The 110,880-nt window shown below is 35.0% G+C and overlaps 1 protein-coding gene and 2 pseudogenes across 1 annotated transcript; all 3 read left to right on the top strand.

Annotated features, from left to right (window-relative positions):
• The first annotated feature begins 8,778 nt into the window (after positions 1-8,778).
• LOC129892714 (uncharacterized) lies at positions 8,779-13,139 on the top strand (annotated as a pseudogene).
• An 8,997-nt stretch (positions 13,140-22,136) lies between these two features.
• LOC129892123 (GPCR-type G protein 1) lies at positions 22,137-35,750 on the top strand. The gene is made up of 13 exons (XM_055967673.1): positions 22,137-22,646; positions 26,040-26,140; positions 28,472-28,579; positions 29,457-29,577; positions 30,563-30,692; positions 31,433-31,511; positions 32,477-32,565; positions 33,318-33,410; positions 33,735-33,761; positions 33,888-33,974; positions 34,631-34,702; positions 35,046-35,176; positions 35,485-35,750. Exons 1-13 carry the CDS (start codon positions 22,432-22,434, stop codon positions 35,639-35,641), a joined length of 1,410 nt encoding a protein of 469 aa, XP_055823648.1. The 5' UTR covers positions 22,137-22,431; the 3' UTR covers positions 35,642-35,750.
• A 7,293-nt stretch (positions 35,751-43,043) lies between these two features.
• On the top strand, positions 43,044-51,655 carry LOC129892713 (soyasaponin III rhamnosyltransferase-like; annotated as a pseudogene).
• The last annotated feature ends 59,225 nt before the right edge of the window (positions 51,656-110,880 follow it).

The following is a 110,880-nucleotide window of genomic DNA, read 5'->3' as shown; positions in this document are numbered from 1 at the left end:
GGCCTCTATTTCTTTTGGGATAAAATGATTGTTATTTGGTCCTCTTTTACTATTATTTTTTTTGTGGAAAGGTTTGTTATAGCAACAGCCGTAGCAGAATAATTGGTTTGAATCTTGCGATTAGCTAAGCTGACAAGCAAATGTGTTTTCTATGCTATTCAAAACTTGTCAGATACTCATATATGTTTTACTGATGCAATATTTTCTATTACAAGCACTGTGCTATACATTTACTATTAATCCCTTCTTTTTTTCTTTTTGGTATTGAGAACCAACTTTAGCTGTTGGGAGCAACATAGCAGTGTGGATCGGAATTTGTTTGTCAAATCTCCATAGCAATACCTGTCCTCTCATTTTTGACATAGTTCGGCTTACCCTCTGATTTCTTCTGTTAGTAACCCTGTTTCAGATAGATCCAGTTTTTGGTTGTGTCTATACATTGTCAATTCTGTTAAGCAGTGTTGAAAATTTGTTTCAAACCCACTGACAAGCGTCTTTATCACACTGCTCATTCCTATTAGTTGCTCTTCTTATATATTGCCCATATTCATGTCAAAAGTTGATTTTATCATCTACGATTAAGGTGTTGTATATTATCAAACCAATCTGTATTTTTATGGTTTTGTGTTTTACTTATTATATCATTTGAAGATTTCTATAGAAATAAGGAACTCCACTGTGTTGGCAGATTGTTTATTAGTAATAATTTTGAATGTTATATGTCTCCTACTCCTACTCATTCTTATTTTCATTCATTGCCGCATGTAAATCAATTGAGTCCAATTTAGAGACTCACTTTCCTGTCTTGCATTCCCGTTGAGTTTACCCAACATTTTATTCGACTCAACCCATTCAAAGTTGAAAGGAAGCCGATGACCAGGTTAAAAGAAAGCTAAATTACAGCTTTTAGGAGCCAAGAATCGAGTTGTATACATTGGATATACAGTATATACAAAAGTATACATGATATATAGTGGTCGTATATAATTGATACAGGGATGAAATGGGCTAAGATAGGTCCACATGATATAGCAGACCATTTTAAAAGTATTTTAGGACAGGTTTGGGCTTACTGAGCCCTATAATTTTTGTAAACTTTACCTAAATCCCATAATGGAAAAGTCTAATTACTATACATCCCTCATTGTACCAAAATTACCCGATATCCCCTTTTTTTCAATTTTTCTGATACATTAGTGATGTATCTGATACATCAATTATCTATAGAGTAATTAATGAAGATCATCTATTTATGGATAGTATCTTAGTATAAGGTATGATTGGTTCTTTAAATCAATTACTGATCTAATTAATGAGATTAATTTGGTTAAAAAAATAACGGTTGTGTACGTGAAGATTCAAGCCAAAAAACAGAGCATAAATTCAAACCAAATTCGATTTCAATTTTTTTTCCAGTTTTGGTGATACATAAGTTATGTATCTGATACTTCAACTTTAGATGTAGAATACTTAATGCATATCAACTATTTATGGTTAGTATTTTAATGTAAGTTTTGATTGGTTATTTAATTGAATCACTGATCTAATTAATGAGATTAATTTGTTTAAAAAAGCAACTGTGATGTTCATGAAGATTCAAGCCAAAAAATAGAGCATCGTCTCGAATGGAAAAAACAGAGCATCAATTCAAACCGAAGTTGATTTCAATAATTTTTTCACTTTTGCTGATACATAAGTTATGTATCTGATACATAAGTTATGTATCTGATACATAACTTTAGCTATAGAATAGTTAATGCACATCAGCTATTTATGGATAGAAGATTGAGATAAGGTATGATCGGCTCTTATAGTTCCGAATCTCAATGGGTGGGACGGGATCTTCTTGATGACGTATTTTATTCCCTGCATTGACATGAAAATGGTTAAATACAACTTGAACTTTATACATAAATACGATGTATCATATGCATTAAAATATCTGATGCATGAGATGAGATTCTGATACATACAGAAGATGTATCAGAATGAGTTATATATTATATTCTGATACATAAATGTAGATGTATCAGAATCATTAAAACTTGAAACAACAGAAAATGACACTTAAACATGATGTATCAGAAATAGTAAATCTCCAAAAAATTGCATTTGAAAAAGACATTATGTATCTGATACATAAATGTAGATGTATCAGAATCATTAAAACTTGAAATAACAGAAACTGACACTTAAACATGATGTATCAGAAATAGTAAATCTCCAAAAAATTGCATTTGAAAAAGACATTATGTATCTGATACATAAATGTAGATGTATCAGAATCATTAAAACTTGAAACAACAGAAACTGACACTTAAACATGATGTATAAGAAATAGTAAATCTCCAAAAAATTGCATTTGAAAAAGACATTATGTATCTGATACATAAATGATATGTATCAGAATCATTAAAACTTGAAATAACAGAAACTGACACTTAAAACATGATGTATCAGAAATATTAAATCTCCAAAAAATTGCATTTGAAAAAGACATTATGTATCTGATACATAAATGATATGTATCAGAATCATTAAAACCTTCACAAAATTTTCATTCTAAAAAAAAAACCTTAATTGAACCCATACCTTTGGGAGATTATGGCGTGTTGTAACCCCTTCAATCTTGTTGTCTATTTCTTTGGGTGCATGTTTAATGTAGCTTTCGACTTCAATTTCTCACGTAGCTTATTCATCACTGCTGGATCGTTATGATGTTTGGATCTAACCTCGTCGTAACCTTCCCAAGACGAATCAGAACCAGGTGAAACAAGAATTCCTTGATTTTTATTGGACTGTTTGAGACCATGAACGGATTCCATATGTATCATTGAAGGTACGAGAAACAAAAATAGAAAGATTTACAGAAGAAAGCAAATGATAAAAATTTTAGAAGATTTTTCAAAGATTTATAGAAGAAATCAAAAGATACAAATTTTAGGAGAAATCAGATTGAATGAGGATGAAGTGAAATTTCATATAAGGAAAGATTAAAATATACCTTAGTTGAAACCTTGAAATTGATTAACGGTTGAAGAGGATCAAATTAACTAGAGCAAATTAGGGCGAGGATGAAGGAGGAGGCGGATGTATCAGTGAGGGAGAGAGAGAGAAAGGAAAAAGAGGGATTTTGGAAATTTTTTGGTGTAGTAGGGAATAAAAGTAAATATAGCATATTAATATGTGTAAAAGGGTAATTTTCCCATAATTTTTTCTTAGAAAAAATTACATGATACAACAAACATTAATACATATTTTTTTAAAATAGCTATAGTTTACCTTTTTTAATTTTGTGGGTACAATTATAATATAAATAGCAAAGTTAATTAATATACAATAATAACTATTTATTTTAATTTTATATAATGATAATCAAATATTTAAACCAAAAATAATCTTACACCCCTAATAATTATGGTCCCTTTTTCCACGCACTGATTCCCTATGTTTATTACCCCATCTTCAATGTTTTTCTCTTTCCATATCACCATAATTTTGAAATTCCTTGTATTTCCCCCAAAATTACATTTTAAACAGGAATCTCTTGCACGATTTTAGGAGTGATTTCGGTGATTCATATTTATCAGGTATCCTTTTATTGCATTTTTTTTTCGTTTTTATAAATTTTATCTTTGTATAAATCTTCATGTTTCTTCTATTTTTCATAGGGTTTCAATTTTTTTTTGATTGAATCACTTTTTTATCCATTAAAATGGCAAACTCTTTTAAGAGGGTTACAAGAGGTATACATTTATTTGATGAATTGTTGAACGAAATCCCTTCTTTTAATTTGGATATTACTCAAGAGCAAGCCAATTTTTCAGGCTCTCTTGTTGCATTGGAGAATGAAAGAAGAACAAAGAAGGTTAATGATCTTCTACTAGATGAAACTGGATTGGCAAAATCTACAAAGAGAAAAAAAATATTTCAAAACCTTTAGACATGCAAAATAATCTCAAAAAAAGAAATGTCAAAAATGTCGATCCTGGTAGCAGTGAAAAAAATGCAGTACAACAAGAACTGAAGGATGAAGATGAAAGGAAGTCAAAAAGGAGGTGCTACATGCACCGTCCTTTTTGAAAAGTAAAAGCAAGAAATGGCAGCCAAAAAAGAAAAGGGAATGGAGGAAAAAGTTGGCAGACAGCTGTTTATGAGTTTTGATGAAACGCGTAAACTCCGTTTACGCGTTTTCATCCTCCTATAAATAGAGGGCTTTCTGCCCTCATTTAAACCATCCCAAAAAGAGAGAGTAAGAATACAAAGAGAGTTATACACCAAGATAAATATTGTAGTCTTGAGTGTCCTCTTTAGTAGTTGTTCCTTTTACAAGAGAGAAGTGTTAATTATTGTTTTCTCCTTGTATTTGAGAACTGTGTACTCCATATTTTTATAGTGAGATCCTTCTACCCGTGGTTTTTCCCTTCTATCATTTAGAGGGGTTTCCACGTAAAATTCTCGTGTCCAATTTATTTTCATTATTTTCATCATATCAAACTTAAGTTGTGGTGCTTCCTCCCCCCAACAGTGGTATCAGAGCCCTCGGTTATTCTGTCTATTTTATGCGAAGGTACTATTTGTGAATAGTAACTTTTCATGAATAGTAAATTCGGTGAATAGTACTATTCACGTGAATAGTAAAATTTCGGTGACGGAACAGTTTGTCACGATTGTTCGCAAAATATTCAGAAACGATCTAGAAGGGTGTGAAGCAAATAACAATGTCGAGTACAACAAAGTTTGACGTTGAAAAGTTCAATGGGACTAATTTCTCATTGTGGAAAATGAAAATAAAAGCGATATTGAGAAAAGACAATTGCTTAGCTGCAATTGAAGGCAGGCCCACAGACTTTGTTGATGACAACAAGTGGAACGACATAGACAGCAACGCAGTTGCTGATCTACACTTGGCACTAGCTGATCAAGTGTTGTCTAGTGTAGCGGAAAAGCGGACGGCGAAGGAAATATGGGATACTCTTACAGGGTTGTATGAGGCCAAGTCTTTGCATAATAAAATCTTCTTAAAAAGAAGATTGTATACTCTTCGAATGACAGAGTCCATGTCAGTTACTGAACACATCAATACTTTGAATACTCTATTTTCGCAACTTACAACAATGGGTTGCAAAATAGAGGGTACTGAACGTGCAGAGCTTCTACTTCAAAGTCTGCCTGACTCGTATGATCAACTCATCATCAACCTGACGAACAATACAGACAGTCTAGTTTTCGATGAAATTGCAGCCGCTGTCTTGGAAGAAGAAAATCGGCGCAAAAATAAGGAAGACAGACAAGCAAGTTCGCAGCAAGCTAAAGCCTTGATGATGGTGAGAGGAAGACCAACGGAATGTGGCCCCAGTGGGAGTCACAATCATGGCAGATCTCAATCAAGAAGTAAGAAGAATATCAAGTGCTACAACTGTGGCAAGAAAGGGCACTTCAAGAAAGATTGTTGGTTCAAGAAGAAGAGTGAACACCCTGAGCCATCAAATGCTCAAGGGAATGTTGCATGTACCTCGGATGATGGCGATATTTTATGTAGTGAGGCAATATCAAATAATGAAGGCAGAAAACGTTTCGCTGATGTCTGGATCATGGACACAGGAGCAACATGGCACATGACTTCCAGGAGAGAATGGTTCCATCAATATAATCCTATCTCAGGAGGATCTGTGTTCATGGGAAACGATTATGCTTTGGATGTTATTGGTATTGGGTCCATCAAAATAAAGATGTATGATGGCACGGTTTGCACCATCCAGGAGGTACAACATGTAAAAGACTTGAAGAAGAATCTATTGTCTTTAGGACAACTAGATGATAATGGATGTTCATATAAGACTCATGGTGGAGTCATGAGAATATCCAAAGGAGCGCTTGTAGTAATGAAAGCGGAAAAACTTGCGGCAAATCTATATGTGCTTAAAGGTGAAACACACCAAGAAGGAGAAGCATCAACCGCGTCAGCAAGTTCATTTGAAGAATCAACGATGATATGACATCGTAAACTTGGTCATATGTCGGAATGAGGTTTGAAGATTCTTGCTGAGCAAAAACTTCTTCCAGGGCTCAAAAAGGTTTCACTACCCTTTTGTGAGCATTGTGTTACCAGTAAGCAAAATAGATTGAAGTTTAGCAGTTCCTCTACTAAAAGCAAGGAAATACTAGATCTGGTTCACTCTGATGTCTGGCAAGCACCGGTGGAGTCTCTAGGAGGAGCGAAATATTTCGTGTCATTTATCGACAATTACTCTAGGAGAAGTTGGGTGTATCCAATCAAGAGGAAGACAGATGTTTTTTCAGTTTTCAAAGAATTCAAAGCGCGGGTGGAACTTGAATCTGAGAAAAAGATCAAGTGTTTGAGGACAGATAATGGAGGAGAATACACTGGTGATGAATTTAATAACTTCTGTAAACAAGAAGGTATTAAACGGCAGTTCACGGTGGCATATACTCCACAACAAAATGGAGTAGCAGAGCGGATGAACAGAACCTTGTTGGAACGGACAAGAGCTATGTTGGCAACTGCAGGGTTGGAAAAACCATTCTGGGCAGAAGCAGTCAAAACCGCTTGTTATGTGATCAATCGGTCACCATCAACCGCAATTGATCTGAAAACGCCAATGGAGATGTGGACAGGAAAACCAGCTGATTATTCTCGCTTACATATATTCGAAAGTCCTGCTTATGTTATGTACAACACCCAAGAAAAATCAAAGTTGGATCCAAAATCCAGGGAATGCATTTTCTTAGGGTATGCTGATGGAGTCAAGGGGTATCGCTTGTGGGATCCTACAGCCCGCAAGATGGTAATCAGCAGGGATGTTGTATTTGTTAAAAACAAGATACAAGCAAAAGAAGGTAGCACTTCAAAAGAAAAATCAGAGACTACTACAGTTGAAGTTGAAGAAATAGAAGAAGTTCCAGTTTCTTCTGAAGCAGCACCAGAGCAAGAAGAACAAGAGCAAGCTGAGATCGAAACTCCAGGAGTTCGACGGTCAACTAGGGAGAGAAGAGAACCAGCTTGGCACTCAGATTATTCTATGGAGAGTAATATTGCATACTGTCTACTAACAGAAGATGGAGAGCCTTCAACTTTTCACGAGGCTATGAAAGGCCAAGAATCATCTCTGTGGGTGGCAGCAATGCAAGAAGAAATTGAAGCTCTTCATAAAAATAAAACATGGGATCTTGTTCAATTACCAAGGAAGGAAGGCCATTGGAAAAAAATGGGTCTACAAGATCAAACGCAATGGTAATGACCAAGTGGAGAGGTATCGTGCAAGATTGGTGGTGAAAGGATTCGCTCAGAAAGAAGGTATCAACTTTAATGAGATATTTTCTCCAGTGGTTCGACTCACAACAATTCGAGTGGTCCTGGCGATGTGTGCTACATTTGACTTGTACTTGGAGCAGTTAGATGTCAAAACTGCATTTCTTTATGGAGAGCTTGAAGAAGAAATTTACATGCTCCAACCAGAAGGTTTTGAAGAACATGGAAAAGAGAACTTGGTTTGCAGGTTGAACAAATCTCTATACGGTCTCAAACAGGCGCCGAGATGTTGGTATAAGAGATTTGATTCCTTCATTATAAGCCTTGGATACAACAGACATAGTTCAGATCCTTGTGTTTATTACAAGAGATTTGGTGATGAAGATTTTGTTATTTTGCTGTTGTATGTTGACGATATGTTGGTAGCAGGCCCCAACAAAGATCGTCTCACAAATTTAAAGGCACAGTTGGCTAGGGAGTTTGAAATGAAGGACTTGGGACCAGCAAATAAGATTCTAGGGATGCAAATTCACCGAGATAGAAATAATAGGAAGATTTGGCTTTCTCAAAAGAACTAGTTGAAGAAAATCTTGAGACGCTTCAAGATGCAAGACTGTAAGTCAATTTCTACCCCACTTCCTATTAATTTCAAGTTATCCTCAAGTATGAGTCCTAGCAATGAAGCAGAGAGGATGGAGATGTCTCGAGTACCGTATGCATCAGCAGTGAGAAGTTTAATGTTTGTCATGGTATGTACAAGACCTGACATTGCACAAGCAGTGGGAGTGGTTAGTCGATACATGGCTAATCCTGGTAGAGAGCATTGGAATACTGTTAAGAGGATCCTAAGATACATCAAGGGTACCTCAGATATTACAATGTGTTATGGAGGATCAGACTTTACTGTTAAAGGTTATGTTGATTCAGATTATGCAGGTGATCTTGATAAAAGCAATTCCACCACAGGTTATGTGTTTACTCTTGCTGGAGGAGCTGTAAGCTGGGTTTCAAAACTGCAGTCTATCGTGGCTACATCTACGACGGAAGCAGAATATGTAGCAGCTACACAAGCTAGCAAAGAGGCAATATGGATGCAGATGTTATTGGAGGAGCTCGGGCACAAACAAGAGAAGATTGCTTTGTTTTGTGACAGTCAGAGCGCTTTGCATCTTACAAAGAATCCGGTATTTCATTCAAGGATAAAGCACATACGAGTTCAGTATCACTTTGTTCGTGAGAAGGTGGAAGAAGGCAGTGTGGATATTCAGAAAATTCACACTAATGACAACCTGGCAGATATGTTTACGAAGCCGATCAACAGTAACAAATTCATATGGTGTCGATCTTCTATTGGCCTAGCAGAAACGTAACATTGCAGTAATTGGGTAGAAAGGATGGTGTGAAGACTTAATTGATTCTCAATTAAATCTTCAAGTGGGAGAATGAAAGGAAGTCAAAAAGGAGGTGCTACATGCACCGTCCTTTTTGAAAAGTAAAAGCAAGAAATGGCAGCCAAAAAGGAAAAGGGAATGGAGGAAAAAGTTGGCAGACAGCTGTTTATGAGTTTTGATGAAACGCGTAAAATCCGTTTACGCGTTTTCATCCTCCTATAAATAGAGGGCTTCCTGCCCTCATTTAAACCATCCAGAAAGAGAGAGTAAGAATACAAAGAGAGTTATACACCAAGATAAATATTGTAGTCTTGAGTGTCCTCTTTAGTAGTTGTTCCTTTTACAAGAGAGAAGTGTTAATTATTGTTTTCTCCTTGTATTTGAGAACTGTGTACTCCATATTTTTATAGTGAGATCCTTCTACCCGTGGTTTTTCCCTTCTATCATTTAGAGGGGTTTCCACGTAAAATTCTCGTGTCCAATTTATTTTCATTATTTTCATCATATCAAACTTAAGTTGTGGTGCTTCCTCCCCCAAACAGAAGAGACTGAGGTTTGTTTTTCTAGCAAACTTGATTTGTTCATACATCTGGATACTTTAAATATTATTATTTTTTTATTTGATATATTTTTAATTAATAATAATATAAAGAACATTTTTTAAATACTAAAAAAAAATTATAAAAATAAATTTTAAATTAAAATATAATAACAATTACTGTAAATGAATTGATTTTAAACTTATTTCATTCAACCCAAATGATATTTAAACGTTGTTATTATACTCCAAAAATTTTAAGTTAGTTTTTGGAAAATAATGGGGGAGGGGTAAGTAGAGTATTCACTTTGATTTTGTACTCTCAGTTATACATCTTCTGGTAAAGTAAGTTTTCTCCTCCCCACACATGGACATATGTCTAATTATTCACCAAATCATGTAAATATTGTGTCTCTGTCACCTTCTGTTACTGTCATTAACATCTTATCATGCCAAATTGAGCATTGTTCCAGTCTTGATCTAACACTGGAGAAATGTTCCACTTTCTCTTTGGTTGTATTTCACTAGCATGACTGGACGAGGCATATATTTTTTTCTCTTTTATATTTTGATTCAATTGTGTGTTCATTTCCTTTTTACCAATAAATGATAGCTTAAATTTTCTTTTCTTACTTGGCTCTATAAAATTATTAGGAATGCAGTAAGTTGAACTATAGGTTACTTGACAAGTGACAGCAGAAAGCCATAAACTTCTGAATTGCTTCCAATTTTATCTTTACTCTCTTTGGCAGATACACAATTTGGACCATTCATTTTGCAATGGAGAGGAGGAGTGTTTATGCACCTTTGTAGTATCTTGGCTTCATGGTCCAAAGAAAGGATACTTAACCTCTACCGGAATTGAAGGCATGTGTATCATAAAAGGTGTTGCTCAAGTTGTTCCTCAAATAGCTTCCTTCTTGAAATTGGTGAACCGAAATCTTGGAAAATCTTCTTGTATGAGATTTCTGCATCTGAAGGATCATCTTGTGAAAATGGAGGCAGTAATTTGTCTATTATTTCATTCTATGAGGCAAGTTTTCACTTTATAATGTTCATAAATTGGGGATAGGATGCATGGACCTAAAATATATCTGCTTTGTTGTTTCCATAGGGAATGAATAGTGCCAAGAGTATTGTCGATGTGACAGCAGGAGGTTTGCTCTGGATCTCCATCACTTGTTATGATGCAACACTTTCAGCTTTTCTTAACTTCTTCCTTGTGAACTGCAGCAACAAACAGAAAATATAGCACGCATTGGGAAGATGACAAAGATCTTGGAGGGCAATGTCCAAGTTCCCATTTTATGCTTATTGAAAACTTGGAGAGAAACTTGTTACCATCATCATTTAGGGATTTTATACATGAACATACTTCTGTTTCATCACAAGCATACATTTTACCAAGTCCATCTATGCCATATGCAAGAGGTATTATTATGAAGAGAAGCGTCAGAAGATACTCCAGGATAATCCATCCCACTTTATTGTGTCCTCAACGGGAAGGTATGCCTCATGCATTCAATCTCTTAATTAAGAATGTTTTTCTTAAGCTGGTGCATAACTTTTGTTATCTCTTTTCAGATTGTAGTGTCTTCATTGGCATGTATAGTTTGTCATCTGATGTTAAAAGTCTCAAACTCTAAAGTCTTCGCTATACCTTCGGTCTATACTATTTCTATTTGAACAAGGCTTGTGAATTGTGATAGATTATAATGTTTCTCTAGTTACACTACCCGTAATTGGGCTTAGAAACTAGTTTTTTTTAATTTTATTTCTTGCCTGTACACAGATTATGAGTTCGAAAGAAAATTCTTTCAACAAATGATCGTGTTTAATGTAGATCAAACTTGACAAGGACATACAGATATTTTTTGTTTGATCTGCTCAGGAGAGCTTCATTGATAAAATGGCCTTGCCATCTGGATATTCTGGGTACCTTCTGTGAGCAGGCAATGATGTTGAATTTTCTCAAGCTGTCAAGCATGCATCTTCTCTGACTTCTTTATTTGTTTCTTCTTTTTTCTTAAAGATTCTTTTTGTTTCGCAAAAACAAATGTATTATGGCATGTTATCTTCCGCTGCCTTGTGATTTGAACACCATTGTTATTTCAATTATCTTCACTCCTTGTTATAGGCCATTTGTCTACTTGTATGTAAAACCTAAACCTTTCTCTTTATCTGGATTGATTTTAGTCAAAGTGATGATATTGGCTAATATAAATTGTTCTGTTGTGAAATAGAGTCACCTCAATAGTAGCTGATATTTTATACAGACCTCTTCTTTACCCCTGGAGGAGGGGGGGAGGGGGAGGGAGAGGGGGTCCGGTCACCCAAACCTAAAAGAAAAGATGTATTCTAGGTGGTCTAAGACAATCTTTATGTATTTGAAGTTTTGAACTCTTAAGACATGCATACCATATTTTGAAACTAGCTGGAATTATTCTTGGAACATGCTTTTAGAACCAACGCATGGTTTCATTTGTTAATTTCCCATCTCTGGTATTTCTTGAATGTTATTCCCTGACTATCATTTATGTACTTCTCTGTATCTAAAGTTGAAAATTTAGTTTATCTTAGATGCTGCAATATCAATTTCTGAGATAAAATACATTAGTGAATAAGCAGAGTACATAGGTATGAATTAATTTCCTTTTACCTGATATCCTGTTTAATGCCATGGGTCTGGAATTCCTGGTACCTTATGTATTTCAAGATCGTCAAACCTTTCCAAGTTGTTCTAGAATGTAATAGACTCAATGTGCCGCCAATGAAGAGTGATTCTAGTATGCACAATAGACAACCTGACTTTAATCCATGTCTCCAAATAGATGAACTATTGGTGCTGGTAATATTTTCCCATTTCACAATAGTGATTCCATGAAGCAGTTAAACAATTTTTTGCACTCATTGATTTTCTTTATTCTCTGTCTCTAAAATTGGTTTACTCCAATCCCCCGATATCTATGTGGTAAAGAAGCATTACACCGTGTTTGGGTGCCACTTTGGATTCTAGTGCTGTTTTAAGTTACTAGTGATTTTCAAAATCTTCAAGTAATCCTCTCCAAATTTGTGCCAGAACTATAGAACCTCCTGCTATTAATGCAAACAATCAAGATTTTCATTCTTGTGCATACATCTTCTAGAATGTAAATTAGCTCGAGAATCATGTGCTTTTATTTGTCTTTCGCAGGCCATTGGTTATAACTGAAAGAAATTTAAGGCATGGCATGATGATTAAGGTGTGGTCAAGAAGCTACGAACCTCAGGTAAGATTTTATAACTGTATAGGTTACATTTGAATAGGGTTGTAAGGCCTCAAAGGATCCAACTTTCCTGGATGTGGCAGCATTTCACAAATGAAAAACATCAGTAGGAAATATAGGTCATCATTAAGAGGAAGTTGCGCTATTTAGACGCGTTAGAGAAATAGGTTCAACATCAGACCAAATGCTTTGTCTCAGTATTAGTTGGATCAAATGAAGAAGAGCAACGTCACACTAGCACCTGTTGAATAAATTGGCAACTCCTGATTCCAATTCATGTGTGAACAAGCTTAACTTATTGGTCAATTTCCACCCATACTTGCAATATCTCCCTGGATTATTTATATGGAATATCATTTTTGGTGAATTTAAATCTATCCCAAGTCATATGCATTTGAATTCTGGTGGTTTCTCCTATTGCAATTCATCAACGTTATGCTCCCCAACTCCACCAGAGGTGGCCTGTCTTTATGTAGGATATGTGTCTAGTAATGGACAAAGATCTGATGGTGGTCCATGCAGGAACAGAAGCTTATGAAAGAGCAAAGAAGTTAAAAGGTTTATTTCTGGAGTTCATGAGTCATCTACGGCTACTCTGTAAGAAGTTCTCTGTGGAAGAGATGATGATTTTGCAGACGCAGCAACAGTTCAACCAGATCATAGATATGTAAAAACTACTTTGTAGTGTATATTGCTCGTGCATATTTTGGCCATTGCAACACTACATTCTTCGAAGACAAGCTATCGTTACTGTAACATTAGAAAGTTGGAGGAGAAGCTATGTTTTTTCTATAATGTTAAAAAGATTTAGGCTTTTTATATTTTAGGAGTTCACTTTCACCTCTCCTTAAAAGCTGAATCTGGTAAAGTCGTGTTCACTGAGCTTCTAAGAGAATCATGTCTTTTAGCAAGCTTGTTATATATGTAGTATTGTTTACAATTTTTATTACACCAATGGAGCCAGGAATCCTAATAGCGGGACTCGAAACAAAGTAGTAATGCACTAATGCTACACATGAGATACAAACTTATGACATAAAGCAATTTTTGAACCAATCTTTGTCACTGTTATTCCCACATTCAAAATATTCACAAAATAAAATAAAATAACAACAGAATATTAAAGTTTTGAGCCCACAGAAAATTGTGTTTTCTTAAAAAATTCAATCTCTTCATATTTGCTCAGAATTAATTTCTTATAAGATATAACAAAACATTATTCTACAATACTGACAATCGAAATTGATGAACTTCAGCAAATTGAACAAATGGAGTAAATCACACAGTACTTACTTTTTTGTTTTTAAACAATGCAGAAAAAGGAGGAGAAGAAGAATTGTTATTTGCTTTTGGAGAAGAAGAATTGTTATTTGCTTTTGTGAAAAAGAAGTATTCTTTTTTTTTTGTTTTTTAATGTCTAAAATAAGGGGAAGCCTATACAAATTCAAATTCAAATCTTAATTCGAAGTCGAGTGATGACGACAGCACGATGGAAGACTCTCTTCTCAACTCTTTAAGAGCTAGAAGAAGTATAAGCACAAAAGTTCTCCTCTTCCTTACAAGGAAAAATGAACTTTCTTCAAATTTCATTTTTCGCTCCATTTTATTTTTTCCGATTCACATTACTCCTTGTCTTTAAAACTTAATTTTTATGAAAAAAATTCAACAATTCCCCACATGAAGGGATAATGACTTTATTATGACAATATGCATGAAGAAAGTGTATGATTTGCAATTAAAGATTAATCGCATCTGAGTAAGTAGGTTTTATTTTGAATTGCAATAGTGAACATGTATCGGATATACTTAAAGCCTATTTGGATTGACTTATTTAAAGTGTTTTAAAGTCAAAATAGCTTTAAGCACTTTTGGAGTAAATGGATAAATTAAAAAAGTGTGTATAAGCACAATTTTTTTAAGCTAAAATGATAAAAATAAGTCAAAAGCCAAAAACCAATTTATACAGGCTCTTAGTCAATTGATAAATATGATATCCTTGAACCATTGAACTTTGATGTATACCCAGGCAACATATGTACACAACTAATTCTTAAACGTTCCTGGTTCTCATTGTTGTATTTGTTTTAGCTATGAATATCGCCTGATTTCATGAGTGCGTAGAGAACTAGTCTCACATTAATTCTCCTTGAACGGCTTATACTTCACACTCACATAGGTGATTTTTAAACGTGTAACTCAAAGATACATTGTTTGATCATGTCATGTCAAACTTAAAAATTACTAATTTTATTTTAGTGTTTTATCCTTGTTCATGAACATTGTCTTATCATGTTAATGGATTTAATTTTTGCGACAATGTTGAACCGTCTTTCATAACTTTTTGAAATTTTCAGTTACTTAGGTAGAGTTCTTATTATGATGATTTATTCTAGATCACAATCTCACTTCCTTTGATGATTTATCAACTACCACTCTAGTTAGATCTTTTGTAAATGAATTTTACACATAATCTTTAGCATTTACATAGTTTATTGTGATAATTTCACTAAAGAGTAGTTGCCTAACGGTATTATGTTTTCAGCGTATGTGATGAAATTTTTCATTATGCATAATGTCTTCATCTATTTCAATTGCAACTTGACTATCACAATGTAAGCATAAATGAGCCATTGGTTTAGGCCCAAAAGGAATATCTTCTAAGAAATTCCTTCGTCATTTTGCTTCTTCACCAGTCTTATCCAAAGTTATAAACTTGAACTTAATTGTAGCGCGAGTAATGCATGTTTGCTTGGATGATTTTCAAGATATTTTTTCTTCACCAATGGTGAAAATGTATCCATTCATGGATTTCACTTCCGATAATTTGGTTATTCAATTTGTATCATTATATTCCTCAATTATCGTGGAATATTTATTATAGTGCAATATATAATTTTATGTGTGTTTTAAATATTTCAAAACTTATTTCAAGAGGAAGATCAACTAATTTTCAAGTATGAGTATTCATTGTAGATTCTATTTCACTATTAATTATCTTTTTTTCAATATTTTGTTAATGAGTAAGAAATTGTTTTCTTAAAAGTTTGAGACTCATTCTCCACTAGAAATATCAAAAAATCAGGACTAAAGCAAATAGATGTCTTTTGACGTTTTCTAAGTCTTAAATTCTCCTCGTTAGATATACTTTCATTTATTTCTTATCGAAATCGTTTAAATCTTTCGCTAGACGACTTACATCTTTTTTAATACAGATAAATATTTTTAAAATATTTAGCATTATATGATGCAATTAACATGAATGTCATGATTTTCTTATTTTTGAACTAGAAAATGATATACTTCACTGTTGATTGCATATCCCATGAATTCACATCAGCTAAAAGTCACCACACTTTAAAATATTTCAAATTGAGATTTCTTTTTTTCTACTTCTCATATGGAATGAATTTTGTTTTGCTATAGAGTATTCGGTTTTGTATATTCTAACCATAAGAAATCTGTGAAAAGAAAAGAAACGAAAAAGAGGAAGAAAAGTCAAAAGTTGGCAGACAGCCTACTTTTGTTGAAAAAAAGAAGAAGGAAAAGTAACGCGTTGGGCAGAAACACGTTTGCAGAAACGCATTGGCAGAAACGCGTTTTCTACTTTTTGTTTTCTATAAATAGAGGGCCTCTTGCCCTCATTTAAATCATCCCAAAAATCCGACAAAGAGAGAGTAAGAATACAAAGAGAGTTTATACACCAAGATAAATATTGTAGTCTTGAGTGTCCTCTTTAGTAGTTGTTCCTTTTACAAGAGAGAAGTGTTAATTGTTGTTTTCTTCTTGTATTTGAGAACATTGTACTCCATATTTTAATAGTGAGATCCTTCTACTCTGTGATTTTTCTCCTTTATCAGTTAGAGGGGTTTCCACGTAAAATTCTCGTGTCCAATTTATTTTCATATTAATTGTCATATCAAACTTTAGTTGTGGTGCTTCCTCCCCCCAACAGTGGTATCAGAGCCCTCGGTTATTCTGTCTGTTTTATGCGAAGATACTATTCATGAATAATAAATTTTTGTGAATAGTAAAATTCGGTGAATAGTACTATTCACGTGAATAGTAAATTTCGGTGACGGAACAGTTTGTCATGAGTGTTCGCAAAAATATTCAGAAATGATCTAGAAGGGTGTGAAACAAATAACAATGTCGAGTACAACAAAGTTTGACGTTGAAAAGTTCAATGCGACTAATTTCTCATTGTGGAAAATGAAAATAAAAGCGATATTGAGAAAAGACAATTGCTTAGCTGCAATTGAAGGCAGGAGCACAGACTTTGTTGATGACAGCAAGTGGAACGACATAGACAGCAACGCAGTTGCCGATCTACACTTGGCACTAGCTGATCAAGTATTGTCTAGTGTGGCGGAAAAGCGGACGACGAAGGAAATATGAGATACTCTTACAGAGTTGTATGAGGCCAAGTCTTTGCATAATAAAATCTTCTTAAAAAGAAGATTGTATACTCTTCGAATGACAGAGTCCATGTCGGTTACTGAACTAATCAATACTTTGAATACTCTGTTTTCGCAACTTACAACAATGGGTTGGAAAATAGAGGGGACTGAACGTGCGGAGCTTCTACTTCAAAGTCTGCCTGACTCATATGATCAACTCATCATCAACCTGACGAACAATACAGACAGTCTAGTTTTCGATGAAATTATAGCTGCTGTCTTGGAAGAAGAAAATCGGCGCAAAAATAAGGAAGACAGACAAGTAAGTTCTCAACAAGCTAAAGCTTTGATGATGGTGAGAGGAAGACCAACGGAATGTGGCCCCAGTGGGAGCCATAATCATGACAGATCTCAATCAAGAAGTAAGAAGAATATCAAGTGCTACAACTGTGGCAAGAAAGGGCACTTCAAGAAAGATTGTCGGTTCAAAAAGAAGAGTGAACACCCTGAGCCATCAAATGCTCAAGGGAATGTTGCATGTACCTCGGATGATGGCGATATTTTATGTAGTGAGGCAATATCAAATAATGAAGGCAGAAAACGTTTCGCTGATGTCTGGATCATGGACACAGGAGCAACAGGGCACATGACTTCCAGGAGAGAATGATTCCATCAATATAATCCTATCTCAAGAGGGTCTGTGTTCATGGGAAACGATCATGCTTTGGATGTTATTGGTATTGGGTCCATCAAAATAAAAATGTATGATGACACGATACGCACCATCTAAGAGGTACGACATGTAAATGACTTGAAGAAGAATCTATTGTCTTTAGGACAACTAGATGATAATAGATGTTCATATAAGACTCATGGTGGAGTCATGAGAATTTCCAAAGGAGCGCTTGTAGTGATGAAAGCGGAAAAACTTGCTGCAAATCTATATGTGCTTAAAGGTGAAACACACCAAGAAGGAGAAGCATCAACCGCATTAGCAAGTTCATTTGAAGAATCAACGATGATATGGCATCGTAAACTTGGTCATATGTTGGAATGAGGTTTGAAGATTCTTGCTGAGCAAAAACTTCTTCCAGGGCTCAAAAATGTTTCACTACCCTTTTTGAGCATTGTGTTACTAGCAAAAAAAATAGACTGAAGTTTAGCAGTTCCTCTACTAAAAGCAAGAAAATTTTAGATCTGGTCCACTCTGATGTCTGGCAAGCACCGGTGAAGTCCCTTGGAGGAGCGAAATATTTTGTGTTATTCATCGACAATTACTCCAGGAGAAGTTGGGTGTATCCAATCAAGAGAAAGACAGATGTTTTTCCAATTTTCAAAGAATTCAAAGCGCGGGTGGAACTTGAATCTGAGAAAAAAGATCAAGTGTTTGAGGACAAATAATGGAGGAGAATACACTGGTGATGAATTTAATAACTTCTGTAAATAAGAAGGTATTAAACGGCAGTTCACGGTGGCATATACTCCACAACAAAATGGAGTAGCAGAGCGGATGAACATAACCTTGTTGGAACGGACAAGAGCTATGTTGGCAACTATAGGCTTGGAAAAATCATTCTGGGCAGAAGTAGTCAAAACCGCCTGTTATGTGATCAATCGGTCACCATCAACCGCAATTGATCTGAAAACGCCAATGGAGATATGGAAAGGAAAACCAGCTGATTATTCTCGCTTACATATATTCGGAAGTCCTGCTTATGTTATGTGCAACATCCAAGAAAAATTAAAGTTGGATCCAAAATCCGAGGAATGCATTTTCTTAGGGTATGCTGATGGAGTCAAGGGGTATCGCTTGTGGGATCCCACAGCCCGCAAGGTGGTAATCAGCAGAGATGTTGTATTTATTGAAAACAAGATACAAGCAAAAGAAGGTAGCACTTCAAAAGAAAAATCAGAGACTACTACAGTTGAAGTTGAAGAAATAGAAGAAGTTCCAGTTTCTTCTGAAGCAGCACCAGAGCAAGAAGAACAAGAGCAAGCTGAGATCGAAACTCCAGGAGTTCGATGGTCAACTAGGGAGAGAAGAGAACCAGCTTGGCACTCAGATTATTCTATGGAGAGTAATATTGCATACTGTCTACTAACAGAAGATGGAGAGCCTTCAACTTTTCACGAGGCTATGAAAGGCCAAGAATCATCTTTGTGGGTGGCAGCAATGCAAGAAGAAATTGAAGCTCTTCATAAAAATAAAACATGGGATCTTGTTCAATTACCACAAGAAAGGAAGGCCATTGGAAACAAATGGGTCTACAAGATCAAACGCAATGGTAATGATCAAGTGGAGAAATATCGTGCAAGATTGGTGGTGAAAGAATTCGCTCAGAAAGAAGGTATAGACTTCAATAAGATATTTTCTCCGGTGGTTCGACTCACAACAATTCGACTGGTCCTAGAGATGTGTGCTACATTTGACTTGTACATGGAGCAGTTAGATGTCAAAACTGCATTTCTTCATGGAGAGCTTGAAGAAGAAATTTACATGCTCCAACCGGAAGGTTTTGAAGAACAGGGAAAAGAGAACTTGGTTTGCAGGTTGAACAAATCTCTATATGGCCTCAAATAGGCGCCGAGGTGTTGGTATAAGAGATTTGATTCCTTCATTATAAGCCTTGGATACAACAGACATAATTCAGATCCTTGTGTTTATTACAAGAGATTTGGTGATGACGATTTTATTATTTTGCTGTTGTATGTTGATTACATGTTGGTAGTAGACCCCAACAAAGATCGTCTTACAAATTTAAAGACACAATTAGCTAGGGAGTTTGAAATGAAGGACTTGGGACCAGCAAAGAAGTTTCTTAGGATGCAAATTCACCGAGACAGGAATAATAAGAAGATTTGACTTTCTCAAAAGAACTAGTTGAAGAAAATTTTGAGACGCTTCAAGATGCAAGACTGTAAGTCAATTTCTACCCCACTTCCTATTAATTTTAAGTTATCCTCAAGTATGAGTCCTAGCAATGAAGAAGAGAGGATGGAGATGTCTCGAGTACCGTATGCATCAGCAATGGAAAGTTTAATGTTCGCCATGGTATGTACAAGACCTGACATTGCACAAGCAGTGGGAGTGGTTAGTCGATACATGGCTAATCCTGGTAGAGAGCATTGGAATACTGTTAAGAGGATTCTGAGATACATCAAGGGTACCTCAGATGTTGTAATGTGTTATGGAGGATCAGACTTTACTGTTAAAGGTTATGTTGATTCAGATTATGCAGGTGATCTTGATAAAAGCAAGTCCACCACAGGTTATGTGTTTACTCTTGATGGAGGAGCTGTAAGGTGGATTTCAAAACTGCAATCTATCGTGGCTACATCTACGACGAAAGCAGAATATGTAGCCGCTACACAAGCTAGCAAATAAGCAATATGGATACAGATGTTACTGGAGGAGCTCGGGCACAAATAAGAGAAGGCTGCTCTATTTTGTGACAGTGAGAGTGCTTTGCATCTTGCAAAGAATCCGGCATTTCATTCAAGGACAAAGCACATACGAGTTTAGTATCACTTTGTCAGTGAGAAGGTGGAAGAAGGCAGTGTGGATATTCAGAAAATTCACACTAATGACAACCTAGCAGATATGTTTACAAAGCCGATCAACAGTAACAAGTTTAAATGGTGTCGATCTTCTATTGGTCTACCAGAAATGTAACATTGCAGTACCTAGATAGAAAAGATGGTGTGAAGACTTAATTAATTCTCAATTAAATCTTCAAGTGGGAGAATGTGAAAAGAAAAGAAACGAAAAAGAGGAAGAAAAGTCAAAAGTTGGCAGGCAACCTACTTTTGTTGAAAAAAAAAAGAAAAAAAAGTAAAGCGTTGGGCAGAAACACGTTTGCAGAAACGCATTGGCAGAAACGCGTTTTCTACTTTTTGTTTCCTATAAATAGAGGGCCTCTTGCCCTCATTTAAATCATTCCAAAAATTCCAGAAAGAGAGAGTAAGAATACAAAGAGAGTTATACACCAAGATAAATATTGTAGTCTTGAGTGTCCTCTTTAGTAGTTGTTCCTTTTACAAGAGAGAAGTGTTAATTGTTGTTTTCTTCTTGTATTTGAAAACATTGTACTCCATATTTTAATAGTGAGATCCTTCTACTCTGTGGTTTTTCCCCTTTATCAGTTAGAGAGGTTTCCATGTAAAATTCTCGTGTTCAATTTATTTTCATATTAATTGTCATATCAAATTTTAGTTGTGTTGCCTACTCCCCCCAACAGAATCCTCCCCCCACAAGTTATATGGTAAATCATAACTTATCAACAATGTATTTATCACCTCTTTTAATGTTTTATTCTTTCTTTCTACAATTTTATTAGATTGTAAAGTGTATGAGACAATTATTTGATGAATATTATCATATTTCAAATATATGTTTTCAAAAGGGTATTCATATTCGTCATTCCTATCACTTCTAATTTTTTTTAATAAAAAGAACTTACTTGATTTGTGAATCTTTATACCTTGCTTTCATTTTATATGACATTATTAATGAAGCATGAAGTTGATATATTAATTTTACTTATATATGTTTGGTTTAATGCATAGCTAATTTCTTAATTTTATTAAGATATTTTATTTAGACATTCGAATTAAGTCATGTTCCAATTGAACACTTCAATTTTTAAATAAAATATTTCAATTAAACACTCTCAATTCAAAACTTTTGCACATATATTTACATTAACCAAATAAAATAAAGGAGAATTTTCGCATATAGCCATTCAAAAATATCTTAATTATGCTTCTTAGCTATAGTTTGCTAATTACAATTCGCAGCTATAATTATCGCAATGTTTGTATAATTCACGCAATATTTGTATATGTTTATATAATTCACTATACAATTTGTAATTTTTGTATAATGTTTGTATATTTCACTATACAATTCATGCACAACGTTTGTATAATTCGCTATACAATTTGTATTGTTTGTATATTTCGCTATATAATTCGATTCGCGCACAACGTTTGTATAAATCGCACGAATTATACAAAACTCAACTATATAATCGTGTGAATTATACAAAATTCAAACTGTAATTACAGCTAAATATTTACCGCGAACCATAATTAATTCTAACTATAGCTATGTTAGCTAATTAACTAATATATATTTGCTTATTAGCATATTTTTCCTAAAATAAATCATCCCGTTTTCAAATTTAAGTTTGTTTGGAAAAATAAACAAACCCAAAATGAGCAATTTCAAATTTCAATACAAAATATAATCCAAACGAGGGTTTTGCTAAACCAACTCAAATGTTAAAAATAAATTTAATCAAAAACATTCTCCAGAAAATCTTTCTTTTTCCCTTTCCAAAACCAGAAAAATTTCAATCCGTATTTAGTGATCCAGTTCAACTGATGTTTTAGAGAAAACTACCATTGTGAATCTTCAATCATTGTTTGATTATTGAGATACAATTGATGCTGAAATGTGGAGTTTAATGGCTTTGTACTGAAGGAGGAACAAAAAAACTCCAGAAAAAGTAGACACAGATTTATAAGTAAACCCAGTAAAGCAAATCAGAGCAGTATTGTTCAAATGGGTTGGGGAAGAGTGACATACGAGACAATAATTGCAGTGGGATCACTATCCTTACTGGGTTGGACAGGTCTATGGTTCTTGAATCGCAGATTGTACAAAGAGTATGAAGAAAAGAGAGTACTGGTTCAGATCATATTCAGTGTTGTTTTCGCTTTCTCCTGCAATCTTTTTCAGCTTGTTCTTTTTGAGATCATTCCCCTTCTTTCCAAAGAGTACGCTTTGCTTATTCGCCAAATCTTTATGCTTATTTTTCCCAGTATTGTTTGATTTTATGCATTGTGTAGAGTTTATTTGTTTAGTTGAGAACTGGATTTGAATGATTTTTTGTTAGTTGATGGTAATAGAGCATTAATGGGATGAGAAATCAGGATCTTTGTGATGTTTTGTTTGGTTAATTGGGAGTGGGTGAGCTGGCTGTGCGTGATTATGGGTTCATACTGGAGAGAATCATCTGATTTATAGAAGATAAATACCAGTGTTTGCAGTTGGAGATTGTCTTTGCAGGGATAGAGGGAAATTCTTCATTGGATCTATGACATAGGAATAGACGAACTGATGATCTTGGGATGGAAGAATTACATTCCGATAGATCAATGAATGAACTAGGCATCAATCCCAAACTAGTTTGGTTGGTTATATAAATCCTCTATATTTGTTCTGTTCAATTGGGGCTAGCTTCCTTTCAGTACTGGTTACTAATTTGTAATTTTAGGAAAATTACAGGTATAAAAACTAGCAGTTCTATAAATCTTACAGTTAGAGCATTGACATGCGAGTCTCCATCAGATTGAAATGAGCCCTAGTTAACACCAGTAACATTAGTATAGTAACAATAATCAAGCATGAAACCAAACTAGTTGGTGTGGCTTACATGTATTGTTGCTCTTCTTTTGTATTCTGTAACTAGATTCACATTTATTCTGAGATTAGAGATATTTGGGAACAACTTTGTTTCGTGCAATCTTAGATGTACCTCATCTCCTTTTAGCACTAAGATCATAGGAGTGTCATACCTACAGACCGGTGTATTTGGAGGTGTACATTTGACATTGCCAAACCATCTCCAGCAACTATAACTTATTTTATCCTCTATATATGCTACATGCACCTTCTGTCTGATGTGATCATTCTGAATCATGTCTAACCTTTTTCATTTAATGATCTTGGTCCACTCTTGTATAAAACTTGGATTTTACTTAGTTATGTTTCCTTTTGTTGCATAGTACTCTTGTGGCACTGGTTCATTTCAACTAGCCTATTTAGTTCTATGTTACATCTTCATTTATCATGCCATTTTCTGAACGGTGGAGCCTAAATATTTGAATTGTTATATTTATATATCACAATCCCCTCTATTCGCACTTGGTCGTTGTTCTTCTTGTGAAGATAATTACATTGCATATGTTTTGTCTTACTTTGACTTCTTCTAAAACCCTTAGATTTCTTTTCCGTTTCCAGTTTTTGAATTGATTTACTCGTTGTTTTCATCAATATATTACCATATGCAAAATTGCAAATAGTGCATGGAACCTCATCCTATATCTTATTTGTTAATACTCAACACAGTCGAACCATATGAACAACTAGCACTTTTGACTACGATTTTGTGTTTAATGATGAATCTTTTGACTTATTAAAAAAGCCCTACTGATTAACTCACCTGTAACTAAGGATGGTATGGTTCAAGGCAAATCCTTGTGTACACTCAAGTTTATGGTAAACTTATCTGTATATCCTTTATATATGATATAGATTCATTTTTTTCAAGTACTAACTAAAGAACTTTTCTTGATATTCTATCGTATGCTTTCTCTAGATTAATGAATATTATGTGAAAATCCATCTTCCTCTCCCATAGATTTATTTCAATTTTCCTTCTAAAATGTAGTCTTTGTTGTAAATTTTTGAAACATATACCCAAACTGCTTCTCTGTCATCCTTTAAATGTCACTAAATTAATGTTATATCATGCTTTCTCAATGTTTCATCATATGAGACATAAGTTTAACATCATGATTGTTCATAGTAGTTTGAATATGTCCTTTTTCTTACATATCTGAACTATTGTACTCTTTCTCTGCTCATTTGATACCTTTCCACTCCTCAATAGACGCAGAATATGGTTAGTTATGTTATTCCTACCTCTCTGAGGTACTTTTAAACATCTATCAGGATGCCAGCTGCATCACATGGTTTTGTAGTCATCACATTACTTGTTGTATACTTTACTTTGGCGGGTCTAAATCTACTAGGAATGTAAACAAAGTTTTTTTTCTGAAGACTTACGTCCTAATGAGGAGAAAAACTTTAAAAAGCTTTAGCTAAAGAGTGAATGCAGAACAAGTGGAAGTTTTAGATATATGAAGGTTCCAATTTCTGATCAGTAAGTTGCAGCCAGGAAAATGTAATATAATCTCTCTGCTGGAAACTGAATATTGTGATCCCTTGCCATTTGGTTAAGTTTTTTTCTCAATTTTCATTTCCTCAATTAGTCCTCATCTTTTATTTGTTTGATTCTTTTTTTTTCTCCCTCCTAACTTATAGATGATAAAGGACCTTTTGGCTCTTATTATGTTTAGAGTGAGCTATGAATGTTGATGGTCAGTTGTGTTGGAGGGTGGGAGATAACATTTCCAAATATATTCTTAAGTTTTAGCCTATATGATAGAACATTCAACTCGAAAAAGTCTATAGCAAACTATTATTTCTGAAAATCATGTCTTTCACTCTCTCGTTCTGTTTCTTTTCAACTCAAGATCTTTATTGTTTTACATGTAAGAGTAACGAATGATTTTCTAAAGCTTGCCAGATTTAATATCAAAAGTTTGTATATTTTTGTTCTTTGAAGTCCTCTTTTAGTGTCAGGTGACTTAGGATTACATTCACAACAGTTTGGCTTCCTGTATGAATGTCTATAATTGTTAACTGCTGCTTCATCCTGCTGATCCTAAAGTTACACAAACCACCATTGGCATTTTTTTGTGACACATTACATTTTTGTGCAAACACTATGTCCTCAATATTAGTTCCATGTATAAAGGGCAGCCCGGTGCACTAAAGCTCCCGCTATGCGCAGGGTCCGGTGAAGGGCCCGACCACAAGGGTCTATTGTACGCAGCCTTACCTTGCATTTTTGCCAGAGGCTGTTTCCAGGCTTGAACCCGTGACCTCCTGGTCACATGGCAGCAACTTTACCAGTTACTCCAAGGCTCCCCTTCAGTTCCATGTATGACCTATAAAAAAATAGTTCCATGTAGGACTCTAGGGGCACCCTTCATTCCATTAAAACATCACCTATTGTGACCTACTTGGATTTTAAGAATAAAATGTTTAACCTCATTATTGTATTCACTTTGGTAATAAAATGTTTGAAATAATAGTTTTGTGAAGAAAATGGAATAATTAGTTGGAAACATCATACCATTTTAGTATTTATATGAAGTAGTATTTCTTAAATTAGTTTGAATTGTTCGAGAGAGAAAAGTTTTATACGAGTAGGTCATTTTTGGAGGGAACAATATCTTCAGTCAGTTTTACTAGCTTTGCACTATCTTTTAGGTTTTTATAAGTTGTTTAATTGATTAACCATTCTGTGTTAACTGTAGGGCAAGATGGATAAATTGGAAGGTGGATTTATTTTGTTTGATTCTGTTACTCGTCTTCATGTTGCCCTACTATCACTGCTACCTGATGCTATGCAACAGTGGTAAGTTGCTTTAATTATGATCATGCTCAATTAAAACTTCACTTTTCACCTTTTACACACCTTTGTTGAATCTGGTCTCTCCTCTCTTTTTTACTGTTTTTGTTTTCTATCTTACTTTTATTTTTTACTTTTCCATTCCTGCTGTTGATGAGAATTGGACGAAACTGCTTCCTGTGCTGTCATTTTAGTCCCAAAATGCTTCTTGGTACAAAAATGTGATCTTTTCTTTCCCTATGGAATGAAGAAGGGCTAAGCCTACCAAGAGGATAATACCTAGTTGCTCCCATGCTGATCTAATATACAATTCAGATAGATGTGCTTTTTTTGAAATATCAGGATGGTGTTTATAAGAATCGTTATATGAGCTTTATTTGCACGATTTCCCCGTCTAAGTGTAACTCTTACCTACAACCTTGGCTATACTTTCTCATGCACATGGAAGTTTCATGGTGGTTACTTCTAAAGTTTAAGTAGATAGTGTCCTGCATACTTGCTTCATTACCTTAGATGCACTTTGTTGAAAGTACTAATTTGTATCATGCTCTTAAAGTAGAAGGAAAGGAATTTTACCATGTGGATTAATTGATAAGCTATGAATTCATAAAGCTGCTTATTTTGGAATGAGTGAAGGCTTGATCTAGTTATGGGTTACTAAGGATAGCTTACAATTGTAAGCATTTAATGCACTTCAATAGAATTGACTATATGGTGTAGGGGAATTCTCACCTTATGAGCTAGCTTCTACTGTTGAGTTAGACCCAAGGTCCATTTTCTTAATATGCCCCATGCCATATTTTTGTTATCCAATGTTGGGCCACCATATTGTATTGTCTGCACTCCAGTTGTCCAACCTTGAGTGTGCGGGAGGGAAGGGGATTTAAGTGTCCTACATTGATTGAGAGAATGAGTTGTTGTTTATTGATATGATCTTGAGTAATCATCACCTCAAAGCTAGTTTTTAGGGTTGGATTTATGCCCAAGGTCCATATTTTTAATATTGTATGTTGTTGTAATTTAACCAAACCCAACTTGCTTGGCACTGATGCATTGTTGTATATTGTTGTACTGATGGCACATCATTGTCCTTTTATGCAACTTCATTGTAAATCAACTGACTACTCCTAATTCTCCAGTAACCCAAAAAATCATCATATATATATATATATATATATTACTAAAAGTGGGAAACTCCAAAATGAAAAGTTGGATTACCATTTTACCCCTAGACTAAATTAAAATGTTAAAAAATACAAAGAATTTAATTAACTTAATTTTTTCTTTAAAACCCAAACATGATGAATTTGAGTAAATTAAATCAAATATAGTCCACATTCATTTAACTAATAGTAGGTCATTTACTTTTAATCTGGCAACGTTTTAGACTTTTAGCATTATCTTTAAATGTAAGTATAATGCATTAAGGGCAGAAATTTAATCTTTGTTTTAAAAAGTAAAAACATCTCATAATAACTTTGATCTTTTCTACTACTCCAAAGATCTTATAATAAAGTAAGTCTCTTCTACTTCTCCTAACATCTCATAATAAATTGAGTCTTTTCTACTACTCCTAACATCCATTATAAATACGTTTTTTCTACTATTTCATTTGGTTAATATATTCACAATTTCTGGAGTTCTCTTCTCCACCATCTTCAGTTTTAGGTACTTATCATTCCCTACCCCCAGCCCCATCTTTTTTTTTTGTTTACTTTCTTAATGTTCATATGTTTGAATCAAAACACAGTTCTATGCTTCTTACCGCGTTTGGATTGACCATGATGCAATTCAATATATGCATCAATTTAGTTTTTATATATTTTTCATGCACAATAGTTAATTTCACAAGATAAATATTTTTATTACAATATGTATTTATCTTTAAATTAAAGTATTATATATGTCACTAAAATAACATCAAATTTGCAAGAATTTCTAATCTCAATTTATGAGTTTGTTATTTCTTTTTTATTGTAATTCTTTGATTTTTATATTATAACACAGAGAAAGTCTAATAATATGTGTCATTTAAAATTTATTATTTGCAATATAAATTTTGTTTGAAGTATTTTGGAATAAACGTGCAAGGCACATTCCCAAAGACTAGTAATATTATAATAACCATGAATAAGTAGGACAAAGTCTTGAATATAACCATATAGCAGTTCGATTATAGTACTCCACTGCTGTTCCAGCATTCTCTCTCTCATGCACACAAGTTGCATACTTTTTAACCAGAAAAAAGATTTGTTCACACTCCAACCGAATATTAGATTGTACCATCTCAATTACCTCTCTTCAAAAGATGTTCTGAATCTTGATTTTGTATTTCAGGCGTGAGGAAGGAACGGGCTGCAGTGGGTGCTATCTTATTCTTGTTGGCTTTTCTCTATGGTTTTTGGCGCTTGGGCATTCATTTTCCAATGCCTTCACCTGACAGAGGTTTGTGTGTTTCTTTTGTTGCACATGGATCTTGTTTTCCTCCCTCCTTGTTGATTTTCTGAATATTGAATATGTTCTTCACGCCACGCCTTTATGAATAAGACATCGTAATGACATGACTATAAAGGACCAGAAGTTTCCTGTACATTCTTACTGTAATTTCAAATATTTGCGTGAAGAAAGAAAGCTACGCTTAAAGGAAGCGGCTGCGGGTTTCCCTTGTCATCAAAAAAAAAAACTACTCTTTCCAACCATCTTTTTATTCAAGTTTTCTCTTTTGCACATCCTCGTTATTGAACAGGAATAAACTCCAAATCTTTTCAACTCTATCTTAGCTGGCATAGTGTTTGCTTGCTAACTTAGAGCATCTGTACCTGATGGATGAAGCTGTAATGATTTGTAAAAATTAATTAAAATAATTAAAAATGATTGAGAATAAAAATGAAAAATTGTTTAAGGGTATTATTAGAGTCCCATACTAGTTCAAGGTATGAGTGGTAGCCTCCTTATATGTTTTTGGACAATTCCCACCTCATTACTTAGTTTCCGGGTTTGAGTTAAGTCTAATTTCCATTTTTAAACATAATATCAGAGCGAGATCCAACCCTATTCTTGGTTTATGCAATTTGTGCTTCCATGTTATGTTGTCCACGCTATAAATGTCTAGTTCTAGGTATATGAGGGGATGTCAGAGTTTAACAGTGAGGGTGGTGCCTAAAATGACACATTAGACTATGTGGGAGGTCCTCTTAAGTTATTTAAAGTGGATGAATAAATAATTTAGCCGAAGTATTTTGTAATTTTTCCTCAGAGACTCTTGTCATCTTTGTATCCGCAGTCTCCTGCCATGTAACTATGTTTCAACATTCTTTTTCAGGATTTTTCACCATAACTCAGCTGGTTAGCAGGATTGGAGTGATTGGGGTGACTGTCATGGCTATCCTTTCAGGTTTTGGAGCAGTCAATTTGCCATACAGTTATCTATCTCTATTCATCAGGTAAGATGTGTGCATAAGATGCAGTTTAAGTTGGTGCATGTGAGTGCAAACTCAGTTGGTTTATAGTTTATCGTCTTGGAGATGGCACGAAACTAGATCTGATTATGAATTCTGCAGTACATTCCTTTCTGAAACCTCCTTAGTTCAATGGAGTAGTTTTATTTTTAATAAAGATAGCTTTGGTTAATAACCTTTTGCTTTTGTCTACAACCTACTATACCCTTACTTAGACTAGTTTTTTTTTACCAATTTGAATTTGATACTCCTACAATAGACCCTTGTGGTCGGGCCCTTCTCTGGACCCTGCACATAGCGGGAGCTTAGTGCACCGGGCTTCCCCCCCCTCCTTGAATTTGATATTCCTAGTATTTAGTCAAATATATGTTAAACTGAAGTCCATAGCAAAAGCAACGATATTATATTTATAAGTAATCATGTTTGGTGAGAGGTGATTAGACAGGACATGGCACAGTTACAGCTTACGGAGGACATGACCTTAGATAGGAGGGTGTGGAGGACCCACATTAGGGTAGAATGCTAGTTCATAGTCTTGTTTTTCTTCTCTATTCATAGGCGTAGTAGTGCATTACGATCTCTTGCGCTGTGAATTCTGATTTATGTTATTTATGTTATTATTTATTACTTTCTATGCTTTGATTACTCTATTGAACCTGTGACGCTATCATTATTTATTTAATCGTTATTTGTTATTTGTATTTATTTATTTGTATTTATTTGTTATCTATTCGTTATTTGTTTGTTGTTTTTCTCATAAAGCTTTTAATTTCCTATTCTAATGCATTTATGCATTTATGCTTTTACTGAGCCGAGGGTCTCTAGGAAACAGCCGTCCTACCTTGGTAGGAGTAAGGTCTGCGTACATTCTACCCTCCCCAGACCCCATGTTGTGGGATTTCACTGGGTTGTTGTTGTTGTAAGTAATCATGTTTGGTCTTTTGGTATCCTGACTCTTTCTGTATTGAAGAGAAATAGAGGAATCAGAGATCAAAGGATTGGAGAGGCAGCTGATGCAGTCAATTGAAACTTGTATTGCAAAGAAAAAGAGAATTATTCTTTGTCAAAGGGAAATGGAGAGGATCCAAGATTCGGAAGAGGTTAATTGGTTAACTTAAGTTTTTTGCTTTTGTATGCTTTTATTATGTGTACACACACCCCAAAAGGCACGTAAAGAAACACAGATTATTGTTTGTAGGTGGCCTGTACTTTTCTTCTTTTTCATACTAGTGCCAAATGATTGATGATAGCTCAGTTCTAAATGGGCTATTGGGGTACGTTATTGAGACACTTTAGTATGCCTTTGTATTTCCCTTATCCTACCTTCATTGGAAGTTATAGGTGCTCCATGTGGCTCCTGAAAATATCTAGAGTTGGGTATAGCACTACTGCATGTTCATTCAAGTGATTCAACCCATATGACGTTGGGAATGGCCATTAATAACATAGAAATCACACTTCGAAATAGTGGTCAATTAGCTACAGCGGTGGGTGTTGTAGTGTTTGTAAGTATTTCTTGCATGAAGCACTTCCCTGAGTATCTCTCTGATGCCCTTTTCTAGATCAATAGCAATTTTGTAAAGATATTGATGAAAAATCCTATAACTTGCTTTAAAAACAGTAACTTAATTTCTTGCTGGAGTTGTATTGCGACTTCCCATATTTAAAGAAAGGTTAGCTGATGTTTGCGCCAGTCAATAACTCAATTTTCACATCAGCTGCTATTGTCAAGAGATAATAAAGAACGAAAAGGCAAGGTGTCCTTTCATGGTTCTGAACATTTGCAGTTTCTTTATGTATTTTATTTTGAAGTGTGTTCTCAAATATGGCTCTGCTGCAGAAAACAAAATCCAGTTCCTTCTTTAAGCGCATTGTGGGAACAGTTGTACGATCCGTTCAGGATGACCAAAAGGAACAAGGTTAGTGTATGGTAGAACATTTCTCATGGAAAATTTATTGATTCAAGTGCATATAAGCCTCTGTGTACAAGATTTTTTTTTTTTCATTTCTCCTACATGTGCTGATTGTAGTTAATTTCTTTTGTGGCAGTTCACATTTTCTGTTGTTTCTTCTCTCTCACTCTCTCTCGCTTTCTCTGTTATGATTCTTTCCTAATTTTGTAACTGGACAGTTTGTTTGTGCATGCCCAAAATTTTTGAGGTTGTGAATTCAAAACAGCCAGCCCCTCATCCTTGTCTTAACTTATCGCCAAACAGCATAGTGATAGGTTAGTGAAAACTATTTGGATCGAGTGAAGCAGTACATCTAAAGGCTTAAAATCAAAATAGCTGGAAGTACATAACTGAGGAATTCTAGATATTTTTTATTCTACGGCATGGGAAGTGAAACAATTCCAAACTTTATTTTGAACGATCTCATATAGGACCTATCACAATGTCAAAAAGAAAGTTGGTTACTGTGATTCTGATTAGCAGGAGCAGTAGAGGGATGCAGGCTTATTATCTTTTTTTCTATTTGAATTTTAAATGCTTTATTGTGGATTAAATGCAACTTTCTAAATAGCACTTGATAATAATGAGGAATGGGGTGGCATAAATTGCACTTTGAAGAAGTGACTTTCTTTTTTGGGGAATCTTCTAGTAATATCACATTTGAATGGAGGAAGAAATTATGCTTAAGAAATATGGTTTGATATGCTGTCACTGCAAATAGAACAACAGCTATGTGGCGGCTTCCCTTTTGTCTCTAAATACCAGGATCCATTAGTTGCCTGATGGATTCAACTTTCATCTATCTAAGTTTGTTTTTTTCTCTTTTTCTTAACATCAAATGCTCATTCTGTTGCTGTACATGATATTTGCATTACTTCTAACAATTCTTTGACACACTTCTCTTTGGTGTTGAATGCACTTCATGCATGAAGATATTAGAAACATGGAAAATGAGGTTCAGACCTTAGAGGAGCTATCAAAGCAGCTGTTCTTGGAAATTTATGAGCTTCGCCAAGCTAAGGTTCATATTGAACTTTGTCTAATGTTGCACTATTTTTTACCTGTCCATCTTGCTAATAACTGACATAGTATGACCAATGAGATTGTTAAAAGAGTGATGTCTGGATAAATTGTCGTTCTGATTTGGTAGGAGGTTAAAACTACAATTTGAAGTGTGAAATGTTGTAGTTATTCTGTATATATAAACATCATTATTTGAAACAATGAGAAGTAGAATCAAGTTACTTTGTTAAAAGAAAAAAATAGTAGTAGTATCAAGATATGTTAATTTGAATTGACCAACAAACAAGTTTACTTTTTTCGATCCATATCAACAAACAATTACATTAGTTTGAATTGTTTGAAAGAGTGGAGAAACATTCCTTTTAACGATAGGTCTGGGCAATTTGTTTTCTTTGGCTGTTGTTTGTGATCTTTCCTAGTTGAAGGGTTTGGGGGAGAGGGCTGTCTGCTGTATTTGCTTGTCTCCTACTCAACAAGGTAGTCCCTCTCTCTCTCTATGTGTGTGTGTATCCATTCAGCTTCCCTGAATTCAAGTCTTTATGTTGCTATTTTATAGTTTTTTCATTGTTTTTACCTTACAATAGCAGCAAAATATTCCTTTATTTCCTTTATTTGTCCGCAAGCTCATAATGTTGAGTTCCATTATCTAGTTCAGCTTGTAGTGTATTACTTCTTTAATATTAATTTAATTCAATTGGTTTGAAACCACTTTCTTTGTGTTTAACTGACTCAAGTTGTCCATCACACCAGGAAGCTGCTGCTTATTCTCGAACATGGAAGGGTCATTTGCAGAATCTTTTGGGCTATGTGTGTTCTGTCTATTGTGTGTATAAAATGATAAAGGTATGAAAAGGACGTTAAATTTGGAGCATCTCTCCCATGGTGTCTACTGTTTTCCTGTTCATATAACAGGCCTACATCAGTGTTAGCAGGAAACTTGATTGATGTATTTATTATTGATCGACACTAGTGCAGAAACGTTTATAGCCTTTCATTTCTCTATCATAATTAATACTTTGACATGGACATTAGAAAGTTTGTTCATGTTGCGGATTTTGCTGCACTGTGCATAGGTCTTCTTTTTTGTTGCTTTCACCCCTTCAAGTTCTGCCTTTAAATGTAATAATATTTGAGCCAGATAGCTAATTGACCATTTAACTTTTGCAGTCTCTTCAGAGCGTTGTTTTCAAGGAGGTACGCATCTATATTAGAATTTCATCTGCTTAATGGTTCACTTTTCTTTACATAATTTATAGCTGAATCCTGCATACCAAGCGTATACTGGATGAAGTTTGACACAAGCATACTGTTCTTTGACAGGCTGGTTCTGTAGATCCCGTAACAAGGACAATCAGCATATCTTTACAGTTCTTTGACATAGGAATTGATGTCAACTTATTATCACAGGTTCATCTACTCTCCGCATTATTTCGTCTACTCATGATTATGGTGCTTCTTAAATGGTTAGCCTATCATTTGAATGAAGCTATTGCTTCTGTTAATACATTTTGGTGATGAACGTTCATCAATGAGTTTTGATTGAGAAGCTAGCTTCTAGAATTACTTGCATGAAATTGGAAGTAATTGGGTAGAAAATGAAAGTGCTTGAAGAGGGTGGTTTTATTTACCTGTAGCAAAATCACTGAAGGGAAACTAGATCTACATTCTTGAGTTTGAAAATGTGAAAGCTGAGAAGCTAATTCAACACATTAGCAATTTCCCCCTTTTTTGGTATGGTAATGGATACGTAAGCACATTAAAAGTTTCTAAGAATTAAAATAAAATATGGCATCTAAAATAAACCTCATCAATAAGAGGATAATCTTTAACAGTATACTGTTATTAACATCAAGTCGAGGTAATATTTACCACCTGAGTGAAATTAATTATTTCACACAACAGGGAACAATGTTATGTTGGATAAGGGGTGACTGTTCTATGAGTGACGTTGTAAGCTTTAGGAGTTCATACTGAGGCTATATCTTATTAGTTTATTGTTTCTGCTATTATTTAGTCTTCCATTTTCTGGACATGAGTTATCTGACTATTTCTCCGTTGCGCAGTACATTTCTCTCATGTTCATTGGGGTGTTGATTGTGGTGTCTGTGAGGGGCTTCCTGACTAACTTGATGAAGGTAAATTTATGCTTCATGGTCACATCTTCATGTTTGATGTATGCCACAATTTATGGTTTATGTATCTTGGTAACATGACATCTGTTCATCTTGTTGACTGTGTTCCTATATCAGTTGCTTTGAGGTAACAATATAAGTTCAATTCTTTAAGGTTTAACACAGAAATGTGAAATCAAAGTAGGTGATAAATTTAAATGATTAAACTCGCCAATTTGTTGCACATGTACCCTCACAAGAAGCAAGGAAACTACTTGACATGCTTTAACTGTTTGAAAATGAAAAACCAACTTTTTATTTACTTGATTATCCTGCAGCTAACTTGAAACATTATGGTTGTGTCCAGTTCTTTTTTGCAGTTTCCAGAGTTGGAAGTGGATCATCAAGTAATGTTGTGCTTTTTCTCTCTGAAATCATGGGAATGTACTTCCTTTCCTCCATTCTTCTGATCAGAAAGAGTCTGGCTACTGAATATCGGTATGGTTACTACTAATAAGTGCTCTATTCTGAATACTTGTTACTAGATCACTTGATTAGTAATGTTCTGCACTTTAAACTAATCACAGTCTATTTCCACTTACCGAGTTGTTGGCAAGAAAGAAACTTGAATAATTGTTGGTGTATGTAGTTATGGCTATAACTTTGGAACTGACCATTTTGCGAACATGGGAAAATGATATTAAGCTAGCTAGTAACTTAGTTGATTTTGATACATGATCTGTTATCGAGAAAAGAATTCTACAATCGTGTTTACGCTAATACCCTAACTGAATTTATGTTGGCAGGATAATCATAACGGATGTATTAGGTGGAGACATACAATTCGATTTCTACCACAGGTGGTTTGATGCAATATTTGTAGCCAGTGCGTTCTTGTCTCTGCTTCTGCTCTCTGCACACTATACAGCTCGCAAAGCCGATAATAAGCACCCAATTGATTAAACCATTTTCCTGAGTGAAGATGCTATATTTTATTTTTACCCAGAATCAGTTACACTATTCTTTTGTAATGATGTATCATTGATATAGTAGCAATTTTTGTATGATCAAAGCTGGTTTTCATCTAATTGATGTCTTCGTAAATATGGCGCTTAATTAATTTTATCACAAAACACTAGCAAATCTTGTTTATTTTTTTTTGTTTTTTTTAGGATGTCTAATGCTATAAGGTCTTTCATATGTCTAAACATCGTTGAGTTATTGGGGGTATTTGTGTTGGCATAAGATAATGAATTAATTGAGGTATGTGCAAGTTAATTTGGGAGCAATAAAAGAAAATATCACTCCCTCTGTTCCTTTTTACTTTGGGGTATTTGTGTTGATAGAAGATGTACAATTGTTGAATGCATTTATGATTGGAGTTTTGTAGTTCAATGCTCTCTGATTCATAAATTTGACGTGAAATGTATTTTTCTCTGGATATTAGCTACTATTTGATGACAGACATAGTAGCTTTTGCGTCGAATCTACTGTTTTAGCTACTCAACTATTGCGATTTCGTAATTGTTGAATGTGGTTATTGATTGAAGTTTTGATGTTCAATGCTCTCCACAGATTTATCTATGAATGTTCCCTCAGCTTTAATGATTTGATGTATTACACTTTGTATTGAAACAGGGCGGCAAAATGTAATAAGAAGACATAAAATAGTCCAACCCACTCTAAAAAGCATAAAGAACAAAACTTGAGACAAAACGCTTAAAAATATCTAATTAGGAAGGTATTTGATGTCTGCTCTTCTCGAAGCTTCGTATCTAACCTGCGGGCTCATGGTGTATTCTACCTGTTTATATTAGCTGAAGTATGTTATCTCCATCTGTATTTTTTCTCTGATGTGTATCTCTTATTTGTGTATTTTGTGACCTTCAGTGTAGTATCTTCACTTAGACTTGATGCTGGCACTAGGCCATGTTCCTCTAGAACTAAAATTTGAGTATCATGCCTTGTGTGTAACTTATGCCTCTAATATGTTGGACATCTTAGTTATAGATTCATGCAGATATCAAGATTGTTTTATTTTAAATCTCCGTGTGTGATGCATTTCGAAATTATGCTTCATGTGTATTCTGGATTTGGTGTAATTGAATTATGCACTTGACTACCTTATCAGGTTCCAATGGCCTTGAGTAGCTTAATGAGACAGGGAGTGTTTCTCCTTCTTGTGCTTTGACAGTAGGCTTTGAAATTGAATGGATTGGGATGAATATATTTTTGTTTGTATATATGTAGAAACAAATGACATATGTGTCAATGTAGTCGAAGATACTAACTTTCCGTCCAAACACTCAAAATCACACCAAAAGCCCCGGGATCCGAGCCAACCATGCTACCCACCTAATTTCAATGTTTCGGAGAGGATGGAACTAATGAAATTCTAATACGACGTTCAGATCTCTGAATGTTGATCAAGGTCAACCATTCAAACTAAAGAACCTTCGAAAAACCAAAAACTCACTTAATTCATAACCAAATACCCGGGGAACTGCGTCACCTACTCCAACAACCCACAAATACCCGTATACAATTACTGGGGAGGATAAAATGGTCAAAACACAGAAAATTCCGAAAGAATCAAGGTACGGGTCATTACACTCTATCTATCTATCTATCTATCTATCTATCTATCTATCTATCTATCTATCTATCTATCTATCTATCTATCTATCTATCTTCTACACCAACGAACACTTGGCAGCAGACACCTCAAGAACAAGTTCCTTAACAATTGCACATTTAATCTCTCCAATAATCGAAATCACAATAGCGTCTTCCCCACGATCGTCCAACTTCTCTATTCGGCCAAAGTGTTGCCCGACCTGTTACTTCTCAATCACCAATCTTTTGCAATTAGTTGTCTACGTCATACAATTTATTTACGTCATTGTAAATTTTCTTTCAGAACTCTTGTCATTGTAACTATAGACACATAAATTTTGTTGGATTTAATTCATACTAAATTTGGATTAAATCCATCTTTTTGGATTGAATAATTAATTTGAACTGCACAATTTATAAAAGGAAAAACTACACAAATAGATCAAATTGTGAAATTATTTATCCAAATTGGACCCAGCCCAAATTATTTATCCTTAATAGATCTATGACCTAAATTATTTACCCTCTTACCCCACTTTCTCTTTCTTATTTCGTGCATGACGTCATAATCACTGCTATGAATTAGTCTTCCGTGATACCCTATCAATATATTGATACCATATCGGTATCATATAGGAGTAGGCTTAATTCTCTGTGATACTGCATCGGTATATTGATACCTATCGGTATCATATAGGATTGAGCTCTTTTTTTAAGAAATAAAAATTAAACAATTAAGAAAAAATTATTAAATTCACAATCTTATTTATTAAACTCTAAACTAGTAGAAAATATATTCTTTGTGATACTTTATTGGTATATTAATATCATATCGGTATCATATAGGAGTGAGCTTAATCCTCTATGATATTTTGTTGATATATTGATACTATATCAGTATCATATAGGGTGGACGTTGACGTCAGCACACGAATTTCAAAATGAATCTATGTCCTTTTAAAATAAAAAGGGAGTATGAAAGTAATGAGGCATTTAAGGGTAAATATTTTTTCTTTTTGGAGTATAAGTGTTCTTTCCCATTTATATATAAGTCCATTTTATTAAATTCAAGTCCAAAGTCCATTTCATCTTGAGGCCCAAGCTCATGCCACGTGTCTAGGTGACTTGGCATCCCAGTCAAGTTCTAGATCAACAAGAGGATGCCACGTGTTCAAATAATGTGACAATCCTGGTCAAAGTTCAACAAACAATCAAAAAGCAACCTTATCACATGATATTTGATAACTCTAAAGTGCAGGAGTTTTCCCCTTTCCGGTTCATTCACTTGTTCTTGGTCTAAAACAGTAATAACATACAAAGGATCAATACAAGGGCTTAATTTACATGAAGTATAACATAATTTCCCTCTTGGGCCAAATCCATGATTCTAATCCCCATTCTAGGACTATTTTCCACCATTAGTTTTATTCTAAAACCCTCCCCTAATGATCACCCACCATAGATTGTGGGTTCTAGAAATTCAATTTACAAGTTTAGGGAGAAAATTACTTACCTTTAGCACAAACAATGGTGGAAACCAACAAGAATTTGCCCTAGGTCACTTATGGTCTCTTAAGAATGAAGTGGGAATGACTAAAATCATTTTTGAACTTTTTTTCGACTTTAAGTTGCGTCTGCCCCACCACAGCAAGACCATTCCGCTCTGGCAACCTCGCCTTGGCGGCAGTAATCCAGCTCTGGTGGGATAGGCGGAGATAGAGAGCTCGTAAAGAGTCTTAAGTCTCCCATTTCACAACATACCCTCATCCCAAGACGTCTTAATTTATACCTTTCATGCTAAGTCCAATTTCGGGAGTTTTACTTATCTGAATGCAATTTCATAAAGTCGTATATGCTCCATATCGTCTTGGCTATCAGCTAACCCAATCAAATTAAAGATTCAGTCTCCCCATCTAATTCTGGATCACCCTAGACTTCTCCTGACTCAGAATTCGTCCAAGTTTGGTCTAGGATCAAATTTTCCGAAGTCACTACCCAAATTTTTTTGGCCCTAGCCCGAATTCCTTCTCTATTAGCTTATTCGTAATGATGGGAGAAGCTTATTATATTAAGGTAGTAGACTTGTTACACAGAGTTAGTAGTGGTATGTAGTTCGGAAACTCATCTATATAATAGAAGGGCTCGGCCTTGATCAGCATTAGAGTTGGCAGCGGACCAACTAGAAAGGATAAGTGTTAGGCTTGAAGAACATTGAGAGGTTAATGGGAATGGTAAGAGTTTGTACATAAAAATTTGGCATGTGTATTCCCTTAAGTGCATGTTTTCTTCTAGTTGATTTCTTTATATTATGCGGTGGTATCGGGTTGACCAATGATGTCTAGTAGTACGTGTTGTTTGTACTGATACTACTCTTGTTATACCACTTCACATAGTATGATTGCAGGGTCAGTGATGTTTCTTAGGTGAAGACAAAGATGATTCTCCAACGGTTTCTACTCTTCCTTCCTTATGGTGGGAGTTGTATCATTACTCTATTTATACTATGTATCTTTAGAAGCTCTTATACCAATTTAGACTAATTCCTTGGAGGGTTTTTAGTGTATTTCATAACTAATTTAATTAGTAAAGGGATTTTTTATGTTTTGTTAACTTCTGCATTGACTTGATTTCAAAATTGGTGTAAGGGTTCTCCTATCTAAGTGTTAGAGTAGATGACCGCACGACCTAATGGGTTGGGCCATGACATGGATACTATGTATCTAGAACAAATTACACATAATTTTGACGTCATGTATCCAGAGATACATGTATCCGAACATATCTGAATGTATTTGGATGCACAAACATATGATAAGATACCTAATATTCCAAACTAGAGTTTATCTAAGTAACTGGCTCCTAAACTAGTGCGATTTAATTTATGTAAGTTCCCCTTAAGTTTATCCATGACTTGTAAAGAAAAAAATAATATATATAATTTAAAAAGAAATATAGTTCCAAATTCCTCAAAATACATGTTTCATGTCGGGATGTCCGAATTCTTCGTTGGTAGAAATTTCTCAAGGGAATAATTTTATATCATAATATGTGTCGACGCATCAATATAATTTCAAATATTCTTTGTTAAGACATTTATCTGTATTGTTTTCATTACCTTATAGTAATTTTATGTAATTTTCAAATAATATATGTTACTTTGTATGTCTCAATTTATATGACACATATAAAATTTAAGAGTCAACCAAAATATTTATATGTCTTTTAAATTTTTAATTTGTTGATTATTGTGATTTACACTGCTTACATCATTCAAATAATATATTCCTTTGTCCTAATATATGCGGCATTGGTAGAATATATAGAGTCAAACAAATTTTTTATGTCTTTTAAATATTTTAAGTTGTTAATTATTGTGATTTGTAATATTTTTATATAATTTTGTGCTTAAACTTTTTAAATTATTAGTTATTGTAATTTATAGTAATTCTAACGTAATTATTAAAGTAGTCAAATACATAAAAATAACCAAATTAAACCTTATGATGAAGCAGGCATGTTGATTCTTATGATTTATAATACTTTTTACGTAATTTTATCTCTTAAATATATTAAGTTATTAATCATTGGTATTTATAATATATTTTACATAATTATTAAAGTAGTCAAATATATAAAATGACCAAAATATCCCTTCAAATAATTTTTGTGGTACATATAAAATTTTCAAAGTCAAACAAAATTATTTACATATCTTTAAAATATTTTATGTTGTTAATTTTTTTACATTTTAAAAAGTAAACAAATTAACGGAAAAATACCTAAAATGACCAAATTGCTCCTTATTAATTAACAGGAAGCTCGTTAACTGCCGGTTATTAATAAGGAATATGTAAAAAAAAATAAAAATACTCACGTGCTCTATATAAAATATGGCCAAAATTAGCATTGTTGTCCTTAAAGAACTTTACATAATTAAGGGGTCGTACTGGTTAGAATTATGCGGATATTAGTTATGTAGGAATAAGTTAGACAGATGTCAGTTATGTAGGAATAAGATATGCAGGTATTACTTCTTTCGTTTCTATTTATATGTCGTCCTTACTAAAAATAGATGTTACTTAATACTTGTTATTTCACAAAATCAATCAATAAATAACACTATTATTCTTATTTTACTCTTGAGAGTTATTAACCTTGAAAGTATGAATTTGACCAACATAGAAAAACTAAATAATTAATTCATATTCATTGGTCAATTTTATTAATCAAAATAAATTAATTTATGTTCATTTATTGAAAACTAACCTCAAGAGAACACTAAATAAGGGTACAATGATAAACTTACCTAGTTTTTTAAAGGACGTGAAATCTAAAATTGTGACATATAAATAGAAACGGAGGAAGTAGTTATGTAGGAGTAAGTTATGCAGGTATTAGTTATGTAGGTATTAGTTATGCAGGTATTAGTTATGTAGAAATCACAATACATAAATTATTTTTTATTGAATATTTAATTAATTATAAATCAATATTCTTTTAAAAAAAATAATAATCTGAAATTATAAAAATAGAAAAATAATAATTTACTTGATAAATAGCCAAATACACAAATATATCACAATTAACTAAAAATTATGATGAAGAAATAATAAAATGCAGTTTTGGGGAATAAGAATGACGAAGCCAAAAAACATGAGGAACAGAAACAGCTTAGTCGACCTTCTCAGTACTCTAAATTAATATACATTATTTACAAACAAATAAGTAAACAAATTAGGGAAAATCATTTTCTTCAAATAAATAAGTAAACAAATTAGGGAAAATCATTTTCTTCATGCAACCGCAATTCTCCCTACAAAGATAAATATTGCACCCAGTGTTTCATGGTTTGCAAGTTTGGCTTCGCTGTAACATTGGAATATTTTCTATAAGTTTTTTTATATATAAAAAAGTAAATAAATTAGGTGTAAATATGTAATTTTATTATTTTAGTTCATGTATAATTAATACCACATAACTTATTTCAGTTCTAGCTAGTATGCATAAAATTATACATAGATTTCCTCATAAGTTATGTGAGTATTAATTATATTGGATTACTAAAACACAATCAAACACCATATAAAATTAATACATGAATAACTTTTATACAACATTTAAAATTTACCTATCAAACATTGTATATAAAATTAATACATGAATAACTTTTATTCCATTTACAAACCAAACAATGTATAAAATTAATAAATGAATGAGCAAGTTATTAGTGTATTAGATTGACTCTTATACCGTAATCAAACGGCTCCTAACTTTATTCTTATAATACTTCCTCCGTTTCTATTTGCATTTCGTCCTTACTAGAAAAGATATTTAATAATATCTATTATTTCACAAAACCAATTAAGCATAAATGACACTATTCTTCCTATTTTATCTTTGAGAGTTATTAGCCTTGAAAATATACATTTGATCACCAACATAGGAGTATCAATTATTGAAAACTTGACTTCAAGTAAACACTAAATAAGAATACAAAGGTAAACTTACCTAATTTCTTAAAGGGCGTGAAACCTATAATGGTGACTACTAAATAGAAACGGAGGGACTATCGACTTTATTTGCATATCCAATAATTTTTTCCTGAATTAAGTTTCACATATCATTCATCACAAACTAAGTTATAACTCATTAACTTATGAACTTATCTAGAGATTAAATATGTGATATCCACATCATTCGAATATTTATGATGATCAAAATTTGCTGACTTTTTTTTTGTGTACGCGCTATGCGTCTCAAAGCTGTGGGTAAAAATAGTAAACCGGTTGTAGACGGCCAAAGTTTATGGAGTACTACATTTTATGAAGTGATGCATGCACTGGTTATGGATGGATATATGGTAGTGATTAGAAGTAACTATGATATTGTATGGTACGGTATTTAAAATTTTGATTAGTTAAATTTGGTTTTTGATTTTTAAAATATATTATATTATTGTAAATCAAATCAATTTGATATTTTTAAGTTTGATTCGGTATTTTACGATACGATAAAATACAAGCATCTTTTTTTGTTTATCAATTAATCAAAAATACATTCCAACCAAGATAGAGAAGTCAAAGTTTCAACCTAAACATTTAGCTCTATACTGATATTGGTTTGTATATTTGTTAGTATTATAATAATATATATAAATTATATTTGTATCTACATATTTCGGTACGATATTCGATATTTTATTTATAAAAGCAAATACCGTATCGAATACCAAAAAAAATTAATTATAATCATATACCACATCATCAACTACCAAAATATCAAAATCGCAATATCAAAAATTTCAATTCGATATGATAATTTGATATCTACCGTACGATGTAAATTCATAATAGTGGCAGTTCGCGGTTTAAGGCATGGGTAACGCGGATACATTTTTGTGACGTGGCATTATTGCTATATATTGTTCTCTTTTTTTGAATTAAAAAAATATTTATATATTATTCTTTTTTTTTTTCAGTGGTTGCTAGTGGGAAATACGTTGGAAATCATTGCTCTGGATTCTAGAAACATAAATTCGACGATGTTGTGGAAAATAAATTAAAGAAAAAGATAACTATTTTCTTAGTCACTTCTTGTCTAGAATTATATCGATAAATTATTTGTTATTATCATGCCATCTAATAGTCATAATTTTAAAAGAAAAAGGATAAATTACTTTCCTATTCAAATAGAAATTAACATGTCACCTCTCTTTCTCCAAAATTATTTAAATAATTTGATAGATAATCTGCCATTATCATTCAAGTCACCTAAATTATAATTTAAATAGAAAAAATAAATAAATGACTTTCCTAGTCATACAAACGTCACCTCTTTTTCTTTTCTTTCATAATCATGGATAGATAGATTACCTGTCATTATCAATTAAGTCATCTAACTAAATCTTGATTTAAAAACAAAAAAGACAAATGACTTTCCTAGTTCTCATAGAGAGTGTAACGGCACCTCTCTTATGTCCAGAATTACATAAATATATAGATAGATTACGAAATAGGTGCTTTTTCTATGCTTTTTACCTTAGTTACTGGGAGGTTTCGGAGAAAACCTATGTGACTTATCATTATTATTTAAGCTAAGTCCCTCTTTCAAGGGGACTAGAGGGAATGCAACTACTGAGACAGCAACTCAAACTAAATCTTGAGAGAAAATGAAAGATTAGTGAGGTAAGGTCTATAGACCGTAAGGCAGAAGGCTTGAAAGGAAGAGCACTCCTACTTACTTTTGGAAGAAATCCTAGACACTTTAGACACCGGATCCTCGGAGGAGTCTTATATGGATCGAAAAAGGGTAGTTTGAATAGCATTTACTAATATTATTGAAAATATTATTCAAATACTTTTACAAGAGGGTTTTATCAAAAATGTGAGAAAACATCGAGAAAACAACAAATAGCCAGCTGTGACAAAGATTGAGGACTATGAGGGTACGATGCTATCCTTGTACTTTGTTTGTTGCACATGGCCTAATGTACACTTGCCCCCTTTTTCTCACTCTTTTGGATGTTTGTCAATTTGAATCTATTTTTTTATGCTACCGAAAGACGGAAAGGGGAACCGACTCATTCCTTTCTTGCGGAGGATGAATCAAGGTCTGAAGTTGGTTCGTCGAGCAAGAGGAGAGAAGGATCAACAAGGATTTCATACTCTATGCTAGTTCTTTTTTTCTCTCCCCCAGATATGCCTTAAATAAGTCCAGGAGTTAATCTAACTCCCACATGATGAAAAAAAGTAAAAGGTCTCTAGAAGAAAATGATCCAATTTGACCACTATACAGAAATAGAAGAAAAAGAGGAAGAATGCATGAAAAATCCAATCCTAATAGGGCTCGCCTCCCGTTGTTCTCTTCGGTTGTAAGGACGACTCAAGATCCCGCCACTAGAACCCAACCCTTAAGATGCTAAGGTCCAAGGGGCTACCGCAGGAAGTAAGCTTCACCTGTAACCTTAAGAAATACAGAAAGTTACCCGGAATTCCTAGCAAGGACTTTGCCTGCTATTCATTCCTAAATCCCTTTCACCCTTAACTAGCTAACCCGATGGGACATCAACAATGGGAATGCCAGTCATTTTTGGATCAATCAAAAGCCCAAAGAGGTTTTTAAAAGGTTAAAAGGTCCGTTGAGTGCCTTAAGGCTAAAGATTAAAAGGATAGAGGGTCTCCTTTCCATAGATTCAATTGGGATTGATTCTCAAGATCGAGCCCTTATCATATGTGTGCCTCTATCGTCATTGATGCATAAATAAAGATACCAATTAGTAGTGATTGAATTCCTTCTATGGTTCCACATGAGAAATCAGTACGAATATAACCTACATGTCCAATTGAACTATGATCTAGAAGTTTTTTTACTTTCGTTTGGGCCATGGTGGCCAGTGCTCCTAAGATCATAGAAGCAATGCTGCAGAAAAAGAAGATCTTTTGTAATGTAGCTCCATAAGAACCATAAATAGAAATATGTGAAATATTAGCAGAAATAGAGATTTTAGGCGCAATAGAAAGGAATGTTGTAACCGGGGTGGGTGAACCCTCATAGATATCAAGTGCCCACATATATAAAGAAAAGATATATGGAGTCCGAAGGGTAGGGGGTTTTCTTCGGGGCTCGAGAGATGGAATAGATAGGGCCCCACAAGTTTAAAATTCGCCGCTGGGGAATTCACACAAAAGGGAAAAAATGCTCTCTGAACTAAACGTGAAAGTCATTTTCCATCAGACGGTTTTTCCTGTAGAGTATCTGGGAAGAACAATAATAAAATAAGGGCTTTCGATTTTGGTCTTACAGCTATTTTCAAAATATATATAAGATCGTAATTGGATCTGCCTATGTTTGGTAAAGAGAATAATCTTATTCTTTGAGAATAATAAAAAATGAACAATGTCCAATGCCTAAGATTAAGCTCTTCTATCTCATTTTCGAGAATGAGATTTATGTTGCACTTTTGTTCTTAGGGCGAGCCCGGCAACCCATGCCAAAGAAAGTTGGCATGTCCCGAAAGGGTACTCTAGGCGTGGTCGGCACTCAAAAACCATCTCTGGTCTCCAAGAGAATCACTTGGTCTCATCACTCATTTGTTCATCAGCGGAAGACTAAAGAATACTAATGTGGGCTTGCCATCATCAACATTCAAAAAAAATAATTAATCCTTAGAAAAAGTAGTTTCAAAGGTGAACGACTCCGATTATATCATCAAACTCTATCTATGAAGCCTCTAACACTATCAGACGGTGCCAACGACATGTCCATAGCTAACTAAAAAAAACATAATATTCAACAATAATAAAAGGATAAAGAGTTTCTCTGAATACAAGAAGGACTCACCAAATAGCTGAAAAATAATGATCTTCAATGATGTGCCTATTGAGGATCTCTAACACTTGTATCTGCATCATAATAAAATGATGTAGGTCGAATGACGTCAGTATGTGGAATGTACGAGTATGTAAAATGGCGGAAAAGTAAGGACATATATCAAAAAACTCCTCTCAGGAAGACTCAGTTCAGAACTCAACATCATCTCAACATTAATATGTAATGCAAATTTAAAAATAATAATAATAAGCAATTCTTTTAACATCATTTACATCTCATCAAAATATCATTTAATCCAAAAAATCAAATTTATTTAAACTCAATTCTTTTGCTCTTTCAAAACTCAATAAAATACATATATAGTATTAATTCAAATCACTCTTTTTGTCAATGACTATTAAAAGTCGGCATCTTTACTCAAAACATGCATAAAAATATTCATGAACATCAAATCAATTAGGGTTCATGGAAAAGTAGCCACGAACAATAATCTAATAATATGAGAGATAATAATAATAATAATTTTAATGCATAAATATATCTAACTCAATAGAAGAAGAATTAATTCATTTAGAATTTAAGACTTGGGTAAAACTCAACTATAACTCAATTACGATGAATTTAAATATTGAGCGCATGGATGAACTCAATCCAATGCTATGAATAGCCATACATACCTTGAATCTAAAGCTTTACTCTGAATTGGAACACTTTTGAACCCCTAGTCTTTTCCCCTCGCCAGACTGTTTTGTGTACTATCCAGAGTATAAGAATCACCGAAATAGTATTTTTACACTACTAAAAACTAAAACTATATTTGAGAATGAGTAAAGAAATATATAGAGGGAAGAGTTACTTGAGAAAGCTTGATGAATAAAATGAGAAAATAAGGTGGGTATTTATAGGTGTGGAGGAGGGACCTAACAATAAATAAAAATAATTACAAAGGATGATCTTGAAAATTCAATGGAGGATTTTGATGTCATGGGTGATGTCAAATGATTCTAGATCTTTCCATGGTAGGTGAGATGAGTTCTCTTTTAATGGAATATCCTTTTTCGGAGCTGAGTTTGAATAAGATAAATTTCTCATTAGGATTTGATGTCTTCATATGCATTGTAGTCATGAAGTATAGTTTCATGTCATTCAAGAATCAACCAATTTGGATATATGGTTTTTCTTCTACAAATACTCCATTTCGTCACAGCACTATGTCTTGCAAAACATAATTTATTTGACCTACTTAACCTTCAAATATTAAGATATGGTCTCATAAAAGTTGTAGGTAATAATATTGGGGATATTCAAAAATTTGAATCACCTAATTTAGACCATCCTATGAAATGGTATGCCCAAAATACAGAAACAATATCATTTTCGTCGAGAATTGAAATACCACATACAACGTTTTAGGGGGTGTTACAGGAAGGAATACTTTCATTAAAGTCTTACATACCTTAGAGTAAAACTTAAAGATAATAAACATAATTTGTATAATCAAAATACTTTAGGCATGAGAGAACATAATTACAATTAAAATACTTTAGGCATGAGAGAACATAATTATAATCAAAATGCTTATGTTATGAACAACACCCAAGAAAAATTGAAGTTGGATCCAAAATCCAGGGAATGCATTTTCTTAGGGTATGCTGATGGAATCAAGGGATATCGCTTGTGGGATCCCACAGCCCGCAAGGTGGTAATCAGCAGGGATGTTGTATTTGTTGAAAACAAGATACAAGCAAAAGAAGGTAGCACTTCAAAAGAAAAATCAGAGACTACTACAGTTGAAGTTGAAGAAATAGAAGAAGTTCCAATTTCTTTTGAAGAAGCACCATAGCACGAAGAACAAGAGCAAGTTGAGATTGAAACTCCAGAAGTTCGACGGTCAACTAGGGAGAGAAGAGAACCGGCTTGGTACTCAGATTATTCTATGGAGAGTAATATTGCATACTGTCTATTAACAGAAGATGGAGAGCCTTCAACTTTTCAAGAAGCTATGAAAGGCCAAGAATCATCTATGTTGGTGATAGCAATGCAAGAAGAAATTGAAGCTCTTCATAAAAATAAAATATGGGATCTTATTCAATTACCACAAGGAAGGAAGGCCATTGGAAACAAATGGGTCTACAAGATCAAACACAATGGTAATGATCAAGTGGAGAAGTATCGTGCAAGATTGGTGGTGAAAGGATTCGCTCAGAAAGAAGGTATAGACTTTAATGAGATATTTTCTCCGGTGATTTGAATCACAACAATTCGAGTGGTCCTGGCGATGTGTGCTACATTTGACTTGTACTTGTAGCAGTTAGATGTCAAAATTGCATTTCTTTATGGAGAGCTTGAAGAAGAAATTTACATGCTCCAACCAGAAGGTTTTGAAGAACAGGGAAAAGAGAACTTGATTTGCAGGTTAAACAAATCTCTATACGGTCTCAAACAGGCGCCGAGATGTTGGTATAAGAGATTTGATTCCTTCATTATAAGCCTTGGATACAACAGACATTGTTTGGATCCTTGTGTTTATTACAAGAGATTTGGTGATGAAGATTTTGTTATTTTGATGTTGTATGTTGACGACATGTTGGTAGCAGGCCCCAACAAAGATCGTTTCACAAATTTAAAGTTACAATTGGCTAGGGAGTTTGAAATGAAGGACTTGAGACCAGCAAACAAGATTCTAGGAATGCAAATTCACCGAGACAGAAATAATAGGAAGATTTAGCTTTCTCAAAAGAACTACTTGATGAAAATCTTGAGACGCTTCAAGATGCATGACTGTAAGTCAATTTCTACTCCACTCTCTATTAATTTCAAGTTATCCTCAAGTATGAGTCCTAGCAATGAAGCAGAGAGGATGAAGATGTCTCAAGTACCGTATGCATCAGTAGTGGAAAGTTTAATGTTCGCCATGGTATGTACAAGACCTGACATTGCCCAAGCAGTGGGAGTGGTTAGTCGATACATGGCTAATCCTGATAGAGAGCATTGGAATACTATTAAAAGGATCCTGAGATACATCAAGGGTACCTCAGATGTTGCAATGTGTTATGGAGGATCAGACTTTACTGTTAAAGGTTATGTTGATTCAAATTATGCAGGTGATCTTGATAAAAGCAAGTCCACCACAGGTCATGTGTTTACTCTTGCTGGAAGAGCTGTAAGCTGGATTTCAAAACTGCAATCTATCGTGGCTACATCTATGACGGAAGCAGAATATATAGCAGCTACACAAGCTAGCAAAGAATCAATATGGATGCAGATGTTACTGGAGGAGCTCGGGCACAAACAAGAGAAGGTTGCTCTATTTTGTGACAGTCAGAGTGCTTTGCATCTTGCAAAGAATCCGGCATTTCATTCAAGGACAAAGCACATACGAGTTCAGTATCACTTTGTTCGTGAGAAGGTGGAAGAAGGCAGTGTGAATATTCAGAAAATTCACACTAATGACAACCTACCAGATATGTTTACAACGCCGATCAACAGTAACAAGTTTAAATGGTGTCGATTTTCTATTGGTCTAGCAAAAACGTAACATTGCAGTACCTGGGTAGAAAGGATGGTGTGAAGACTTAATTAATTCTCAATTAAATCTTCAAGTAAGAGAATGTGAAAAGAAAAGAAACGAAAAAGAGGAAGAAAAGTCAAAAGTTGGCAGGCAACCTACTTTTGTTGGGAAAAAAAATGGAAAAGTAACGCGTTGGGCAGAAACGCGTTGAAAACGCGTTGGCAGAGACGCGTTTTCTACTTTTTATTTCCTATAAATAGAGGGCCTCTTTCCCTCATTTAAATCATCCCAAAAAATTCCAGAAAGAGAGAGTAAGAATACAAAGAGAGTCATACACCAAGATAAATATTGTAGTATTGAGTGTCTTCTTTAGTAGTTGTTCCTTTTACAAGAGAGAAGTGTTAATTGTTGTTTTCTCCTCGTATTTGAGAGTTGTGTACTCCATATTAAAGTAGTGAGATCCTTCTACCCCATGGTTTTTCCCCTTTATCAGTTAGAGGGGTTTCCACATAAAATTCTCATTTCCAATTTATTTTCATATTACTTATCATATCAAACTTTAGTTGTGGTGCTTCCTCTCCCAAACACTATTAACACCACCACCACTGTGGGTGGATTTCCCATCGGCGGTCGCCTTTCGTAAACATGAAGTTGTGCAAGTGGTTACTATGCTACGTGTTGGAGAGAATGCTACGCGCGAAACTTTAATGGGACATGATCTCACACTAGACGACGCGTATAAAATTGTGGTTATACGTACTTGCACCGAAGTGGAAGGCGATTACTTAGAGACACATAACAGAATCTACGATAAGCCAATGATTCCGATTGGATTGCTTCCACCTGATGAAATATTACTAGTGGATGAAAGGACTTTTACTGGTCAGGCAGATTGAGAGAAGATTTCCAATGGCTCGACCGACAAAATCCAACATCTGTTGTGTTTGTGGGATTTGGGAGTGAATGCAAATTAAGGATGGATCAACTATATCTAATAGTAAACGGAGTACAACTATCAGGACTACCATTTTTGTGGCTATTACAAAAGCCCAATTGGGCTTCGAACGATGACTACATTGATGCTTTTCCATCGGTCTTTGGAGAAGCAACGGAAGGGAGAGGGCTGGCGCATGTTTGTTGGGCACCAAACAAGGAAATTCTAGCACATTCATCAATTGGAGAGATCTCTCTTTCACGCGGGATGGGGTTCGACTATTGAAACATTGCAACATGGCCATGTTCTTGTGGTGTTGCCTTTCATTTACGATCAAGGATTGAACGCGAGATTACTAGTAGAGAAAGGCATGGCGATTGAAGTGAAGAGGAGAGAAGAAGATGGATCGTTTAGTGGAAATGACATAGCAATGTCATTAAGAGAAGCGATGGTTTCTGAGGAAGGAGAAGAGCTAAGAGCTCGAACAAGAAAGGCTGCGATTATTTTTGGTGACCGAAAGCTTCACGGCTCCTATGTTAGAAATTTTGTTGAGTATTTGAAAGGTAATGGTGAGATGAAGGTTTAATTAGTCATCACCTAGCGGCTAGCATATTACAAATAAACGTTTATGTGCTCGATGCATTTCAAATTGATAATTTATGCAATGAGTAGTTCCTCCCTTGTTTGTTTTGGAGAAAATGCCAGCATACAAAGCGAAAACTCTTTTTATTAGGCTTATAACATGAACATTGGTAGTGACTTTGCTACCCCTATATGTAATGATGCATGATTATTATATATAAGACACTTCCTGTTAGTACCATTTTTTTTCGATAATCTTCAAATAATCTATAAATGTGTAGCATTGGATGAATCACACTGCCAAGAACCTTGTTTTGGGATTAAAAAAATTAGTATTTCATTTTAATTTACATGAGAGATAACCTTAATTCACTTGTATTCATTATTGAAGTGCTTAATTGTCCTCTTATAATTTGGTTTAATAAGATATATACCCCTTCTATTTAAGTTTATTTTCTTGTTAGTCCATTTCAAAAAGCGATTTATTTTTATATTTGGACATTGTCGTAAAAATGAATCTTGTGCATCTATACAATTTCAATTTGAGCAATTTAGTCCTCCGTTAAAATGTTGGCCTTGTTATAAATTAAATTGGCAAAAGAACAAATAGAAGGTAAAGAGGAGAACAAAGATAATAGGAGAAAGGAGCAGAAGAGAAGAGCAGAATATGCAAATATTTTGTATTTCGATACCTTCTTCACTTCATTTACATGCCTGCAATATATAGGCAAAAGATAGGCTAGAAAAAAAGGAAATCTGTGGGTTGCCCACTTATCAGTGGGCCCCACTTATATAAAAAAACATCCACCAAACATCCACTAACTTTCTAACACTCCCCCTTGGATGTCCACGTGTAATGTGCCTCCATAGATGTTGTGTCTACATATCTGGTAATACGCCTTAATTGCTGCCTCATTAAAAACCTTACCAGGAAAACCCAGTGGGACAAAACCTTGGTTAAGGAAAAAAGAGTGCAGCGCGTATTTTACTCCCCCTGATGAAATCATTTGATATTTTGGAGACGACGCATTCCAACTTTATATCTTAATTTCTCAAAAGTTGATGTTGGTAATGCATTTGTGAATAAATCTGCAAGATTATCACTTGAACGAACTTGTTGTACATCAATTTCACCATTCTTCTGAAGATCGTGTGTGAAAAATAATTTTGGCAAAATATGTTTCGTTCTGTCTCCTTTTATGAAGCCACCTTTCAATTGAGTTATGCACGCGGTATTATCTTCGAATATAACTGTGGGTACTTTAACATCATTTTCCAGACCACATCTTTCTTTGATGAACTGTATCATCGATCTCAACCACACACATTCTCTACTTGCTTCATGAATTGCTATTATTTCAGCATGATTTGAAGAAGTAGCAACTATAGACTGCTTTGTAGATCGCCATGATATAGCAGTTCCTCGGTGTGTAAACAGATAGCCTGTCTGAGATCGGGCTTTATGTGGGTCTGATAAATAACCTGCATCTGCATAACCAATAAGGTCTGCGTAACCTTTGTTAGTACAAAACAAACCCATATCAATAGTACCCTTCAGGTATCGCAAAATATGTTTGATACCGTCCAATGCCTTCGCGTTGGGGATGAACTATACCTTGCTAGCAAATTAACAGAAAATGTTATATCAGGCCTAGTTGCGTTAGCAAGATACATAAGTGCACCAATAGCACTGAGATATGGTACTTCAGGACCAAGAATTTCTTCATCCTCTCTTGGAGGTCGAAACTGATCTTTTTCCACTTCAAGTGATCGAACAACCATTGGAGTACTTAATGGATGTGCTTTGTCCATGTAAAATCTTTTTAAGATTTTCTCAGTGTAGGCTGATTGATGGACAAAAACTTCGTCTGCTAAATGTTCAATTTGCAGACCTAAACAAAGTTTTGTCTTTCCAAGGTTTTTCATTTCAAATTCTTTTTTTAGATATTCAATTGCCTTTTGGACCTCTTTAGGGGTTCCAATGAGATTTATATCATCAACATAAACGGCGAGTATAACAAATTTTGATTCCGTTTTCTTAATAAAAACACATGGACAAATGACATCATTTATATAACCTTCATTTATTAAGTACTCACTAAGGCGATTATACCACATACGCTCTGATTGTTTCAAACCATATAATGATCTTTGCAGTTTTATTGAGTACATCTCCCGAGACTTATTACATGCTTCAGGCAATTTTAATCCTTCTGGTATTTTCATATAAATTTCATTATCAATTGAACCATAAAGGTAAGCTGTAACCACATCCATTAGATGTATATTAAGATTTTTATGTACAGCTAAACTGATGAGATATCGAAATGTTATTCCATCCATAACAGGTGAATATGTTTCTTCTTAGTTGACTCCGGGTCTTTGAGAGAATCCTTGTGCAACAAGGCGTGTCTTATATCTTACAATTTCATTTCTCTCATTTCGTTTTCTAACAAAAACCCATTTATAGCCAACTGGTTTTACACCTTCAGGGGTTTGGACTACAGTTCCAAAAACCTCACGTTTAGCAAGTGAGTCTAATTCTGATTAAATTGCCTTTTGCCATTTTGGCCAATCACATCTTCGTCGACATTCTTCGACAGATTTAGGCTCAAGACTTTCACTATCTTGCATGAGGTTAAGTGCAACATTATATGCAAAAACATTATCAACCGTGATTTTAGATCGATCTAAATTTATCTCATCACCGAAAGAATTTATTGAAAGTTCTTCATTTACTTGAGTCTCGGTTTTACTGATTTCTTCAGGAATATCAGGATTACTCATATCTTGACCTTCTTCAGGAGGTTCTTTTGTAGTATCATCTTTATTATTTCTCACGCTTCTCTTTCTAGGATTTTTATCCTTTGAACCCAACGGTCTACCACGCTTCTGGCGTGTTTGGGATTCAGAAGCTATGATACTTGCAGATGGTCTTTTTGGGACATCAATTCTGATAGGTACATTCACTGCAGGAATATGTGACTTGTCGCACCCTATTTTCGAATGGGTCAAAATAGTTCACAACATAAAAAATGGCTATGCCTCTGATTTTGCAATTGTTTGTTTAGAGTCGCCACCTAATTTTAAGAAAAATATTAGGAAAACCATTGTAAATGTAAACTCTGTTTTGATTTGCGAAATCTGTGAGATTCTAAGTAAGGGTTTTAGTTACTCGAGGGGAAGGTATTAGGCATCCCTCAGAGCCTATCCAAAGATAGTCTTTAAACTTAATTTTAGAAAAATGATTAGGGATATTTATTCATTTTGTTTGTTTTAGAAATATTAAGAAAAAAGGTTTTTTATTAAATTTGAGAAAATGGTGAAAATATAAGGTGTGTCATATATATACGTCTTATATATGAATTAACCAAATTTAATAATAATATATTTATTGTATAGTAAAAATAAATAATAAATAATATCCTTAAAATATATATAAAAATACAAATGTATATTTTAAAATCATTTGAATAAATAACTTACTTAATTTATGGTAAAATAAATGTCTAGTATTAGCAATGATTACTTTATTTGTAGCCACAATAAAAAGAAAATGAATAAGATAATAGGCAAGTGTAGATATATAAATATGTAATATGTTGTAAATCTAATTTGGGTGAAATCTCTAATAAAATTAAGGATGCCAAAAAATCATTGAGTTTTAAAATATTAAACTACCCCAAATATATATACAAACAAAAATATTTAAAAGTCGACAGGAAATAAATTATCTACGTTCTTATTTTCTTCGGATCAGCGCCGGCACATTAATCGGAAGACAAAATATATAAAGTTTTTGTCATTTTTCTGCTCGAGTCAACTTCCATCATTTCCGAAGGGCCTAATTACCCCTACCCCTCTTAAGTTTATTTATTATTATGACCCTAAAGCGATCTAAAAGAATATAATAAAAAACTAACGTCTTAAAAGGTGTCTAAACGTCCCAACTTAATATCCAAGAGGCATTGGACGCACTATTTAGAGTAGGTTTTAGACCAAAGGAAATATAGGCATCCTAATTAGACACATCGTCAAACAAAACAGATAGGACAAGCAGTTAGCACATAAAATCTCAAATAAGCCTCTAAATTAATTAATTAACATGTTTGAAAACACATATAAATTGTGAAGGTTATAATGATTATGTGTGTGCGTACAATCAGACACAGGTATTATAAACATAAAAACTTGAATAATATGACGGACAAATTTAATTACTTAGGTGATTATAATAAAAAGAAGTATGCTTGATAATTTTAGTTATTAACTAACAATATTTTATAGAATACTATTCATATGACTTTAGTTAAGAGCATGGTAAAAAATTTATTAAACGCTATGGGTATGGTTTTCTAAATGTTGATATACTAAAGATGTATTAAAATATAGACATGATTTCAAATATAGAATAATATGATAAATATTTATTAGAACCCTAGGGGCATGAATTCTACTCATAATTGTTATGAAAAAATATTTATGAAGACCTAATATCCATTTAATTGACATGTTAGAATTATAATACCTATAAACATAATTGTTATATGATAAAATATGCGAGAAATATTGTTAGATCTCATGGACCCAATAGGCTCAAAGTATTCTTACCGACATAGTTTTCTATATGCTTGAAATAATATTAAACCCTATAAACGATACCTAGATGATTAGTATGTTGAAATTTATTTTAAATATTATTTATAGACATGGTGTCTAAATGAAATGATATGTTGAAAATTGATTAAAATTGTAAGCATGGTTTTAAAATAAAATAACATGATAAATATTTATCAAATCCTATAGACATGGTCTCTATATATAAACTATGATAAACATTTGTTACAATTCTAGAGGCTTGATTTTAATAAAAGGTGCTAAAATATTTATTAAAAATCTAGAGGTATGATTTTTTTTGTTAATAATATTATACTAAAAGTATTTTTATAACGGCCTATAGACATGAATTCTACATAACAGATAAACTATTTATTAACTTAAATGCATGATTTATATATATTGACCACATTCTACATTAAACATGATTTCTATATGGTTAAAAATCTTATGGCCATGGTTTCCAAATAAAGTATGTATTGGAAAATTAATTAAATTCTATAGATGTAGTTTCTATATGAGTCAATATGATAAAAAATATTTGTAATCTTGTAAGCGTAAATTAACTCTTATAAAATACTAAATATATTCATTAAGTACTAAAGACGTGATTTATGTATATTTCTTACGGTGAAAATATTGGTTTTATATGCTTGCAATATTATTCAATTTTATAAACATAGTTCTATATGACATAATATTATAAAAAATATTTATTAGCAAATATATAGGTATTGTATCTATTAAAGTAGCCTATTAAACTTATTAAATTTTAAACATGATTTCTATAAAATTTAACATGCTAAAGTCGTGTAGGTATAGTTTCAATTAATATGCTGAAAATATTTAGCTTAAACCGTGACATATGATTTAATTAACATGCTGGAAATTATCTATCGAAAGCGTATGTACATGATATGTAATAATAGAATGATTGATAGTTTGAATAAAATATACAAGAGTTGGGCATGTTGTTTAATATATATAAATATATGAAAATATTAAAATTGATAAACTAATTAAAGTATAGGGTTTATCAATATTTATTTGTGTGGTAAACGTATTTCATTTAAAATTAAAATCTTAAAGTCAACAAAAATAATTAAAATAACTAATTTCTTTCGGTATATTTTTTTAGCGCACGCAACCACATAAAATTTGTGTCAAAGTAAAAAAATTTGCAAGTAGCACGTAGATTTCCCCTCCCCTTAAACTATCCTCAATTTCATTATTATTATTATGAAGAGTAGAGTTTACAAGATTATTACAAAATTAAAACAAAAGGTAAATGGACAAATAATACAAAATGTAAACGAAATAATGACATTTTAAACTTTCGCACTCCTCGTGTCTTGAACTTTGAAGTTCAAGCCCTGCTAAATCATAAAGAAAACACAATCAATATACAAATATATATAGAGGTATATCATGATTATATAATTTTGCTACAACAAAGCAAGCAAATAGAACAAGAACACATTTCAAAATAATAAACCAATATATCAAAGAAAATGAAAACTAACCTGGATACTTCATGTATTTATTTTGACAAGATATAATAGGTAAGAACCTAAAGTAAAGACAGTACAATAAAATAGGAAAAGAAAGTAGTAACCGGTTAATATGAGTTTTATGTCAATGAAAAGCGATAGCAATATCCGAGATCCAAATAAGTCGAAGTAGCAAAGAAGCAAAAGAAAAGAGCTTAAAAAAACAATTAAGTATTTTGTTAAAAGCTTCTCTAAGTTCTAGTGTTCTTTCTTTTCTTTTTTTATTTTTGTGTTCTTGTATTTTCTCTCTGTTTTTTTTTTCTCTGTTTTGTTCTCCCTTTTTTCTTGTGTCTTTCTGTCTACTTATATTGATCAATCTATGGATAAAAATGCCATTAAGTCCATAAAGACAAATGGTCAAAAACTTTAATTCAAAAAAATTTCAAATAAGTGGACAATCAATTAAATTCTATCAACTTTCCAAGATTTACTCCTAAAATTACTCAAAAGATGTTTCATTTCAAAATAGTGGAGCATTAACCTTAAAGTGGTGGGACATTAAAATATTTAAAGTTGATAGTAACTTTACTTTAAACTTTCATAAAGGGACAAAATTAATTATGACACAATACAAAATGATTATATCATATTAGCAATTACTATAATTATTTTTAACACTAAAAACTTCAATCAACAAAATTTGTCATATCAAGTAAAACAAATTTAACCTTCTTCCTAAATTCAAATGAGAAAAACAAAATGTCATTTATCAAATAAACTAATCCGATAGACACCCGGATTAAAAGATATTCTTGTATTTTTTTTTTCCTGTTTTGTTCTTCCTTTTTTCTTGTGTCTTTCTCTCTGTTCTCTTTTCTGTGTGTGTGTCACTTTTTATAGTGATACACCCATGAGTAAAAGATAATGAAATCAACAAAATCACTAGCTAGATTTTGAATTTCAAATCTTTTACAAATAAGTCAATGATGGTGTATTTCATTTCAAAATATGACAAGATTTTCAAAATTCTCTCCACAAAAAATCAAAACCACATCTTCTTTTAAGATTTGATCAGAACTTTATTCAAAAGATGTTTTTAAAAAAAGTCAAAAGTTATGCCAAAGGGATCCACCATAATAATTGATAAAAACTATGCAATTTAATTAGAATAAGTATTCAAGTATATAAAAAAATTCAAACTTCCAACAGTGTATAATATTTCAGATTTTGCAAGTAAAGAAAATCAAAGTATGGATCTAAACAAAAAAATATAAAATATTTCAACTTTAGTAATCCAGAGGTATGAAATGTTTGTTCACTTGTGATGTCAAATTAGTGTATAGAGCTTAAAAATGTCAAAGTTGTCCAAGCGTTGTGTATGAACTGTGATCAAGTGTAAAAAATATAAGTTCTCATCTTTTCTTGTGAATGCTATGTAGAGTATATCAGTTGTCAAGTATAAAGGAAAAAGCTTGTTTATATAGCGAAGAAGATCAGATAAAAGGCAAGAGTAAATTTGGGCATGATGTTACCTTACCATTTAAAGGCAGTAAATAAATCAATGAAGCAAAGTTTTATCATAATTAAAATAGTGAGAATCTGTCGAAAAATAAGGAAAGAAAGATCACAATTATAGCCTACTATAAAGTAACACATAAGAACTGTTTATACTACTGAAAAAGAACAATTAGTTACAAGATAATTCCTTTGTTAACTAAATGAGGAATATATATTGGTATACCAAAATAATTATGGTTTAGGTACCACTTAGTTCAAATATAGGCCATGATTAATCCAATATACAAGTTGTTATAATTCAAATAGATAGCAAAATCAATTAAAGGAGTGTACTAAACCAAAAACAATAAATAATCAATTTCGTATCGGAGTTACTTGAAATATTCCAACAGTAGCAGTCTTTTAAGCAGTTAAGAATCAATACGGGGATTTTGAATTAACAAATCTAAGCTGTATTAGCTAAATTCATAAAAGGGAAACAAATTACAAACACACATGATTTATCACACTTAAATGGATTAAAGGGAGCAACTACTGGGCATAAGAATGCCATAACAAATTCAAAATAGAGGGAGCAACCACTGGGCATAAAAATGCCATAACAGGATAAGATTACACAATACTCAAAACAATTGAATAAACACATAGTAACAGGAAGAACAGAGTCTGCAAAATTATCGAATCATTTGGAGAGAAACAAAGAATTGAAATGATGAAGTAACATTTAGGTTGAAGAAACTTACCTGGGCGGATCTTACAGATCCGTCTCTAAGATGAATAAGATCTCAAAGTACATACTTGAATCTCGAGTTTTGAAGGGTCGATTGACTGCTGGCTGGAGTTCGTTGGAACATCGATGCTCTTGTTGATGTTGCCTGCCGTGAGCTGCTGCTTCTTGCCGTTGGAGAAGGAGGTTGCTGGGGCTGCTGTTCGTGTCGCCGCCGCTGCTGCTGGTTGCTACTGTACGTGGCTGCTCATCGACTTCCACGGAGAAGAGGTTGCGACGGCGGAGAAGAGGCAGCAACACTGATTGCTGCGTGGAAAAGAAGCAGCAGCGCTGGCTGCTGCGTGGTGCTCGGCGTTGATGATCGTCGATGGCTACTGGCCAACGAAGGAGAAAGCAGCGCTGGTTGCTGCTTGCTGCAGCTATTCTCGCCAGAGTTGCTGTCCAATTTGGTGGCTGCTGCTCGCTGCATCTCGGAGGAGAAAGAGCAGCGGTGGTGGTGGTGGTTTCGTGAGGAAAGGGCTGTGGCGGCTTGTCTTCTTCTCTTCTTTGGAGAAGATGACCAAAATGAAAAGAAAGAGGAGAAAAAAAATAGTTTAGGTTAGGGTTTGGGTGTGAGAAAAAAAAATAAGAATGAACGGGAGCCATCCGATCAAATGCAATCTACGGTTGAGATTGAAATTGAGATTAAAAATAGACTACATTAAAATTTGATTAGAATATAATTATAAGTAGTTAGAAAAATAAAATGTTATCTAATTAATTGTCAAATACATGTTGAATAAGTAAAAATCATAAATTTATAAAATTATACTAATACATATATAAAGTAAATATGCATGTACATACAATATAAATATTTGCGTATATAAATATAAAATGCCACATGTTTATAATACATACTAAAATAGATATGTTAACATAAACAAGTAATAATATATAATAAACTTAAATAATAACCCCTTTTTTATATACATATACACATAAAACATATTAAAATAGATATGTAATACGTATATATTAATATGAATAAGTAAAATTATAAAATAAACTTAGTAAATAATATATTTTTTATATTAAGATAGTGATTCGAAAAAATAATTATAGGTCGATCAAAATTGGGTGTCAACAGCTTGCCCCTTCTTTGCTTGGGAATGAGGGATGAATTGACGAGCAAAGAAATTTGACTGAGTAGCCGATTTTGTCCGACCGATGAGACAACCTCAGAGGGACCTAATGAAATGAGTGGGAGTTGAAAAAAAATATTGCGGCCGATACTTCAGTTTCAAGTTGCCTATATATCTCTGGTTATACGAGAATCAGGCCGTGTGTAGTTCTGGATTGTAGAATCACAAAATTTTTTGATCGAATTCAAAATTTGCCCCAGTGTTGGATTATGGTGACACCGAGTTCTTACGAGTGATGAACGTATGGGGATGTTAGCACGAATAGAACGAATATGATCAACGCTCGAACCGAGGTTATTAGCATATTCTAGGATGTGGAAAATCAGGTTGTTAGCATATTCTAGGATGTGGAAAATCAGGTTGGAGGTAATTCTAAGAAACCAACTCGAAATGAGAAATGCTCTATAGTAATTGCTACTGAAGACCTGTGGGAGAGAAAAGAACATGAATTTTCGAAACAAATTGCCCCAGTATCGAGTCATGGTGATGCTTGAGACATGAAAGAGTCATGCATAAAAATTCAAATTCAATATTCAGAAAAAATGAGTCTAGTTGAGTTTCGCAAGAGAATCCTTGGCGGGGCTAGGGATGCTTGACATTCCACTAGCTTGCTCTAGTTTGTTGCTTAACGGGAGTTTCATGTAGTAATGTGGTGTCCTCCGTCTGGCGGAGTGATTGTAATGTAAACACCTGCATCCGGCGGTGTAGAGCTTGTAAATGTAATGCCTGTATCCGGCGATGTAAAACCTGTAAATATAATGCCTGTATCTGGCGGTGTAAAACTTGTAAATGTAACGCCTATATCCGGCGGTGTAAGACTTGTAGATGTAACGTCTGTATCCGGCGGTGTAAAACTTGTAAAGTAATGCCTGTATCCGGCGATGCAAAGCTTGTAAAGTAACGCCTGTATCCGGCGATGTAAAACTTGTAAAGTAACGCCTGTATCCGGCGGTGTAAAACTTGTAGATGTAGCGCCTGTATCCGGCGGTGTAAAACTTGTAGATGTAGCGCCTGTATCCGGCGGTGTAAAACTTGTAAAGTAACGCCTGTATCCGGCGGTGTGAAACTGTAATGTAACGCCTGTATCCGGCGATGTAAAACTTGTAAAGTAACGCCTGTATCCGACGGTGTAAAACTTGTAAAGTAACGCCTGTATCCGGTGATGTAAAACTGGTGAAGTAACGCTTGTATCCGGCGGTGTAGAGATTGTAAAGTAACGCCTGTATCCGGCGATGTAAAACTGGTGAAGTAACGCCTGTATCCGGCGGTGTAGAGATTGTAAAGTAACGCCTGTATCCGGCGGTGTGAAACTGTAATGTAACGCCTGTATCCGGCGATGTAAAACTTGTAAAGTAACGCCTGTATCCGGCGGTGTGAAACTGTAATATAATGCCTGTATCCGGCGATGTAAAACTTGTAAAGTAACGCCTGTATCCGGTGATGTAAAACTTGTAAAGTAACGCCTGTATCCGGCGGTTTAGAGATTGTAAAGTAACGCCTATATCCGGCGGTGTAAAACTGGTAATGTAACGCCTGTATCCGGCGATGTAAAACTTGTAAAGTAACGCCTGTATCCGGCGGTGTAGAGATTGTAAAGTAACGCCTGTATCCGACAGTGTAAAACTGGTAATGTAACGCCTGTATCCGGCGATGTAAAACTTGTAAAGTAACGCCTGTATCCGGCGATGTAAAATTTGTAATGTAACGCCTGTATCCGGCGGTGTAAAACTGGTGTAAATTTAACTATAGATGTACGATGTTGTAGTATACATGCTCCTGATCGAAGGAGTTTGACGAGGTTTGCTATGTACAACCTCCAGATGGTGGAGTTTGGACTATTTGGTATATACAGCCTCCAGACGTCGAAGTTTGGATGATATTTGTGATATATAATCTTCAGACGGCGGAGTTTGAATGATGTTTGCTATATACAGCCTCCAGACGGCGGAGTTTGAATGATGTTTGCTATATACAGCCTCCGATCGACGGAGTTTGAATGATGTTCGCTATATACAATCTTCGGTGGATATATATAATCGAACGGTGATGGCTATACACATCCTCCGGTCAGCGGAGTTTTGAATGGTGTTAGATGGCGTTCTCCAATCGAAGGAGCTTGTTTGACGCAGTTAGACGATATTCTCCGACGGAGGAGTTGTTGACGAGGTTAGATGACAAGCTCCAATTGATGGAGTTATATTTTACAAAAGTAAACTATCCTATTTATCCTATGGGGGGCCCCTTGTCTTCAGTGTTTTGATCCGGATCTCGATCGTACCTGCAAAGATTTAAAGGGAAATCCTTTAGACAGCACATCGAAGTATAAAGTATTTCCGATAAATAAGGTAAGGGAAGAATATTTTGGCTTATGATTTTGAGAAGTCGAATGGCGTCTGCAGTCATCCTCTAGACTTGAGGTTGTCTTCCTCGATCTTCTGTTTTCCGGTTCAAAGAAAATTTTAGTTTGGGAGGGGTGTTGATTTGTATCGACTCGCTGATTCAGGCCTCGTCACCGGGAACCTCCAATACCTCTATAGTCCGTCCGTAGTATCTTAACCTAGAGACTTAGTAGGTGGAATAGTAGAGAAGCATTTATTTTTATTTTTTTTAAAAATAATAATAATAATAAATAATAATAATAATAATAATAATAATAAAAAAATAATAAAATAAATAAGTAAATAAATGAATAAATAAAAATAATAGTTTGTTTTTTGACAAAAGAGTATATCATATATATATATATATATATATATATATATATATATATATATATATATATATATATAGAGAGAGAGAGAGAGAGAGAGAGTAATCCTTGATCATCTTAAGGTTATGACATGATTTGGAGTCCATCGTGTTTTTCCATATCCAAATGTAATCTTTCTTGTAGTCTTGTCTTCTGACGATGCTTCTCTTGACTTATTCGCGAGATCCTTCACGTTCTAATGATACCTAACTAAAGGAGAGTTTTCTAAAGTATGACCGAACCCTTAAGGTTGCCTACGTATCCCCAAATGGGAATCAGGTCTGCACGTAGTTCGAGGATAAGAAATGAACATTATACAGTATAATGACCGATCCTGACTCAGGCTGCCTACGTATCCAAGTGGAATCAGGTCAGGACGTAGTTCAATTACAATAGAAAAGTTAAACTATAAAGGGACCGAATCCGACGAGGATTGCCTACGTATCCCGCCGAGGGAAGTCAGGTCGAGCGTAGTTCTAAATACATGGAAGTGATGTTTTTGGATTTTCTAAAAGAGGACCGAACCCGATGTGGGCTGCCTACGTACCCCACCGTGGGAAGTCAGGTCGAGACGTAGTTCTTGTCAAAATAAATACATGAAATATTCAGGTTAGTTCCCATTTTCTTTGATATATTGGTTTATTATTTTGAAATGTGTTCTTGTTCTATTTGCTTGCTTTGTTGTAGTAAAATTATATAATCATGATATACCTCTATATATATTTGTATATTGGTTGTGTTTTCTTTATGATTTAGTAGGGCTTGAACTTCAAAGTTCAAGACACGAGGAGTGCGAAAGTTTAAAATATCATTATTTCATTTACATTTTGTATTATTTGTCCATTTACCTTTTGTTTTAATTTTGTAATAATCTTGTAAACTCTACTCTTCATAATAATAATAATGAAATTGGGGATAGTATAAGGGGAGGAGAAATCTACGTGCTACTTGCAATTTTTTTTACTTTGACACAAATTTTATGTGGTTGCGTGCGCTAAACAAATATACCAAAAGAAATTAGTTATTTTAATTATTTTTGTTGACTTTCAGATTTTAATTTTAAATGAAATACGTTTACCACACAAATAAATATTGATAAACCCTATACTTTAATTAGTTTATCAATTTTAATATTTTCATATATTAAACAACATGCCCAACTCTTATTTCGGCCGCCTCGAGCGGTGTTTAATGGTTTTTGTAAAACAAAAACATCCGCTTTTGAAAAATATTTTAAGATAATAATATTTGATTGAAGGCCGAAAACTTCGTCGGAACCTTTCAAATCCTCATTGTTGGTTTGTTTTCACTGTTTCTTAATCTATACTTGGTTTATTATATTTCTTGCACTTGTAGTGCCGATCTCTATTGCAGGAACAAACGCCGGTGGCGTCACTTTCTCTGGCGAGTCTACTTCTTGCATTTTCCGGAGAAATAGGTTTGTTCAGATTGGTCAAAATCGGAACTAGAGCTTCCAATATCCGGCGGTTGCAAGTAGATCTGTCCGGAGAGGATCAGATCTGACTGAAAAAGGCTTCTCCGGCGATTTTTCCGGCGAAGCTTTTGGTCTCTTCTTGCATTTTCTGGCGGCTTCAAGCAAATTCCGGCAGCTTCCAACGTTTTCGGCGACGTTTAGGATTCCGTATCACTTTCTGATCAACAACCTCAAGTCGGGATTTTTAGGTAAAAAAAAATCAGAGTCGTCCATTACCGACGCCGGTGTCTTTCTGGTGAGGTCTGCAGCTCCAGGTTCGGTCGTTCCTCAACTGATCTCTTGTGTACCAGTTTATCTTCTAATATCTTCTTGACCTGTTTGAGTTAGGTGTGGCAGCATATTGTTCTTTTTTGCTTGTTGGTATTGATTTTTTTCAACTATTGTAGTGTTATTGATTTCCTGTGCTTGCTTATTAGTTAGTGTGCGTTGTCTATATTCGACATTTATTGTTCTGTCTACAAATTTTTGGGTGCTTGGCCCAAGAATTTGTTCAACCCAAGATCTGCTACCCGCACAACTCAAAAATCGTTGTGAACATCACCTTGGAAATCAGGATTATTTCAACTGGAGTTGGTACCTCCGGTTCCCATATCTTCCCCTATTTATTCCTTACTCATACAATTGTAACTACATTTTGCTAACTTTAAACCTTCGAATAATTTATTAGTTCACACACGTTTTTGTGGCTTTGGATAGTGATGGTAGACTAGGGTCATGTTCTCACTCAGGGACGGGGACGGGGACGGGGACGGGGACAAGGGTTAGGAGGGGTAAGTGGGTTAAATGAGCGTCTAGAATGAGAATAGGCTCTTGGAACATTGGGACGTTGATGGGAAAATCCATAGAGCTAGTTAAGATCCTAAAGAAGAGGAAGATTAATATAGCGTGTGTACAAGAGACCAAATGGGTAGGTTCTAAAGCTAAGGAGGTAGACGGGTATAAGCTTTGGTTCTCTGGTAGATCGAAGAATAGGAATGGGGTAGGCATTTTAGTAGACAGTAACTTAAGGGATCAGGTGGTGGAGGTTAGGAGATCCAATGATAGGATGATGTCGATTAAGGTGGTCGTTGAAGGGAACACGTTGAACATTATTAGCGCGTATGCGCCGCAAGAAGGCTTAAACGAGGAGGATAAGAAGAGTTTTTGGGAGGATTTGGACGAGTTAGTGGGAGGCATACCATCTACTGAGAAGCTTTTCGTGGGAGGGGATTTCAATGGGCACATCGGGTCTACTTCGGGAGGGTATGATGATGTGCATGGAGGTTTTAGCTTCGGGGTCAAAAATAGAGGAGGAGTCTCATTGTTGGATTTTGCAAGAGCTTTTGAGTTGGTGATAGCCAATTTGAGTTTCCCTAAAAAAGAGGATCACTTGATAACCTTCCGGAGTGCGGTGGCTAAGACCCAGATAGACTTTTTACTCCTTAGGAAGGATGATAAAGGTCTGTGCAAAGACTGTAAGGTCATTCTGATCGACAACCTTACGACCCGACATAAGCTTTTGGTGATGGATTTAGGGTTCAAGATGACGAGGAAGAAAAGGATCGGGGATGACCGACCTAGGATCAGATGGGGGAGTTTGACCACGACTAGCGTCCTAGAGATGGGGGAGAAATTGAAGGACATGGGGGCCTGGGATAGTAGTGGGGATGCAAACACTATGTGGGATAGGACGGCTAGTTGTATTAGGGTGGTAGCAAAGGAAGTGTTGGGAGTCTCGACAGGTAGCCGTGGTCGGCACCGAGGGGACTGGTGGTGGAATAGAGAAGTGCAAGGGAAGGTGGAAGCGAAGAAGATAGCGTATGCGAAGCTGATAGAAAGCAAGGATGAGGTGGAGAAGTGGACGAATAGGGAACTTTATAAGATAGCGAGGAAGGAGGCGAAGTCGGCGGTTTCAACGGCAAAATTGGCAGCTTTTGAACGCCTTTATGCTGAACTAGAAGAAAAAGGCGGGGATAGGAAATTGTTTAAGCTAGCTAAGATGTGGGAGCGAAGGGCACGCGATGTGGATCAAGTGAAGTGCATTAAGGACGAACATGGAAAAGTATTGGTAGAAGAGACCCTCATTAAACAGAGATGGCAGTTGTACTTCCATAAACTCTTGAACAAAGAAGGAGACAGAGAGATTATGTTGGGAGATTTGGAACACACAGGGAGGCTTCGCGTTAGTGAGTGTTACAGGAGTATTTCGGTCGAAGAGCTTAAGGGTGTTGTGCGTAGGATGCGCTGGGGAAGAGCGACCGGACCTGACTAGATCCTTGGTGAATTTTGGAAGAGCACGAGCTAGGTAGGTTTGGAGTGGCTGACTAGGTTATTTAATGTCATCTTTAGGACAACAATGATGCCCGAAGAATGGAGGTCGAGCGTACTAATCCCTCTATACAAAAACAAGGGAGATATCCAGAGTTGCAACAACTATAAGGGTATCAAGCTTCTAAGCCATACTATGAAAGTGTGGGAAAGAGAGGTGGAGATGAGGGTTAGGAGAGGCATGTCTATTTCAGATAACCAGTTTGGATTTATGCCGGGACGCTCAACTACTGAAGCTATCCATCTTATGAGGAGACTGGTGGAGCGGTATAGGGAGAGAAAGAGAGACTTGTATATGGTATTCATTGATCTAGAAAAGGCTTACGATAAAGTTCCACGAGAAATACTATGGAGATGTTTGGAGGCTAAAGGTGTACCGGTGGCGTACATTAGAGTGATCAAGGATATGTACGAGGGCGCCAAAACCAGGGTAATGATAGTAGGAGGAGACTCAGAGCACTTCCCAGTTGTGATGGGGTTACATCAAGGATCAGCCCTTAGTCCATTTTTATTTGCCTTGGTGATGGATGTATTGACGCGACAAATTCAAGGTGAGGTGCCATGATGTATGCTTTTTGCGGACGATATAGTCCTGATCGATGAGACTCATAGCGGAGTTAACGCTAAGCTGGAGGATTGGAGACACACCCTGGAGTCTAAAGGGTTTAAGCTGAGTAGGACCAAGACAGAGTACTTAGAGTGCAAGTTCAGTGAGACACCCCATGAGGTTGGCGCAGAAGTTATGCTTGGTGACCAGGTTATCCAAAAGAAAGGTAGTTTCAAGTACCTGGGGTCTATCATGCCAGGCAGCGGGGAGATTGACGATGATGTCACACATCGTATTGGGGCAGGGTGGATGAAATGGAGGCTCACTTTTGGGGTGCTCTGTGACAAGAAGGTGCCACCACAACTTAAGGGCAAGTTCTACAAAGTGGTTGTTAGACCGGCTATGTTATATGGGGTGGAGTGTTGGCCAATTAAGGTCTCTCACGTCCAAAAGATGAAAGTAGCCGAGATGAGAATGTTGAGATGGATGTGTGGGCATACCAGGAGCGACAGGATTAGAAACGAGGCTATTCGGGATAAGGTAGGAGTGGCCTCAGTGGAAGACAAGATGCGGGAAATGCGACTTAGGTGGTTTGGGCATGTGAAGAGGAGAGACACGGATGCCCCAGTGAGGAGGTGTGAGAGGTTGGCCATGGATGGCTTCAGAAGAGGTAGGGGTAGGCCGAAGAAATATTGGGGAGAGGTGATTAGATAAGACATGGCGCAGTTACAGCTTACCGAGGACATGACCTTAGATAGGAGTGTGTGGAGGACCCGCATTCGGGTAGAAGGCTAGTAAATAATCGCGTTATCCTACCCTACTAGTAGGCGCATTAGCGCACTATAATTTCCTTTGTGGAGGACCCAGATTAGGATTAAAGGCTAAGTGATTCATCTTTTGCACCATAGTAGTTGTAGTTATGCCCATTGTTCATTGCCTTTTGATTTCTGCATTGTATTGCTGTTTATAGTTATGGCGTCGTTGTACTTTGACTGTCTTATCTATCTTATCTTATCTTATTTATTTATTTATTGTAGTTATGCCTCTTTCTTCCCGTACCACTCTACCACGATTTTCCCTTTTGCTATTCCTGTTTTCATCTTGTTTTCTATATGTTTGCCCCTATCTGACCTTTTATCTTATCCTCTCTTAAAGCCGAGGGTCTTTCAGAAACAGCCGCCCTACCTTTCAAGGTGGGGGTTAGGTCTGCGTACACTCTACCCTCCCATACCCCACATTATGGGATTATACTGGGTTTGTTGTTGTTGTTGTATCAATCATTCTATTATTACATATCATGTACATACGCTTTCGATAGATAATTTCCAGCATGTTAATTAAATCATATGTCATGGTTTAAGCTAAATATTTTCAGCATATTAATTGAAACTATACCTACACGACTTTAGCATGTTAAATTTTATAGAAATCATGTTTAAGATTTAATAAGTTTAATAGGCTACTTTAATAGATACAATACCTATATATTTGCTAATAAATATTTTTTATAATATTATGTCATATAGAACTATGTTTATAAAATTGAATAATATTGCAAGCATATAAAATCAATATTTTCACCGTAAGAAATATACATAAATCACGTCTTTAGTACTTAATGAATATTTTTAGTATTTTATAAGAGTTAATTTACGCTTACAAGATTACAAATATTTTTTTATCATATTGACTCATATAGAAACTACATCTATAGAATTTAATTAATGTTCTAATACATACTTTATTTGGAAACCATGGCCATAAGATTTTTAACCATATAGAAATCATGTTTAATGTAGAATGTGGTCAATATACATAAATCATGCATTTAAGTTAATAAATAGTTTATCTGTTATGTAGAATTCATGTCTATAGGCCGTTATAAAAATACTTTTAGTATAATATTATTAACAAAAAAAATCATACCTCTAGATTTTTAATAAATATTTTAGCACCTTTTATTAAAACCAAGCCTCTAGAATTGTAACAAATGTTTATCATAGTTTATATATAGAGACCATGTCTATAGGATTTGATAAATATTTGTCATGTTATTTTATTTTAAAACCATGCTTACAATTTTAATCAATTTTCAACATATCATTTCATTTAGACACCTTGTCTATAAATAATATTTAAAATAAATTTCAACATACTAATCATCTAGGTATCGTTTATAGGGTTTAATATTATTTCAAGCATATAGAAAACTATGTCGGTAAGAATATTTTGAGCCTATTGGGTCCATGAGATCTAATAATATTTCTCGCATATTTTATCATATAACAATTATGTTTATAGGTATTATAATTCTAACACGTCAATTAAATGGATATTAGGCCTTCAAAAATATTTTTTCATAACAATTATGAGTAGAATTCATGCCCCTAGGGTTCTAATAAATATTTATCATATTATTCTATATTTGAAATCATGTCTATATTTTAATACATCTTTAGTATATCAACATTTAGAAAACCATACCCATAGCGTTTAATAAATTTTTTAGCATGCTCTTAACTAAAGTCATATGAATAGTATTCTATAAAATATTGTTAGTTAATAACTAAATTATCAAGCATACTTCTTTTTATTATAATCACCTAAGTAATTAAATTTGTCCGTCATATTATTCAAGTTTTTATGTTTATAATACCTGTGTCTGATTGTACGCACACACATAATCATTATGACCTTCACAATTTATATGTGTTTTCAAGCATGTTAATTAATTAATTTAGAGGCTTATTTGAGATTTTATGTGCTAACTGCTTGTCCTATCTGTTTTGTTTGACGATGTGTCTAATTAGGATGCCTATATTTCCTTTGGTCTAAAACCTACTCTAAATAGTGCGTCCAATGCCTCTTGGATATTAAGTTGGGACGTTTAGACACCTTTTAAGACGTTAGTTTTTTTATTATTTTCTTTTAGATCGCTTTAGGGTCATAATAATAAATAAACTTAAGAGGGGTAGGGGTAATTAGGCCCTTCGGAAATGATGGAAGTTGACTCGAGCAGAAAAATGACAAAAACTTTATATATTTTGTCTTCCGATTAATGAGCCGGCGCTGATCCGAAGAAAATAAGAATGTAGATAATTTAGAATCTCACAGGTTTCGCAAATCAAAACAGAGTTTACATTTACAATGGTCTTCCTAATATTTTCCTTAAAATTAGGTGGCGACTCTAAACAAACAATTTCAAAATCAGAGTCATAGCCATTTTTATGTTGTGAACTATTTCGATCCCGTTCGAAAATAGGGTGCGACAGCTAAGCTGTTGACACCCAATTTTGACCGACCTATAATTATTTTTTCGAATCACTATCTTAATATAAAAAATATATTATTTACTAAGTTTATTTTATAATTTTACTTATTCATATTAATATATATGTATTACATATCTATTTTAATATGTTTTATGTGTATATGTATATAAAAAAGGGGTTATTATTTAAGTTTATTATATATTTTTACTTGTTTATGTTAACATATCTATTTTAGTATGTATTATAAACATGTGGCATTTTATATGTAGATACGCAAATATTTATATTGTATGTACATGCATATTTACTTTATATATATATTAGTATAATTTTATAAATTTATGATTTTTACTTATTCAACATTTATTTGACAATTAATTAGATAACATTTTATTTTTATAACTACTTATAATTATATTCTAATCAAATTTTAATGTAGTCTATTTTTAATCTCAATTTCAATCTCAACCGTAGATTGCATTTGATTGGACGGCTGCCGTTCATTCTTATTTTTTTTTTTCACACCCAAACCCTAACCTAAACTTTTTTTTCTCCTCTTTCTTTTCATTTTGGTCATCTTCTCCAAAGAAGAGAAGAAGACAAGCCGCCACAGCCCTTAACTCACGAAACCACCACCACCACCGCTGCTCTTTCTCCTCCGAGATGCAGCGAGCAGCAGCCACCAAATTGGACAGCAACTCCGGTGAGAATAGCTGCAGCAAGCAGCAACCAGCGCCGCTTTCTCCTTCATTGGCCAGTAGCCATCGACGATCATCAACGCCGAGCACCACGCAGCAGCCAGCACTGCTGCTTCTTTTCCACGCAGCAGTCAGTGCTGCTGCCTCTTCTCTGCCGTCGCAACCTCTTCTCCGTGGAAGTCGACGAGCAGCCACGTACAGTAGCAACCAGCAGCAGCGGCGGCGACACGAACAGCAGCCCCAGCAACCTCCTTCTCCAATGGCAAGAAGCAGCAGCTCACGACAGGCAACATCAACAAGAGCATCAATGTTCCAACGAACTCCAGCCAGCAGTCAATCGACCCTTCAAAACTCGAGATTCAAGTATGTACTTTGAGATCTTATTCATCTTAGAGACGGATCTGTAAGATCCGTCCCAGGTAAATTTCTTCAACCTAAATGTTACTTCATCATTTCAATTCTTTGTTTCTCTCCAAATGATTCGATAATTTTGCAAACTCTGTTCTTCCTGTTACTATGTGTTTATTCAATTGTTTTGAGTATTGTGTAATCTTTTTATGCCCAATGGTTGCTCCCTCTATTTTGAATTTGTTATGGCATTCTTATGCCCAGTAGTTGCTCCCTTTAATCCATTTAAGTGTGATAAATCATGTATGTTTGTAATTTGTTTCCCTTTTATGAATTTAGCTAATACAGCTTGACAAGCTTAGATTTGTTAATTCAAAATCCCCGTATTGATTCTTAACTGCTTAAAAGACTGCTAGTGTTGGAATATTTCAAGTAACTCCGATACGAAATTGATTATTTATTGTTTTTGGTTTAGTACACTCCTTTAATTGATTTTGCTATCTATTTGAATTATAACAACTTGTATATTGGATTAATCATGGCCTATATTTGAACTAAGTGGTACCTAAACCATAATTATTTTGGTATACCAATATATATTCCTCATTTAGTTAACAAAGGAATTATCTTGTAACTAATTGTTCTTTTTCAGTAGTATAAACAGTTCTTATGTGTTACTTTATAGTAGGCTATAATTGTGATCTTTCTTTCCTTATTTTCCGACAGATTCTCACTATTTTAATTATGATAAAACTTTGCTTCATTGATTTATTTACTGCCTTTAAATGGTAAGGTAACATCATGCCCAAATTTACTCTTGCCTTTTGACTGATCTTCTTCGCTATATAAACAAGCCTTTTCCTTTATACTTGACAACTGATATACTCTACATAGCATTCACACGAAAAGATGAGAACTTATATTTTTTACACTTGATCACAGTTCATACACAACGCTTGGACAACTTTGATATTTTTAAGCTCTATACACTAATTTGACATCACAAGTGAACAAACATTTCATACCTCTGGATTACTAAAGTTGAAATATTTTATATTTTTTGTTTAGATCCATACTTTGTTTTTGTTTACTTGCAAAATCTGAAATATTATACACTGTTGGAAGTTTGAATTTTTTTTATATACTTGAATACTTATTCTAATTAAATTGCATAGTTTTTATCAATTATTATGGTGGATCCCTTTGGCATAACTTTTGACTTTTTTTAAAAACATCTTTTGAATAAAGTTCTGATCAAATGTTAAAAAAAGATGTGATTTTGATTTTTTGTGGAGAGAATTTTGAAAATCTTGTCATATTTTGAAATGAAATACACCATCATTGACTTATTTGTAAAAGATTTGAAATTCAAAATATAGCTAGTGATTTTGTTGATTTCATTATCTTTTACCCATATGTGTATCACTATAAAAAGAGACACACACACAGAAAAGAGAACAGAGAGAAAGACACAAGAAAAAAGGAAAAACAAAACAGAAAGAAAATACAAGAATATCTTTTAATCCGGGTGTCTATCGGATTAGTTTATTTGATAAATGACATTTTGTTTTTCTCATTTGAATTTAGGAAGAAGGTTAAATTTGTTTTACTTGATATGACAAATTTTGTTGATTGAAGTTTTTAGTGTTAAAAATAATTATAGTAATTGCTAATATGATATAATCATTTTGTATTGTGTCATAATTAATTTTGTCCCTTTATGAAAGTTTAAAGTAAAGTTATTATCAACTTTAAATATTTTAATATCCCACCATTTTAAGGTTAATGCTCCACTATTTTGAAATGAAATATCTTTTGAGTAATTTTAGGAGCAAATCTTGGAAAGTTGATAGAATTTGATTGATTGTCCACTTATTTGAAATTTTTTTGAATTGAAGTTTTTGACCATTTGTCTTTATGGACTTAATGACATTTTTACCCATAGATTGATCAATATAAGTAGACAGAAAGACACAAGAAAAAAGGGAGAACAAAACAGAGAAAAAAAAACAGAGAGAAAATACAAGAACACAAAAATAAAAAAAAGAAAAGAAAGAACACTAGAACTTAGAGAAGCTTTTAACAAAATACTTAATTGTTTTTTAAGCTCTTTTCTTTTGCCTCTTTGCTACTTCGACTTGTTTGGATCTCGGATATTGCTATCGCTTTTCATTGACATAAAACTCATATTAACCGGTTAGTACTTTCTTTTCCTATTTTATTGTACTGTCTTTACTTTAGGTTCTAACCGGTTAATATGAGTTTTATGTCAATGAAAAGCGATAGCAATATCCGAAATCCAAACAAGTCGAAGTAGCAAAGAGGCAAAAGAAAAGAGCTTAAAAAAACAATTAAGTATTTTGTTAAAAGCTTCTCTAAGTTCTAGTGTTCTTTCTTTTCTTTTTTTATTTTTGTGTTCTTGTATTTTCTCTCTGTTTTTTTTTCTCTGTTTTGTTCTCCCTTTTTTCTTGTGTCTTTCTGTCTACTTATATTGATCAATCTATGGGTAAAAATGCCATTAAGTCCATAAAGACAAATGGTCAAAAACTTTAATTCAAAAAAATTTCAAATAAGTGGACAATCAATCAAATTCTATCAACTTTCCAAGATTTACTTCTAAAATTACTCAAAAGATGTTTCATTTCAAAATAGTGGAGCATTAACTTTAAAGTGGTGGGATATTAAAATATTTAAAGTTGATAGTAACTTTACTTTAAACTTTCATAAAGGGACAAAATTAATTATGACACAATACAAAATGATTATATCATATTAGCAATTACTATAATTATTTTTAACACTAAAATCTTCAATCAACAAAATTTGTCATATCAAGTAAAACAAATTTAACCTTCTTCCTAAATTCAAATGACAAAAACAAAATGTCATTTATCAAATAACTAATCCGATAGACACCCGGATTAAAAGATATTCTTGTATTTTCTTTCTGTTCTTTTTTTGTTTTGTTCTTCCTTTTTTCTTGTGTCTTTCTCTCTGTTCTCTTTTCTGTGTGTGTGTGTGTCACTTTTTATAGTGATACACCCATGGGTAAAAGATAATGAAATCAACAAAATCACTAGCTAGATTTTGAATTTCAAATCTTTTACAAATAAGTCAATGATGGTGTATTTCATTTCAAAATATGACAAGATTTTCAAAATTCTCTCCACAAAAATCAAAACCACATCTTCTTTTAAGATTTGATCAGAACTTTATTCAAAAGATGTTTTTTTAAAAATAGTCAAAAGTTATGCCAAAGGGACCCACCATAATAATTGATAAAAACTATGCAATTTAATTAGAATAAGTATTCAAGTATATAAAAAAAATTCAAACTTCCAACAGTGTATAATATTTCAGATTTTGCAAGTAAACAAAATCAAAGTATGGATCTAAACAAAAAATATAAAATATTTCAACTTTAGTAATCCAGAGGTATGAAATGTTTGTTCACTTGTGATGTCAAATTAGTGGATAGAGCTTAAAAATGTCAAAGTTGTCCAAGCGTTGTGTATGAACTGTGATCAAGTGTAAAAAATATAAATTCGCATCTTTTCGTGTGAATGCTATGTAGAGTATATCAGTTGTCAAGTATAAAGGAAAAAGCTTGTTTATATAGCGAAGAAGATCAGTCAAAAGGCAAGAGTAAATTTGGGCATGATGTTACCTTACCATTTAAAGGCAGTAAATAAATCAATGAAGCAAAGTTTTATCATAATTAAAATAGTGAGAATCTGTCGGAAAATAAGGAAAGAAAGATCACAATTATAGCCTACTATAAAGTAACACATAAGAACTGTTTATACTACTGAAAAAGAACAATTAGTTACAAGATAATTCCTTTGTTAACTAAATGAGGAATATATATTGGTATACCAAAATAATTATGGTTTAGGTACCACTTAGTTCAAATATAGGCCATGATTAATCCAATATACAAGTTGTTATAATTCAAATAGATAGCAAAATCAATTAAAGGAGTGTACTAAACCAAAAACAATGAATAATCAATTTCGTATCGGAGTTACTTGAAATATTCCAACACTAGCAGTCTTTTAAGCAGTTAAGAATCAATACGGGGATTTTGAATTAACAAATCTAAGCTGTATTAGCTAAATTCATAAAAGGGAAACAAATTACAAACATACATGATTTATCACACTTAAATGGATTAAAGGGAGCAACTACTGGGCATAAGAATGCCATAACAAATTCAAAATAGAGGGAGCAACCACTGGGCATAAAAATGCCATAACAGGATAAGATTACACAATACTCAAAACAATTGAATAAACACATAGTAACAGGAAGAACAGAGTCTGCAAAATTATCGAATCATTTGGAGAGAAACAAAGAATTGAAATAATGAAGTAACATTTAGGTTGAAGAAACTTACCTGGGACGGATCTTACAGATCCGTCTCTAAGATGAATAAGATCTCAAAGTACATACTTGAATCTCGAGTTTTGAAGGGTCGATTGACTGCTGGCTGGAGTTCGCTGGAACATCGATGCTCTTATTGATGTTGCCTGCTGTGAGCTGCTGTTTCTTGCCATTGGAGAAGGAGGTTGCTGGGGCTGCTGTTCGTGTCGCCGCTGCTGCTGCTGGTTGCTACTGTACGTGGCTGCTCTTCGACTTCCACGGAGAAGAGGTTGCGACGGCAGAGAAGAGGCAGCAGCACTGACTGCTGCGTGGAAAAGAAGCAGCAGTGCTGGCTGCTGCGTGGTGCTCGGCGTTGATGATCGTCGATGGCTACTGGCCAACGAAGGAGAAAGCGACGCTGGTTGCTGCTTGCTGCAGCTATTCTCACCGGAGTTGCTGTCCAATTTGGTGGCTGCTGCTAGCTGCATCTCGGAGGAGAAAGAGCAGCGGTGGTGGTAGTGGTTTCGTGAGGGAAGGGCTGTGGCGGCTTGTCTTCTTCTCTTCTTTGGAGAAGATGACCAAAATGAAAAGAAAGAGGAGAAAAATAAATAGTTTAGGTTAGGGTTTGGGTGTGAGAAAAAAAAATAAGAATGAACGGGAGCCGTCCGATCAAATGCAATCTACGGTTGAGATTGAAATTGAGATTAAAAATAGACTACATTAAAATTTGATTAGAATATAATTATAAGTAGTTAGAAAAATAAAATGTTATCTAACTAATTGTCAAATACATGTTGAATAAGTAAAAATCATAAATTTATAAAATTATACTAATATATATATATAAAGTAAATATGCATGTACATACAATATAAATATTTGCGTATATACATATAAAATGCCACATGTTTATAATACATACTAAAATAGATATGTTAACATAAACAAGTAAAAATATATAATAAACTTAAATAATAACCCCTTTTTTATATACATATACACATAAAATATATTAAAAAAGATATGTAATACGTATATATTAATATGAATAAGTAAAATTATAAAATAAACTTAGTAAATAATATATTTTTTATATTAAGATAGTGATTCAAAAAAATAATTATAGGTCGGTTAAAATTGGGTTTCAACAGCTTGCCCCTTCTTTGCTTGGGAATGAGGGATGAATTGACGAGCAAAGAAATTTGACTGAGTAGCCGATTTTGTCCGACCGATGAGACAACCTCAGAGGGACCTAATGAAATGAGTGGGAGTTGAAAAAAAATATTGCGGCCGATACTTCAGTTTCAAGTTACCTACATATCTCTGGTTATACGAGAATCAGGCCGTGTGTAGTTCTGGATTGTAGAATCACAACAAATTTTGATCGAATTCAAGATTTGCCCCAGCGTTGGATTATGGTGACACCGAGTTCTTACGAGTGATGAACGTATGGGGATGTTAGCACGAATAGAATTAATATGATCAACGCTCGAACCGAGGTTATTAGCATATTCTAGGATGTGAAAAATCAGGTTGTTAGCATATTCTAGGATGTGGAAAATCAGGTTGGAGGTAATTCTAAGAAACCAACTCGAAATGAGAAATGCTCTATAGTAATTGCTACTGAAGACCTATGGGAGAGAAAAGAACATGAATTTTCGAAATAAATTGCCCCAGTATCGAGTCATGGTGATGCTTGAGACATGAAAGAGTCATGCATAAAAATTCAAATTCAATATTTAGAAAAATTGAGTCTAGTTGAGTTTTGAAAGAGAATCCTTGGCGGGGCTAGGGATGTTTGACATTCCACTAGCTTGCTCTAGTTTGTTGCTTAATGGGAGTTTTGTAACAACCCCTAAAATGTTGTATGTCGGTATTTTAATTCTCGATAAAAATAATATAGCCTCTGTATTTTGGGCATAACTTTTCATAGGTTGGTCCAAATTAGGTGAAGCTGAGTTGATTGGACCAGACTTGGTTCACCAAGCTATGGAGAAGGTGAAAACCATACAAGAGAGGTTGAGGACTGCTCAAACTCGCCAGAAATCCTACACTGATGTTAGAAGAAGAGATTTAGAGTTCGAAGTGTACGATTGGGTATACTTGAAAGTTTTACCCATGAAGGATATGATGAGATTTGGAAAGAAAGGGAAGCTTAGTCCCCGCTACATTAGTCCTTATCAGATTATGAGGAGGGTAGGTAACGTAGCCTATGAATTGGAGTTGCCTCCAAAATTAGCTGCTATTCATCCCGTGTTTCACATCTCTATGCTTAAGAAGTGTTTGGGAGATCCTTCACTTGTTGTCCCAGCTGAGAGCATTGGGTGAAAGAGAGTTTGAGTTATGAAGAGATTCCAGTTCAAATTCTTGATCATCAGGTTCGCAAATTAAGAACTAAGGAAGTGGCATCTGTCAAAGTCCTATGGCGAAATCAATTTGTTGAAATGGCTACATGGGAAGATGAAGAAGATATGAAGGCTAACTATCCTCATCTATTTATGCCTTCTGATGACGATATTCAAGGTAATATTCCTTACTTCTACCTTTGAGTCGATGTTTATTCTTGAGTTTGAGTCATTGACCATTTGAGTATCGGAGTTGATGTATTGATGATATTCATTCTTTAAGTCTCCTATTTTCATCTTCATTAGAGGATGAATGATCCCAAGGGGGAGATATTGTAACAACCCCTAAAATGTTGTATGTCGGTATTTTAATTCTCGATAAAAATAATATAGCCTCTGTATTTTGGGCATAACTTTTCATAGGTTGGTCCAAATTAGGTGATTCAAATTTTTGGGTAACCACAACATCCTTACCTACAACTTGCATGAAGAACATATCTTAATATTCATTGTATAAGTAGGTCAAATAAATTAATCTTTGCAAGATATAGTACTGTAATGGAATTGAGTGTTTATAGAAGAAAATTCATATCTCACTGTAGGTTGCTCCAAATTTGTTGATTCTTGAACTATATGAAACTAGACTTCTATATCTACAATTCTTATAAAGACACCAAATCCTAATAAGGAATTTATCTTATTCAAACGCAGCTCTGTAAAAGAGTATTCGGTTAAAAAGAACTCATATTACCTACCATGGAAAGATCTAGATACATTTGACATCATGCATGACATAAATTGTCCTCCATTTAACATCATCCATGACATCAATATATTCCATTAAATTTTCATATTTTTCTTTATAATTATTTTATTTATTGTTAGGTCCCTCTTTCCCACCTATAAATACCCACCTTATTTCTTAATTTTATTCATCAAGCTTTCTTAAGCATTTCTTCTCTCTATATACTTCTTCTCAAATATAGTTTTAGTTTTAGTAGTATAAAAATACTACTTCAGTTATTCTTATACTCCGGATAGTACACAAAACGCTCCAGCGAGAAGAAAAGGCTAGGGGTCCAAGAGTGTCCCAATTCGGAGTAAACCTTCGGATTTAAGGTATGTAAGGCTTTCATAGTATTGGATTGAGTTCGTCCATGCGCCCAATATTTAAATTCATTATAATTGAGTTATAGTTGAGTTTTATCCAAATCTTGAATTCTAAATAAAATAATTCTTCTTCTATTGAGTTTGATATATTTATGCATTAATATTATTATTATTATTATCTCTCATATTATTGGAATTATTGTTCATGGCTACTTTCCCATGAATCTTAATTGATTTGATGTTCATGAATATTTTTACACATGTTTTGAGTAAGGATGTTGGCTTTTTATTATTTTCATTGATAAAAAGAAAGTTATATGAATTAATACTATATATGTATTTTATTGAGTTTTGAAAGAGTAAAAGAGTTGAATTTGAATGAATTTGAGAAAATGATATTTTGAGCAAGATGTTTTGATGAGATGTAAATGATGTTTTTTTGGAAGTATAATGATTAATGAACATGAAATGAGATGAGTTTGATGATTTAAATTAAAGTCCAATGAGACTAGATGATGAGTTTAATATGAGCACATATTTTGGGAGTAGTATTGAGCACCGAGTTGGGTAAGAGTTTAATTGACTCAAACCTCAGAACTACGTAGCCAGCGTAGGATGGAGGCTATGCCTCTTAAGTCCCAAAAAGAGGACTTTGATGAGTGGATCCAAGATGGTGATGTCCTTTACCCTGGCAAGGTATTGGATGGATGTGGCAATGACATCGCTTCATTGTATCATCACTAGCTCATAAGTGATGGTTGTCGGTTAGAGAAACTCCCAACTGAGTAAGCATTGCTTATTACTATTATTTTTATTATTATATTTTAAACTTGCATTACATTGAGATGATGTTGAGTTCTGAGCTGAGTTTTATTGAGAGGAGTATCTTGATATTTGTCCTTACCTTTCTGCCATTTTACATACTCATACATTCCACGTACTGACGTCACTCGACCTGCATCGTTTTATGATGCAGATACAGGTGTTAGAGATCCTCAACAGGCGCATCGTTGAAGATCATTTTTTTTGGCTATTTGGTGAGTCCTTCTTGTATTCGAAGGAACTCCTTATCCTTTTATTATTGTTGAGTGTGATGTTTCTTTTAAGGTAGCCATGGACATGTCATTGGCACCATCTAAGAGTATTAGAGGCTTCATAGACAGAGTCTAATGATGTAATCGGAGTAGTTCTCCTTAGAAACTACTTCTTCTAAGAATTATCTATTTTTCCTTTGATTATGACAAGCCCACATTAGTATTATTAAGTCTTCCGCTGATGAACAAATGAGTAATGAAACCAAGTGGTTCTCTCGGAAGCCAGAGATGGTTTCTGAGTGCCGGTCACGCTTAGGGTACCCTCTCGGGGCGTGACAAACTTGGTATCAGAGCACAGAGTTCAAGAGTCCTAGGGTGTCTATGAAGCCGTGTCTAATAGAGTCTTGCTTATGGGTATGTCGTGTACCACACTTATAATCAGGAAGCTATAGGACATTAGGAATTATTTCACTTCTTTCATAATCTGAGTTCGTGCGATAGAGTTTAACTCTATAAAAGCTTTTTTTCTAATTCGTGCGTTTACACATTTCAGACATGCCTCTTAAACGTTCAGCTAGTCAGAGAAATGCTGCCAGCACTGAGGTTCCACAGTCAATGATGCCTCCACGGAGAACAAGGGGCCGACCTGCAAGGTCTACTGAGGTACCCCAAGTACCTACTGTTTAGACCACTCCTACTTCTGAGGAAGATTTTGGAGGAGCGATTGCTATGCTCACCCAGTTGGTGGCTGCTCAAAGTAGTAGCCAAAGTTCACCAACTCCTAGCTCTAGTTATCAAGAGCCGTCTGCTGCCACAAGGATCAGAGATTTTCTGAGAATGAATCCACCGGTCTTCACGGGTTCCAACGTTGATGACCCCCCAAAATTTCATTGATGAGATGTGGAAGATACTAAAAGCGATGCATGCTACAGAGATCGAGGGGGTTGAGTTGGTGTCTTATCAACTCAAGGATGTGGCAAATGTCTGGTATAACCAGTGGGAAGAAAATAGAGGTGAAGATGCAGAGTCTGCTCTTTGGGATGAGTTTGAAAGAGCATTTCTTGATAACTTCTTTCCCCAAGAGCTACGTGAAGCAAAAATTGAGGAGTTTGTAAACCTCAAGCAAGAGAGTATGACTGTGAAAGAGTATAGTTTGAAGTTTATTCAATTGTCCAAATATGCCCCAGAAATGATTCCTCATATGAGGTCTAAGATGAGGAAGTTTGTCTCTGGCCTAAGCAAACATGTAAAGAAAGAATGTAAGGCAATGATAATGATTTCTGACATGGATTTCTCTAGATTGATGGTGTATGCTCAGCAGGTTGAGGATGAAAAGAAAAAGGACCGAGAGGAACACCTAAGCAAGAAGGCTAAGTCTGCTGGGCATGAGAATGAGCAGAAGCAAGGAAAGGATAACAAGTCTTTCTTTCAGAAAAGGTCTTCCAATTATGCACCTTCCCCAACAAATGCTTTTACACCTAATACCAGGTATGATCAGAGATCTCTAAGTCACCAAAACTTCCGATCTCAGGGTTCTCAGTCCCAATTAAGTATGGCTCAAGGTTCTAGAGGGAAACCACCATGTGCTAAATGTGGGAGGCTCCATTTGGGAGAGTGTCGTGTGGGCACCAATGCTTGTTACGTATGTGGAAAGATAGGTCACTTCCAGAATGAGTGTCCTTCAAAGAGGCAGGGAGATGGAAGTAGTAGAGCTCAATTTTCTTCTGCAGCTCCACAGAATAGAGGTAATCATAGAGGTGCAGCTTCAAGTGCAGGTGGGGGAACCAACCGTCTGTATGCTATGGGTAGTCGCCAAGACCAAGAAAATGCACCCGATGTTGTTACTGGTATGCTCCGAGTCCTTTCTTTTGATGTGTATACATTACTTGATCCGGGTGCTACATTATCTTTTGTGACTCCTTACTTGGCTAGTAAATTTGAGATCCTTCCTGAGTGTCTTCTTGAGCCTTTCAGCGTGTCTACTCCTGTTGGTGAGTCTATCTTAGCTGAGAGGGTCTATAGAAATTGTATTGTATCAATCTATCATAGGGATACCATGGCTGACTTAGTTGAGTTGGACATGGTTGATTTTGATGTGATTCTTGGTATGGACTGGCTTTATTCTTGTTATGCTTCAGTTGATTGTAGGACCCGAATTGTCAAGTTTCAATTTCCAAACGAGCCTATCTTAGAGTGGAAGGGGAATTCTGTAGTGCCTAGGGGTAAATTTATTTCCTACCTTAAGGCCAGAAAATTAATCTCTAAGGGATGTATATATCATATAGTCCGAGTCAAAAATATTAATGATCAGACTCCATCTCTTGAGTCAGTTCCCATTGTGAATGAGTTTCCTGAAGTCTTTTCTGAGGATCTACCCGGAATCCCTCCTGATAGAGAGATAGACTTTGGTATTGATGTCCTTCCTGATACACAACCTATCTCTATTCCTCCCTATAGGATGGCTCCTGCTGAGTTGAAAGAGTTGAAAGAACAACTGAAAGACCTCCTAGATAAGGGATTTATCAGGCCAAGTGTCTCACCTTGGGGCGCTCCTATCCTATTCGTGCGAAAGAAAGATGGGTCCCTTAGAATGTGCATTGATTACCGACAACTAAATAAGGTCATCATTAAAAACAAGTACCCTCTCCCCAGAATAGATGATTTATTTGACCAACTTCAGGGTGCCACATGCTTCTCTAAGATAGACCTCAGATCAGGCTATCACCAGTTGAAAGTGAGAGAATGTGACATTCCGAAGACGGCTTTTCGAACCCGCTATGGTCATTTTGAGTTTCTTGTTATGTCCTTTGGATTGACAAATGCTCCAGCAGCTTTTATGGACCTCATGAACCGAGTATTCAAGCCATACCTAGATACGTTTGTAATTGTCTTCATCGATGATATTTTGGTCTACTCTAGAAGTAAGAGTGAGCATGTTAATCACCTTAGGATTGTCCTTCAAACTCTTAAGGAGGAGGAGTTGTATGCTAAGTTTTCAAAGTGTGAGTTTTGGCTTGAGTCTGTAGCATTTCTAGGCCATATTATATCTGGGGATGGAATCCAAGTTGATACTCAAAAGATTGAGGCAGTTAAGAACTGGCCCCGACCCACCTCTCCAACCGACATAAGGAGTTTCTTAGGTTTGGCTGGTTACTACAGGAGGTTTGTTGAGGGATTTTCATCCATATCCTCACCATTGACTAAGCTGACTCAGAAGAAGGCTAAGTTTGAATGGTCTGATGCTTGTGAGAAAAGTTTTCAAGAGTTGAAAGCTAGATTGACTACTGCTCTAGTACTATCCCTACCCGAAGGAACGGATGGTTTTGTAATCTATTGTGATGCTTCAAGAGTTGGGTTGGGATGTGTATTAATGCAGAAAGGAAAGGTCATTGCCTATGCCTCCAGGCAGCTTAAGACTCATGAGAGGAACTACCCCACTCATGATCTTGAGTTGGCAGCTGTGGTATTTGCTCTTAAGATCTGGCATCACTATCTTTATGGTGTACATGTGGATGTGTTCACAGACCATAAGAGCTTACAATATGTATTCAGCCAGAAGGAGCTGAATTTGAGGCAGAGGAGATGGCTAGAGTTGCTCAAGGATTATGACATGAGCATTCTCTACCACCCAGGAAAAGCAAATATAGTTGTTGATGCTCTTAGCAGGTTATCTATGGGGAGTACAACCCATGTGGAAGAGGAAAAGAAGGAGTTGGCAAAGGAAGTGCATAGACTTGCGCGTTTGGGAGTTCAACTTATTCACTCTAGTGAGGGTAGTGCAATAGTACGAAATGGAGCTGAATCATCTCTGGTTGCAGAGGTGAAAGAAAAACAAGATCAGGATCCTATTCTTTTTCAATTGAAGGATGAGGTTCACAAGCAGAAGGTAATGGCTTTTACCAAAGGGGGAGATGGAGTGTTGAGATATCAGAAAGATTATGTGTTCCAAGTGTTGATGGTGTTAGGGAGAGAATCATGAAAGAAGCCCATAATTCTAAGTATTCCATCCATCCAGGTTCAACAAAGATGTATCATGACTTGAGAGAAGTATACTGGTGGAGTGGAATGAAGAGAGATATAGCAGAGTTTGTGTCCAAGTGCCCGAATTGCCAACAAGTTAAAGTTGAGCACCAAAGGCCTTGTGGAGTGGCTCAAAATATAGAGATCCCGGAATGGAAGTGGGAAATGATCAATATGGACTTCATTACTGGTTTACCACGAACCCGCAAATAGCATGACTCTATTTGGGTGATTGTGGATAGGATGACTAAATCGGCCCATTTCTTGCCGGTTAAGACTACGAACACTGCAGAGGATTATGCCAAACTGTATCTTAGAGAGATTGTTAGACTGCATGGAGTTCCTTTGTCTATCATCTTTGATAGGGGAGCTCAATTTACTGCTCAGTTTTGGAAGTCATTTCAGAAGGGCTTGGGTTCAAGAGTGAACCTTAGTACTGCTTTTCATTCGCAAACAGATGGCCAAGCAGAGCGTACGATACAGACTTTGGAGGATATGTTAAGAGCCTGTGTCATTGACTTCAAAGGTAATTGGGATGATCATTTACCTCTTATTGAGTTTGCATATAATAATAGTTTCCATTCGAGTATTCAAATGGCTCCTTATGAAGCTCTGTATGGGAGGAGATGTAGATCACCAATTGGTTGGTTTGAAGTTGGTGAAGCTGAGTTGATTGGACCAGACTTGGTTCACCAAGCTATGGAGAAGGTGAAAACCATACAAGAGAGGTTGAGGACTGCTCAAACTCGCCAGAAATCCTACACTGATGTTAGAAGAAGAGATTTAGAGTTCGAAGTGTACGATTGGGTATACTTGAAAGTTTTACCCATGAAGGATATGATGAGATTTGGAAAGAAAGGGAAGCTTAGTCCCCGCTACATTAGTCCTTATCAGATTATGAGGAGGGTAGGTAACGTAGCCTATGAATTGGAGTTGCCTCCAAAATTAGCTGCTATTCATCCCGTGTTTCACATCTCTATGCTTAAGAAGTGTTTGGGAGATCCTTCACTTGTTGTCCCAGCTGAGAGCATTGGGTGAAAGAGAGTTTGAGTTATGAAGAGATTCCAGTTCAAATTCTTGATCATCAGGTTCGCAAATTAAGAACTAAGGAAGTGGCATCTGTCAAAGTCCTATGGCGAAATCAATTTGTTGAAATGGCTACATGGGAAGATGAAGAAGATATGAAGGCTAACTATCCTCATCTATTTATGCCTTCTTATGACGATATTCAAGGTAATATTCCTTACTTCTACCTTTGAGTCGATGTTTATTCTTGAGTTTGAGTCATTGACCATTTGAGTATCGGAGTTGATGTATTGATGATATTCATTCTTTAAGTCTCCTATTTTCATCTTCATTAGAGGATGAATGATCCCAAGGGGGAGATATTGTAACAACCCCTAAAATGTTGTATGTCGGTATTTTAATTCTCGATAAAAATAATATAGCCTCTGTATTTTGGGCATAACTTTTCATAGGTTGGTCCAAATTAGGTGATTCAAATTTTTGGGTAACCACAACATCCTTACCTACAACTTGCATGAAGAACATATCTTAATATTCATTGTATAAGTAGGTCAAATAAATTAATCTTTGCAAGATATAGTACTGTAATGGAATTGAGTGTTTATAGAAGAAAATTCATATCTCACTATAGGTTGCTCCAAATTTGTTGATTCTTGAACTATATGAAACTAGACTTCTATATCTACAATTCTTATAAAGACACCAAATCCTAATAAGGAATTTATCTTATTCAAACGCAGCTCTGTAAAAGAGTATTCGGTTAAAAAGAACTCATATTACCTACCATGGAAAGATCTAGATACATTTGACATCATGCATGACATAAATTGTCCTCCATTTAACATCATCCATGACATCAATATATTCCATTAAATTTTCATATTTTTCTTTATAATTATTTTATTTATTGTTAGGTCCCTCTTTCCCACCTATAAATACCCACCTTATTTCTTAATTTTATTCATCAAGCTTTCTTAAGCATTTCTTCTCTCTATATACTTCTTCTCAAATATAGTTTTAGTTTTAGTAGTATAAAAATACTACTTCAGTTATTCTTATACTCCGGATAGTACACAAAACGCTCCAGCGAGAAGAAAAGGCTAGGGGTCCAAGAGTGTCCCAATTCGGAGTAAACCTTCGGATTTAAGGTATGTAAGGCTTTCATAGTATTGGATTGAGTTCGTCCATGCGCCCAATATTTAAATTCATTATAATTGAGTTATAGTTGAGTTTTATCCAAATCTTGAATTCTAAATAAAATAATTCTTCTTCTATTGAGTTTGATATATTTATGCATTAATATTATTATTATTATTATCTCTCATATTATTGGAATTATTGTTCATGGCTACTTTCCCATGAATCTTAATTGATTTGATGTTCATGAATATTTTTACACATGTTTTGAGTAAGGATGTTGGCTTTTTATTATTTTCATTGATAAAAAGAAAGTTATATGAATTAATACTATATATGTATTTTATTGAGTTTTGAAAGAGTAAAAGAGTTGAATTTGAATGAATTTGAGAAAATGATATTTTGAGCAAGATGTTTTGATGAGATGTAAATGATGTTTTTTTGGAAGTATAATGATTAATGAACATGAAATGAGATGAGTTTGATGATTTAAATTAAAGTCCAATGAGACTAGATGATGAGTTTAATATGAGCACATATTTTGGGAGTAGTATTGAGCACCGAGTTGGGTAAGAGTTTAATTGACTCAAACCTCAGAACTACGTAGCCAGCGTAGGATGGAGGCTATGCCTCTTAAGTCCCAAAAAGAGGACTTTGATGAGTGGATCCAAGATGGTGATGTCCTTTACCCTGGCAAGGTATTGGATGGATGTGGCAATGACATCGCTTCATTGTATCATCACTAGCTCATAAGTGATGGTTGTCGGTTAGAGAAACTCCCAACTGAGTAAGCATGGCTTATTACTATTATTTTTATTATTATATTTTAAACTTGCATTACATTGAGATGATGTTGAGTTCTGAGCTGAGTTTTATTGAGAGGAGTATCTTGATATTTGTCCTTACCTTTCTGCCATTTTACATACTCATACATTCCACGTACTGACGTCACTCGACCTGCATCGTTTTATGATGCAGATACAGGTGTTAGAGATCCTCAACAGGCGCATCGTTGAAGATCATTTTTTTTTGGCTATTTGGTGAGTCCTTCTTGTATTCGAAGGAACTCCTTATCCTTTTATTATTGTTGAGTGTGATGTTTCTTTTAAGGTAGCCATGGACATGTCATTGGCACCATCTAAGAGTATTAGAGGCTTCATAGACAGAGTCTAATGATGTAATCGGAGTAGTTCTTCTTAGAAACTACTTCTTCTAAGAATTATCTATTTTTCCTTTGATTATGACAAGCCCACATTAGTATTATTAAGTCTTCCGCTGATGAACAAATGAGTAATGAGACCAAGTGGTTCTCTCGGAATCCAGAGATGGTTTCTGAGTGCCGGCCACGCCTAGGGTACCCTCTCGGGGCGTGACAAGTTTCATGTAGTAATGTGGTGTCCTCCGTCTGGCGGAGGGATTGTAATGTAAACACCTGCATCCGGCGGTGTAGAGCTTGTAAATGTAATGCCTGTATCCGGCGATGTAAAACTTATAAATGTAATGCCTGTATCTGGCGGTGTAAAACTTGTAAATGTAACACCTATATCCGGTGGTGTAAGACTTGTAGATGTAACGCCTGTATCCGGCGGTGTAAAACTTGTAAAGTAATGCCTGTATCCGGCGATGTAAAGCTTGTAAAGTAACGCCTGTATCCGGCGATGTAAAACTTGTAAAGTAACGCCTGTATCCGATGGTGTAGATATTGTAAAGTAACGCCTGTATCCGACGGTGTAAAACTGGTAATGTAACGCCTGTATCCGGCGATGTAAAACTTGTAAAGTAACGCCTGTATCCGGTGGTGTAGAGATTGTAAAGTAACGCCTGTATCCGGCGGTGTAAAACTGGTAATGTAACGCCTGTATTCGGCGATGTAAAACTTATAAAGTAACGCCTGTATCCGGTGATGTAAAATTTGTAATGTAACGCCTGTATCCGACGGTGTAAAACTGGTGTAAATTTAACTATAGATGTACGACGTTGTAGTATACATGCTCCTGATCGAAGGAGTTTGACGAGGTTTGCTATGTACAACCTCCAGATGGTGGAGTTTGGACTATTTGGTATATACAGCCTCCAGACATCGAAGTTTGGACGATATTTGTTATATATAGTCTTCAGACGGCGAAGTTTGAATGATGTTTGCTATATACAGCCTCCAGATGGCGGAGTTTGAATGATGTTTGCTATATACAGCCTCCGATCGATGGAGTTTGAATGATGTTCGCTATATACAATCTTCGGTGGATATATACAATCGAACGGTGATGGCTATACACATCCTCCGGTCAGCGGAGTTTTGAATGGTGTTAGATGGCGTTCTCCAATTGAAGGAGCTTATTTGACGCAGTTAGACGATATTCTCCGAGGGAGGAGTTGTTGACGAGGTTAGATGACAAGCTCCAATTGATGGAGTTATATTTTACAAAAGTAAACTATCCTATTTATCCTATGGGGGCCCCCTTGTCTTCAGTGTTTTGATCCGGATCTCGATCGTACCTGCAAAGATTTAAAGGGAAATCCTTTAGACAGCACATCGAAGTATAAAGTATTTCCGATAAATAAGTTAAGGGAAGAATATTTTGGATTATGATTTTGAGAAGTCGAATGGCGTCAGCAGTCATCCTCTAGACTTGAGGTTGTCTTCCTCGATCTTCTGTTTTCCGGTTCAAAGAAAATTTTAGTTTGGGACGGGTGTTGATTTGTATCGACTCGCTGATTCAGGCCTCGTCACCGGGAACCTCCAATACCTCTATAGTCCATCCGTAGTATCTTAACCTAGAGACTTAGTAGGTGGAATAGTAGAGAAGCATTTATTTTATTTTTAAAAAAATAAAAATAAAAAAAAAAAATAAATAAAAAAATAATAATAAAATAAATAAGTAAATAAATGAATAAATAAAAATAATAGTATGTTTTTTGACAAAAGAGTATATCATATATATATATATATATATAGAGAGAGAGAGAGAGTAATCCTTGATCATCTTAAGGTTATGACATGATTTGGAGTCTATCGTGCTTTTCCATATCCAAATGTAATCTTTCTTTTAGTCTTGTCTTCTGACGATGCTTCTCTAGACTTATTCGCGAGATCCTTCACGTTCTAATGATACCTAACTAAAGGAGAGTTTTCTAAAGTATGATCAAACCCTTAAGGTTGCCTACGTATCCCCAAATGGGAATTAGGTCTGCACGTAATTCGAGGATAAGAAATGAACATTATACAGTATAATGACCGAGCCTGACTCAGGCTGTCTACATATCCAAGTGGAATCAGGTCAGGACGTAGTTCAATTACAATAGAAAAGTTAAACTATAAAGGGACCGAATCCGACGAGGATTGCCTACGTATCCCGCCGAGGGAAGTCAGGTCGAGCGTAGTTCTAAATACATGGAAGTGATGTTTTTGGATTTTCTAAAAGAGGACCGAACCCGATGTGGTCTGCCTACGTACCCCACCGTGGGAAGTCAGGTCGAGACGTAGTTCTGTTTACATGGAATTTAAGAAATCCATCAAAATGAAAGCCAGTCTTGATATCTTCAGATGTAGTACTTCTTGATGGAGTCTGAGTTGATTGGCTTCGTGCTCACTGTGCCATCCATTTCTGCTAAGATTACTGCTCCTCCGGATAATACTCTATGAACCATGTAAGGACCTTGCCAGTTTGGTGCAAATTTCCCCTTAGTTTCTCCTTGGTGAGGAAATATCTTCTTCAATACTAATTGTCCTGGTGTGAACTATCGAGGCTTGACTTTCTTGTTAAATGCTTTGGCCATCCTGTTTTGGTAAAGTTGACCATGACAAACTACATCCATTCTTTTCTCATCAATGAGCATCAACTGTTCAATCCTGCTGCGAATCCATTCTGCATCATCTAAACCGACCTCTTGAATAATCCTTAAAGATGGTATTTCCACTTCAGCAGGTATTACTGCTTCTGAACCATAAACCAACATATAAGGAGTTGCCCCAGTGGAAGTTCTGATTGTGGTATGATAACCGAGCAGAGCATATGGTAACTTCTCATGCCATTGTGTGTGACCATCCACTATTTTCCTCAAAATCTTCTTGATGTTCTTGTTTGCTGCTTCAACTGCTCCATTCATCTGTGGCCAATAAGTTGTGGAATTTCGATAAGTAATCTTGAATCGCTCACAAATTTCCTTCATAAGATCGCTGTTGAGATTTGCCGCATTATCTGTTATAATTGATTCTGGAATCCCGAATCGACAAATGATATTGTTACGAACAAAATCTGCCACGACTTTCTTAGTTACTGCCTTATATGTCGAAGCTTCGACCCATTTTGTAAAATAATCAATAGCTACAAGGATGAAACGATGTCCATTTGATGCAGGAGGCTCTATGGGCCCAATTACATCCATGCCCCAAGCGAAAAATGGCCATGGGGAACCCATAACATTGAGCTCATTTGGTGCAACTCGTATAAAATCTCCATGCACTTGGCATTGATGACACTTCTGCATGTATCGAATGCTATCTCTCTCCATGGTCATCCAAAAATATCCAGCTCTTAAGATCTTCTTAGCCAAACTGAATCCATTCATATGAGGTCCACATGTTCCTGCATGTATTTCTTCTAAAAGCCTCGTCACTTCTTTGGCGTCAACACATCCCAGCAATCCTAAATCCGGAGTCCTCCTATACAGGATTTCTCCATTAAGAAAGAAATGATTGACATTCTTCTTAAAGTCCGTTTCAACTTGCTCGTGGCATTTTTAGGGTATTCATGTGCCTCTATCAATCTCTTGATGTCATAGTACCATGGTCTTCCATCCATTTCCTCAACAACATGAAAACAATACGCATGTCTATCATGTAATTTTACTTCGATAGGGTCGATGTAATTCTTGTCTGGATGCTGAATCATAGAGGATATTGTCGCCAAAGCATCGGCAAATTCATTTTGAGCTCGAGGGACATGTTTGAATTCAATACGTGTGAATTTCCTACTCAACTCCTTTATGCAATGCAAATAAGGAAGGATTTTCACATTCTTAGTAGCCCATTCTCCTAGCACCTGATGAACCAATAAATCAGAATCATCTATGACCAAAAGCTCTTTGACGTTCATGTCTATGGCCATTCTAAGTCCGAGAATACAAGCTGCATACTCTTCAATGTTATTGGTGCAATCAAACCTAATCTTGGCTGAAATTGGGTAATATTGACCCTTTTCTGAAATTAAAACCGCTCCTATTCCAACTCCTTTGGAATTTGATGCTCCATCGAAAAACATCCTCCAACCATCGTATCATTCTGATACGTCTTCTCTTACAAACAATACTTCTTTATCAGGGAAGTAAGTTTTGAGCGGCTCATAATCTTGGTCCACTGGATTTTCTGTGAGGTGGTCAGCCAAGGCTTGTCCTTTGATGGCCTTCTGTGTCACGTACACAATTTCGAACTTGCTCAATAAAATTTGCCATTTTGCCAATTTACCTGTAGGCATTGGCTTCTGAAATATGTACTTTAGTGGATCCATTCTTGAGATCAAGTACGTGGTGTATGCAGACAAGTAATGCTTAAATTTTTGCGCAATCCAAGTCAAAGCGCAACATGTTCGTTCTAATAAGGTATATCTTGCCTCATACGGTGTGAACTTCTTACTCAAGTAGTAAATGGCTTGCTCTCTTTTACCTGTCTCATCATGTTGTCCCAATACGCATCCAAATGCATTGTCCATGACAGATAAGTATAATAGCAACGGCCTCCCAGGCTCAGGTGGGACCAATACTGGCGGGTTGGACAAATATTCTTTGATTTTATCAAAAGCCCTTTGACATTTCTCCGTCCATTTTGTGGCAGCATCCTTCTTTAGTAATTTAAAAATGGGTTCACAAATTATGGTGGATTGTGCTATGAATCGACTGATGTAGTTAAGCCTTCCCAAGAAACTCATCACGTCCTTCCTAGTCTTCGGGGGAGGTAATTCTTGAATTGCCTTGATCTTAGAAGGATCCAACTCTATGCCTCTCCTGCTAATAATGAACCCTAACAGATTTCCTGCAGGTACTCCAAATGCACACTTTGCTGGACTTAATTTTAGATTATACTTTCACAACCTCTCAAAGAATTTTCGCAAATCATATAGGTGGTCCAAACTCCTTTTGGATTTGATAATGATATCATCCACATATACTTCAATCTCCTTGTGGATCATATCATGAAAGAGGGTGGTCATGGCCCTCATATAGGTTGCACCAGCATTTTTTAAGCCAAATGGCATTACTCTATAGCAATACACCCCCCATGGAGTGATAAATGCTGTCTTTTCTGCATCATCTTCATTCATCAGTATCTGGTGATATCCCGCAAAACAATCGACAAATGATTGCAATTCATGTTTTGCACAATTATCGATGAGTATATGAATATTTGGGAGAGGAAAATCATCCTTCGGACTAGCTCTGTTGAGATCTCGATAGTCCACACATATTCTGATCTTCCCATCCTTTTTGGGCACTGGTACTATATTGGCTAGCCAAGTGGGGTAATTTGTGACCCTCATAATGTTTGCCTCAATTTGCTTGGTTACCTCCTCTTTAATCCTTAGGCTCAAGTCTGGTTTGAACTTTCTTGTCTTTTGTTTAACAGGTAGGAAGGTGGGATCAATTGGTAGTCTGTATGAGACGACATCGGTGCATAACCCCGGCATATCGTCATAAGACCAAGAAAATATGTTGATATGTTGCCTAAGCAATTCTATTAACTCCTTCTTTCTTTCGGCCTCCAAATATATGCTAATTCGTGTTTCCTTCACAGTTTCCTCATTTCCTAAGTTGACAACCTCTGTTTTATCCATATTAGGCTTTTCCTGGTTCCCGAACTGCTCGACCTCCTGTGGTAGGTTTTCAGGCATCATGCTTTTATCATATTCTTCGTGATTGGGTTCATTATTTTCACTTTGCTCGATAGATTCGTTACATGTCATAACCGTTGAATTAGGATTTTTAATATGAATGCTGAAAAGTATAAAAAGGCAAGTAAAATAAATAAGTAGGTGAAATAATGAGACAATTTTAAAAAAATCAAAGACTTTTATTTAAAAGCGTTCTAGCTTTTTTTTTTTTTAGAAAAAAAACAACCAACAATAAAGATCAAGCATGATACAAGCCTCAACTTTGATCATTCAAATTTAAAAATACAAAACTACGTTCCACACTACCAGGAATCTTGTCGAAACAGGGACGGACTGATGGTCCAATTCTGCAAGCTTTCTCCAGGCTTGGAATCACGGATGCTCAATTTATGGAGATCTATCTCTTCCTCTTCTTCAATCATAGCCACGAACAAATTTCCTATTCCTTTTACTATGTCATCGTCAGATGCGTGATCTAGAATCGGAACTTACTCTGGTACAAACGTTGTCTTGATGGATCTCCTATTGTGGACTCATCCCGATGTAGATCTGTATCCGAGTCCAGTGGTACCTTTCTGATGCTTCAAATGGATGGGTTCAACTATGCCATTTGCCCTGGGTCCAAGTCCTGTCTTAGGCTGATACCCGTATTTCAACATCTCTGCTGCGACCATCTTTGTGGCCCCTGAAAATTTCACACCAACCGACTCTAACTTCTCGTCAACCCTCACAGCTTGCATGATTTCTAAAGTGTGAAAAGTGGCTCCATCTAATTCCTCAGTGACTGGAACAGAATTGACAAAATAGATGGGGTGATTTAGCTCCCCATGAACGGTAACTTCTGCATGACCCCACTCAAACTTTACACATTGATGAAGAGTTGAAGGGACTGCTTTTGCCACATGGACCCATGGTCTTCCCAGCAGCAAGTTGTAGTTTGATGACATATCCATCACTTGAAATAAGATAGGGAATTTTGCTGGTCCCACTTGCAATGTGAGATGGATTTCTCCAATGACGCTTCTCTGTGCTCCATCAAAAGCTCTAACCTTTATACGACTTTCCTCTATATCTCCCATATTTAAACCTAAAACTCTCAGAGTTGTGAAAGGGCAGATATTACATCCAGAACCGCCATCAATCAGAACTCGGGTCACAATCTTATCACGATATTTGACCGCGATATGAAGTGCTTTGTTGTGTCCAGTCCCTTCTGTTGGTAGCTCATTATCATGGAAAGAGATTTTGTTAGATTCCACCACTCGTCCAATTGTTGCAGCTTAGGTTTCACTTGTGGTCTCTTTTGGAATGCAAACCCCATTTAACACCTCCATCAAAGCATTCCTATGTACCTCAGAACTCATTAGTAAAGAAATTATGGATATATGAGCCGATGTCTTCTTCAGTTATTCTTCGACTGAATAGTCTTCCGGATGCATCTTCCTCCAAAATTTTGTGACTTCAGCATCGGTAACATTTTTCTTGGGATTCGGTTCCTTTCCAAGAACTCCTCGATTCAGATCCTCTAGAGCATAGCACCTTCTCGACCTAGTCATTCTATGAGCCACAACGGCGTCAATCATCTTACCCTTGGCTTCTGTTTTATAATCCCATGGGACTCCTTTGGTGTCAAACTCAGCCTTTTTAGCAACTGTAGTGGTTACTACAACTCTTGGGAGATATGTTTGGACAGTAAGAGGTTCCCTTAGCTGAATAGTGATAATAGGTTGCACTGGAGATGCAGTGGCAGCTTCTTCGGCATTCCAGACAGGCGCGGTGGTTTCTCCCAAGTTGTACTCTTTTTCTAGAGAAATCATGTTGACTTCTCGATTCTCATGATTTAGCAAAGGGTTTTTGTTCACATTCAGAGGTGTTGGAGTGCATTTTATTATTCCTCTTCTGATCAACGTCTCAACCTGGTTTTTCAAGCCATAACAATCTTCTGTGTCATGCCCTTGGATTCCCGAGTGGTAAGCGCATCGCTTGTTTCCATCAAAATTGTAAGGGATTGGGTTGGGGAGTTTTCCCTCAACTGGTTGTAGTACTCCTGCTATCCTCAACCTTTCAAAAAATTGAGCATAAGGTTCGGCAATGGGTGTGTAGGTGTGAGTATTTCTGGCTTTGAGATTTGGACGTGGTCTTGGCACATATGTTGGTCTGTTTTGGTGGGTTGGTGCTTGGAGTGGGACATGTGGTCTTGTTGGACTTTGGTATGTTGGTGCTCGAGGTGGATTATAGTGTGGTCGGGTATTATATACCGGGTACGAGGTGTATGGAGTATGTGCAACAATTTGGGGATTGTTGGGGTATTAGTGGGATTGTCCTCCATGTTGGTAATTGACGACTGAAACATCCTCCCTTTTCTTCTTGATGCCACCAATGGATCCTGATTGTATGGCCTTACTTGCAGCTTGCAATACAGCCATGGACTGAATTTTACCCGATTTGATGTCTTCCTCTATAAAATCTCCCATCTTGACCAATTCTGTAAACTTTTGGCCCATCATTGACATCATCTTGTCAAAGTAGATACCTTCTTGGGATCGAATAAAGTATTTTGAGAGCTCACTCTCATCGAGCGGTGGTTGAACCCTTGCAGCCTCGTTTCTCCAATGTCGTGCATACTCCTGGAAGTCCTCCGATGGTTTCTTTTGTATGTTGGCTAATGAGAACCTGTCCGCAGTGATTTCAGTATTAAATCTGAAGCGATTCATGAAATCCTCAGCCATTTCCTGCCAGTTATACCATTTGCGAGGATCCTGGCGTGTATACCAAGTCAACGCTTCTCCAGATAGACTTCGAATGAACAACTTCAATCTTAGTTTCTCATTTCTCCCTACACTGACTAACTTATCACAGTATGCCCTCAGATGTGCGTAAGGATCGCTCTTTCCATCAAATATGTCAAACTTTGGGGGCTTGTATCCTACCGGCATGTCAATATCTGGGTGGATGCATAAGTCATCATAATCTAAGCTCTCTGTTCCCCTAGTGACTTGTAGGTTTTTCAACGCCTTTCTTAGACCTCGAAGTTGAGCGTCTATTGACTTATCTTCTTTTAATCGAGCATCCTTCTCCATTTCTGCATATTGGTCAACCTCATAAGGGACTTTGACCCTAACCGGTGTCATGAAAGTAGGGGCCTCAACAGCATATACAGGTGGGATCTGTGAATCATAAGGAGCGACGGTGTGTGCTCCAAATATCTGGTTTGTCACTGGGTAGGTAGGTGTGATGGGGTCTTGAGTGGGAAGGTCAGGAGCAGTCCTGATTGCAGACGGATGAGCTAATGGCGCTTGACCATGAACAGGAGCACGTTTAGGCATGTTTAGAGAATCTACAGGAGGCAGGTCAGCTCTAGGGAGGTAGCTGGGCATCTTGAAACTTGGGAAGGTAGTAGCCGAAAGCTTGGCCAAGTCTCGCACTTGACGTAGTTCCTCTCTCAAAATCTCAAGCTCTTGTGCCATATGAGCCATCTTCTCATCATTTTGGATGTTGGCCATATTTTGAGAACTTTCAGGATTTTCTACTTGTAACGACTCGTTAGGTCATTTTGAGTATTAGGACTTTTTATTTTATAAAAGACTCATCCCGTAAATTTTTAATTGGGTATTTTGGACTTTTCCATAATTATAATTATTTAGTTGAGGGTAAATTTAAATAACTAATTTAATTAGTGGGCTAAGTTAATAATTTATTTAACACTATATACCAATTATTAAAGGAAAAGGATAGGGTTTATTAATTCTAGTACATAATTATTTTAAAAAGAAAAGAGAGATAGCAGCTTACGTGCGCCGAAGGAGAGAAAACCAAGAAATTGATGAGTACCAGGTAAATCTCATTCTAAATATGTGTAAATTGAGGGCTAGATTAGATAACCCATATATGAATATTATATAATTGGGTGGAACCTTTCAAGTCTTTCTATACGTAATTAACAATTAGTATAACTTTTAGAATTATAAAATAAAGCACTACAAATTGATGCTTGGTTGGAAATTGAGGCCCAAGATTGAGAGCAAATCATTGGCAATAGTGAGAAAGTTATTAACAAATGATAAAATAGTTATTAGGATGGATAGTTAATGGCTTTTGTCTAGTTCAAGTTACTATCTTGTAACTTGAGGATAATTTGACGTTCTTCTTTTCTTGTTTTGTTATGGGTACTCTATAAAATTAAGTTTTTAGTATATTAAAATAGGTAATTAAATATTAGGTGTATTTTATTTTATGAATACCATTAGATTTTTTTAATACTTGAGAAACTGAAACTCTAGGCTTGAGTTTTAGGGAAATTGATTATAGAATTGAGTGAGTTGTTGGGTCTAGGTTAAACATATGAATAATATTGGTGTCTACGGACTAGTTTACTTATAAATATTATATATTTGATAGATTGAAAACAGTCTGAGGCATCGAAGAAAGGGAAATCACCGGTGAATTAGCTTGCTTGACTTTGGTTCTTCGGTGGAGGTAGGTTATGGTTTTATTCTATATCATAGATAGACTTTTAATAGTGATTGATATTCATTGAGTAACATGTGAAGTTTACTATGTATTTAAGTGTTGTGGTTTGGATGGTTGATATGTTGTTGTGATTGGTCTGAAATCCCGAGATCGTGAAATTCATAATCTTGAACTTTCTCTATCAAAAATGGTGCCTTGAATAAAGAAGGCTTGATGAAATATGGTTAATGAAGTGGAATGTAATCATGAAGAATGATGAATTAATTATATTTGAATCGGGTGTCACGTTCCGACATGATATATTTGGATCGGATGTCACGTTCCGACACGATATATTTGGATCGGGTGTCACGTTCTGGCACGATAATATTAAAGGAAAACAAATTAAAATGACGTAATACTACCCAATCTCCAATAACTCATTTTCCAAAAGAGTGTGATATGGAGGCTTGAGTCCTCATGTGTGATCTTAATATTGTTGATTGGTTATGAAATTGTTCATTGTGTTGTCACTTGATCTTGATCTTTTGGTTGTTACCTGTTAAGTGCTACGGTTGATTTCCCGCTATTACTTATTGCATATTGATTCCTATTTTGAGTCGGCCGATGATACCTACTCAGTACATGTTGCACGGTACTGACCCCTACGTGTATCTTTCTTTGTTTTATTTTGTGGAGTGCAACGAGTTTTCCATCGGCTTTGACTCGACCTCAGCTCTAGTCAGTCTCCAATTTAGAAGATTTCAGGGTGAGCTATCCTTCTAGCTCGTGATGGATTCTCTCGGTTATGGCATGATGTCTTTAGTTTTCGGACACATTTTGTTATTTGTTTATTCTGGTGTGTGATATTTCCAGACTTAGTTTTAGAATTTAGATGTCCTTCATGTGATGACTTTCAGGTTTTGGGAAAATGTATTTAATTGAGCTTCCGCGTTATTGTTATATTTATTAGTTGGGGTTTGTATCGTTGGTTCTCCCACCTAGGAGGTTAAGTGTGGGTGCCACTCACGGCCCATTTTGGGTCGTGACACTACTGGTATCATTATGTTTGCAGCAATGTTAAATTCTTCTTCACCTGTCATCTTTCCCCTTGATCGAAGGTTGTATCGTGAGTCAGCCAGTTCGTAAGTTGACATAAATCAAAGTTCGGTTAGGGATTAACAAAACAAAATAAAAGAAAGAAAAAGTAAAGTATGTTAGTTTGGGAAAGATTTAAAAGTACAACAAGTATATACTACACATACACGCCAAGTTAACGACATTCAAATGTGTCCTATACATAGCCTCTTTTTGCTAGAGGATGACCTATGTTGCAATCAATTTGATGATAAATGATCCATTAAACACATTTTGGATTTGGAATAACATAATTTTATTAATCAAAGATGCCTTGGATCTTTGCAATGAAGTACACGGGCAGAAACCTAAAAAAAAAAAAAGAAAGTACATGGAGGCCATAAGGCGAACAAAAGGATGACAAGGCACATGATAAGAATGAAAATCTAAGGCCATGTTGGAGCGTCATCATCATCATCATAATCATAATAGGGCCCTGGATAGTACTTCGAGAATTCGTCAATCTGGTTCGATCCTACCTCTTCGTCGAACCCTATCGAACTATACTCAGAGTGAGCTTCTTCCTCTGGGTCCTCTTCCGGATTTTCCTCTTCCGGCTCCTCAGGATATTCACTTGGATCCTCTTCAGGGTCTTCCTCTGGATCTTCTTCGATCATTGGTATCAAATGATCTACTGATCCTGGAATTATTTAATTGTACATTGGTGTTGTGAATTCGATGTGAGTGAGTACCCCCTGCTTAACCCAATCAACCCATTGGTTGTCTGCACCACCTACAATCCCCTTTGTACTTGGCTGAGCCAAATGGCTCATAGTGGTACGCCACACATAATATTCTGGTGTGCACCATTTTTCATTTCCTGCCTTCATCGTAATCATGTAATCCCATTCTAATTGCAAATTCCTTATACGCGCTGTTGGGACCGAAATGAGGTCATCCTCATGTAATGCCATATTTGCCCATAATGGTATGTCTTGGACAACTCCAAATTGTCGTAAAACTTGGAGAGGAGCATATGGCTGGATAACTCCTAACCCGATCAGATCAATGAAATAGAGATGTTGCGTCCTAACAAAAATTGATCCTCTCGTCCAATAATACTTCCAATGGATGGAATCTCCTGTGAGGTTGGTCAAAAACAAATGCCACTCTTCCTCTCCCATAGGTGCGTCCCAATACCTAAGACGATCATTGTGGCTTTGGATCATATTATGAGCGTCTATAGTGTAGTCCCTTTATGGTTCTCGGCAATAGAAGTGCTCTATTGCCCAGATCTGTAATAACAAATTGCAGCCTCCAAAGAAGTTATGCCCCCTTGTGCATGCTGACAATGATCGAAATACTTCGGCGAGAATCATATGTAACAAGGAATAGTTGTGTGGCACCGCAAAAAGTTCCATTACAATTGAAAAAAATATTGATATTTATTGAATGGAACCTCATTGGGAAGACCATAGCCCCCAAGAAGGCCATCACAAATACCCTTGGTCGCATATGTATCCATTGTCTACGAGTGCAGGCAAATTTATCTCGGTGTTTATCGAAGCTCTCGAGACGACCAAATCTTTGGAAAAGATAATCCAACTTTACCTTCCTATTTTCTGCATTCCTTAGTGATGGCAAGATATGCAGCCCTAACAGCCCAAGGAAACCTTCTATACTTATGGTTGATGGACATATCGGTGTTTTTCCTCTTATCGGTAATTCAAGAAAATCACTAAATTCTTTTAGTGTTGGAGTGATTTCAAAATCCAAGAACTTAAAGGTCATTGTTCTTGGGTCACAAAACTCCATCAGCAATATGACAAAGATCTTATTGTCTCGAATTCTCATGAGCGACAACAAAGCACCTAAATGCCTTCTGATCTCAGACCCGTGTGCCCTACGAATCTTTTTGTAATGACCCTCAAGGTCATTTTTGGAATTTTTGTAAAATGACCATTTTACCCCTCCCTTTAGATGCCCCAAGTCATTTCTAATTGTTACCGGGTGTTGATTTTTAGAAAATCCTATGAAAAGTTAAGTCCTTGGAAATTTTGAGTTTCATAAGTTTTAAGTGTTAAAAAGTGGTATTTGGGGTCAATCGGAGCTACAGATCTCGGAACTGAATTCCGTCGATTCCAGCAGCTCTGAAATGTCGAAATTGGGTTAGGAGACTTTACGGAATCTGTTTTGAAGCTGTAACGAAGATTTGAGGCCTTGAGTTGAGAATTTGAGGAACTTTAAGCCAAGGTTTGACTTTGGTCAACTTTTGGAGTTCCGATACTCGGAATGGAATTCCGACAACTCCGTTGGATTCAAGAGATGGTTTTTGGTCTAGAAGAAGTGTTGGTTGAATTTTTAGAGGTCCCGAGTCCATTTTGGTATTTTAAAGGCCTAAGTTAGTTTAGTTGCGACTTTTTGAGTTTTGGGCTAACGAAATCTCGAATTCAAATTCTGATGGTTCCATCAGCTCCGGAATGACCAAATTAGGCTAGTAGCACTGTTGGAATGACTATCGAGTCAATCAATACGAGTTTGGGGCTATTTGGCACTTTTGACTTTGAAACTTAGCTTATAGTTGACTTTGGTCAACATTCTTGGAAAAAGCGCTCGAATAAAAATTCTGACAGCGCGGTTAGTTCCGGAATGTTGATTTTGGTCTAGAACGACCCTTCGTTCGCTTTTTGAGGCTTCCGGACTAATATCAAGGCCCGTTGTGGAATATGACTTAAAATGACTCTTGGATGTGGGACCCACTTTTTATTATAATAACCTCGTATGAGAATTCTGAATGCGCCATTGAGTCCGAAATATCGAATTTAGTAGGGTAGCATATCTGGTTTATTTTTATCGGATTCCGAACGAATTCCGAGGGTCCATTCGGAGACTTTAAATAATAGAAAACCAGAAAAATCTGGTGCAATAGTGCAGATTTTTGCACCAGATTTTCAGATTTTCTCCTCAACTTTGAACCCTCATTTCTTGAGTTCTAGAGCTCCAAATTGGGTGATTCAAAAGGCAAAATTGTGAGGTTTTTCGTGGAGAATGCATTGGAGAAATTGAAAACTGATTTGGAGTATTCGATTCTGGTAAAAATCGTGATTTTATTTGCAGCAGTATCCATTTTCGGAATGGATTTTTGAAGAACTTTGACAAGTTATATCTTGACCAATATAAATCCGATTTGGGTGATTCCAGAGGCTATCTTGCGTGGAAATTTAAGGAGAACATCGTGGAAGTTTCAGAATCTATTTTTGGCACGTCGTTCGAGGTAATAAATTGATTTTAAGCAGCAGATTTAGTCATTTTCGGAATGAAATTTTGTTGAAAATTGAAAGAGTGTATCTTGGTCAATATAACTCCGTTTTGAGTGATTCTTGAGGCTAGATTGTGGGGTTTTTCGCAAGGAACGTCATGGTATAATTTGTTTTGATTGACAGTATTTCGTTTTTGAGAAATCGACGTGTAAAGAGGCTGCCTTATACCCTTGTTCTTAATAACACTCCCACCCATAACTCGATATAGTCATAACTTTTGAGATGCGTTGGCAATACTAGAATTCATGATCGTTTGGCTTCGACTCCGGTTCAAGTTTTGGCGGCATATCAGTTGACACATTGGGGAGGAAATTCTCGGTACTGTTGTTGATTAGTTGGAAAGGATATATTCGAAACCATGGGATAAATTATCTATGAGCATCCAGGTACCCAGTCCTGGCCTCCGTTCTGAATTATCAGGGAGCATCCGGGTACCCAGTCCCGGCCTTCGTTCTGAATTATCGGAGAGCATCCGGGTACTCAGTCCCGGCCTCTGCCGACTTGCTAGTATGACGAGCATCCGGGTATCCAGTCCTGGCCTCGATCATACCGATGTATTACGGCGAGCATCTGGGTATACAGTCCCGGCCTCGATCGCACCAATGTATTACGACGAGCATCCGGGTATCCAGTCCTGGCCTCGATCATACCGATGTATTACGGCGAGCATCCGGGTATACAGTCCCGGCCTCGACCGCACCGATGTATTACGGCGAGTATTCAGGTATACAGTCCCGCACTTATGTATTATGGCAAGCATCCGGGTACCCTGTCCCGACCTTGGCCACTTTGAACATTCGGGTGAGCATCTGGGTCCCAGTCCCAGCCTCGACCCCTAAGTCACCCCTAGATCGATTGACTCTTGGAGATTCTGGGTTTTGGAAATGATATAGTACTTCGGTTCCTGACATCACAGATTCTTGGTTCCTAGCCTTGGTAGTTGTAGCTATTCTGTGTACTCGGCGAACTTATGGGGGTTCGTCCGGGTTTTTATTCAACTTGCGTACGAGTGTCCTGGCTGGGCTTATGGGGGCCCAGTTGGGTATAGTTAGCTGTAGCTCTCGTAGATAGTACTCTTTTCACTTTAGATGCTTATGTTGATTCCTATTTAGGCTTATTCCTCTTTTTCATATTGTTTTCACCTTTTCTGCTCAGTCGGCCTATGATGCCTACTGGGTACCTGTTGTTTTGGTACTCATACTACACTCTACATCTACTTTCGTGATGCAGGACCGAGTACCAGCTACTGTCACGAATAGATCGAGCTTGTTGCAGTCAGATTCGGAGACTAGGGTGATAACTTAGCATTTTTGGATCACTTCTGTCTCCTTTAGAATGGATGGCCCGTCTTTTGCCTTCTGAGACTAGCCAGTTGTTTTATATTTTTTTGTTCCACTTTCGGGACTTGTACTCATATTTTATTTTGTAGCAGCTCTGTACTTGTGACTTCCAGGTTCTGGGAGGGATCTTTAGTTGTTTAAAACATGTTTTGGTTTACTTCCGCTTATTCATTCTGTTTACTTTTATAATTCAATGCTCTTATATAGTTTTTGCCTTCAAACACATTACTTGAAGTTCTGGGTTGACGGGTTGGCTTACCTACTAGAGGGTTATAGTAGGTGCCATCATGACCTGATGAAAAGTGGGTCGTGACACTTTTGCCACCAATTTCGTATCGTGTGGGGGGCCGAAACAACCATCTGAATGTTTGGAAGGTTTTGGTTGATATTCATCTGAAAGAAAGGTAAGGGTATGATAAGATTGTTTATTCCAAATCCGTCATGTGTTTTTTTGTTTGGATCATTCATAACAACTTTCACATAAAATAAGTCGTTAGGTGTATAACCTTTGACAAAGGTGGCTTTCCTAATTTCGAAGACGATGCCTAGGATTGCCTCGCCTAAGGTGTATGCAACATGACCTACTTTCTAGAGTAAGATTTTTCCTAGATATTCAAGAGTGGACTAAATATTTGCGAGAAGGCACACTAATCTTATTGTGCAAACTCTGAAAACTAAAGAATCCAAAAGAAGGTTTGGGGAAGTGTGAGACACTCCCCGTGTGAACCAGTGTGTGTATTGTGTACGGCTAAAGACTCGATTGAAAATGCAAGTGACAATGTAAGAAATGCAATAACATGTAGTGTTTTCCAAGCAAATAAGAAGCGCAAGTTTGGATTTAGCTTGCGTCCTTTCCAATAGAGTAATATAACAAATCACAATAAATAATTAAAGTAAATAAAGGCAAGTAATAAATGAATATCCCATAATTCTAAAACTAAATTTTACTAAGGTTAAAACCTAAAATGCTAAGTACATGGGGTTTCCCCAGCGGAGTCGCCAAGCTGTCGCACCCTATTTTCGAACGGGTCAAAATAGTTCACAACATAAAAAATGGCTATGCCTCTGATTTTGCAATTGTTTGTTTAGAGTCGCCACCTAATTTTAAGGAAAATATTAGGAAAACCATTGTAAATGTAAACTTTGTTTTGATTTGCGAAACCTGTGAGATTCTAAGTAAGGGTTTTAGTTACTCGAGGGGAAGGTATTAGGCATCCCTCAGAGTCTATCCAAAGATAGTCCTTAAACTTAGTTTTAGAAAAATGATTAGGGATATTTATTCATTTTGTTTGTTTTAGAAATATTAAGAAAAAAGGTTTTTTATTAAATTTGAGAAATGGTGAAAATATAAGGTATGTCATATATATACGTCTTATATATGAATGAACCAAATTTAATAATAATATATTTTTTGTATAGTAAAAATAAATAATAAATAATATACTTAAAATATATATAAAAATACAAATGTATATTTTAAAATCATTTGAATAAATAACTTACTTAATTTATGGTAAAATAAATATCTAGTATTAGCAATGATTACTTTATTTGTAGCCACAATAAAAAGAAAATGAAGAAGATAATAGGCAAGTGTAGATATATGAATATGTAATATGTTGTAAATCTAATTTAGGTGAAATCTCTAATAAGATTAAGGATGCCAAAAAATCATTGAGTTTTAAAATATTAAACTACCCCAAATATATATACAAACAAAAATATTTAAAAGTCGACAGGAAATAAAATTATCTACGTTCTTATTTTCTTCGGATCAGCGCCGGCTCATTAATCGGAAGACAAAATATATAAAAAATTTGTCATATTTCTGCTCGAGTCAACTTCCATCATTTCCGAAGGGCCTAATTACCCCTACCCCTCTTAAGTTTATTTATTATTATGACCCTAAAGCGATCTAAAAGAAAATAATAAAAAACTAACATCTTAAAAGATGTCTAAACGTCCCAACTTAATATCCAAGAATCATTGGACGCACTATTTAGAGTAGGTTTTAGACCAAAGGAAATATAGGCATCCTAATTAGACACATCGTCAAACAAAACAGATAGGACAAGCAGTTAGCACAGAAAAACTCAAATAAGCCTCTAAATTAATTAATTAACATGCTTGAAAACACATATAAATTGTGAAGGTCATAATGATTATGTGTGTGCGTACAATCAGACACAGGTATTATAAACATAAAAACTTGAATAATATGACGGACAAATTTAATTACTTAGGTAATTATAATAAAAAGAAGTATGCTTGATAATTTAGTTATTAACTAACAATATTTTATAGAATACTATTCATATGACTTTTGTTAAGAGCATGCTAAAAAATTTATTAAACGCTATGGGTATGGTTTTCTAAATGTTGATATACTAAAGATGTATTAAAATATAGACATGATTTCAAATATAGAATAATATGATAAATATTTATTAGAACCCTAGGGGCATGAATTCTACTCATAATTGTTATGAAAAAAATATTTATGAAAGCCTAATATCCATTTAATTGACATGTTAGAATTATAATACCTATAAACATAATTGTTATATGATAAAATATGCGAGAAATATTATTAGATCTCATGGACCCAATAGGCTCAAAATATTCTTACCGACATAGTTTTCTATATGCTTGAAATAATATTAAACCCTATAAACGATACCTAGATGATTAGTATGTTGAAATTTATTTTAAATATTATTTATAGACATGGTGTCTAAATGAAATGATATGTTGAAAATTGATTAAAATTGTAAGCATGGTTTTAAAATAAAATAACATGACAAATATTTATCAAATCCTATAGACATGGTCTCTATATATAAACTATGATAAACATTTGTTACAATTCTAGAGGCTTGGTTTTAATAAAAGGTGCTAAAATATTTATTAAAAATCTAGAGGTATGATTTTTTTTGTTAATAATATTATACTAAAAGTATTTTTATAACGGCCTATAGACATGAATTCTACATAACAGATAAACTATTTATTAACTTAAATGCGTGATTTATATATATTGACCACATTCTACATTAAACATGATTTCTATATGGTTAAAAATCTTATGGCCATGGTTTCCAAATAAAATATGTATTGGAACATTAATTAAATTCTATAGATGTAGTTTCTATATGAGTAAATATGATAAAAAATATTTGTAATCTTGTAAACGTAAATTAACTCTTATAAAATACTAAATATATTCATTAAGTACTAAAGACGTGATTTATGTATATTTCTTACGGTGAAAATATTGGTTTTATATGCTTGCAATATTATTCAATTTTATAAACATAGTTCTATATGACATAATATTATAAAAAATATTTATTAGCAAATATATAGGTATTGTATCTATTAAAGTAGCCTATTAAACTTATTAAATTTTAAATATGATTTCTATAAAATTTAACATGCTAAAGTCGTGTAGGTATAGTTTCAATTAATATGCTGAAAATATTTAGCTTAAACCGTGACATATGATTTAATTAACATGCTGGAAATTATCTATCGAAAGCGTATGTACATGATATGTAATAATAGAATGATTGATAGTTTGAATAAAATATACAAGAGTTGGGCATGTTGTTTAATATATATAAATATATGAAAATATTAAAATTGATAAACTACTTAAAGTATAGGGTTTATCAATATTTATTTGTGTGGTAAACGTATTTCATTTAAAATTAAAATCTTAAAGTCAACAAAAATAATTAAAATAACTAATTTCTTTCGGTATATTTCTTTAGCGCACGCAAGCACATAAAATTTGTGTCAAAGTAAAAAAAATTGCAAGTAGCACGTAGATTTCCCCTCCCCTTAGACTATCCCCAATTTCATTATTATTATTATGAAGAGTAGAGTTTACAAGATTATTATAAAATTAAAACAAAAGGTAAATGGACAAATAATACAAAATGTAAACGAAATAATGACATTTTAAACTTTCGCACTCCTCGTGTCTTGAACTTTGAAGTTCAAGCCCTGCTAAATCATAAAGAAAACACAACCAATATACAAATATATATAGAGGTATATCATGATTATATAATTTTGCTACAACAAAGCAAGCAAATAGAACAAGAACACATTTCAAAATAATAAACCAATATATCAAAGAAAATGAGAACTAACCTGGATACTTCATGTATTTATTTTGACAAGATATAATAGGTAAGAACCTAAAGTAAAGACAGTACAATAAAATAGGAAAAGAAAGTACTAACCGGTTAATATGAGTTTTAGGTCAATGAAAAGCGATAGCAATATCCGAGATCCAAACAAGTCGAAGTAGCAAAGAGGCAAAAGAAAAGAGCTTAAAAAACAATTAAGTATTTTGTTAAAAGCTTCTCTAAGTTCTAGTGTTCTTTCTTTTATTTTTGTGTTCTTGTATTTTCTCTCTGTTTTTTTTTCTCTGTTTTGTTCTCCCTTTTTTCTTGTGTCTTTCTGTCTACTTATATTGATCAATCTATGGGTAAAAATGTCATTAAGTTCATAAAGAAAAATGGTCAAAAACTTTAATTCAAAAAATTTTCAAATAAGTGGACAATCAATCAAATTCTATCAACTTTCCAAGATTTACTCCTAAAATTACTCAAAAGATGTTTCATTTCAAAATAGTGGAGCATTAACCTTAAAGTGGTGGGAGATTAAAATATTAAAGTTGATAGTAACTTTACTTTAAACTTTCATAAAGGGACAAAATTAATTATGACACAATACAAAATGATTATATCATATTGGCAATTACTATAATTATTTTTAACACTAAAAACTTCAATCAACAAAATTTGTCATATCAAGTAAAACAAATTTAACCTTCTTCCTAAATTCAAATGAGAAAAACAAAATGTCATTTATCAAATAAACTAATCCGATAGACACCCGGATTAAAAGATATTCTTGTATTTTCTTTCTGTTTTTTTTTTCTGTTTTGTTCTTCCTTTTTTCTTGTGTCTTTCTCTCTGTTCTCTTTTCTCTGTGTGTGTCTCTTTTTATAGTGATACACCCATGGGTAAAAGATAATGAAATCAACAAAATCACTAGCTAGATTTTGAATTTCAAATCTTTTATAAATAAGTCAATGATGGTGTATTTCATTTCAAAATATGACAAGATTTTCAAAATTCTCTCCACAAAAAATCAAAACCACATCTTCTTTTAAGATTTGATCAGAACTTTATTCAAAAGATGTTTTTAAAAAAGTCAAAAGTTATGTCAAAGGGACCCACCATAATAATTGATAAAAACTATGCAATTTAATTAGAATAAGTATTCAAGTATATAAAAAAAAAATTCAAACTTCCAACAATGTATAATATTTCAGATTTTGCAAGTAAACAAAATCAAAGTATGGATCTAAACAAAAAATATAAAATATTTCAACTTTAGTAATCCAGAGGTATGAAATGTTTGTTCACTTGTGATGTCAAATTAGTGTATAGAGCTTAAAAATGTCAAAGTTGTCCAAGCGTTGTGTATGAACTGTGATCAAGTGTAAAAAATATAAGTTCTCATCTTTTCGTGTTAATGCTATGTAGAGTATATCAGTTGTCAAGTATAAAGGAAAAAGCTTGTTTATATAGCGAAGAAGATCAGTCAAAAGGCAAGAGTAAATTTGGGCATGATGTTACCTTACCATTTAAAGGCAGTAAATAAATCAATGAAGCAAAGTTTTATCATAATTAAAATAGTGAGAATCTGTCGGAAAATAAGGAAAGAAAGATCACAATTATAGCCTACTATAAAGTAACACATAAGAACTGTTTATACTACTGAAAAGGAACAATTAGTTACAAGAAAAATCCTTTGTTAACTAAATGAGGAATATATATTCGTATACCAAAATAATTATGGTTTAGGTACCACTTAGTTCAAATATAGGCCATGATTAATCCAATATACAAGTTGTTATAATTCAAATAGATAGCAAAATCAATTAAAGGAGTGTACTAAACCAAAAACAATAAATAATCAATTTCGTATCGGAGTTACTTGAAATATTCCAACACTAGCAGTCTTTTAAGCAGTTAAGAATCAATACGGGGATTTTGAATTAACAAATCTAAGCTTGTCAAGCTGTATTAGCTAAATTCATAAAAGGGAAACAAATTACAAACACACATGATTTATCACACTTAAATGGATTA

Source organism: Solanum dulcamara, chromosome 6, assembly GCF_947179165.1.
Source record: "Solanum dulcamara chromosome 6, daSolDulc1.2, whole genome shotgun sequence".
NCBI lineage: Eukaryota > Viridiplantae > Streptophyta > Magnoliopsida > Solanales > Solanaceae > Solanum > Solanum dulcamara.
This window is presented reverse-complemented; position numbering and strand designations above follow the sequence as displayed.

Bases quoted from the DNA above. Each gene is read 5' to 3' on its own strand.
- LOC129892123 (XM_055967673.1), top strand. From the start codon at position 22,432: ATGGGTTGGGGAAGAGTGACATACGAGACAATAATTGCAGTGGGATCA. The intron at 33,411-33,734 runs GTATGAAAAGGA...TAACTTTTGCAG, and splicing joins GTGTGTATAAAATGATAAAG to TCTCTTCAGAGCGTTGTTTT. The intron at 34,703-35,045 runs GTAAATTTATGC...GGTTGTGTCCAG, and splicing joins TCCTGACTAACTTGATGAAG to TTCTTTTTTGCAGTTTCCAG.